The 144,179-nt window shown below is 41.3% G+C and overlaps 2 protein-coding genes across 3 annotated transcripts; one reads left to right on the top strand and one right to left on the bottom strand.

Moving 5' to 3' along the window:
• Positions 1-5,625: 5,625 nt before the first annotated feature.
• Positions 5,626-21,469, bottom strand: msantd4 (Myb/SANT-like DNA-binding domain containing 4 with coiled-coils). The gene is made up of 3 exons (XM_048533401.2): positions 21,367-21,469; positions 12,065-12,530; positions 5,626-9,514 (listed from the first exon to the last, which is right to left on the bottom strand). The coding sequence occupies exons 2-3, from the start codon at positions 12,527-12,529 to the stop codon at positions 8,915-8,917; spliced, it is 1,065 nt and encodes a 354-aa protein (XP_048389358.1). The 5' UTR covers position 12,530; positions 21,367-21,469; the 3' UTR covers positions 5,626-8,914.
• A 102-nt stretch (positions 21,470-21,571) lies between these two features.
• aasdhppt (aminoadipate-semialdehyde dehydrogenase-phosphopantetheinyl transferase) lies at positions 21,572-86,626 on the top strand. 2 transcript variants are annotated; one of them, XM_059646627.1, is made up of 6 exons: positions 21,572-21,787; positions 23,196-23,421; positions 40,277-40,398; positions 49,455-49,616; positions 75,245-75,322; positions 77,984-86,626. In XM_059646627.1, the coding sequence occupies exons 1-6, from the start codon at positions 21,644-21,646 to the stop codon at positions 78,143-78,145; spliced, it is 894 nt and encodes a 297-aa protein (XP_059502610.1). In that variant the 5' UTR covers positions 21,572-21,643; the 3' UTR covers positions 78,146-86,626. The 2 variants fall into 2 exon arrangements, with proteins under 2 accessions (XP_059502610.1, XP_059502611.1); XM_059646628.1 differs by lacking the exon at positions 49,455-49,616.
• The last annotated feature ends 57,553 nt before the right edge of the window (positions 86,627-144,179 follow it).

The raw sequence follows: 144,179 nt of genomic DNA on the forward strand, positions 1-144,179 counted from the left end.
TATTTTGAGGAATCGTTAACTATATTTTGGTAAACATTTGATAAATATTTAATATTTATAACTAATAGGGATTTAATACATAATTGCAGCTTTGAAAACTACTTTCAATTTTAGAAAAGGCAGAGAGAGCAGGACAAAACACCTAGCCAAACAAAGCAATATTAGTTCATTAACAGCAATCATGGAAACAGAAAAATCATAGAGCTAACTTCAACATATTTTTGACTATGATGGTGTTGAACCTAGTTTTCTGAGTGAGTTTTTGCCACAGGTCTTAGCAAGTTCTCTCACTCTATCTTATCAAACTCATCCCACATTATTGCCTACCAGATCTGATCACATCTGATTTCTGCCTCATCTCCCCATGCACCCTTTCTACAACAACCCAACATCCAGTGGATATTCAGTCAAAACACCTGCGTCCCTTGCACTAATGCATTCTTTAAAGTGCCACCGTGGACCCAGTTGGGCAATGGCACTCTGAAGGTGCCCCTCCTCGGCGAAGTTCAGAGTTGCAGTGTTGGAGAAACGGAAAGATAACACTACAATTTTCAAACAAGGACTGGGGGTCTTGGTTGATAGGGTGGTGAAAGGGAGAAAATTTCTCTTTCAGCAAACCCGGCAGAGACCATGCTAGCTTAGTCTGACATTTCTTCATGGGTCTAATGGTGCCATCTCCAGCGTGCATAGGAACAGCCAGCAAAGCAGGGGACCGCTTTGCTGAACACCTCCGCTCGGTTCGCAACAAACAACAGCACCTCCCAGTCGCGAACCATTTTAACTCCCCTTCCCATTCTTCAGATGACATGTCCATCATGGGCCTCCTGCAGTGCCACAATGATGCCACCCGAAGGTCGCAGGAACAGCAACTCATATTCCGCTTGGGAACCCTGCAGCCCAAAGGTATCAATGTGGACTTCACAAGCTTCAAAACCTCCCCCTCCCCCACTGCATCCCAAAACCAGCCCAGTTCGTCCTGTCCCTCCACTGCATCCCAAAACCAGCCCGGCTCGTCTCTGCCTCCTTAACCTGTTCTTCCTCTCACCTATCCCCTCCTCCCACCTCAAGCTGCACCTCCATTTCCTACCTACCAACCTCATCCCACCTCCTTGACCTGTCCGTCTTCCCTGGACTGACCTATCCCCTCCCCACCTATACTCTCCTCTCTGCCTATCTTCTCCTCTATCTATCTTCAGTCCGCCTCCCCCTCTCTCTCTATTTATTTCATAACCCTCACCCCATCCCCCTCTCTGATGAAGGGTCTAGGCCTGAAACATCAGCTTTTGTGCTCCTGAGATGCTGCTGGGCCTGCTGTGTGCATCCAGCTTCACACTTTGTTACCTTGGATTCTCCAGCATCTGCAGTTCCCATTATCTCTGAGGTCAATGACTCTCTTCACTTCACTGGGATAATGTCATTTTTTGTCACCTCACACTCACTATTTCTGCCTTCGCACTCATCTCCCACCAAGGCACAATCTCCCACCACTCTCGATATTTGCTGCATTTTTTTCCCTTACACCGTCTCAGCCACTCACACCATTAATCCTGCAAGCCCACAATAATGCTTCCTCAATTCCTTGGTACATCTTTCCACCTTTCCCCTACTTGCGCCTGTACTAATATGCGTGTCACTGACTGTCATGACACACATGCCGTACCTTTTTCTCTTTAAAGGGGAAGATGGTCCACAACAGGGTAGAAGGAAGCCAAATGGTGGTGGTGTGTCTGACATCCATGTCCTCATCCATTAGGAGGAGCGAAACCTGGCCCTCACGGTGAAAGATCAAGATCACTCCTGGAGGCATGCCAATTCATGCATATCCTCCCAAATTAATAACTCATACTTTCTCTGCCTCTGCCCTTCCTTCATTAACTGTGCTCTCACTGTCAATCATTGCACAACACTTCTAACAAATTTCCACAATGCCTTCTCTCTTTTTAGTCCTGCAGCTCCCTCAAGCCTTCCCAGAATGTCTGCAGAGAAATGATGCACTCTGGAAGAATCACCTTCCTAGATCTCTGAGGACAAGTGTGCAGAGGCCTCAAAGGAACCTTTAGCAAAGCTGCCTCCTGCACCTCCCACTAGCCCAGATAATGACATTGCAGGAGGAACACTGCCTTAGAAAGTATAAGTACACAGTTTGGTAAGCACCACACTGTGACAGCTCTACAGCTGGCTGAGAAAAAAAATCCCAGGCTGCTGGCACTTAGTGGACTGCAGGACACCAGACATTTACTCAATCCCAGACCTGTGGTATCAGCCATCAGCAAGTTTGTCCAAATGCATTGTGAGAAATAGGAGTGGCTGGCAGGCTTATGGGATACAACAGCCTCATCCCCAGAAACTACAGCAGTGTAGTGAGTCCAATCACCATTTAGCTGCTATGGAAACTCAGGTCCAGCACCTTAAGGGTCTGCTGCAGTCCACTGCACCACCTGTATAGGATGGGCCAAAGGGCTAAAAGTTAATTATGATATTTGACAGCTGCATGAGAAAATAGATTGTATAGGATGGGAAAATAGGCAGAGAAAGTTAACAATGATGCTTGACAAGCTGCCTGACCTTGAATGAGTCCTGTGAACATTCCTTTATGAGCTGAAGACGGCACCGGCAGCTTGTTTCTCTGTAGCTGTTTCTGTTATTGGCCAGAAGTTTTGTCTTCTGTAGTTGTATTTTCTGTGCCTTGCTGTTTTGTTACACTGTATAAGGGAGAGTTTCATTCCAAGTCGTTGAACTTCGCCTTGGACCATGATCGCAAACGGTGCCGGGAACAAGCTCAGCCTCCAGACCAGCCATCATCTGAGGGGCCCCGATGGCCAGAAGGGCATGAGGCTTAGTGTTTCTTTCCACTCTTTTTCATTCTTTTTATTTACTTAATAAATCTTCCTTTCTTTGTCGTCATTATTACTCAATAAATGTTCATATTTAAAGAATTTGCTATTGTCGCACCTTCTCATAACTACGTTTACCCAAATCGGGAAAGAACACCTGGATGTACTCTGTGATCCAAGACACCACTCGTTGCTTCACAGACTCAAGTAATGGTGACAGGGGACCTCGAAACCTGGACAGCACTCCAAGTGTCCTATCGTCCGAAGGAGGCAGGGTGGTGCCAGGAGGAGGGACCAAACTCAGGCCCCTTAGTGGTTTCCACTCAGGAGACTGCAATAGTGACCAGGCCCTCCACCTTCACCCTGCCTTCCCCACTCTCATCCTTGGACGTTCAAGCAGAGGACACCCAACTTGTTTCTGGTTAGAAGACTCTGCATTTCTGGCCCAAGTGGACACACCCAGTGTCACCGCCATGGGGCCAACAGGCTCCACATAGAACCAGTGTTCCACCACTTTAGCTGCAGAACCAGTGTTCCACCACTTTAGCTGCAGAACCAGTGTTCCACCACTTTAGCTGCAGAACCAGGGTGTACAATGAGACCCAGTAGTAGGAGGGTGAGAACGAAGAGAACTTTAGAGGGCACTTTGGTGGCACAGGCTTTTTGTAAATCAAGCTTTATGTGTAATTCTTGATGATTTTAACTTCCCTGCATCTGCTTTTCAGTCTCTAGTTACAAACGCTGAAAGAATTGCCATACTCAAGGCTTAGTGGATGGAGGTCCATACTGACAGCCTACTGCACAAACTGTGAGCACAGGGAGAAATGCAAACACACAACATTGGGTACTGTTGACATCTTTGATCTTCTTGGCTCAACTTGTCTGATGTTTGGTTCCCTCTGTTCGAACAGCTATAGCTGTCAAAGGTTTCTCCAGAATGGAAGTACCTGGGAGGTGCCACTTACACAGAGGGTCAATACTTGTGGAATAGTCAGGGAGTAGGCAGCCTATGTGCCTGTGTGCTAGGCCTCTCAGGGCCTGTGGCCCGTTTGGGAAGCGAGTAAATTTCAGAAAGGTAAGGGTTGCCACAAGAACAAGTATGAACTTCATCCAAAAATATTCAAAGGCAACAAATTGATAATTTAAATGAATAGTTAATATAGTAATGAATATTAAAAAGTGCCAAACAGTAAATCTCAATAATAAAGCCAATTTTTGACTTTTCGCTAAAGAGGGAAAAAGAACAGGCCCCAATTTATGAACTGCAGAGAAGGGAATTGCGGCTGGGGCTGAAGCAGGGTTTATTTGACTAACACAGACTTTAGGTTGCTACTGTGAGGCACAATCCGAAGTTAGCCTCTGCATAATTCAAATCAAAATAGTATCAGAAATGAGTTCACTTTCAGACTGGAGTTTCCTCCTCTCACATTCTTATCCCCTACCCTCTTACTCTCTCTTTCTTACCCTTCTTCCCTCTTTATACCTGGTCCCTGTCTTACTCTGCTTTATTCCCTTTAAGAAGATGGGGCTTTGTACTCCAAAAATTTTCAGCAGCCCTATTATAACTGAAACAAACATATAACATTAAAAGTAGCCATGTTATTCTTTGCCCCAAAGACTTTAATGCAATTTGGTAAAAGATGATTTCTTTTTTGAAAATTACGTAAAAGGAAAATTAGTTGGAGCAACTCAGCAGTCCATCATTTCCCCTTCGCTGTCATTGTTCAACTTGCAGTTCTCCGCCATCTACCTCTCAATGCCTTCTTCTCATGGTGCAACTCTCATCTCCTTCTGCTCCCACAGTCCCCTGAATGCCTCCTATTTATTCCCAGTCAAGGCCCCAGACTCACTGCCACAGCTCCAGTCCTTGGGTTGCTTCCAATCACAGACCGGTTCTCTCCCACATTTGCTGTTGATAGGCTAACCAGTAGTTCTATCCAGATTATAGTGGTGATAAATGAGCTGTAAATTTATTCACCTGAAAAGTAGAGGGCAGTAGCAATGCTCTGAAATTCTGTCAGTTTAGTATCTCTACTCTAAACAAATAAAATGCATTTTCAAAGTTGTTTTTCAGAAAATGTCAGTTTATTTTTGGTCAGCTAGACAAAAGGGGCTTTATTGCCCACAGAAATGTCGAACTGTTGGAATACAATCTTAAGGAAAATGTAAAACAGAAGTAACTAAGGAGCTTAATCGTTACAAGAGTCAGAAAAAAAACTTATCTGAATAAACCAATAGCAGTGACAAAAACATTAATCAAACTTTTGTTCCTGTAAAACTACGCATTGATGCTCCCCCAGCCAATGGCTAATTAAATCAAATTATTTGGTGTGAGGAGGCGTACCAGTAATCTGTTGAAGTTACGTTTCTGCAAATTTTACATAGGTAACTTTTTACTAAGTTTTTCTATGCCTCCTCTGGAAATGTTTCTACAGATACAGGAAGTGGTCCAATTCTTCACTCAGAGCACATTTAAGCCTTTTTTTTGATTGAGCCAAGTTAGTGAGTAATGGCAAACTATTCTAACCGCTAAGGTACTGCAATTGAGTCCACTTAAAGCTGAGATGCACATTTTCCAACAGAGGATACTGATAGTCATGGTTCTGTTCCCAATTACTATTTCCCATCTCAAAACACTGGAATTAAGAAGCCAAGATAGTGGCACGCTGTTAATCTAGTAGACCCAATTTTAAGAGTGTAGAACGTTAATTGAACATATATTTCTCAGTTCAAACATTGCTAGGGGCGCTACAATTCCTCCCACCACCACCACCACCCCCCCCACCCCGCTCACACTGTACAAGTATTGCTCCTTGAGCAGCAAATCAGTAGTTTCATCCATTAGGCCACCAATGTCCAAACCAGGTTTGTTCAGGAGCCACATGGGTGTATACCATATCTTTGGAAGCACATCTTAAGATTAAAAGATCGCTTTCATAAAACTGCTTACAGCTCAAATTTATAACAATTGATCTTGGATTATTTGCCAATAAGGCAACAGTACAATGAAGAACCCTTTCTGAACCCATAGACTGACATAATCCAAAAAGTTAAATTGATAAATAACAAAAAGAACTGCATTGCCTAGGTTGCAAGAATTGGGCTACTCAGGATCGCCTGTTGCTGCAAGATTTATAAGATAAAAATCCACATCCACCAATTGGTTAGAATTCTTTCCCCAAATTGTGTTCCTTCATCTCCTGGAGACATGAACACATACTGTAGACCACAGACAATGGCTGCCCGCAACACTTCACTAGCATAGTCATTTTCCATTTGAGAACATAGAGAAGCACAGGCTGTTATGTGACTGGGGAGTGGGGGGCTTTCAGAGTGAATGAGTCCAATTCTCTGCTCAGGTGACTATTATACATGTACCAGTTTGAAATCTAGCAAACCTTCTTTCTTCTTCAACCCAGAAACACGAGGATCACTAGAAGTGTCCCAGAAATGGTAACGGTTGTATTAAGTTAACCCTGCACATGGCATTAACCTGAAACTATTCTGATTTATATGGCTCGGTTCCCCTTATTGCAAATTTCCTTGATAATACTTGATAAAGTTAGGGTTAAACAGTTTGGAAAGTCTATTGTGTATAATACTAGTACACATTTATGCATTTAAAAAACTATTTTAGACCATCCTAAATATTTGAATACTATTCCTACTAATAACTGGTGATTAAAGTCAAACATTCATCCTTTAAAAGAAACTATGATATTTTTCTAAATTACACATTTGGATCAGAAAGTAGAAATGCTTTGGACCACGAAACTTCCTTTAATTCACATTATTCCTAAAACTATATGTACACCATGTCAATACCTTGTAGTTGGATTATTTGTTTCCGTTTCTGATAGTTGACAGTTGTTACTGGACTAAAACTGCTTATTACAACATTATAAAAAAAATTACAGAATTTCAATAATCCAGGGGTATATCTGTAGAGTGCAGACTTTATCTTCACCAAGTCTTCCTGAAAGCATACATTCTAATTGGGAAAACCTTACCCTAGTGGTTACAGAAAAGTCAGTAAATTAATCAGTAAATACTCTGTAACTATTTACTGTAGTTAGTCCTGTAGTCGAAAATACTAAATCAAGAATTTTCTTTGCATTAGGTTAAAAAGCTGAATAGTGCAGCAGATTGAAATGTATACAGATGAAATGTAACAGAAGGAACTGTTAACAATCAGCCCTCAACTAACCCAAAACACAGTGTAATTTTTCAAATAATATGCAAGGATCTTTCACCCACTCTTCTACTTTCATATTGTGCAAATATACCGCATTAAAACTTACTGCACACTAACAACAAACTTGATTACTGAAGTGAGATCATCCCAGTACTGCAGACTAATGTCATTACAAATTATTTTTAGTTAACAGTTATATGTAAACAAAATTAATCATCAAAACTAGAGGTAGAGGTTGTGTATATTAGTTGTGGAGTGGCAATCGTATCAAATACAACACACTTTCCAGTGGAAGAGGCTGGGGAGTAAACAGAGTACAAGCCTCAGCCAAATCTTCTCTCCCTGACCCACAGAAACTAAAGCTACTTTTTCCTGTGGTTTCTCATCTGAAATCAGCAAATTAAAGCCATTTAGGTGTATTGTTCGAATACTCAACAAATTAACTCAGACATTTTTAAATAAACAGCTTTGAATTACTTGTTAATCACAGTTTCAAAAAAGTGTAGTAAGGCTACTGTTGGATTCTGTAACACCAGGCATTTAAAATAAAATTTTCCAATCTCATTTGACCGTATTGTAAAGAAAGATGAATTTTCTGTTTCTTTCATTGCCGCTGTTGCACTCTAGTGACAAGAACCAGCTAATACAGTGGAGTATAACAACCCATTTTCACTTCTGTGTGCAGGGGTTGAATCTATTTAGTGCACAGCAGATCAAAATCTTCCTAAAAGTAGTCACTTCTTCAGTAAAAGTGTTATCTTATAAGTAACAAATATGATCAAAGTTTTTTTGTATTTTAGCAGTACAAAACATTCTAGGCAACTGGGAATCATGCAATTAACAATTCCTGGGTGAAGTTTCAGGCATCAACTCAAAACCCAGATGCACCAATGATAATAAAAGGATTATTGAGGGTTTTTACACACACTAGCCTGAAAATTATATTAAAAAGATTATTGCACAAATTGCAAATTATTAGTGTACAATCAACTTGCAAGGAATTCTGTGGAGAAGTGAGTAGCACACTGTTTTTAAGCCAGAAGTACACGTCCCATCGAGGAGTTTATGGCCAAGGCAGGTACATTCACAACATGGCCAAAGAGATTTTAATACCAATCTGCAGAAGTTTTCCAGCATGTACCAATGGGAGGTGATAAGAATGGGTGAGATTTGTGGCCAAGCATGCGATGGGAAGAAATTTGGACCTTCTAGCATCACGATTAATGGCTCTGGGGTATAACATGCACGTGAAATTGCATGATACCACAGCAATTTAGAATTCTTGGATGTCTAAAATAGCTAATGGACTATGTGGATCAGATTGGTGCCAACAATACATGGTCTGATTCTTAGTTCCTCTGGGATGGATGCTTCCATGCCCTAACCATGATGGCGTTTGCAGCATGTGAGTCAGAATTGCTTTTGGGCAGTGAACCAAAGAAGGAAAATAAACCACTTTTAATAGAGTTGTTAAGACTCAGCACTGTCTTTGAGAGATTAATTATTAGAAGTTATTGTTCTTACGGCTAAAAATGTCTTTTCATTAAATAAATTCTAGTAACAGTTCAACCGAAACGAACACCATCAAAATTAACATCTAAATTAACATTTTATATCTTGCACAGCAGACATATTTTAAATAATTTGAATTTCAAAGGGAAAATTTAATATTAAAAGTAAGATGTCTGTATGTCTGGAAGTGTTGACAAAATTCGAGGTAAAATTTGCAACCAAATCTGAGAAAACACGCTATTATGCACAGATAAAAAATATATAAGTTGCATTCATAGATTGTGGGAAAGTAATGGCTGATAAATTTTCAAAGAAAGGACAACTTAGTTTACATTAGTGTGAGTTAAAAATAAAAATGATCCAATAAGTGGAATCATTGTTTTTGGCAATCTTTTTGTAACTGCAAACGTTCTCTTTCAAGTTGCAGTCGTTCTTTCTCTATTTGCAGCTTTTCAGACTCAATATTCAAGAACTGCAGTCTTTCTTTCTTTAAATGCAAACGTTCTCTCTCCAATTTCAACCTTTCTGCTTCGATATCCACTGACTTTAAATTTGTTCTTTCAGTCAATGAGTCACATTCCTTCACTGGTGGTAACTTGTGGGGTTGCAAAGTCAATAGCTTCAACTTCTCTCTCTTGATGTGCAAGCGTTCTTTTTCTAGCTGTAAGCGTTCCTTGTCCAGCTGCAGGCGTTCATTTTCAATATCTAAGTAACGCAGCTTTTCTTTTTCAATAAGCAAGCGCTCTTTTTCCACCTGTAGTCTTTCAGATTCAAGGGCTACGCGTTGTTTTTCCAACTCTAAACGCTGTTTCTCTACAAAGAAGACTGCATGAGAATTGCAATTCTCCACTGCAGGTTGATCAGAGCTTGAAGAGCATCCTTCCGCCTCTGAATAATTGTCAATTACTTCTAGCGGTCGAACAGTAGGAAATGGACTTGTGAGTACACTGGGTTCTTCAGCCACATTTCTAAACTGTTGAAACAAAAAAAAATGCTAACAAGTTCCCACGGCATTGCTGAGAGTCAGATAATGCACGTTCCATGGCTGAGCTGTGGAAGTGGAAAAGATATGTATATCATTGTGAAAAGAATTAAGAAAGGAATTTTTGTGCGGTATTTCCCAAAGGGAAATTTAGCTATTTCTGAATGATTCCTTGAATGCGTAATTTATTTTATTGCATATTTATTTATAAATATTTAAGTTACTAAATAAATCATTATGCAGAATATAGGAAAGCAGCTCTTTACCATCCATCTCTTCAGTGCAAGCTTTTTTTATAGCAAAAGTAAGAAAGAGATAAAATGACATGCTCATTTTACTTCCTTCCTTCCTTCTTTAAAAAGTATCACTGCAACACAATGTTGTGAAACTTGAAAGTGTTCAGAAAGACTTACAAAACGGTGTTGCCAGGGTTGGAGGGTATGAGCTATAGGGAGAGGCTGAATAGACTAGGGTTACCTTTCATGGAGCATCAGAGGTTGAGGGCTGACCTTATAGAGGTTTATAAAATCATGAAGGGTATGGATAAGGTGAATAGTCAAGGTCTTTTTCACAGGGTAGGGAATCCAAAATTAGAGGACATAGGTTTAAGGTGAGAGGGGAAAAATTTAATTCAGCCACAGAGGACAATGTTTTTCATGCAGAGCGTGATGCACGTATGGAACAAGCTGCCAGAGGAGGTGGTGGAGGTGCGTACAACATTTAAAAGCATCTGGATGGTACATAAACAGGAAGGGTTTAAACAGATATGGGCCAAATGCTGGCAAATGGAACTAGATTAATTTAGGATATCTGGTTGGCAAGGCCAAGTTGGACTGAAGGGTCTGCTTCCATGTTTTACATCTCTATGATTCTATGACTCTAAGTCCTTACTAAAGCTCAAAGATTCTGTGAAACAGATAATCTGAATTACAAATTTTTATTTCAAATTTCCCCCAACTTGAATAATGACATAATGTTGCCACAAGTTCTGTGCAGTTTCCCTAAATGAACATGCATTGATTTTGACTTCTCATCATAACAAATAAAAAACATTTAGATAAAATTCTCACTTTGAAATTTGACATTGTTTAAAGCTTTATTGATCACACATGCTTTGCACTTGGAAAAGAGCTCCACATATCCCCCCTTCACAGCTAGTTTGCAGTTAGAGACAAACGTTGCAACGGGCAGACAAGTAAAGGCTAAGTACGTCAGATACGTGATATCTGAAATAAAAGCAAAATGTACTTTTATATTTGAAACATTAACTTCATTTTTGTTTCCACACAAGCTGCCAGACCTGCTGAGTTTTTGTCATGAAGGGCAGGTTGGGTATCATGTTGCAGCTTCTAAAATCAGACTTGTAAACTGATACATTAACTGCTCACCTAAAGTTGAAGTACTGCAAGAACAAAGTCCACTTCATGCTCGTATACATTGGGTGCTAACATCTCAATATATAAAATTGAAAATTTTCATCCTCACAATTAAAATCTTACTTAATCTTATCTTTGCAAACTCCAACATGTCAGTGCTGCTGCCTTAACTAATGTCTGTAGCTCTAACTTTTTGTGTATTGCCTCCATGTGTTTAGGAACAGTACTAGGCCGTTCAGTTCCTCAAGTCGATTCCATCGTTATTACATGATGACTGATCTATGTCTCTACTACATTTGGTTCCTTTGCTTCACAATCTTGGATATATTCATCCAATAGAAATCTGATGCTCTTTAGCCTGGAAAGTTTTAATTGACCTAGCACCACTTCCTACAAGGAGAGTAAATTCCAGCCATCCACTCATTTTTGTGAAAGAAGGGCTTCCTGACTTCTTTCCTAAATGGCCTAAATTTAGGTTTAAGAATGTATCCTTTTGTTCTGGATCTTCCAGTCAGGAAATAGTATCCAAGTTATTAAATAATTTTATAACTTTAAGCATCTCAATTAGATTGCCCCTCCATCTTATAAATTAAAGGGAATAAACGCCAAGTTTATGCAACGAATATTTGGACATCTAGGTTCTACACTATAGAACTGTCTCCCTAAGTCTGCCATCCTTCTTTTAACAACCTGTTAAGAAACTATTTGCTGTTTAAAATTTTAGTTAGTTCTCTTAATACTTCCTTTATCGGCTTCACACCCATTTCCTCACTGCAACTGCAAGTATTCATTATAATTGCTGCCAACTGTAAAACTAACATGAAGATTGTTGGATGGGTGGTTTCCTCTGCATAGGCGCTAGATTTTTCTAATGGCATGTAGAAGATATAACAAATGTGCAAGAATGCTTGGAATATAACTGAAACAGGTAACTTCTAGTTTATGGCTTGCTGGTCAACAATGGCACACTTGCTGATACATGTACAGTCAGCTATGGACTAGAGTCTGACTTCCATACTCAATATGAATTGTAGGCAAATGTTTGTATCATACAACTTACGACAGTGCTTCTCCTTAAAATTCCTGAAGAGGGCGCACATTTGCCAGAAACCTAACCATCTTCACCTGCCTTCTTAGATCATTCTCAAAAAGTTAATGACCAAACCTCTGTATGTTGCAGTCCCAGTTCCTCCTCTTCTTCCACGTGATCATCACCATCTTCCACTTTAACTACACAAACAGGTCTACTGGGTTCATCAATCAAGAATGAATCGTCAAACTTACAAGATGTTTCACCATTGACAGCACTGTGATTAAAACCATGTATTGAAGTCGGACTACAGTCAGTCATCATAGCTTCCATCCTATCCAAGCATTCTCCTCTCTTCTTCAAGTAGCACTTTAAATCAGTATATTTCTTCTTCACTTCATATGCAGTGCGTTGTTCACCACCACTTGCAGCACTGACTTTTTCAGCTATCTCCTTCCAAGCCATCCATTTTAACTCATTGGTTATTGCATCATGTTGTTGGGTATAAATTATATCTCTTCTGTCCTCCACTTCCTTCAACAAGGTTTCAGTTTCTTTCATTGTAAAATTGCTTTTCCTCTTCCTCTTGAACTGTTTCATTCTGAAAACATATTTTAAAAATACACAATTTTATCACAGAAATGAATTTATTTTTTAAAATTGTTAAAACTCCATATGAAGGGAAGAAGACTTGTACAAGGCATACAATTTGATAGACTAGGTAAAAAAGTTTTGCAAATGTTAACCAACTTTATGGAACCATGAACATCAGTAGGATTTCTCCAGCTCCTTGCAACAATGTCATTCCTTTGAACTGGAAAGCATCAACCTCTCTGGGTATCATCTCAAACAGATTCAGAACATGTACAAATTGGTCATCCCAATTGAACCTGAGCTTACTTCCAGAACCAAAATCTACGTTTTGCATCCCAAGCCTCCACTTCTCTAATACCTTTTAATAACAAAGAATATGAAAAAGGACAGGAAATGGAAAACAGATCCAAACAGTCTACCTTATACTCTTCCTGTGTAGCTTCTGCACATCGCCTCACCATTCATTTCTATGCATCAACCCCTCCAAAAACATGACAGTCCAAGTGTTCATCTGCATTATGGCCTTCTCAAAGTCACACTACTTTCTGATTCCCCAACATGATGTTTTCAACACTTCCATGAGTTTTCCCTGAACTATCTTAGTGATCCTGCATGCATGCTCCCTTAGTTAGCATAGTTGTTGTTCAACCATTGCAGCAAAGCATTTATTCAGCTATTGTCTTCTCTGCATTTTAGTTCCATAGGTAAAAACAAAGATTTTGACAACTATATTTTTAGACTGCATTAAGATGTTTTATTATGTTAATAATGAATTTCCAACAGTATGTTGAGTTCTTTGTCTAAAACCATGCAGTAAAAGTCTACCCTTAAGTTTGAGGGTATCAATTTCCGGATTCTCTCTGCCAACTTATCAGGCTTAGAGATGTCCCCACCAGTTACATTCTCAGCAGTTCATTCCCGTCCAAAGTCCTTTTGCACTTGTGGAACAGCAGTTTGTAGTATTTATTAGCACAGTTTACCTTGAACAGGCTTTTACCTTTGTGGAGCATACTGGTCAGATTTGGTTAAATCCTCGCTACATCAAACATATATTGTTACAGTACCAAAACTCTGAATTATTTAATAAATTATTTTTATTTTTAAAAAATGGTCTACTCAAAATCCATCTGTCTTCTAACTAGGATGCTATCGAAAAAATACATTCTTTTCTGCAAGAAAGATGCTTGCAATCAGTCTTGTATGACAATTCCTTACTATGTTGCTGTGAAATGATGAGAAGTAGAAGAGGAGGAAAATATTTTTCCAGGCAAAAAAAAGGTAATCTTGGAAATTGTCAGATGTGAAATAAACATCAGATCTTTGTTGAAAAATGCTGAAATTGAGCAACACTAGCCTCAGCCTGATTAGTTGTCAAGGTTGGTGGTACTGGTCAAGGTTGGTGGTGACAATGTTACCAATAGGATAAGTTCAAATTTGTCAATGTTGAATGAAATGAAGTGGTGGATTATGCATGGCTTGATGCCTAACAACGAGATGGGCTCAAACCAGTAGTGGAGATAGGGCTGGTAACCTGTTTCAATCTAAGCCAATTCAAAGAATTATCATAAAAAAGATTCACATTAGTTAAAGCCACACAACTGAAATGGTAAGAAATTCACCAAATTGATTATATTCTTAAACAATTAAGACTTTTAGTCCTGAAAAAGCTGAGGGAGACAAAGGTGAAGGCCATTCTTCTACACTATGTATACACGGCAATATTGTCTGCTAAATCCAGCATACCAAGTTCACGAAATTCTTTATCCCAAACTATATGATGCAAACATGAATGCACTTCAAAGGTTTATTCACTGTAAAAACAGAAACAGCCCAAAGTTGTCGAAGGTGCTACATGAATGCTTGGAAATTTAAACTGGATATACATGAAAACGGGTATGGGGATTGTAGTGCACAATAAACCTGAATCGGTAATACACACAGAATCCCTACCCTATGTAGTTCGCTTATTTGAATAATCTCTGCATCTGCTAGAGGCTCACATAGAGCAGGGACAGCTAGCAGGCTGGGGGCACATGTGGGGCGGGGACGGCTAGCACGCTGGAGGGTCGTGTGGAGCGGGGACAGCCAGTGCGCTGGAGGGTCGCGCGAAGCGGGAGGCAGCCAGTGTACTAGGGGTTCGCATGGAGTGAGGCGGCCGGTGCACTGGGAGACCTGAGAGATGGGGGAATGGCCAGTGGGCTGGATGCTCAAGCAGAGCAGAGATGGCCAGCAGGCTGGGAGGCCCGAGCGTACTGGAAGGTACTTGGTCTGGGGACTGGAGCAGGCAGTCAGCAGCTTGCGAGCACAGGGAGACCACGTATAGAAGTCCCCTGTGCTGAAGAACTGCATGTTTATCCTTTTAACTTTATTCTCATTTTTCTCACTTATATTATGAACATGTCTATGTAATGTAACTTTTCTCTATTTCTGTATTTTGTATCTGATATCTGTATCTAGGTACCTTGTACTTAAGATGACACTAGATGCGGCGGCATTGTAAATTTTTCACTGTATCCCTGTACTTCTGTGCTTGAGTACATGTGACAATAAAGGATATATTAAAGGAGTCGCATGGTGGGGAAATCGGTAAAGAACCAAAATTGTGAGTGGCTAGCTCCACTTGAGACTAGGCTATACCTTTTAAAGATGTTTTGACACTGTAATATAGCGATTATTTCATTTGATTTATGTTGAAAGATCCCTGGTTTGATATTAAAACTCATCGGGTGTGCTCCACCATTCGATCATGACTGATTTGTCACTTAACCCCATTCTCCTGCCTTCTCCCCATAACCCTTGATCCCCTCACTAATCAAGGACCAATCTATCTTTTTTAAATGCACTCAACGACTTGGCATCAACAACCTCCTGCAACAATGAGTTCCACAGATTCACCATTCTCTGGTTAAAAAAAAATCCCCCTCATCTCAGTTCTAAAGGGTGGTTCCTTCACTCTGAAGCTGTAGTCTTGGGTTCTCGTCTTTCCTACTGGTGGAAACATTATCTCCATGTCCACTCTATCCAAGTCCCTCAGTATTTTCTAAGTTTCAATGAGAACCCCCTTCATCCTTCTAAATTTCATCCAATACAGACCAGGAGTCCTCAACCACTCCTCATATCACAAGCCCTTCATTCCAGGGATCATCTTCTGGGCTCCCTCCGATGCCAGCATATTCATCCTTCGGCACACTGCCCAATACTAATCACAATATTCCTCACGTTGCTCGGGACACAGATTCAAATCCTACGTTGGGCAACTGTCTGTGTGGAGTTTGCACATTTTCCCTGTGTCTGTTGATTTTCTTCCATATGCACTGGTTTCCTCCCACAGTCCAAAGATGTGCAGGTTAGGCAAATCGGCTGGCCTAAAGTGCCCCATATTGTTCAGGGTTGGGCAGATTATGTGGATTAGTTATGGTAAATGGAGCGTTACAGGGAGAGGGCGGGTCTGGGTGGGATACCTTTTGGTGTGTTGGTGCAAACTCAATGGGCTGAAAGAATCCCTACAGTGTATATAGGGGTCAATGATTCTGCAGCAGCATCATGAGCCACGTCAACAAGCAGCCCTGTTGCGAGGCAGCCATCCGTTAATTTACCACGGTAGCTCAAATGCAGCTGACACAGCGTACTGCTGCAAAATTAAACATTGTGACTGATGTCAGGATACCAGGCATTAACCTGGACAATTCTCTGCCAATGGTAAAATAGCAGTTGTACTTTAAGGAATTAGAATCACTTTCATTTCTATTATGAAGTAGCAATAACATGCAGTGCTCTCAAAGTGTAGTGCCTGCTGTCAAAGCACTCTGCATGTGTCAAGACACTAGGCAAAACCTACAAACCTAGTAAAGTGAGCTCCTTTGAGTGAAACTGGACAGCAAAATGAAATGCTGTAATTATCTCCACGTCCAGCTAGCGAGAGGATAACCAACCACAGTTTAGCCATCCAGAAATGGCAAATGTTTAAGAAAAAGTTCATGCCTCACAGCAGATATGTATCCCAATGACAAAAGAAGATTCTAGGAAGGGACAAGTCCACCATGCTTAATTGGGGAAGTTAAGTATAGTATTGAATTGAAAGGAGGAAACAATAAAGTGACATGTATTAGTGGTAAACAAGAGAATTGGAAAAGTTCTAAAAAACAATAGTTGACCAAAAAATAAAGAAAGAACGTCTTTTTTGAGGATAAATGAACAATTAATATAAATAGAGACAACAACAGAAACCTAAACATATAAATAGAAAGCGGGACGTAACACCAGCGCTTCACCGGAGGCTCACCGATGATGTTACCTAGAGTGGTGACGAAACGTCTGAAAATGAACCTTCCAGCTCAGCGAGCAAACTTACATCCACACCAACAGTTTCTTTAAATGTATAAAAAGGAAAAGAGAGGCCAAAGTGAGCATTAGTCCTCATAAAATGAGGCTGGCAAGTAAATTGAGGAACCAGTAAACTGCAGAAGAGTTAAATAAGTACTTTGTGGCAGTCTTCATCGTAGGAAAAACTAAAATGTAAAAAAAACTAAATTACTGAGGAGCAAAAAAAGGGAAAACAAAATAAGAACAGCTATCACTAGAGAAAAAGTACTAGAAAAACAACAGGGCTGAAGACTGACAAGACCTAGGGCTTGATGGGATGCACCCTAGGATATTAAAGAAAGTATCTACAGAGCTAATAAAAGAACTGTACTAATCTTCAAAGCAATTCTAACATTCTGGAAAAGTCACAGAAAACTGGAAAATTACCAACGAAACAAACTTATTTAAGAAGGATGATTATAGGCCAGTAAGTTTAAAATCTGACATTGGGAATATGTTACAGTCTTTTATAAAACATCTAACAGAAGAGTGATTAGAAATACATAATGCCCATGGCATCAGGGGAATAAATTAGCAAGGACGGAGGATTGGCTAATTCATTGAAGACAGAGAGTCAGAAAAAGGGCACACTTTGAAAACAGCAACCAATAGTGGAGTGCTAGAATGCATCAGTGTAGGAGCCGCAAATATTTAATATATCTATTAATGACCTGGTAAATGGAAGAAAATGCCATTGTCAGCAAGTCTGCAAATGATGTAAAAATAGTTGAGCAGGCAAGTGGTAATGATGACAAAAGATTCGACAGTGGATACAGAAAGGTTAAGTGAGAGGGTAAAAATAATCACAGACATAGTGAAGTAAAATACAAGGTTAGGTACTTCCTCCAAAATTCAGCAGGCAGAAGGCACACTGCCGGGATTTAGCAAGGATTGGGCATAATGCCGGGATTTAGCAGGGAAAGGGCATACTGCTGGGATTCAACAGGAAGAGGACACACTGCCAGGATTCAGCATAGAATGGGAACACTGCTGGTATACAGCTGGGTCAGGGCACACTGCCAGGATTCAGCAGCGAAAGGGCACACTCCCATAATTCAGCAAGGGCAAGGCACACTGCTGATATTCAGCAAGGACAGGGCACACCACTGGAATTCAGCAGGGAGAGAGCATGCTGCCGGGATTCAGCAGGGAAAGGGCAGATTGCCGGCATTCAATCGGGACAGTCAGCATTCCGTAGGAAGACAGTACAGTGCCAGGATTCAGTGGGGAGATGGCACATGGCCGGGATTCAGCAGGGAGAGGGCACCCAGCCAGGATTTAGCAGGGAGAAGGCACACTGCCGGGATTCAGCAGGGAGAGGGTACACTGCCGGGATTCAGCAGGGAGAGGGTACACTGCCGGGATTCAGAAGAGAGAGGGTACACTGCCGGGATTCAGAAGAGAGAGGGCACCCAGCCAGGATTCAGCAGGGAGAAGGCACACTGCCGGGATTCAGCAGGGAGAGGGTACACTGCCGGGATTCAGAAGAGAGAGGGTACACTGCCAGGATTCAGAAGAGAGAGGACACACTGCCAGGATTTAGCAGGGAGAGGGCACACTGCCGAGATTCAGAAAGGAGAAGGCACACTGCCGGGATTCAGAAGGGAGTGGGCACACTGCCGAGATTCAGAAGGGAGTGGGCACACTGCCGAGATTCAGAAGGGAGAGGGCACACTGCGGGGATTCAGAAGGGAGAGGGCACACTGCCGAGATTCAGAAGGGAGAGGGCACACTGCGGGGATTCAGAAGGGAGAGGGCACACTGCGGGGATTCAGAAGGGAGAGGGCACACTGCCGGGATTCAGAAGGGAGAGGGCACACTGCCGGGATTCAGAAGGGAGAGGGCACACTGCCGAGATTCAGAAGGGAGAAGGCACACTGCCGAGATTCAGAAGGTAGAGGGTGCACTGCCGGGATTCAGAAGGGAGAGGGTGCACTGCCGGGATTCAGAAGGGAGAGGGCGCACTGCCGGGATTCAGAAGGGAGAGGGCGCACTGCCGGGATTCAGAAGGGAGAGGGCGCACCGCCAGGATTCAGAAGGGAGAGAGCACACTGCCGGGACTCAGAAGGGAGAGGGTGCACTGCCAGGATTCAGAAGGGAGAGGGCACACTGCCTGGATTCAGAAGGGAGAGGGCGCACTGCCGGGATTCAGAAGGGAGAGGGCGCACTGCCCGGATTCAGAAGGGAGAGGGCGCACTGCCTGGATTCAGAAGGGAGAGGGTGCACTGCCGGGATTCAGAAGGGAGAGGGCGCACTGCCGGGATTCAGAAGGGAGAGGGTGCACTGCCAGGATTCAGCAGGGAGAGGGTACACTGCCAGGATTCAGCAGGGAGAGGGCGCACCGCCAGGATTCAGAAGGGAGAGAGCACACTGCCGGGATTCAGAAGGGAGAGGGTGCACTGCCGGGATTCAGAAGGGAGAGGTCGCACCGCCAGGATTCAGAAGGGAGAGAGCACACTGCCGGGATTCAGAAGGGAGAGGGTGCACTGCCTGGATTCAGAAGGGAGAGGGCACACTGCCTGGATTCAGAAGGGAGAGGGTGCACTGCCGGGATTCAGAAGGGAGAGGGTGCACTGCCGAGATTCAGAAGGGAGAGGGTGCACTGCCGGGATTCAGAAGGGAGAGGGTGCACTGCCGGGATTCAGAAGGGAGAGGGTGCACTGGCGGGATTCAGAAGGGAGAGGGCGCACCGCCAGGATTCAGCAGGGAGAGGGCGCACTGCCTGGATTCAGAAGGGAGAGGGTGCACTGCCGGGATTCAGAAGGGAGAGGGCGCACTGCCGGGATTCAGAAGGGAGAGAGCACACTGCCGGGATTCAGAAGGGAGAGGGTGCACTGCCAGGATTCAGCAGGGAGAGGGTGCACTGCCAGGATTCAGAAGGGAGAGGGTGCACTGCCGGGATTCAGAAGGGAGAGGGTGCACTGCCTGGATTCGGAAGGGAGAGGGTGCACTGGCGGGATTCAGAAGGGAGAGGGCGCACTGCCAGGATTCAGAAGGGAGAGGGTGCACTGCCGGGATTCAGAAGGGAGAGGGTGCACTGCCTGGATTCGGAAGGGAGAGGGTGCACTGGCGGGATTCAGAAGGGAGAGGGCGCACCGCCAGGATTCGGAAGGGAGAGAGCACACTGCCTGGATTCAGAAGGGAGAGGGTGCACTGCCGGGATTCAGAAGTGAGAGGCTGCACTGCCAGGATTCAGAAGGGAGAGGGTGCACTGGCGGGATTCAGACGGGAGAGGGCGCACCGCCAGGATTCAGAAGGGAGAGAGCACACTGCCGGGATTCAGAAGGGAGAGGGTGCACTGCCTGGATTCAGAAGGGAGAGGGCACACTGCCTGGATTCAGAAGGGAGAGGGTGCACTGCCAGGATTCAGAAGGGAGAGGGTGCACTGCCAGGATTCAGAAGGGAGAGGGTGCACTGCCGGGATTCAGAAGGGAGAGGGTGCACTGCCTGGATTCAGAAGGGAGAGGGTGCACTGGCGGGATTCAGAAGGGAGAGGGTGCACTGCCGGGATTCAGAAGGGAGAGAGCACACTGCCGGGATTCAGAAGGGAGAGGGCGCACCGCCAGGATTCAACAGGGAGAGGGCGCACCGCCAGGATTCAGCAGGGAGAGGGCGCACCGCCAGGATTCAGCAGGGAGAGGGCACACTGCCGGGACTCAGAAGGGTGAGGGTGCACTGCCGGGACTCAGAAGGGAGAGGGTGCACTGCCGGGACTCAGAAGGGAGAGGGTGCACTGCCGGGATTCAGAAGAGAGAGGGCGCACTGCCGGGATTCAGAAGAGAGAGGGCACACTGCCAGGATTCAGAAGGGAGAGGGCACACTGCCTGGATTCAGCAGGGAGAGGGCACACTGCCGGGATTCAGAAGGGAGAGGGCACACTGCCTGGATTCAGCAGGGAGAGGGCACACTGCCGGGATTCAGCAGGGAGAGGGCACACTGCCGGGATTCAGCAGCGAGAGGGCTCACTGCCGGGATTCAGAAGGGAGAGGGCACACTGCCTGGATTCAGCAGGGAGAGGGCACACTGCCGGGATTCAGAAGGGAGAGGGCACACTGCCTGGATTCAGAAGGGAGAGGGCACACTGCCGGGATTCTGAAGGGAGAGGGCACACTGCCGGGATTCAGAAGGGAGAGGGCACACTGCCTGGATTCAGCAGGGAGAGGGCACACTGCCGGGATTCAGAAGGGAGAGGGCACACTGCCTGGATTCAGCAGGGAGAGGGCACACTGCCGGGATTCAGCAGCGAGAGGGCTCACTGCCGGGATTCAGCAGCGAGAGGGCTCACTGCCGGGATTCAGCAGAAAGAGTGCACATCACATTGTCAACGGAAAGGGTAATTAATAAACTCCCTAATGAAGGCCAAAACAGTAAACAAATCGTTAAAAAGGAACTGTACTAAGTTCATCAATGCAAGTTGCAGGTATACGCAATATTAACAAAAGAAAGAGTGCATGCAGAAAGGACAACATGAGGATAGTAACCTGCCGTTATGATGGTGGCCTCCACGTTCCCAATACAAAGAACCCAACACCGCAACGGAGCATGCGCTCGGCCCCTGGACACCCACACATCCGCTCTGGCGATTGGCTATTCTCCCGAGTCAGTCACGGCGCTACCCTGCCTTCTGGCCCAACTCCCAATCTGATTGGTCCTTCCTCCTTCCGGTGCAGAGGTTACAGGGTCGTGTCCTGACACCTGGCCCGAGCTCCGATTGCTGCGGTGACGAAGCCATGGAAGCCAGCCCAGAGTAACCACAGGATGGAGGGGCTCCGCTGGGCTTTCGGCTGTGGCTTTTGGCAACCGACTCGTCACGAGTGGTTACTGGCGGCTCGCTGTGTGCAGGCCGAGGAGAGGGAGCGCATTGGCGCGTTTGTCTTTGCAAGAGACGCCAAGGCCGCCATGGTAACGAGCTGGGTGCAAGTGTGCGGGCAATGCCGACCCTGCTCCAGACGATGCTGGGGTGGGGGTGGTGAGATTCCTGTGGACGTAGTGTGACTGGCTTAAGGGAAAGGGCTGAGAAAAACTGGCGTGGGAGCGTTTATAGAGTAACTGGTGTTCGGGCAGTACCTGCAGAGATGTGCAGCTACGTGCTGCTCATAGGTGATCAACAGCGCTTCAGGCAAAGGGGGATCCGGCTCGAAGGGACAGGTAGCACAGGAAGAAGCCCAGACTCGAGAATGAACTCCAGACGAGCAACGTCCCGATATCATACAACTGTCTCAGGATAGCAAAGGACAGCTGCCACAATTAGGGGATGGTTCTAGAAAGTCCACTGTAATGTATTGGTTTCAGACCAATAGCCAACCTGCATGCCCTCCAGTAAGATCTGCCATTGAAATAGTTGCACGCTGGAAGTGATTGATGATTGATTTACAGTACATATGGGCATCCAAATCAAGGATAAGTGTAGCTCACTCAGTCCTCCCAGCTTGTTCTGTCATTCTGTAAGATCACAACTCCTTTCCAACCCTGATAACCCTCCAACTCCCCTTCTTTATCAAGAAGCTGCCTACCTCTATCTTATAAATATTAAAAGATACTGCTTTTACTGTCTTCTGAGAAACAGATTTCCAAAGACTCATGATCTGATTGTGGCACAAGAAGAAACATCCTCCCCGCATTCAATTTGCCAAGATCCCTGAGGAAGTTTGTTTAAATGAGATTACCCCTTATTTTCATAAACCCAAGCAGATACAAGCCTTGCTTGTCTAATTGTTCTTCCAAAAACAGACTCTGCTTGTGTCTGCTTGAATTTAGAAAAATAAAAAGTGACTTGCTTGAAACACATTAGAGTCTGAGAGACTATGATAAGTAAATGTGAAGAAGATGTTTCAGCTTTTGGGAGAATTAGTTTCAAAATTAGAGTTGCCCATTTAAGACAAATTTTTTCCTCACAGGAGCGGGTGAGTCTTTGGAATGCATTTTCTCAAAAGACAATGGATGCAGAGCCTGAATATTTTTAAGTATATAATTATATTCTTGATCAGCAATAGGTGAAACATTATCAAGGGTAAGCAAGAATTTGGAGTAAAGGATCAGCCATGATCATATTGAGTGGGAGGATTGATCGTATGTGAATAGGCTCAAGTGACTAAGCTCTGAACTTGTATATTGAAATATCATAAAACTTGGATTTACTGTAACTTTCTAATGTTCTAATTCTAATTTAATGTTATAATGCTGACGTAGGAACCCTAACCCAGTAGTCTCCAGATTTAAAATTAAAAAGCTGTAATTTCACATGAACTGTTTGAGCTCCTCCCTCCAACACCTTCACATCATTAGTTTCTTTTCGATTTTGCCCACAAAGGGTGGCCGTCTACTAATCAGGAAGTTAATTGCTGAAAGATTGAAGATTCCATGGAATGAAATACAGTTGCAAAGGACGACAAAAGGAAAGCCATTTCTGGCAAATCCAGTCTTCACCACAATCCCAAATTTTAATTTCAACATCTCTCATCATGGAGATTACACTGTTCTGGCAGCTGAACCTAATCTGCAGGTTGGTGTAGATGTTGTGAAGACTGATTTTCCAGGTAAGGAAAGTTGAAATTGTTCTCTAATGTAGAATTTAGGTTATTCTGGGTATCACAATATATTTGTAGACCAAAACATTTTTCAAATTCTTTGGCCCTTTAATAAATCCTCTGCAAGCAACAAACGTTCTGGGATAACCATTTCTGTTTTATCATTGTCTCCGCTCACATAAGACTCTCTTCTTTTCCTTTATATCTTGGGGTATATTTTTGGCCACCTTTAGGGTACACTGTTAAATAGATTTGACTTTTGATCTGCATATAATATGGAAGAATAAATTTTAGATTTTATTCACATACATACAGTCCTGTTTATCCGCTGAATAGTGGAACATCCTATTTGCCTGGATGAGTGCAGCTCTAAAAATACTGAAGAAGTGGACAGCACGGTGGCTCACTGGTTATCTCTGCTGTCTGACAGTGCCAGGGACCTCGCTTTGATTCCACTCTCTGGTGACCGTGTTGAGTTTGCACATTCTCACTATGTCTGCATGGATTTCCACCAGGTACTCAGGTTTCCATCCACAGTCCAAGTTTGGATAATTTAGCATGGCCAAGTGTTCAGGGATGTAAAAGTTAAGTGCATTAGCTGGTGGAAATGCAGGGATAGAATAGAGGGATGTATCTGGATGGGATGCTGTTTGGAGGGTCAGTATCGACTCATTGAACCGAATGGCCTGTTCCTAAACTATGGAGATTCAGTGGAAGCTTGACAGTATCCTGGGCAAAACAGCCAGCTTGATTGGCACCACAGCCACAAACATTCACTCTGTCCATCGATGGTCAACTGCAGTGTGTACCATCTATAAGATGCACTGCAGAAATTCACCAAAGATCCTTAGTACCTTCTCAACAGCACAACTGCTACAAGCTAGAAGGAAAAATGCAATGAATCTTGGGAACAACACCAGCTACAAGTTCCCTTCCAAGCCACTTGCCATCCTAATTGGGAAATACATTACCGTTCCTTCACTGTCACTGGGTCAAAATGCTGGAATTTGCTCCCTAAGGGCATTGTGGTCTACCAACAGACATGGACTGCGGCAGTTCAAGAAGGCAGTTAACCATCACTTTCTCAAGGACAACTAGGGACTGGCAATAAATACTGGATGAACTAGTGATGCCATGTCCTATGGGTGAATAAAAAAACAAGTATTTGACCCAGGCAATTTTTAAAGGACTTTTTTAATGTTAGGCCAGATTTTGCTAACAAAATAACATGTTAATTATGTTTATGTAAATGTAGAAGCATAGCAAGTGCGGGACTGATACAGGGCTAATTGCTGATATCCAAGGCTGTAAGTCGTCCTTGGATAAGCATATGGACATACATAGAATAGTATAGGTTAGATGGGCTTGAGATCGGTATGACAGGTCGGCACAACATTGAGGGCCGAAGGGCCTGTACTGTGCTGTAATGTTCTATGTTCTATGTATTTTCCACTCGCCTCACAAAACTGAATCTTGCTCTCTGTCTCACAGTTGACTGTCATTGACTGTCCTGCAGTTGCTGTATTTACATTGTTAAACATAAAGTAAATCCACTGCAGATAGTTTGTGCTAGGAAGTGCAAGTGTAAATCCCCTTGTAACAGTGAGATGAGTATTAATATCTAACCTTTTTGACATTAAAAATTAACTACTGTATGTACAAGACTAAGAGGTCATTTACGTTTGTGATGTCAGAATGTCTTCTGCTCAAGCAACTGCACTCGGACATTCTAAATTGACCCACAGATAGAGAAAGCGAGCCTGTCAGAAAATTGGCCAAACTAAATTAAGCAGCAGCAGCTATCAGCTACAAACAACAGTGAATACCGAGGTCACAGAAGTCACAAAAGTCTGAGATCACCAGTTACAACCAGTCCAAGGTTTGTGTATTGGAGAAGTATTCATCAGACTTTCCAGCACCTTGACCTCCAGCCCTTGCCTGAGTATATGCACTTTACGCCTCCCTGGAGTTGACAACAGCAAAGGGAGTTGCTTGACTCCATTGGGTACTTTAAACCCATTCATGGTCCCTTGGGCCAAAGGCCACAGCACATTCTGAAAGGTCGGGGGAGAGGGCATAACATCTCTCACACAAACAAAAACAGAAATTGCTGGTTTGGCAGCATCTATGGAGAGAAATCAGAGTTGACATTTCAGGTCCAGTGTTCCATCTTCAGAACTGACAATAGCTAGGAGAAAGTGGTATATACACTAAAGATGAGGCGGGGGAGGGGGAAGGAGTAAGTAGTGGGTAGAGATAGAGACCTAAGAGAGAAAAAGCAGTTGAATTGACAGAGGAATAGTTAAAGGTCAGTCTGGGGGAATGCATAGGTACTAATGGGGAGTATTAGTTGTTGACAAATGATTTTTGTGTGGGAGAAGTCCATGTGATGTCAAGAGCTGATGTGGGGGTTTAGGGTAAGGGCATGGCCTCAATGACTAAAATTACTGAACTTGATATTAAGTCCAGAAGGCTGCAGAGTTCCCAAGCAGAAATTGTGCTGTTCTTCCAGCTTATGCTGACCTTCGCTGTAGCATGCAGCAAACCTGAGATGAAGATGTTGGCCAGGGAACACTGTGTTGTGCTGAAGTGGCAGGCACCTGGAAGCTCAGGTCTTTATTTTTGTGTACAGAACATAGGTGTTCTGTGAAGTTGTCACCTAGTCTGCGCTTCATTTCCCCAATTGTGAGCAGCGGTTACAATAGACTAGATTGAATGAAGTGCAGGTAAAGCGATGCTTTAAAGCTAATGACCCTCTGGGAGTGGATGCTGGTGGGGTGATAAGTGAGAATAAGGGGGACTCTGCTGCTGTTGTGGGAGGGAAGAAAGTGGGTGAGGGCGAAAGTGCAGGAGATGGGTCAGACCTGGCTGAGGGCTGATTCCTGGTGCGGGGGAATCCTCAGTTGAAGTGGAAGGTGGAGATTTCAGAGGCCCTTTTGTTGAAGTTGGCATCATCAGAATAGATGTGACGGAGACAGAGGAATTGGTTTATTGGAATAGAGTTTTTACAGAAAGCAGTGTGAGCGTGTATAGTCAAGGTAACTGTGGGTTTTGACTCGTTCTTAGTGGGTATTGGTAGCCGACCCATCCCTAAGTAACAAACAGAAATGTCAAGGAAGGGAAAAAAAGGAATCAGAAATTGGACTATGTGAAGGTGCGAGCAGGGTGGAAATTGGAAACGAATCGATAAACTTTCCAATTCTGAATGAGAGAGGGAAGCAGCATCAGTGATGTCATTGATATACAGGAGAAGGCATTGTGGGTGGGTGCAGGAAGAGGACTGCAACAAGGAATATACCAAGTATCCCACAAAGAGACAGGCATAACTAGAGCCCATGCGATTACCTACGGCCACACCTTTGACCTGAAGAAAGTGAGAGGAGTTAAGAGAAGTTGATCAGAGTGAGGATAAGCTCAGCCAGGTGGAAGAGTATGTTGGTGGCTCAGGATCGTTAAGGCCTATTTTCCAAGAAGAAGCAGAGAGCCCTGAGACCATACGTAAAATCACACACCTAGAAGCCACCCCTCAGCAAAAACTCAAAACAAAATTTGTGGCAAAAGACCTGCAGCAGGAGAAAATCTGCCCTGACCTGAAAGGTTCATGTTCGTGAAAGGGAGCCAGCCCTGTGTCAGAGCGGAATGAGATTCCAGCAGCCCACGTGAATCATTGTGGGTATTATCTTTTCTCAGATGGATCGAGCTAGGTAGAGAGTAAATATTGTGGGAATGTGGGAAATGTTCACTTTGTGTTTATAATAAGAAAAGTTATGTTAATAAAATCCCATTGAAAGGCAATTTGAATTCTGTGTCCTTTTGTCTGAGTCACTTTAGTAAAGTAGTTTTAGTATTTAAACTTGTCAAAGTGTTCAAAGCACAGACAACATTGGTGTCCCTTTGGCTGTTGGATTAAAGTATTCGTATAACCTCCAAGTTGAACCCCACCAACCTTGAACTCCTGGACATTCAGCCTGAACCTGAATTAAGAGGGCAGCTGTCCCCTGCAACAGCCAGGATTCAAGTGGGTAAAAGAGGATGAAAGTTTCTGAACAATTGCTTGTCATGTGAGGGGTACAAACTGCCAGGTCTGGGTGAAAAGGTCTGGTACCCATGGAAAAGGATATCCAGCTTTGGCTAGTGCAGGGTCAAGGACCTGCAGAATACAGAGGATAGGAAACTGATTACAGAGTCAGAGGAGACACAAGGTGGTGAGAAGCCTGATACTGGAGTCAGGGACCCGTAAAGATGCAGAGAAGCTAGAGAGTCAAGGGACCCATCAAGTAAGAGATAGTGAAAAGATTCAGAGAGTTAGTGTTTCAGAGAAGCAAAAAAGCAGCTAATATAGGGTCAAAGGCCAACGAGAGAGAGCAAGTGAGCATTAAGTTAAGGAAACACTAGGAGAAATGGCACAGTGCCCAGAGTAGAGTAAGTACTTGGAACTTAACTAAATGAGAAGTGGCCCAGATGGATTGACAGTTGTAGTGAGCAAATATCAGGCCAGGAACAAAACAGAAGTTGCTGGAAAAGCTCAGCAGGCCTGGCAGCATCAGTGAAGAAAAATCAGAGTAAAAATTTGAGGAATGGTCCCTGGATCCGAAATGTTAACTCTAAATTTTTTATTTCCACAGATACTGCTGGACACGCTGAGCTTTCCAGCAACTCTGTTTTTGTTCCTGATTTACGCAATCCAGAGTTCTTTAAGTTTTTAACTGGTCCAGGACCGAGGATAAAAATGCTGGGAGGTGGCATAGAAAGCTGAAGTGAAGCATGCTGTGAACCTCGATAAAACTATGGAGCAGCTGGAAGGTAGAGAATGGGAGAAGGTGAAGCTAAGTAAGGAGCTGGAAAAAATAAGAGTCAGCAGTAGGGTAGGAGCGGAGGAATGAGGCAAACATAATACGCTTGGGACAGTTTCAGACCCTCAATTATAGAGCGTACCATGTGGTTAACAATTGGGCCATAACCCAAAAGATTGTGGACGAGCTGGCTGAGAGGTGCAAACAACATGCAGGTTGTGCTCAGAATCCTGCGCCAGACAGGTGAAGAAAACAGAGCCCATGCTGCAAACCATTCAAAATGCCAGCCAGGGAATAAAGTCCCAACTTGTGGTGCAAAAGGGAATGATATGCACAATTGGGACAGTAGATTCTGATGGGCACACCGATTTATGGGGTAGACTGGGAGGAAATGGAAGAACATGTCTATTGATATGCCAAGAGCAGCAAAGATTGGGAACCCCACCTCCCTTTCCAGAAGAAGAGGATCCTTTTACTCCCCCAGGATCTTGATCTGCTTTGATGAAGCCACTGACCACAACCTGTCAGATGGCCAGAACAATAATTCAGTTACCCATACAACCTCCTTTACAGTGGTGGAGATGGCAAAAAAAAATTCCGGTATTTGAGCCCTTTTGTATTTTGACAGCACCCATCAAGAAAGGGTTCTCTATGGGCTTGACGATGTTAAGGGCAATAAATTAATAGTAATGTGCCTGAGCCCCATGATCTTACCTAACCTTACCTTACCTTACCTAATCCTCAGCATGTGGGAGGAGGGGTGCTGCAGGCCATGAAAACAGCAATCCGAACTCTTGTAGGGTACAACATCAGAGACCCTGTGGTGGGATTAAATAAGTGTGAAATAAGTGAAAGGGAGAGCACACAACGCCATTTGCTAGGCGGCTTGACACAGGAGTCTTTGGTAACCCAGATTGGACTACACTGACATTACAAAACAGGGCAAATTGGACCTAAATATTTGTTTCCTTTACCACTGAAGCCGTGAGGAAAGCCTGCAAAAGTTTTGATCCCACAGATAACATCTGCACAGAACAATGGGCGATCAAGTGGATAGGCTTGGCTTTGGAGAAAGTGATTCATAGCACTCTAAATTAGGCAAAGGAAAATCGCAGCCAGTCCAAACCCCAAACCCAGTCCTGGATACAGGAATGAAGGGGCAACCAAAACAAAGAGATTATTATTACAGCCATCCACCTTGGTCCCGAAGTGAGATGTAAGGGTCAGCGGGGAGGTCCCATGCAGCAGCTACCACCACAAGAGAAATGCTACAAATGTGGGTGCACAGGCCACGTTGCAAGGAACTGCAGGGTACTCGGGCAGTTAGTGCCACTAGAGGAATCAGTTTTAAGACTCTGGTCCATGCCACTGGATAAGCAGTAGTCACTTTGGTGGGGTGCATCATGCAGCCAAATTTAGTGGAGGAAATCCCATGTGATTCCTTGCACCCCTGATTCAACTGTATGAAAATTCTTTTGAGCGGTGTAAGTGGACACCTGCAGAAGGGAACAGACATATAAATCCTTTCAAATTTAAACTGGGAGGCATAGTTTGCCATCACCCAGCAGTGCTGGATAATCTCCATAGAGACACCGAGCACATGCGGCTGTTGACTTGCTCGCAAATCTGGTAAGTTTGTTCACAAACATTTCATCACCATGCTAGGTGACATCATCAGTGCACCTCTGGTGTCGTGTTGGTGCGCTGTCTCGCTTGCTATTTATTTGTCTTGGTTTGTTGGCGTGAGTGACATCACTTCTGGATTTGTTTCTTAGTGCTTGGTATATGATGTCCAGCTCTACACATTTGCTAATGGAGTTCTGGTTTGAGTGCCAGGCCTCCAGGCGTTCTCGTGCGTGAGAAGAGTGTGTTTGCCGTTCACAAACCCAACTGCAGTAAAAAAAGAGAGTGAAGTACTTTAGTGATAGACAGACTGCACACAGTCACAAGTACATTTTCCCGAGGCAGGCAGAGGGCGAAATGGCCAAGGTCATTCGTAGATTTTTGAAGCAAGGAATCCTACACCCTCGAGCATCTGTCAATAATTTGCTAATAGGGCTGGTTAGCTCTTGGCAGCTCACCATCAATTACAGGGACCTAAACTGCCCCAATCATGGCACCAACAGTAGCAACTAGCCCCAAAACCATGATGACGCCAGCCCCATGGGCAAAAATTAGTATTGGATATTGGTCTATCCCCCACCACTGACACTGGTGGTAATAAAATTGCCTTCACATTTCAGGGTCAGCCATACACATGGGCACATAGATACCATTACTGTAAGATAAATCAAGGTCAAAGATGTGTTACAGGTTTAGAGCAGTGATGCCATGCTAAACCAAATACAGGAGGAAGCTAACGCTGCCTCATATGCGGAAGGACAAATTAAGTACGAAGGACAAACTTGTTCTCAAAGATGGACTGGATGTGAACTAGTCCAGGACTGAAATCAAGTGATTATTAATACCACGATGTTTGGGGTCATCAAGGGGTAGAACCATGACTGACAAAATCAGAGGATTGTGTTGGCTAAAAATGGTTAGGGACAGTCCAACCAAGGAAATGTCTGATGCGGCACTCTAGCATAGACACAGATGACCCCTTTATAAAGGCAGTTATTCCAACACTACTGCCAAGATGTGCTGTAGGGGTATGTCCCTGGCAGCCAGGGTCCTCCCAATGCAGCAGGCTCTCTCTCTCGCTCTCGCTCTCGCTGTCTCTCTCTTCCCCGCCCCCCCCCCCCCCCCAACACACTCTCAAACATGCACATACCTTCTCTTACATTCCAACCCTGATGCTTTGCTCATCACTACTGTTGTAGCCTGAAGTTGTGCCATTTTCATTCTTTGGCCATTTGTCATTGTCTCATCTTCATCATATTCAAATCAAAGGCTAGTTTGTTTTTTGTTCATTTATCTCTTCATCTAAATTGTAATCATCTGGACCTCTGACAGTGCCAATGCATTGACTGCTTCTGAGCCCCATTTTGGATTAAGAAATATTAATCCTGGGGTGAGGCCTGACATAATTGCAATTGACTGACAAAAGGGGAATTGGCAGAATTTGATAAATTCAAATTTTGGGAGGAGCTGTCAAGGTCAGACAGTTAGAAAACAATCTTCACAAGTGCAGAAGGGTTGGGAGGTATTTAGACTTGGTCAGATATTATACAAGGATAATAGCAGATGCCACCTTAATTCCCTCTCCAGGATGACAACATACAGCCTGTTGGATTACATCATCAATTGGATTGTCAGGCATTCTAATTGGGCAAAAGTACACATAGCTCGAAGTAGTTTGGGCCACCAGAGACAGGCAAGTGTGGTGTTTTGTGTACAAAAACAGAAGTTGCTGGAAAAGCTCAGCAGGTCTGGCAGCATCTGTGAAGAAACAATGAGAGTTAACAGTTCAGGTCCAGTGATCCTTCCTCAGACCCTAAATGTTAACTCTGATTTTTTTTCTTCACAGATGCTGCCAGACCTCCTGAGCTTTTCCAGCAACTTCTGTTTTTGTTCCTGATTTACAGCATCCACAGTTCCTTCAGTTTTTATGTGGTGTTTTGTGTATCCATCTCAACAAATCCATGATGTGTGGTGTAACAGCCAGCAGGTTCTGCATCAAAAGACAAATGGGAGCTCAGATTATTGTTAGCTGAGCACAGACACCAGGATGACCGGTAATTTTTTTTCTGTAAAATGTACAGAAATGGGATGTTTGGCTATCGGCCTGGAGAAAGGGCTAGAAATTAGGCAGCAGTGGCCCAGGAGGGTCATAAGGTAAACTATATCCTGCATGAAACTAGAAATGGGCTAAAATTAGCCAGAAGTGCACCCGTACACATATGTTCACGCACTACCCCAGGACCACAAAATGGGGTCATTCTCAAACAAACAGGCAAAGTCCTGTAGACAACATACACCACAAATTAGTACTGGTGATGTTAGATATAATCAGAACTGAGCTGCCCTTCCCAACTTTAGAAATCTTATCTGTATTTGAATCATTGGCTATATGCATTTGTTACTATTAGTTAGCAGGCAGAGCTAATTTAAAAGGGTGTCAGGGAAATCAAAAGTGTCTAATTGGTATGATCACTTCTGGGACTAAGGCTCAAATATGCAGATACCCCATGGTTACATCTCCTATCATATTTGGCTGTGCCATTCATCCTGTTTACTTTGATCTACCTCACCATTCTAATGGTTAAATTCATCATGGGAGAAGGACCTCATCCAGAAGCTACAATGGATTCTATGCTCCTACAGCAGAAGCCAAGAAAATAACTAGCCCAGACTGTGTTGCAAAAGAAGTATGTACATTGTTGCTTGCTCTGAATTTTATTCTGTGGACTGCAGATAATCGCAAAAGAGGCTTGAGAGCGAGCCAGTGCATGTGAATAATGACTAATTTCAATCTATGTATTGAATTATTTGTAAATAGTACTATTAAACTTAGTGATATGCGGAAGAAACATAGCGTATAGGGTATTGCTGTCTATGTACAATGGGGAACTCAGATACTAGGAGTTAGGCCAATTGTCTGGTACTTGATACATGGCTGTACGAGACCATTGTCTGAGACTGTGATCCCAGTTTTGTGAGACGCTTCAGGGGATTAACAGGAGGGACTGTGGTCAAACAAGTACACCCCAAAATTAGACATTGTAAATTGGCCCACAGCCAGAAAAATTGGGCCTGAGAGAAAACTAGCCAAACTAAATTAAACAGCAGCTATCTGCTACAGACAAGAGTGGGAGCCATAGTTAAAGAGGTCGCAAAACGTTCAGGGGGATGCAATTATAACCAGCCTGAATGTTGTATATTGGAGAAGTATCAATTAGACTTCATAGTACCTTGATTTCCAGCCGTTGCCTGAGTGACGGGGAGGCGTTGGCCTAGTGGTATTATCGCTGGACTGTTAAGCCAGAGACCCAGGTAATGTTCTGGGGACCGGATTGTTACCTGCCATGGCAGATGATGGAATTTGAATTCAACAAATATCTGGAATTTAGAATCTTAACATAGAACATAGAACATTACAGCACAGTACAGGCCCTTCGGCCCTCGATGTTGTGCCGACCTGTCATACTGTTCTCAAGCCCATCTAACCTACACTATTACATGCACGTCCATATGCTTATCCAATGATGACTTAAATGTACCTAAAGTTGGCGAATCTACTACTGTTGCAGGCAAAGCATTCCATTCCCTTACTACTCTCTGAGTAAAGAAACTACCTCTGACATCTGTCCTATATCTTTCACCCCTCAATTTAAAGCTATGCCCCCTCGTGCTCGCCATCACCATCCTAGGAAAAAGGCTCTCCCTATCCACCCTATCTAACCCTCTGATTATTTTATGTTTCAATTAAGTCACCTCTCAACCTTCTTCTCTCTAATGAAAACAGCCTCAAGTCCCTCAGCCTTTCCTCGTAAGACCTTCCCTCTGTACCAGGCAACATCCTAGTAAATCTCCTCTGCACCCTTTCCAAAGCTTGCACATCCTTCTTAAAATGCGGTGACCAGAACTGTACGCAATACTCCAAGTGTGGCCGCACCAGAGTTTTGTACAGCTGCAGCATAACCTCTTGGTTCCGGAACTCAATCCCTCTATTAATAAAAGCTAAAACACTGTATGCCTTCTTAACAGCCCTGTCAACCTGGGTGGCAACTTTCAAGGATCTGTGTATGTGGACACCGAGGTCTCTCTGCTCATCTACACTTCCAAGAATCTTACCAATAGCCCAGTACTTTGCCTTCCGGTTACTCCTACCAAAGCGCATCACCTCACACTTGTCTGCATTAAACTCCATCTGCCACCTCTCAGCCCAGCTCTGCAGCTTATCTATGTCTCTCTGCAACCTACAGCATCCTTCATCACTATCCACAACTCCACCGACCTTAGTGTCGTCTGCAAATTTACTAACCCGTCCTTCTACGCCCTCATCCAGGTCATTTATGAAAATGACAAACGGCAGTGGACCCAACACCGACCCTTGCAGTACACCACTAGTAACTGGTCTCCAGGATGAACATTTCCCATCAACTACCACCCTCTGTCTTCTTTCAGCTAGCCAGTTTCTGATCCAAACTGCTATATCTCCCACAATTCCATTCCTCCGCATTTTGTACAATAGCCTACTGTGGGGAACCTTATCGAACGCCTTGCTGAAATCCATATACACAACATCAACTGGTTTACTCTGATCAACCTGTTTGGTCACCTTCTCAAAGAACTCAATAAAGTTTGTGAGGCACAACCTTCCCTTCACAAAACCGTGCTGACTATCCCTAATCAATTTATTCTTTTCTAGATGATTATAAATCCAATCTCTTATAACCTTTTCCAACACTTTACCGACAACTGAGGTAAGGCTCACTGGTCTATAATTACCAGGGTTGTCTCTACTCCCCTTCTTGAACAGGGGAACCAGTCGTCTGGCACTATTCCTGTAGACAATGACGAGTTAGAGATCCATGCCAAAAACAATGACCATGAATCCATTATCAACTGTAGGAAAAACCCATCTGGTTCACTAATGTCCTTTAGGGAAGGAAACTGCCATCCTTACCTAGTCTGGCCTACATGTGACTCCAGACCCACAGCAATGTGGTTGACACTGAACTACTCTCTGCGCACTTAGGGGTGGGCAATAAATGCTGCATGATAGAGATAGAGAGAGAGAGACAGTGGGTGGTGAGTTTAAACTGAAGCTCACCGTGCCAAAGGCATGGGGCGATGTCAAGAAGGTGGGACTTTTTTGGTTATTTCAGCCATTGTTGGAATTGAACATGCCCTTTTAGTGTCAATCCGTATCACAAACCAGTCATGGTTGTAGCAAGTTGAAAATAAATTAACTCCCTTAAAGTTCTTTTCAAATTCATTATTAAATGCTTTGCAGAACTTTATAGCGTAATGCCAAAAGTTTAGAACCTCAAAGTTTGAATTTCTGTCAGGGGATTTTTTTTACCAAGTTTAAACATTTGTTGCTAATGTAAGGATCAGGGGATTCCATGAGATGGCACTCTAAGCAGTAAACATGCATGGCCAAAGCTTCGTCAAATGTATATTGTGGTGCTTTACACATTTAATTTGTGAACTCCTTTGATATTCTTAGAGATGTGAATAGTACTAAAACTTTTTAATTAGCACATGCAGAGTTGAAGGAAATGAAAGCAAATCAGCTGACAATTTATTTTTGAGTCTTACTTGATTTGACAGTTAAACAATGCAGAGTAGCAATCATCAATTTAAAAAGTAGGCTGAAGTGAGCAGTCAGTCTGTGGGAGACAGATCAGTGGTAGTCACAAAAAAAACTTGCTCGTTTCACATAAGAACAAGATATGTGCCCTTATGCAAGATTTGGTGCAAGCTGTCATGATGACTATTCATAATGAATGCAAGTCCTTACTTTTGAGGATTACCTTCAAAGGACATAACTGGTGAGAACTATCAGGAGACTGTCCCAGGAAAAGTACAATGGAAGTTACACGAGTACAGGAGTGGCTATTAAGCAAGCCATTGGGATGTTGAATGCGTAATTTGGGTGAATGAATTGATCTGGGGGCACCTTTCAGTATGTGCCAGCAAGCTGCATTTGGCACAGAATGATTGTGGCTTGCTGCAATGCACAAAATAGCACAGAATATAATCTCTGATAAAAAGAGACAAGAAATTGAAACATTCATCTTGCACTAATCAGAACCAGGATACAACAAACAGACTTGAATAAGGGACACCACTTTATAAAACATGAGAAGAGGGTGCTGATTTTGTACCCCCATGGACACCTGGGTCAGGAGGTGTCAAATACAACCTTTACTATGGGGACAAGATAAGAGATGTAGCAGCACATTGACCGGAGTTCCATTTCCACAGTCTGTTTTTCATTTACCATCTCATGAGCCAAAAAGCCTTCCACACTGGAGAGCCTTTGCCACACTTCAGGGTGGCACTGCTCAGCCAAGTTGAAGCTTGCTTACATTATACTTAAATTGACTGTCAAAAGTCACATGACACCCGGTTATAGACCAATAGGTTTATTTGAAAATACTAGCTTTCTAGCTCTGCTCCTTCTTCAGCAATAGGTTGAAAAGTCCCACCTTCTTGACATTGCCCCATGCCTTAGGCATGGTGAGCTTCAGTTTAAACTCACCACCAGGTCTCTCTCTCTCTCTGTCTCTCTCAAATGTTTACCTGCTGATCAATACATACACTTGTCCCTGAACGGTTGAACTAGTGGTTGTCAATTTTGAACACTACTTAGAAGTAGCACCAAGAGTAACAAAGACACAGAAAGCATTCTCGGTGGGGACGGCTCAATGTCCATCACCAGGAACGGCTCAGTACTGGTCAAATTGGCCAAGTCCTGCCAGATATATCTGCAGATGGAAAGAGATCCCTGCCTTGGGAAAAAACATGTTTGATCTAATGATCACCAAATTACCCATTCATATGTATCTCTCCAAAATAATGTTGATAGAGAATCAGCCACTCAATCCTTGTGAAGCTTTTATTACTATTTGCTTTCTCGTAGATATTCACCTTGCCAAGATTAAATGCTTTCTGGTGTCAGCCTTAAGTACAACCTAGCTGGAACAGTTGCCTCCATGCCAAAATTGAACTGCCCCAGAGTCGTACATTGTGGAGTTTTGTCATTGCCCATTCCACACCAGATTTGCAGGCCACTTTCAATCTCTTGTATTTCTACAGATAGGCAACTTTGCATGCACATGACTTACCAAAACAAAATTCACTTCACAGTTTACACCTGATGACTAATAAGATATAACCTTCTTTATTTTTTGAAGGAAAGAATTCCCGTATCTTGACTGCCACCTGGTTAAGTTCTCATTTTAATGTTAAGTACCCTGCTAACAATGCAATCATCATTTATTGCTGCTAATAAACATGTTGGGCACTGAATGTTATGTGTGTCTAGCTTTTTCAGGTTTTAATTATTGGAGTTTTTAAAAACATTTTCTTTAACATTCTTCTTTATCCTCAAGCCAATCTTATCTTTCCATACCTAATTTCAATGTGAAATACCATTCACAATGATCCTTCCTTGTTCAGGTAGTTCTATTTATTTCACAGTCCTTCGATCTGATTGGTTAAGGAGATGCGCAGTTGAGAGCTTTGTTCACTGAGATCTGAAATGTCCTGTAGAGGGTGCTACAATATTTATAACACAAACCTCTAGAAGCTTGACAGTGAAAAGTATCATGGACGTTAATCTGGAAATTGAGCAAATCCAGCTGGCACCATTTGTGGACCAGTTACATGATCTTTCTGGGCCAATATTTCTCAAATTAGTCAACACAGTGTAATTTATAAAAACCAAAGTCTCTTGTAATGTTGAGATAACAAAGTGTGGAGCTGGATGAACACAGCAGGCCAAGCAGCATCTCAGGAGCACAAAAGCTGACGTTTCGGGCCTAGACCCTTCATCAGAGAGCTCTCTGATGAAGGGTCTAGGCCCAAAACGTCAGCTTTTGTTTGCTACTTGTTTGCTGAATTCTAAAATGCTTCAAATCCTCAGGCTTACCGTTTTGTTCTTTGATTAATAGCCTGAAAACATACTCAATGAATTGGGTTTCATCTTTTCAAATCAACACAACTGCATTGACAACTTAAGAGAACAAAATTAAATAAGAGAACAAAATTAAACAAAATAATCCTACACGCAATACAGTACAAAATTAAGTGAAAAAATATTTCTAGAATATGGTTAAGAAATTACATAACCTACAATTGAAATTTATAGTAAAAGATCTTCTATTTTAAAATCAATCTTCAATGGAATATTGAGAGCTCTCTGATGAAGGGTCTAGGCCCGAAACGTCAGCTTTTGTGCTCCTGAGATGCTGCTTGGCCTGTTGTGTTCATCCAGCTCCACACTTTGTTATCTTGGATTCTCCAGCATCTGCAGTTCCCATTATCCCTCACTTGTAATGTTGCCTCATTTTTGTTGATGTCTTAAATCCCAGACATGTTCATTCTATTTATAGTATTTTCTAACAAGTATGTGGAAGGTTGCATGTTCTTGTTATCTGTTAAATTCAGAATATTTATTATATACTTTAAAGCATCTGCACAAACAGGCAAACGTAAAATCAGCACTGAAATTTTCACTTAATATTTTTCTAAATAGATGGTGATAAATCAAGCCTCCACAGTGGTAACCACTACAGGTTTTTCTGAAATCTCCAAGTGGTTGATACTGAACAATTAGACTAGTGTAGTGCAAATATCTGCTGTAAATACTGATAAAGTATTATCATATATTATACTTCACATCTTTTGCAGCTGTAAACACATTGGTACTCTGTCCAAATAATGATCTTGTTAGTGAAGTATACTTTGTCCAGTTATCAGCCCTCTGATATGACTTGTTGAATGCAGTGTTTTGCTTTTCATTCATTTTTCATATGAATGATATAAACAAGCTATGGGTCTCCTGAATTGAGCAGAGTGCTGTATATGTAGGACTGTGATTTTCAGTCCTTTCCTTTCCATTCTATGTTTTCTAACATCATTGTATTTATTGTAACACGTCTTTCCTGAAATAGATCATTATTGACTTCTTTTCTCTCAAAGTAAAAGTAAACACATTGTTCTAATTGATTTTGTTTTTGAATAGATTCTTTTCCATTGAGCTGTTGGCCTACGTCAGCTAAATGCATAGATTCAGAGTTTTGCATAGTTATTAGAGGTAATTGTATAAGTACAGTACTGTAACTGCCACCACAACAATATTCCATTGAAGATTGCTTTTAAAGTAGAAGATCTTTTACTATAAATTTCAATTGTAGGTTATGTAATCTCTTAACCATATTCTAGAAATATTTTTTCACTTAATTTTGTACTGTATTGCGTGTGGGATTATTTTGTTTAATTTTGTTCTCTTATTTAATTTTGTTCTCTTAAGTTGTCAATGCAGTTGTGTTGATTTGAAAAGATGAAACCCAATTCATTGAGTATGTTTTCAGGCTGTTAATCAAAGAACAAAACGGTAAGCCTGAGGATTTGAAGCATTTTAGAATTCAGTAATCAAGTAAGCTTTAGGGAAAACTAGAGATAAATTTGTATTTGGATTTTCAGAAGACTTTTGAGAAAGTCCCTCATAAAAGGTTCGTGGGTAAAGTTAAAGTACATCAGAAAGGGAGTAATATATTGCACGGAAACAGAATTAGTTGACAGACAGAAAAGAGTGAATAAATTGATCTGTTTCTGAGTGGCAGGCATTGACTAGTGGAATACCGCAAGGATCAGAACTTTGCCTCCGGCTATTTGCAATGTGCACACAATGGTCTGAATTCCTTTGTCTGTACTGTAGATATCCACAACTCTATTCCAGATGTGGCCTTGACAGTGCCCTGAATAACTAGAGTATAACCTCTGTACTTTTGTCTTAAATTCTCCTTGCAATAAATAGTAACCTTCCAATGGAAAGGAAAGGACTGAAAATCACAGTCCTACATATACAGTGCTCTGCTCAATTCAGGAGACCCATAGCTTGTTTATATCATTCATATGAAAAGTGAGTGAAAAGCAATCACTGCATTCAACAAGTCACATCAGAGGGCTGATAACTGGATAGTAACCTTGTTCATGTGAACTGTAAGTAGTATGTATGTTTGTAAGTAAAATGTTGATGTTGCTGCACGTAATAGATTTTGCCTTTATCAAGTATATGACTGAGACCTTGAAGAAAGGGTATCTTGACATGCTCCATTTCATGGGCCCCATTTCTGAAGAAGGGTCTAGGCCCAAAACATCAGCTTTCCTGCTGCTCTGATGCTGCTCGGCCTGCTGCGTTCATCCAACTGTACACCTTGTTGTCTCAGATTCTCCAGCATCTGCAGTTCCTACTGTCTCTGGGAATTAGGGAATCCATGTTTTTTCATTTATGTATGATTTCAGTGACAATTTTGTCTTGTTAATTTAGACTTTTCTACTTTGCCTAAACATTTGAAATTTTTAAAGCTGAGATTTTCTTTTTGTTTCATTCATTAATTCTTATCCAATACTAAAGTAACTGGATGTTCCTTTCTCAACTTCTTTGATAGGTAGCAGATCTGTTGCAGAGTTTTTCCGCATTATGAACAGACAATTCACAGGTTATGAATGGAATACAATCAAGATGGCAGGTGATGAATGGGCACAACTGGGCATGTTTTATAGACACTGGGTATGTTTTATTAAACTTCAATGTTTTAGCTAGTTCCATTGTATAAAATAAAATGCTGTTCTAAAGTCAAAAGGAACGAGTTCAAAAAATCCATTTAACCCATTGAGACTGCTGTGCTTGCTATTCAATAAGATCATGGCTGATCTGATAATTGCTTTAGTGCCACTTCGGCCCCTGCTCCCCATAATACTCATCAATCAAAACTATGTCAAAATCAGCTTTGAATGTATTCAGTGACCTTCTGCATAAGCAAATTGCATATATTCTGAGACAAGAAATTCCTGCTTGTGGGAGATACTTCATTTTTAAATTGTTATGTCTAGTTTTACATTCCTACATGGGAGGTGATGTCCTCGTGGTATTCTCGCTGGACTGTTAATCCAGAGACCTAGATAACATTCTGCGGACCCGGGTTTGAACCTCGCCACAGCAGATGGTGGAATTTGAATTCATAAAATATCTGGATTTAAGAATCTAATGATGACCATGAATCCAATGTCGATTGTTGGAAAAACCCATCTGGTTCACTTTAGGGAAGGAAACTGCCATCCTTACCTGGTCTGGCCTACTTGTGACTCTAGATCCACAGCAGTGTGGTTGACTCTGAACTGCCTTCTGGGCAATTAGGGATGGGCAATAAATGCTGCTGAGCGAGAGACACCCTCATCTCATTAATGAATAAAAAAAATTCCACCTAAAGGGGGGAACATACTTTCAGCATCCATCCAGTGAAGCCACCGCAGAAAATTATGTTTTAATATGATCAACTCTTACTCTTATAAAGTCCAATTAATCTGGGCTCAACTTGCTCAACCTTTCCTCATTAGGTGACTCCTTCTTCTTAGAAATCATTGTCGTGGTGCTTCTCTAAATTGCTTCCAATTCAAGTACATTCTCCCTTCGGAAGGGAGACCAAAACTGTACTCAGTACTCCAACTGTCATCTTACCAATGTCTTGCTTAGACTTCCCTTCTTTTGTACTCTATCTACCTTGCAATAAAAAGCCAACATGTTACAGATCATTCTAATTACTTACTGTACCTGCATGCCACCAGTTTGTGATACATGTAAAAGGATACCTAGATCCTTTTGTATGGCAGCATTCTCTCTCAATCTAAATATTAATCTGCTTTTTTTTATCTTACCTTGCCAAAGTGGACAACATAGGCAGTAGATAGTTCAGCCCTTCGAGCCTGCTTCAGCATTTGATATAAAACCGAAAGAACTGCACATGTGAATCAGGAACAAAAACAGGAACTGTTCTGAGAAAGGGTAGGCGGACCCAAAACACTGACTCGGTTTTTTACTTCACGGATGCTGCCAGATCTGCTGAGCTTTTGCAGCAACTTTGTTTTTGTTCACCATTTGATGTGATCATAGCTGATTCCATCTCAGCATCAATTCCACTTTCTTGCCCATCATAAGCCTTCAAGCCATCTGTCCATTAAGCATCTATCTCCTCCTTAAATTTACTCAAATGTCCCAGCCTCCACCTCACTCTGGGATAGTGAATTCCACAGGTTTGCAACCTTTTGAGAGAAGTAATTTCTCTTCATCTGCTTTGAGTCTGCTGCCACTTATCCTAAAACAATGACCTCTCATTCTAGATTGCCCCACATGAGAAACCGTCCTTTCTGCATCAACATGGTCAATCTCTTTAAGCAGCTTACGTACCTCAATTAGATCTCACTTCATTCTTCTGAACACTGGAGAGTTGGACCTAATCTGGTCAATCTCTCTTCTTAAGATGCACCCCTCATCCCAGGAGTCAATCAAGTGAACCTAACTGAACTGCCTCTAATACAACTACATCCCTCCTCAAATAAAGAGACAAAAATTGTACACAGTACTCCAGGTGCAATCTCACTAATGCTTTGAACAGTTGCAGCAATGCTTCCATACTTTTATACTCTATTTCAGTAGCCATAAATGGATTATATTTTGACTTCTTGCATGTCCCATTATTACTTCCATAATAGTAGACCCCAACGTTTTCTCAATGACATGTTAAACTAACTTATGAGTAATTTCCTACTTTCTGCTTTCCTTCCTTAATGAATAAATGAGTTGTTGTGGAATTTTTCTAATCCACTGGAACCTTTACTGTATCCAAGGAATTTTAGAATACTAGAACAAATGGTTCCACTCATTTTGCTGCCACTTCCTTTAAGACCCTTGTATGTAGGCCATCAGGCTCTGGAGACTTATCTGCCTTCAATCCTTCGTGATGATTATCCAAGTTCCTCCCTTTCTATAACCTCTGCTTTACCTGGTAGGATTGGGATGGTACCCGTGTCCTCTACCATGAAAGTTGAAGGAAAATATTGATTTAGTGACTCTACCACATCTGTGTTTCCCACCGGTAACTTCCCAGTCTCATCGTCCAGGGAACCAACATTCACTTTAGCAACTTTTTTCCTTTTACATACTTAACAAGCTTTTGCTATCCATTTATATATTTTGCACTAGCTTTCTTTAATAATTTAGCTTTGTTCTTTTGATTACTTTTTGTTTAGTAACCCTTTGTTGATCTTTAAAAGTTACCAAATCTTCCAACCTGCCACTCACTTTCATAATATGATTTGCTTCAGTTTTTTTTCTTTATATTATCTTTAACTTCTTTGCTTAGCCATAGATGTTTCTTTTCCCATTGTACAATCTTTCTTCCTTTTTGGAATGTATCTGTGGAACTCATTGCTGCAACAGGCTGTGGAGGTCAAGTCATTGAGTGTAGTTAAGACAGAGATAGCTAGGTTTTTGATTAGCCTGGGGATCAAAGTCTACAAGAATAAGGCAGGAGAATGCAGTTAAGAAACATATTAGCCATGATTGAATGGCAGAGCAGATTCAGTGGGCTGAATGGCCTAATTTTGCTCCTGTATCTTACGGTCTTATGTTTTAGTTAGGAAAATTAAGTTTCTCCTTTAGCATTTGCCACTGCTGATCACCAGACCTACCCTTTAGTCCTCCCACCCACTCTACCCAGGCCAGATCTATCTTCATGCCTTTATAATTACCTTTGTTTAACACGAAAACACTAATATGAGATTGCAGTTTTTTGCCCTCTAACTGAATCTGAAATTCTAGCATGCTATGATCACTGTTCCTTGAAGTATCCTTTACTATGAGATCATAGTTAATCCCATCTCATTATACAATGCCAAATCCCTAATTGGTTCCACAACATATTCCGCTGAAAAACAATCTCTAATACATTCAGTGAGCTCTACCTCGAGGCTATCCTTGCCTATTTGATTAATCCAGCCTATATACATATTAAAATCACCAAGATTATTGCTGTACCTTTCTTACAAGCCCTCAGAATTTCCTGGTTTATACTGTGCCCAACTTCAGGAATGCTGTTTGGAGACCTATAGATTACTCCCACCAGGGGCTGTTTTCTCTTGCTCACTGTGATTTCTACCCAGACTGATTCTATGTCTGGATCTCTAGCACTAAAATTGTTTTCCACTACAACACTGATCTCTCTGTTCATTAACAATGCTACAACACTGCCTTTTCTTTCCAGCCAATTGTTCGGAAATATTGAGTACCGTTGGATATTCATTTCCCAAGCCTAGTCTCCCTGCAACTACATCTCAGTAATCACCACCAGATGTCTCTATTTGCAGTGTTAACTAATTCATTTTATTTCTAATATTTTGTTCGTTCAAATACAAAGCCTTTAAGTTTGTTCTGTTATCAAATTGCCCTATTCTTGTAGATTCCTTGAGTGAGATGACAGTCGCACATTCTGCCCCTTCCTTTTATTTTCTGGTAACAATCAGACTCATCACTAAATTGCATGCCTGCCTTCTCCTTTCACTTAGACTTTCTAATTTTCCTTGTAACTGAACACTTCAGCCCCCAACCCACCCCCACTGACAATTTTGGTTAAAGCCCGAGCTACAGCCCTAATTGTACAATTTAGCAGGACTCTGGTCCCAATATGTTTCAGATGGGATCCCATCGGAGAGTGTCCTCTTTCCCCATGACTTTGAACCCATTATCAAGATGGACATGCCTGGAAGATATGTGGCAGTCAGTTAAACATGAAAGCAAAACAAAGAACTGTCCTCCTTTACCCAGTATTGTATTTGTTATATCTCAATTATAGGCAGTTTAATTTCCTTTCATGTTAGCTACTCTTACTTTTTCTTCAGTTATGCATTTCTTTCACAACAGGAAAAGTGGCCAGCATTACTAATAAAATAACTTAAGAATATCATCAGATCCAAAGAGAAGTCATTCAAATTTGCTGAAAATCTGAAACAAGAACAGAAAATGCTAGAAAAACTCAGCAGGTCAGGAGAGAAAGCAGAGTTAATGATTTCAGTCCAGATGTTAACTCTGGTTTCTTTCCATAATTGGTGGAACACCTGCTGAATTTCTCCAGCGATTTTTGTTTTAGTTTGTGTTGAAAAAAAACATTCACCCAAAGAGTTGTGAATGGTTGTGGATATTCCATCATTTAATATCATCAGTGCTAAGATAAGTAGATTCTTTTTGTCTCTCAGTAAGTCAACGTATATGGGGAACGGGCAGGAAGTGGAATTAAAGCTCAAGGTCAGCTATGATTGGATTAAATGACAGTAGACTCAACACGCTATGTGGATCCGTTCGTGCTGTTATCTTTTTTGTTCTGAACCAGTGATACCATCTTTAATGATTTGTGCACATAATCCATTGACTTCTGTACTTCTTTAGTTTCTCTCTCTTCCAAAGCTGTCAGACCAACTGCGGTTCACCAGCAGCTTTTGTTTTTATTTCAGATCTCCATCATCCACAGTACGTTGGTTTTATTTATGGAAAGTACTCATTTAGCATCGCAATAATTCTCCTCTCCTCCATGTGCAACACCCCTTTTAAGTTACTAATCAGCTCCACTCCTCCTTTACCCAGTATTTTATTTGTTATATCTCAATTATAGGCAGTTTAATTTCCTTTCATGTTAGCTACTCTTACTTTTTCTTCAGTTATGCATTTCTTTCACAACAGGAAAAGTGGCCAGCATTACTAATAAAATAACTTAAGAATATCATCAGATCCAAAGAGAAGTCATTCAAATTTGCTAGAAAACGTAGCAAGGCTGAGAACTGGCAGTAATTTTAGAATTCAACAAAACAGAACCAAGAGGTTGGTTAAGAGGGCACAAAATAGAGTATGAGAGTAAACTTATGAGGAACATAAAAGCAGACAGTAACAGCTTCTACATATATGTAAAAAGGTTAGTAAAGACAAATGTAGATGCCCTCACAGTCTAAAATGGGGGATGTAATAATGGAGAACACGGAAATGACAAAACAAATAAAAAACTACTTGTGTTCTGTCTTCACAGAAGAAGACAGAAATAAATTCCCAGAAATGCTAGGGAAGTAAAGATCATTTGGGAAGAAGGAAATAAAGGAGATCAGTATTTGTCAAAAAAAAGCATTGGAAAAATTAATAGGACTGACAGCTGATTAATCCCCAGGACCTGATAATCTCCATGTCAGGGTACAAATGGAGGTGACCATGGAAATGGTGAATGCGTTACTTGTCATTTTCTAAAATTTTGAAGATCCAGAAACCGTCCTGGTAGATTGAAGGATGGCAAATGTACTCCCACTATGTTGAAAAGGAAGGAGGTGTAAACTGGGAATTACAGATCAGTTAGCCCAACATTAGTAGTTCTTTTCATTCATATATAAAAAGCAAGATGGTAGCCAGGGAAAGGATTGGCTGACTCAAGGAGAAAGGAGAGACTCAATACGTGAATCTAGAAGAGGTAGGTGAGATCCTAAATGGAAACTTTGTGCCAGTTTTCACCAAAGAGAAGAGATTGGTGGAGGATGATCTCAGGGAAGGGAGTGTCAAGTTTCTAAGCCAAGTTGCTATTAAAAAGGAAGAGGTGTTGTGCATCTTAAAAAGTATTATGGTAGATAAGTCTCAAAGTCCTGATGGAATCTAACTCAGAATATTGAGGGAGGCAAGGGAACAAGTTACTGGAGCATTGACAGACATCTTTGTATCCTCTTTGGCAACAGGCAAGGCCCCAGAGGACTGGAGATTAGCCAGTGTTGGCCCATTGTTTAAGAAGGGTAGCAGGGATAATCTGGGAAATTACTGGCCTGTGAGTCACACATCAGTGGTAGGGAAATACTGGAAATGATTCTCGGGGACAAGATCTATACGTATATGAAGAAAATGGATTTATTAGCGATAGATAGCATGGTTTTGTCCAGGGGAGGTCGTGCCTTACTAACTTGATCAAATCTTTTGAAGAGATGACAAAGATGATTGATGAGGGAAAAGTGGTTGATGTTGGATACATGAACTTCAATAAAACCTTTGACGTCACCTAGTATCAAGGGTGAGCTGGCAAGATGGCTACAGAACTGGATTAGTTATAGGAGACAGAGGGTACCGGTGGAAGGATGCTTTTCAAAATGGAGGGCTGTGACGAGTAGTGTTCCATGACGATCATTGCTGGGACATCTCCTGTTCGTGAGCTATATAAATGATTTGGAGAGAAAATGTGTTGGTCTAATTAGTTACTTTGCAGTCGATACAAAGTTTGGAGTTGCAGATTTTGAGGAGGATACAGCAGGATATAGATCAGTTGAGGCATGAGCAGAAAAATGGCAGATGGCGTCTAATCCAGACAAATTGAGGCGATGTATTTTGGAAGGTCAAGTACAAGGGGAAATTATACAGTGAAAGGCAGAACCCTTGGGATAAGCAGAGGGATCTGGGTATACAGGTTCACAGATTGCTGAAGGTGAAAGAGCAGGTAGGTAAAGCTAGTAAAAAAAGGCTGATGGCATGCCTTCATTGGAAGGGGCCTTGAGTATAAGGATAGACAAGTTAATCTGCAGCTTTAAAGATCTTTAGTTAGGCTACACTTGGAAAATTGCATGCGTTTCTGGTTGCCACACTACCAGAAGAATGTGGATGCTTAGGAAAAGGTACAGAAAGCGTTTACCAGGATGCTGCCTGGCGCAGGGCATTTTAGCTAAGAAGAAAGGTTGGATAGACTGGATTTGTTTTCACTGGAACACAGGAGGTTGAGGGGCACCTAAAAGAAGTTTATCAGGTTGTGAATGACATGGATAGAGTGGAAAGAATGAAGCTTTTACCGAGGGTGGAGGGGTCAATTACTAAGGGACACAGCTTCAAGGTACGAGGGGATTATTTAAAAGAGATGTGTGAAGCAAGTTTTTCACACAAAGCAAGTGACTGGAATGTGCCTCTGGAGGAGGCGGTGGAAGCAGACACAACAGCAGCATTCAAGAATCACCAGGACAAATGCATGCATAAGAAGGGAACAGAGGGATACAGATCTTGTAGGTGAAGATATTTTTAGTATGGAAGGACAAAATCTGGCAGTGCAGGCTTGGAGGGCCGAAGGGCCTGTTCCTGTGCTGTTTTGTTCTTTGCTTTTTGTTCTAGTTGATAAAATGCTGGAGTTGTTTATAAAGGATGAAATAACAGGACATCTAGACAATAGGAAATCATGTAAGACAAGGCAACTGGAACTATTTGAGGATATAACTAGTAGATGAGAGAGAACAAATAGATATGATATATCTGGATTTTCAGAAAGTTTTTAATAAAGTCCCATGTAAGGAAATAGTGTGCAAAATCAAAGCAAATGGGATTAATGGTAATATACTATCATGTATTGAGAATTCTTTATCCCATAGGGAAAAAACAGTAAATTAGCCTAATATAAAAGTGTAGGTAATGACAAGATGGGCACTGTAGGGATCATTGCTTGGGCCCAGTTATTCACAATACATACCGATGACTTGGATGTTGGAACTAAATGTAATATTTTTAAGTGTGCTACCATCAAAAAAAAATTAGGATTGTGAGTAATGAGGAGTATGAATGGAGGATATTTTTAAGTGTGCTACCATCAAAAAAAAATTAGGTAGGATTGTGAGTGATGAGGAGTATGAATGGAGGATTCAGGCGAAATAGACAAGTTGAGAATCTGGAAATAATAGATTCAATTACACTTGGATAATTGTGAATTTGAGCAGTTCAGTAGGAAAAACAGGATGACAGGGTACTATTTAAATGGTAATAGTTTCGGAAATGTTGATGGACGAAGGGACCTGTGTATCCTTTTATGCCAGTCTCTGGAAGCGAGCAGTTCTGAAGGTAAATGGTATGTAGGCTTCATTACAAGAGAGGTTCTTAATCCCCTGACCTTTCCTGTGTTCCTATTAAGCTTCAGTGAGTTGGAAACCTCCAAACTCCCCCACTCTCTTGGACAACAGATTCTTTTGGAAGGCTCCTGACCCAAGGAATTCCTCATGGGAAATTTTATTATCCTAGGCATATCCCACATGGACGTCTACTCCAATGACTCTGGCCATCAGAATATCTTGATTTTCAGTTGGCAGTCTGTGCAGCTCAATAATCTTATTTACTATTCCACATTCACATACATGCATATTAAATCTAAATTAGACCTTCTGAAAGTTCTGAAGAAGAGTCATATCGGACTCGAAACGTTAACTCTGTTTCCGTCTCTGCAGATGCTGTCAGACCTGCTGAGTTTCTCCAGTATTTTTTGCGTTTGTTTCGGATTTCCAGCATCTGCAGTATTTTGCTTTCATTAAATTAGACCTCTGTATTCATTCTTATTCTGACCCGTCCTAATAAGCGATTCTTTCCTACTTAAGTGCTGTCTCCTAATTTTTCATCTCTGATTTTATGACCTGCATCATTTGATTAAAACTTCCCTAAGAGTAAGATGAAGAAGGGCAGAGGAGGCTTATGTGACACAAAAGTCCCAGAATTGATTAGTCAGGCCGAATGACTTATTTTTCTTTTAATGATATGTACTTCCATTTTGCCACTATTATGTTTGATATAATTTTCTGGATATTACTGAATTCTGTATTAGTATTAAAATCGTAAGTAATTTTGTTCGAATCATCCTCCATTAAATTAAATCATTTAATGCTACTTTAAGATTCATTTAACCACCTGTTTATTTGTGTATAATTTATTTCTAATTAAGAAAAATCAAGAGTTCCAAGTTTTAATTCTTTACATTCTAGGCTTTGAAAGAAAGCTTTATAAAGGCAATAGGCGTTGGAGTAGGATTTAATCTGCAGAGAATTGAATTCCATACATCACCATTACATATGCAAACAGGGCAGGTATCTAAGGAAACAATAATGTTCTTGGATGGAGACCAGGAAGAAGCATGGACATTTGAGGTGAGATTACTTACTAAAGATCAACCAAAGCAATTTGACTTTTACCGATGGTCATCTTATTGAAATTCCCGCTGATTCCAACTATTTGCTTCAGAGTGTGGAGGAAGGATGTTCTTGAGAAGGTCCCCTATTTGGGACATTAAGGCAGCCAATTTGTGCACAGTGAGGTCACCCAAACAGATAATTGGTGTTAATGATAATGATAATAGGGAGGGATAAATGGTGGCCAGAACCCTCAGGAACTTTAAGACTTCTCTTTGAAAAGTGGCAAGTATCTTTTGCATCTGCCTGAGAGTGTTAACATCTCATTTGAAAGAGAGCACGGACAGTGCAGCAGTCTAAGCACACTGCATTACTTAGTACTCAAGCACCTGCAGTGGGAATGGAATGCAAAACCTGAGTCAGAAACTGGAGCAGTACCACTCAGCCACAGCTGACAGTCATGTGGAATTTAGTTAAATCTAATGTAGGGAAAAGTTCTGTACAGGGTTTTCATCATGCATTAATGTTAGGACACCAGCTGCTTTGCACAAAAAACATTACCATGCAGAAAATAACATTTATGTTCACTAGTAATAAAACGCAGCAATTTAGATTAATATATCATACATCTTCCTGTGTTGGTATTTCCAACTTTGTGCCTATTTTAGTCATCAGTTATTGGCACCCTGACATCGTCCTATGGTAACAAATGCTCTGTGTCATTTGAAATGTTTGTCAGAAACTAAATAACTAATATTTTTGTATATAAGTCTAAGTTCTCAAGATGAGGATATGTATTTCTTCATTATATAGTGGATTTGATTGCATATCACAATGTTCAGTGGTTGTTTTTCTAAGCCACTGTGTCAAATCCTCACCAAAAGCTGTGCATGTTCCATCTATTCAAATTGTTTCTTTAAAATTCTTTCATCATTAAAAATCATATCATTCTTTGAAACGCAAAATTCATATTTATAAATTTTAGGGAACTATGCAGATTGACTTTATTCTGAGCAAATTAAAGTAGGTTGAGAAATTGTCTATAACATTACTTATTTCTGTAATCTTGCATTTAATTACAGGAAATATGAAACATTTTTTTTAATTAATGCAGATTCAGTTTTCAATGGCATAAGGAATTGATTTTTATAGAAACTTAGAATGTTCACTGCAAATCCAATTAATTGATGCTATACTTTGTGCAGTAATCCTTTGATTTCTTGAAGATCAATGTTTTAGCGAGTTTTGAGAAGATTTGTAGCTCAGGTTGAGGTTCTGGATATGAGTTTGCTCGCTGAGCTGGAAGGTTCGTTTTCAGACGTTTCGTCACCATTCTAGGTAACATTATCAGTGAGCCTCCGACGAAGCGCTGGTGTTATGTCCCACTTTCTATTTATCTGGTGAGGTTTCCTTGGGTTGGTGATGTCATTTCCTGTTCTTTTTCTCAGGGGATGGTAGATTGGCTCCAAAGACCCTACGCAGACAACAAACAAAACGAACGTCATCTACAAAATACCTTGCAAGAACTGAGACAAACACTACATTGGACAAACTGGCAGAAAGCTAGCCACCAGGATACATGAACATCAACTAGCCACAAAACGACATGACCCACTATCACTCGTATCCTTACATACAGATGAGGAAGGACACCACTTTGATTGGGACAACACATCCATCCTAGGACAAGCCAAACAGAGACACGCACGAGAATTCCTAGAAGCATGGCATTCCAAACGGAACTCCATCAACAAACACATTGATTTGGAGCCAATCTACCATCCCCTGAGAAAAAGAACAGGAAATGACATCACCAACGCAGGAAGTGACATCACCAACCCAAGGAAACCTAACCAGATAAATAGAAAGCGGGACATAACACCAGCGCTTTGTCGGAGGCTCACTGATGATGTTATCTAGAATAGTGACGAAACGTCTGAAAACTAACCTTCCAGCTCAGCGAGCAAACTCACATCCAGATCAATGTTTTATTTGGTGTTTTCAAAGCTTTTTCCATGTCAATTCAAAGTGTGTTCAATGAAAATTGCACTATTTTCAAAGACTAGTCAGAAGTATTAATCAATATTAGCATCAGTAAACAATTGCAAATTGCTTTCAAAATGCATCTCATGGGTAACAACTGTATTGAGTTACAATTGAGTGGTATTCTATGTTACAGGTCACTTAATATTAGTTACTGAAGCAGTAGCTCATATACAGAGTACCAAGAATCAATGTTTTAAAAAATTCACTTTGAATCTGTGCATGGATGATTCGGTGATCAAATATAATTGCAGTGATAACGTCTTTGAGAAAGTCAGTCACCATGTTTACAGTGGTAAACAAAGCTCATCATCTGTTTATTTTATGCTGTAAACATCTGTTCTATTATTACCCCAGTTGAGGTCTGCTGCATGTTTATTTCCATAATGGATGTGAGCTTTTTATTTGGTTTCCTTGATGGAAACCTTCTGTTGATCTAATTCTGTTCATATGTAACCTTTAGATTCATTATCCCATTTTTAAACAATTTAACACATTTGTCCTAATTTCATTCATTTTCCCACACCATTACAAAATTTCTTTTTTTAGTGCAGCCTCTCTCTCTTTAGAATTCTGTTATAATTTGAGTCAGTTATAGATATTTTCTTATATTCAGGCACTCCTCTAAATGTTTCTCTTTTATGGAAACTCACAAATCTGGATATATCTACATGATTAGTAGCATAACTTGGGAATGTAACAGTAAAATTCCCTGTATATCTGTGTTTGTTTCCTGTACCTCTAGTCAGATATTAATTTAAAACCAAGAACTGTGGATGATGGAGGTCTAAAATGGAAACAGAAAGCACTGTAGAAACCTAGCAGGTCTGTCAGCATCTGAGGGGAGAGAAACAGAGTTAACGGTTCAAGTCCAGTGACCTTTCATCAGAACTACTGATGAACTATTTCTTACGAAGCATCACTGGACTCAAAGCTTTAACACTGTTTTCCTCTCCACCGATGCGCCAGATTTGCTGAGTTTCTCCGGTGCTTTCTGTTTTAGTCAAACATTAATGTCATCTTCCACATATATTTTTGTTTCCCCCAAAACAGACAGCATTAAAATTGTACAAGGCAAAGTTTACATCAAATTTTTAGTTGCTTTCTTTATTAGTGAAGTATAATCAGAGTTGCTTTGTTCAATCGCCATTTAGTATGACAAAGGATGTAGCCCTGAAAACAACTGCTTTGTGCTGAAGATATACTCTAGAACTAGCCACATATTTAACCAAGAAGTCTGGTACAAGTGCAGTACTGGCAATTACCTAACAATGTGGAAAATTGCCTCGGCAAAGACCTGTCCACAAATTGCAGGACAAATCTATTCAAATAAATTATCATTCATCAGGTTACCATCCATCATCTGCAAAGTGATAGCAGGTATTAATAACAGTTTTTTTTAATAAAAATGCTCAATTTCTTAGTTCATCTATTTTAGGCTATATATCTTTTAGCGTGATTGAACTTTTAAATGTAAGAAAATGTGAACAGCTAGTTCGGGAAGCTGGTACATCGACCCATGTTCATTTTGAAGTGGTCAAAGGTGGAAGTGTGAAAACAATTAACAATAGGTGGCACTTTTTTGAGTTTCTTGATGGAGACAAGGTGTCTATAATTGCATCTATAAGTGTTTTAAATTATTTGTATGCATCCCAGACCAAAGAAAGGTTTAAAAGCAATGGGGAAACAAAGGAAGGTCTTAAAGGACCCACATTCTTTACAGATCATAGGTCACATTAAGTTAGAAGTGATTGGAGTAAATCTCTATGAAATTTGTTTGTAAGACAACTATCTTTCCTTGTGGGTTTATCTATCTGTTTTCTCAAAGAAACATCTAATTAGCTCAGGATCAATTTTAAAACAGATAATTTATGTCTGGAACTGGGTCAACTTTAAAATAGGCAATGACCGAAAATTTGCCAGAAGCTGTGAAGAAATTGTAAGCCAGAAGCAAAGGCCAATAAAAATTGAGTTCTGAGTTAGGGTTTTTCAGAAAGACTCCAGTGATGCCCTCAGCTATGGTGCCTACACTGACAAGGTGGTGAAGAGAAATGAAAGGTTACTTAGCTAGTTACTATGCTAGTGGAAGGACCGAAGTAATTTTAGAACTCGGAAAATCAAAGTGAATTCCTGGAAGCTGTGGCACAACTTTGTTTGGTCTCGAAGTGAGAAGAGTGTCCTTGAAAAGCTCTGGGAATAGTACCCTTGCATTTTGTTTCTAGTGAAGCAGTCTAGTAATGATGTCCTTACAGTTGGCGTCTTGATGAAATGGTCTGGGAAAGCTGTCTTTGCGGTTGATGTCCCGATAAAGCAAGGTGGTATGCGGGAAAATCAGAGTAGAATTACCCTACGGCAGGAGTTGAGGGTCCAAGGGAGAGAGATGATCGGAAAGTAGTAGGTAAAGTCAGGTAAATATTTATAACTTTTACTGCAAGTAGTTTGCAAAGTTGTTTTTTCTGGTTTATTGATCTAAGGGCTGTATTCTGAAGTAACAAGGAAATGAAAAAAGAGATCTAGAGAACTTGATAATATTTGATATTAAGCATCTTCTAAAGGATTTAATTTAAAGTAGTAAGTCATGGTAGGAGAGCTGAAAGCCATGCTATGTTCTTCCCACTCAATGTGAGAAGCCAGGCACATTTTTAGTGCTGGGGACATGCATGTGTGCAGGAAGTACTACCAGCTATAGCTCCTGGAAGCCTTGGTTTCAGAGCTGGAGTGGTAGTTGGAGATACAGTGGAGCATGCGTGAAGCTGAGAGAATCATTGATAGCACATACCGCAGGCTAAGACTCCACAGGCAGAAAAGGAATGGCTCATCCCCAGGCAGGGAGAGGATTGGGCAGGCAATTTAGGAATCCCCTTGGGCCATTCCCCTGAAAAACAAAATAGACCACTTTGAATACTGCTGAAGAGAATGTTCTCTCAGGGGAAAAAGGCAACAGCCAAATTTATGGCATTGTGGTTTGATGTGTAGTCAAAGGGGATTCAGTTGTAAAGGAATTAGGTAGGCACTTCTCTGGCGACAATCCAGGATGGTATTTTGCCTCCTTGGTGCACGGGTCAAGGATATCTCAGAGCAGTTACACGATATTCTGGAAGGGGAAGGTGAATGGTAAGTAGCCATAATGCACATTGGTACCAACAACATAGTTTTAAAAAAATGAAGTCCTAAAAGCAGAATATATGGAGTTAGGAAGCAAGCTGAAAGGCAGGACTTCATAGGTAGTGATCTCAGGATTACTACCAGAACCATTTGCTTGTCAAAGTAGAAATAGCAGGATAATTCAGATGAACAGTGGCTAAAAAGGTGATATGAGGAGATTTTCAGATTTGGATGAGCTCTGGGCTAGGTAGGATGAGTACAAACAGTTCAATTTGTTAGGATGGTAGGAGAGCACTGAGACTAAATTAGCAGGACCATGGGAACCTATACAAGGAGTCAGAGATAGGGGGAATTAATGTTAAGAACAAAGACAGTAAAGGGAGTAAGAGAAGTGATAGGCAGAACAATAAAGTCCATTGTAAAAAAAATAGTGGGAATGGGGGAAGTAACATGAAAAATATTTATCTTAAGACTTTCTGTCTGAATGCACAGAGCATTCAAAATAAAGTGGATGAATTAATAATACACATAGATGTCGATGGGTATTGTATAGTTGGGATTACGGAGACATGGCTACAGCGTGACCAGGAATGGGAAATAAGCATCCAGGCCTTTTCAGTATTTAATAAGGCAAAAGCTGTGGAGTTGCATTACTGATTAAAGGGGCTATGGACACAATATTAATGAAAAATATCAGATCAAACAATGTAGATTCTGTATGGGTCGAATTGAGAAATACCAATGGGCAAAATAAATTTTTGAAGGTGGTATATAGACCACCACACTATAGAGGTGATGTTGGAAATGTCATTAAACAGAAAATTAGAGACGTATGCAGTAAAAGAACACCAGTAATTATGGGTGACTTTCATATGCATATATATTGGGTAAATAAAATTAGTCACTCAACAGTAGAGAAGGAATTCTTAGATTGTTTCTGGATTTTGGATGGTTTTCTGGACCAATACATTAAGGAGCCAGCTAGAGAATAGGCCATTTGGTCTGGCTATGATGCAATGAGAGAATAATTGGTAATGTAGTTCTGAAAGAACTCCTTGAGAATGAGTGACCATGATATGATAGATTTGTTCATCAACACAGAGTGAGGTAGTTGATTCTGAGACAAGGGTCCTGAATCTTAATAATGGATACTGCAATGGCATGAGGCATGAGTTGGCTATAATGGATTGGGAAATGTTACTGTCAGGAATGACAGTGGACAGGCAATGGCAAACATTTGAAGGGTAAGTGGGTGCATGTCAAAAATTGTTTATTCCTCTTTGGCACAATGGTGCAACGAGAACAGTGACTAGACCGTGGCTTATGAGGGAAATTAGATATAGTATTAAATGTTAAAAAAAAACACACAAATTGGCAAGAAAAATCAACATACCTGAGGATTGGAAATAGTTTAGATGTCTGCAAAGGAGGACCAAGGGATTAAGAAGAGGAAAATATCGTAGGACAGTAGGCTTGTGGGGAATGTAAGAACTAACTATAGGATGTTTCTATAGGTATGTCAAGAGAAAAATATTTGTGAAAACCAACATAGCTTAAGAGTCAGAAATGGGTGAATTTATAATGAGGAACAAAGAAATAGCTGATGAACTAAATTCATACTTCACTTTTGTTTTCATAAAGGAGGACACAAATAATGTTCTAGAAATGATGGGGAACGCAGGGTTTAGTGAGAGGGAAGAACTGAAGCACAGCTGTGTTAGTAGAGCACGGGTTGATAAATTCCCAGGGCCTGATAATCTACATCCCAGAGTACTTAAGGAAGTGTCACTAGGAATAGTGAATATATTGGTGATCAGCTTCCAAAGATTCTTTCAACTCTGGAACAGTTCTTACAGATTGGAGAGTAACTAGTCTAATCTAACTGATTTAAAAAGAAAAGTAGAGAGGAAACAGAATTATAGACCGGTGAGCCTAACATCAGTAGTGGGGAAGATGCTCGAGTCCATTATCAAGAATTTTATAGCACAGCACTCAGAAAATAATAGTGAAAGCAGACACAGCCAGCATCGATTTACAAAAGGAAAAATATGTTTGACAAATCTACCAAAATCCTTCAAGGATGTAACTGCTAGAGTTATCAGGGCAGCCAGTGGATTTGGTTTATTTGCACTTGTTTTCAACAAAGTTCTACATGAGATATTAATGAATAAAATTGAAGTGACTGGGATTGAGATTGGGGGTAGTGAATTGAGATGGATAGAAAATTGGTTAGTAGACAAGAAACAAAGGGTAGGAATAAATTGGTCTTTTTCTGAATGGCACGTGATGACTTGTGGAGTACTACAGGGATTGCTACTGGGACCCCAGCTGTTCACAATAGATAGTTAATGACTTAGATGAAGGATCTCGTTATTATGTATGTAGTTGTGTAATGTTACCCCTTTAAGAGTGTGGGTCAGGTGATTCTGCACAGGAGCTAGGGGAGACATTGTAAGAGTTTCAGCTAAATATCCTGTCAGTACAGGGCAAACTGTTTGTTTCTGGATTCATCCCAAATTAGAGGTTAAGGCAATAAAGATGGAAGTGGATATGGGTGCAGTGATGTCTCTGATTCCCAAATCAATATATAGGGAAAAGGTAAAGGCACTGTCATCGAAGCCTGCACTAGATTATATTGTTGACATACATGCAACAAGTGGTGCCACTGAAGGACAATTTCCTGGTAGAGGTACAACTAAGGGACCAGTGTGCTGAACAGCCTCTGTACATGGTGAAAGGCACCCTGAGTTATTAGAATGCTTGCTGGTTACAGAAATTAAAGTTAAATTGGGTCATGGTTAAAAGGCTGGCAGACTCAAAATGAATTTGCAAGCGATTTTGGGCGGGTATAAAGATGCCTTCTTGGGAACCCTTGGGGGAAATGAAAGGAGTAGAAATTTAACTTTGGTTGAAATGAGAGGGTCATCTAGGAATCTGAAGGCATGACCAGTACCATATGCCAAATGGCCTAAAGTAAAGGCAGAACTGGAATGGCTGATGAACCTGGGAGCATTGAAACCAGTATCCACTAGTGAATGGGCCATTCCACTCATTCCTGTCTTAAAAACAGGTAGCATGTTAAGGATTTGTGGTGACTTTAGGGTCACATTGAGCCCAACCCTGTGTGCATGCAGATCAATGCCCACTTGCACTCACTGAGGACCTGTTCAGTGGCTTGGCTAGGGGAAAGAAGTTCTCAAAAATGGATCTATTGTAGGCCTATTTGCAGATGGCAGCCGTGAATGAACCCCAAGGCTGCTGGCGATAATGACACAATATTCTGTTATAAGCAACTGCCTTTTGTCATTGTATCAGCTCTGGCTCTGTTCCAGAAGACCAGTGGACCAAATTTTGAGTGGTTTACCAGATGTCCATTGTTATCTGGACAATATTTTAGTTAGTGGATCCTCCAAAGAGGAGCATTTGAAAGCCAAGAAGAAAGCTTGAAAAGATTGTAGACTTGCTCGCTGAGCCGGTGCAGACATTTCATCACCCTGCTAGGTAACACTATCAGTGCAACGCCAGGACATGCTTGATATTTATTGTACCAGTTTGCTGGGGTGGTTGGCATCACTGCCAGTTCTATTTTTCAGTGGTTTGTATATCGGATCCAGTTCAATGTGTTTGTTGATGGAGTTCCACTTAGAATGTCAGGCATCTAGGAATTCCTTGGCACGTCTGTTTGGACAAGCGATATTGCCACTTTGAGTGTGGGTCAGGTGACCTGACACGGGAACTAGGGGAGAAAGTGTAGGACTGAGGCTGAGAGGATAGACAATAAGGTATTCCTTGTTCTAGTTTACTCTCCATTTCTCTCATGTTTTAGCTATGGTTCTAGCAAACTGCAACTATAACCAGTGTAATGTCTCAAAGTTTGCATATGACGCAAAGGTGGATGGAATTGTGAGCAGTGAGGAGTATGCAGAGATGTTGCAATGTGATTTGGATAGGTTGAGTGACAGTATAATGTAGGTAATTATGAGCTTATCCACTTTGATAACAAAAATAGTCAGCACAGTTTTGTGAAGGGAAGGTTGTGCCTCACAAACTTTATTGAGTTCTTTGAGAAGGTGACCGAACAGGTAGATGAGAGTAAACCGGTTGATGTGGTGTATATGGATTTCAGCAAGGCGTTCGATAAGGTTCCCCACAATAGGCTATTGTACAAAATGCGGAAGAATGGAATTGTGGGAGATACAGCAGTTTGGATCAGAAATTGGCTCGCTGAAAGAAGACAGAGGGTGGTAGTTGATGGGAAATGTTCATCCTGGGGACCAGTTACTAGTGGTGTACCGCAAGGGTCGGTGTTGGGTCCACTGCTGTTCGTCATTTTTATAAATGACCTGGATGAGGGCGTAGAAGGATGGGTTAGTAAATTTGCAGACGACACTAAGGTCGGTGGAGTTGTGGATAGTGACGAAGGATGCTGTAGGTTGCAGAGAGACATAGATAAGCTGCAGAGCTGGGCTGAGAGGTAGCAAATGGAGTTTAATGCAAACAAGTGTGAGGTGATGCACTTTGGTAGGCATAACCAGAAGGCAAAGTACAGGGCTAATGGTAAGATTCCTGGTAGTGTAGATGAGCAGAGAGACCTCGGTGTCCATGTACACAGATCCTTGAAAGTTGCCACCCAGGTTGACAGGGCTGTTAAGAAGACATACAGTGTTTTCGCTTTTATTAATAGAGGGATCGAGTTCCGGAACCAAGAGGTTATGGTGAAGCTGTACAAAACTCTGGTCCGGCCGCACTTGGAGTATTGTGTACAGTTCTGGTCACCGCATTTTAAGAAGGATGTGGAAGCTTTGGAAAGGGTGCAGAGGAGATTTAGAGCATAGAACATAGAACAGTACAGCACAGAACAGGCCCTTCAGCCCACGATGGTGTGCCGACCATTGATCCTCATGTATGCACCCTCAAATTTCTGTGACCATATGCATGTCCAGCAGTCTCTTAAATGACCCCAATGACCTTGCTTCCACAACTGCTGCTGGCAACGCATTCCATGCTTTCATAACTCTCTGTGTAAAGAACCCGCCTCTGACATCCCCTCTATACTTTCCTCCAACCAGCTTAAAACTATGACTCCTCGTGCTAGCCATTTCTGCCCTGGGAAATAGTCTCTGGCTATCCACTCTATCTATGCCTCTCATTATCTTGTATACCTCAATTAGGTCCCCTCTCCTCCTCCTTTTCTCCAATGAAAAAAGTCCGAGCTCAGTCAACCTCTCTTCATAAGATAAGCCCTCCAGTCCAGGCAGCATCCTGGTAAACCTCCTCTGAACCCTCTCCAAACCATCCACATCTTTCCTATAATAGGGCAACCAGAACTGGACGCAGTATTCCAAGTGCGGTCTAACCAAAGTTTTATAGAGCATCAAGATCTCACGACTCTTAAACTCAATCCCCCTGTTACTGAAAGCCAAGGATGTTGCCTGGTATGGAGGGAAGGTCTTACGAGGAAAGGCTGAGGGACTTGAGGCTGTTTTCATTAGAGAGAAGAAGGTTGAGAGGTGACTTAATTGAAACATATAAAATAATCAGAGGGTTAGATAGGGTGGATAGGGAGAGCCTTTTTCCTAGGATGGTGACGGCGAGCACGAGGGGGCATAGCTTTAAATTGAGGGGTGAAAGATATAGGACAGATGTCAGAGGTAGTTTCTTTACTCAGAGAGTAGTAAGGGAATGGAACGCTTTGCCCGCAACGGTAGTAGATTCGCCAACTTTAGGTACATTTAAGTCGTCACTGGATAAGTATATGGACATACATGTAATAGTGTAGGTTAGATGGGCTTGAGATCGGTATGACGGGTCGGCACAACATCAAGGGCCAAAGGGCCTGTACTGTGCTGTAATGCTCTATGTATCTATATTCTATGTATCTATGTAAATAGGAATGCAAATTATTATTTGAATTTCTATAAATTGAGAGGGGGGATGTTCAACAAGACCTGTGTGTTCTCATGCATCAGTCACTGCAAGTAAGCACATAGGTGTAGTCGGCTGAAAGAAGGCAAACTGTATCTTGCCCTTCATAATGAGAGAATTTGAGTGTAAGAACAAGAATGTCTTGCTGCAATTATACAGGGCACTGGTGATACCACACCTGGAATGTTGTATCATTTTTGATCTCCTTATCTGAAAAAGGATGTTTTTTGCCCTTGAGGGAGCACAATAAAGATTTATGAAATTAGTTCCTGGAATGGCAGGACTGATATATCAGGAGAAATTGAGTCAGTTCAGATTTTATTCACTGGAGTTTAAAAGAATGAGGAAGGAACTTATAGAAACTATAACATTCTTACAAGACGAGACAGGTTGGATGCAGAGAGGATGTTCCTGATGGTGGGAAAGTCCAAAACCAGAGGTCATAGTTTAAAAATAAGGGGTAAACCTTTTCGAATTGAGATGAGGAGAAATGTCTTCATCCAGAGAGTAGTGAGCCTGTGGAATTCATTATGGCAGAAAGTGGTTGAGACCAAAATGTTGTGTGCTTTCAAGAATGGGCTAGATATAGCCCTCATGGCGAGAGGGGTCAGGGATATGGGGGGAGAGCATGATTAGGGCACTGAGCTAGATGACCAGCCATGACCATGTTGAATGACAAAGCAGGCTCAAGGGATCAAATAGCCTACTCCTGCTCCTATCTTCCATGTTTTTATGAAGAGATGAAGGAGACTTCAAGATGCCCTATTGGCATCTGGGGTTTAAGTATTGATGTTTGTAAAAGATAGTGATAGGTTAGAGCTTTGTTTTAATTCTTAAGCAGATAGTTCTCCTATAATGCGATAGTTGTGTTCTTCTGTGACCTTGCGCTATAGAAAATTACACTGTACGGAGATTGCTATAGAAAATTGCTATACTTGTAGAGCAGAAAGTTCATGTTATCCAAACAGCGTCCCCTGTTCATCAATTGCATTACTGCCAATTTGCGATAACGAAACACGCGTTATAGCAGAACTACCTGTAGAGTAAAAGTTTTGTTTAAAAAAATGCATAGTTGTAGATAATTTCAGTTTTGAACTTCACAAGCTCAAATTTATTATTAAAAGTTGATTTCTCCTAAAAGATCATAACACACTACTGTCCAATGGCAATAGCTGAGTACTAACTTCCTCACTGATGCTTAGACTGAGTTCAACAAGAGTCCCTGCCCTGGGCAAAATTGAAATCATTGGGAATTGAGGTGAATTTTACTATTGATTATAGTGGTATCTAGTACCTGAATGTTTGTGGTTGTTGGGCGTCTTTCATCTCAATCCTAGGATGCTACTGCATGGAATTCTCAGAGTTGTACCCTCCTGAACTCTCCATTGAACCGGGGTTGATCCCTTGGCTTGAATAAGGGATATGCCAGGCCATGAGGTTGCAGATCGTGTTTGGGTACAATTCTGCTCCTGTTGATAGTCAAGAGCACCTCCTGGATGCCCAGTCTTGAGTGTCTAGATCTGTTTGAATTCTGTCTCATTTTGCACAGTGATAATGCCACACAACACGATGGAGGGTATTCTCCGTGTGAAGGCAGATCTTCATCTCTACAAGGACTGTGTGGTGGTCAGTCTTACCAATACAGAGGAATGCTGATCCGCCAGCCAAGTGACTCCTTGAAATCCAGAGTGAGTGTTGAGGATTCCTCTTGCTGTTGCATGCCACTGTGCCGTCACCTCTGCTGGGCCTCCCCTGCTGGTGGGACAGGACATAGCCAAGCATTGTAGTGTCTGGTATCATTCCACAAGTATGACTATGTCAGACTGTGAGACAGCTCTCCCATTTTGGCACCATCTCCCAGATGGTAGAAAGGAGGACTTTGCAGGGTGATAAGGGTGTTTTTGCTGTTGTCTTTTCCAGTGCCTAGGTTGATACCAGGTGGTGCATTAGTTTCATTCCTCTATTGAGACTTTGTTGCGATACAATTGAGTGGCTTACCTATACCATTGCAGTGGGCAGTTGAGAGTTAACTACATTGCTGTGGATCTGGAGTTACATGTAGGCCACACCAGGTGATGATGGCGGATTTCCTTCCGTAAAGGGCTTTAGTGAGCCAGATGGGTTTTTCTGACAATTGGCAATTATAAGTGTATGAGCATGGAGCTAGCAAAAGTGAATTGGCAATTCAGGTTAAGGGATAGGCCAATAGAGGCAGTGACAAACATTGAAGGGCATCTGTCAGAAATCACAAAATAGATGCATTGCAACAAAAGTCCTTATGTTCCTTCCATAATGAATGAAGAATGTCAAAGAGATGTGTTAAATTCAAATAAAATAAATTTACTTATGGAAAGCTAGGTAGCAGGTCAGAAGATTAAACAAAATATAAAAAATAACATTGGATTACCAAAAGGTGAAATGGAGGGTTAGAAGAATTAGAGTATGAAAGTTAGCCAAAATTCAAAAAACAAATTGGGAAAATTACTTCAGATCTTTAAAAACGAAATTAAGAAACAAAGTAAGTGTTGGTCCCATAGAAAATTAGTCAGGGAAATTAGTAATGGAGTATAAAGAAATGGCAGACAAATTGAACAGACACTTTGATCAGATATCTAAGTTACTTGTAGAAAGGATAGACATAACATCCCAGAAATAGGAGTAAATCATTGGGTAAATTGTTGAAACTGAGAGTTGACAAGTCCCCAAGTACTAATGAGTATCATCCCAGGGTCTTAAAATCAGAATTAGCTTGAGGGACTGAATAGCCTACTCGTTTTCCTATGTTCCTAACAGAAGTAGCCAGGGAGATTTTTGATGCATTGGTTTTAATTTCCCAAAAATCATTAGATTCTGGGAAGATTTCTTTTGATTGGAAAATAGCAAATGTAACTCCTTTATTCAAAAATGGAGAGAGGCAGAAAGCAGGAAACCATAGGCCAATTAGCTTAATATTTGTCATAGGGAATACATTAGAAGCTATTTTTAAAGATGTAATAATAGGGCACCTGGATACATTCAAGATAATGTTAGAACCTTCACTGATTTTTCCTTATTTTTACCTTTACTTTTTTATTATGTTTGGTTTAGAGCTGTAAGGTGACCTTCGGACTGTGAGCAGCAGCTTGTGTTTAAAAACAAGAGTATTTGTTCATGAGGCCAGGTCTGAAAGATAATTACAGTTGTTTCTTTTTTAAAAATCCTGCACCAGGTAGATGTTTGGCGATAAATGGAGTCAGTACCTGGGAATTGGCACCAGCAAGTCTGGTGCAAAATGTGTTGATCAAACAAACTAAAGGGCAGGATTTTTGAACTGGAGTTTGGCATTTGATGCTAAAGCAAGAAGATTTGAAAGCCTCCTGCCCTACCTCCCATTATCAGCTATTGTAATTTTAGAGAATAGAATCTCATTTATAAGAATTAAATGAATATTCCTTGGAGCCCACTGGGATCTATCTGCATGCATCACTATCTTCAGAATTTAAACGAGATACAACCACGTGCCCATGAGATTACAAATGGTAAAAATAGCTTAAGTGAATTGGGCAGTTGCATCTCATTTATTTTTCTCATTTGATTTATCCCTTAACTTTGTCTCTCTGTCTTTCTGTGAAAGTGGAAAATAGAATTAAATAGGAGTGGATTTAAAGCATATATATTAATTAGATTACCTTGTTGTTCCACTTTGCCAAGTTAATATTAATATATCGGTATATCTTTTGATTAAGTTATGATCCATAGTCAGGAATCATGGAGTCAATTTTGAGGGTTATAGAGTTTTTGTTTAATTTTACTGTATTGCTATTTACAGAGATAGGAAAGCTGATTTGATTCAGCTCTGTCTGTATGTTGTAGTAATAATCAAACTGAGCGAACATGATTTTGTCAAAGCACTAATTTATTGCAGTACTTTGAAGCAGTAACATAAATTTTAGATAACCAGTGTACTATTGTGTTTAGATTTTCAGAAGGCATTTGGTAAGGTGTTGCATCAAAGTTTATTTTGGAAAATAAAAGTTCGTTATGTAGGGAGTAACATATTGCTCTAGAAAGAAGGTTGGCTGGCTAACGGGCAGCAGAGTATCAGAATTAATGTATCTTTTTCAGGCTGTCAGGATGTCATGAGTGGTGTGCCATAGGGCTGAGTGCTGGGGATTCAAGCTTTTACAAATTATATAACTGATTTGGTTGAAGGGAATGAGGGTATGGTAACGAAATTTGCCGCTGACACAAAGACAGGTAGGAATGGGAAACAAAAAGAGAAATTGCTGGGAAAACACAGCAGATCGAACAGCAGATAACACGGTGGAGAGCTGCATGAACACAGCAGGCCAAGCAGCATCAGAGGAGCAGGAAAGCTGATGTTTTGGGTCTGGACTCTTCTTCAGAAATGGGGGAAGGGAAAGGGATTCTGAAATAAATAGAGAGAGGGAGTTGGCCGATAGAAGATGGATAAAGGAGCAGATAGGTGGAGAGGAGACAGACAGGTCGAAAAGGTGGGGATGGAGCCTCTAAAGGTGAGTGCGGCTGGGGGAGTTAGGGTGGGGATAGGTCAGCCCAGGGAGGACAGACAGGTCAAGGGGGCGGGATGAGGCTAGTAGGTAGGAGGTGGGGGTGGGGTTTGAAGTGGAAGGAGTGGACGGACAGGTTAGGGAGGCAGGGATGAGCTGGGCTGTTTTTGGGGTGCCGTCAGGGGAGGGGAGATTTTGAAGCTTGTGAAGTCCACATTGATACCATTGGGGTGCAGGGTTCCCAAGCGGAATATGAGGTGCTGTTCCTGGAGCCTTCAGGTGGTGTCATTGTGGCACTGCAGGAGACCCAGGATGGACATGTCATCCAAGAAATGGGAGGAGGAGTTGAAATGGTTCACAACTGGGAGGTGCAGTCATTTGTCGTGAACTGAGCGTAGGTGTTCCATAAAGCAGAACCGTGCAGCCCAATGGTATCAATGTGGACTTCACAAGCTTCAAAATCTCCCCGACTGCATCCCAAAACCAGCCCGGCACATTTCCGCCTGCCTAACCTGTCCGTCCACTCCTTCCACCTCAAGGCCCACCCCCACCTCCTACCTACCAGCGTCATCCCGCCCCCTTGACCTGTCCGTCGTCCCTGGACTGACCTATCCCCATCCTAACTCCCCCACCTGCACTCACCTTTACTGGCTCTATCCCCAAATATTTGACCTGTCTGTCTCCTCCCTACCTATCTGCTCCCTTATCCATCTTCCATCCGCCTCCGCCCTCTCTCACTTTATTTCAGAATCCCTTTCCCCTCCCCCATTTCTGAAGAAGGGTCCAGACCCGAAATATCAGCCTTCCTGTTCCTCTGATGCTGCTTGGTCTGCTGTGTTCATCCAGCTCTCCACCGTGTTATCTCAGATTCTCCAGTGTCGGCAGTTCCCACTATCTCTGAATCAGGTCTAACTGCATCTGTGGAGTAAAAGTAAAGTTAATGTTTTGGGTCATTGACCCTTCTTCAGAACTGATTGTAACTAGGAAGAAGTTGGTATATATGTTAAAGGTGGAGTGGGAGTAGAGGGCAGGAGTAAACAATGGGTGGATTTGAAGACCAGATAGAGAGACACCGATGGTTGAAAAGACAAAGGAATTGGTAAAGGTCAGCCCTGGAGGAGCAATAGCTGCTAACTGGGCTCAGCAATTTCTGTTTTTGTTTCTCATTTCCAGTCTCCACAGTTCTTTGGGTTTTTAGGTAAGAAAGTGACTTGTGAAGAGGGCGTAAGAAACCTACAAAGGGACATAGGTTAAATGAATGAGCAAAGATTTGATAGATGAAGCAAATCATGGGAAAGTGTGAAATTGTCCATTTTAGCAGGCAAAATTAAGAAGCCTTTATTTATTTGATGACAAGTTGAAGAGCTCTCAGATGCAGAGAGTTCTGGGTGCATGAATAGCAGAAGATTAACATGCAGATACAACAAGTAACCAGGAAAGCTAATAGAATGTTGTTGTATTGTAAGGGGAAATGAATGAGAAGGGAGATTATGCTCTGTTCTATGAGGCTTTGGTGGGACTGCATCTGGAGTACTATGTGCAATATTCACTGGTTGCCGCACTGATATAAGGATGTTAAACACCAGAAGCTGTTCAGAGAATGTTTACTCGACTAATACATGAATTGAGAGGATTGGCTCATGGGGAAAAGCTGGAGAGGCTCGGCCTGCATCCTGTAGATTTTAGAAGAGTCAGAGGAGACGTAAGTGAAACGTATAAGATCCTGGGGAGACTTGACCAGATGGATGTTGAAAGGATGTTTCCTCCTGAGAGAATCTAGAACTCAGCGTCATTCTTTAAAACAAGGGATTGCGCACTTAAGACAGAAGAGAAAAAAAATCTCTCAAAGGATAGTGGGTCTTTAGAATTCCCTTCCTCAAAGGGCAGTGAATGCAGAAACTTTAAATACTTTAAGGCAGATTGATAGATTCTTGATTGCCACTGGATGAAAGATTATCAAAGGCATTTGGGAATATGGAATTGAGGTTAATATCAGATCAGCCATTATCTTATTAAAAGGCAGAATGTGGCTGGAAGGGCTGAGTGACCTACATTTGTTCCTTGTTTGTATGTTTTTATTAGTGATGTATTTTTTGATTATGGAGCAGGGTATTCTTGCTACGAACTTGTCCATCATATATTTTACTAACGATTTGGGTTTACAGTTACAACTAAAGGCTGAAATGTGGCAATATTGACACAGGATTGGTAGGATAAATACACCCACAATAGGTTTTGTGAATATACATTTTTGCAACATTGACAGAATAAGTAATGCATGGAAAAAAGAGGAATGGAGTAATTACCTTATAAGAAAGATGTGGAATCTTTGGAAAGGGTGCAGAGGAGATTTACTAGGATGTTGCCTGGTATGGAGGAAAGGTCTTACGAGGAAAGGCTGAGGGACTTGAGGCAGTTTTCATTAGAGAGAAGAAGGTTGAGAGGTGACTTAATTGAAACATATAAAATAATCAGAGGGTTAGATAGGGTGGATAGGGGAGAGCCTTTTTCCTAGGATGGTGACGGCGAGCACGAGGGGGCATAGCTTTAAATTGAGGGGCAAAAGATATAGGACAGATGTCAGAGGTAGTTTCTTTACTCGGAGAGTAGTAAGGGAATGGAACGCTTTGCCTGCAACGGTAGTAGATTCGCTAACTTTAGGTACATTTAAGTCGTCATTGGATAAGCATACGGACGTACATGGAATAGTGTAGGTTATGTGGGCTTGAGATCGGTATGACAGGTCGGCACAACATTGAGGGCCGAAGGGCCTGTACTGTGCTGTAATGTTCTATGTTCTAATTGAAGAGGTAACATTGACACGAATGTCCAAGCCAGTGGCTGCCTTTAGTGCTGTCATGACTTTGTTTCACACTACTAATCTAATCAGAACCTCAGCTTCTTGCTACTGGGACTACTGTCAACAGATCTTAATGGCATTAATTAAATACTGGCAGTGCAGCGCCTGAGTGTGCATGATGCACAGTTATGGGAATTAGAAAGGAATTCACAGCCACAGAAGAATTCTTTCAATAAAATAGAGTGGCAATTTTCATACGTACATAATCAAATCACAAAGTAATTGCCTGTTGCTGAAATGCAATGCCCAGTTGTGAGAGGAAAGTGCTAATGAAAAATATTAACATTGGAATAATTAATGCAGTCACTGTGGATGTTTTTGACTTTTGCTTATAATTGTTTTGTTTGAATTGTTCTCTAAGGGAAATTCTTTTCCAAAATGAAAGCAGTGATTGCCACATTCCAATGTACAGATATATACACACCTATTCCCAATGACATACCCGTTGACAGATCAAAGTGATCCTGTAGCCAACCCCTAGAACATGAATAAAAGTAATTCTTGGATGTGTACCCTGATTTATTCATTCCTCTCTACAATGGTTTGCCCAGATTTTGGTGAAACCATCAGCTTCACTGTCATTATAACTGAAGCTAACAGGAAATTCAAATGCTGCACATTCACAGTTAAGGACAAAAATCCAGATAGTCACGAAGCCCTTGATAAAGTTATGTTTTGCTGATTGATGAGTAACTGGGTTTTTTAGTATGTTATACCAGATTGTAATTAGTTCTGAAAACCTCTGTGGCTCTGAACAATTAATTTTATGCTAAATCAATTATATTTAATAGTTACTCTAGTTAGTAGATATCAATTATTAACAATATTATTCACAAGATTAATGTTTGGACTATTGAATAATCACTTTTGTACTGTTAACACATTGGATTAAGGTGAGGTTTGCAGTAGAACACTACCAAAACATTTAATTGAGTTCACATGTTGCTCTGCCTTCTTTCACAGAGACATACGCATTGGAAACAAGAGATATACAGGGTACATCACCTGTGTGTTAGGGAAAGACTGACATTTTTCAATGGTTCCTAACAACCTTACAGAGGAAATCTTTCTTGCTGACATGAGATTCGTTGCCCCTTCATTTTTACATGATGTTGCTATCTTTGAAAACCAGCTTGAGGTCCAGGCTCATGTCTTCACAGCAAAAATCGAAGTAGAAGTGGTGTATTATATTGACTTAATGACCACATCAGCAAGAAGACTAATACATATTTCATATTTGTTGTCAGTATCCTATAAGATCAGTTTTGATTATCAAAAGACCATAAGATATAGGAGCAGAAGTAGGCCATTGAATTTGTTTTGCTATTCAGTGAAGTCAAGGCTGATGTAATAATTCCCAAGTCCACTGACCTGCCTTTTTTCCATAACTCTTGATTCCCTTACTGACTAAAAATCTGACTATCTCAACCTTGAATATATTTAACACCCACCCTTGAAAGCTTTCTGTGGCAAAAAAAATGGATTTACTATTCTCTGAGAGAATAATTGTCTCCTCATCTATCCTATATGTGCAATCCCTTATTCTCTGTATACCTTCTGTCCTAGATAAGGTGAAATTACCTTTTCACATCTACCCTGTCAAGCCCCCTTAGAATCATATATGGTTCACTATGGTTAGCTCTCATTTTTCTAAGTTCGAACAAGTACATGTTCAACAGTGTCCACTTCTCCTTAAAAGTCACTCCCTCCATACACATAGCAGCTTTGTGAAATGGCGTGCCCCCAATGTCAATATATCTTACCTTAGCTAAGAGACCCAAAACTATTCACTGTATTCCAGCTGTGATCTCTTTATAGCTTTATAGCTTTAACAAAACTTCCCTACATTTATGCCCTATTTCCTTTGTAATAAAAACCAACATTCTATTTGAATTTTCTATTACCTACTAATCTAGATTTTTGTGATTCATGGACGAGGACCCCAAAGTCCCTCTGTTTCATAACTTTCTGCAGTCTTTTGCTGTTTAAATAACACTGAGCTCCTCCTCTTCCTGCCAAGGTGCATAACTTCACATTTTCCCACATTATAGTGCATCTACCATCTGTCCTCTCAGTCAACATGTCTGTATTCTGCTGCAGTGCCTTGAGCCATCCTCACCACTCGCCTTCTCACCAATTTTTGTATTTTCCATAAAATTGGCTATGGTACATTCTCTTTTCTCATCCAAGCCATTAATATATATTGTGAATAATTGTGGCTGCACAACTGATCCCTGTGGCACACCTCTGATAACAGGTTGCCATCGTGAAAATGCCCTCCCTTATCCCTGATCTTTGTCATCCATTCATGAGCAAGTCCTTTAGCCACTCCACTTGCAATTCCATGGTCTCTTACTTTATCAGGTAGGCTAATGTGTGGCACTTCATTGAATGTCTTTTGAAAACCCATCCACTTCCTCTTTATCATGTTTTACTTTTTTATGATTAGATTAGTTGGTAATTTATTTAATTGCTGTCTATAGGGCCTCGAAATAAACAATACCGTTTACATTTTCTTTATTCTTAACTTTATTATTCTAAAATTATAACTATGATATCTTGTACAGGATAAATAACATTGTAAAACTCCGAATCAAAGTTATTGATAGGAATTTCCATTTCATGACCACACATCTTATCACTGGCAACGTTCCAGACTTGACAATTATGCCATCACTTTCTTCCCTTTAGAGGTTTTTAAGTTGCTGTGGTTCTCCTCCAATCAATCTAGTTGTGTGGTTGGAAACTATTTCCTGGTTTGTAACTAGATTTCTTTTTATTAATTGGCATTGTGACCATTCTAAACCTTTCTCTTAGGCCTCATTCCATGGCATGTCAGTGCAACATTGGTAAACTAATGTAGACCTCTTCTTTGAGCAGAAGAAGCATTTACAGCAAACTTCATCTGTAAGTGTGGCCTGTGAATGATCCTTGGCCTCCTTCAGAGGTGCTTGAATCAGAGATGCCAGTCTTTAGTAAATTTGATTCAACTACATGTTATCAAGAAATGGTGCTGGATTCTGCAAAGACCAGATAGAAAGATCCTTCCTCGATACTCAGAAACCCATATCCACCTGAACTTAATTTTATTATCGTTTCGCTTAAAAATTCCATCTTTCTGTTTTGAACTCACATTTCCTTTTTGAGTGAATAGAGGAGTAATTTACATCAAGTTGAATTGTGAATTTCAAGGCTTAGTGGATTATTTTACAAATCAACTTATCACGGAGGGTATCTATGGTTGTGGGGAGTACAACTGCATCTAATTTACAAACACTTGAGACAACAAATGATAATTAATCAACTTTTTTCAAAAGACAAAGCTTTAAGTCCGAACCTTTACGTACTGTCATAAAATTCTTCGACTCTTAAAGATGTTAGGAGATATTTTTGTCCTTTAATTGTAAGTGCCATGTGTTTAAAAATAGTACTATAAATCCATTCAGATAATACAAAATTAATTAACTTAGTCATAAAAATGTGAGGTTTTCCAGCTCAGAGCCAAAGAAACTACATGCTTTTGCTCTTCTTAAACAATTTGGAATTTTTTCCAAATTCCAACTGTTCAAAAATTTGTATATTCAAATTGTCCTCTTCTCCCAACATTTAAATCTAATCATCCCTCTCTCCACACCCGCCCCCCCCCCGCTGTCAATCACACTACTCCCCCCCTTTGCAGTCTAAGTTTAAAAACGAGGTGTAGAGTGGGATGAATACAGCAGGCCAAGCAGCATCACAGAAGCAGGAAGGCTGACATTTTGGGCCTAGACCTTTCTTCAGAAATGAGGGAGGAGAAGGGGATTCTGAAATAAATAGGGAGAGAGGGGGAGGCGGATAGAAGATGGATAGAGGAGCAGATAGGTGGAGAGGAGACAGACAGGTCAAAGTGGCGAGGATGGAGCCAATAAAGATCAGTATAGGTGGAGAGTTAGGGAGGGGATAAGTCAGTCCAGGGAGGACGGACAGGTCAAGGGAGCGGGATGAGGCTAGTGGTAGGCGATGGGGGTGGGGCTTGAGGTGGGAGGAAGGGATAGATGGGAGGAAGGATAGGTTATGGGGGTGGGTCAAGGCTGCACCACCTGTTTCTATCTCCTTCCTAAAAATCACAAACCTGACTTCCCTGGTCAACCTATTGTCTCCACTTGCTCCTGCCCACCAAACTTATCTCCGCATACCTGGACTCTATTTTCTCCACCTTGGTCCAGGAACCTCTTACCTATGTTCGTGACACCACCCACGCCCTCCAGCAAGACTTCCAATTCCCTGGTCCCAAACACCTCATCCTTACCATGGACGTCCAATCCCTATACACCTGCATTCCCCATGCAGATGGTCTAAAGGCCCTCCGCTTCTTGCTGTCCTGCAGGTCCAACCAGTTCCCCTGCACTGACACCCTCATCCGCTTAGCCGAACTCATGCGCATCCTCAACAACTTCTCTTTCAATTCCTCCCACTTCCTACAGACTAAGGGGTTGGTCATGGGTACCTGCATGGGCCCAAGCCATGCCTACCTCTTCGTAGGTTAGGTGGAACAATCCCTCTTCCGTACTGGCCCTAAACCCCACCTCTTCTTCCGTTACATTGATGACTGTTTCGGCACCACCCCGGGCTCCCACAAGGTGCTCGAACAGTTCATCCACTTCACCAGCACCTTCCACCCCAACCTCAAGTTCACCTGGACCATCTCTGATACCTTTCTCTCCTTCCGGACCTCTCCATTTCCATCTCTGGTAACCACCTGGAAACCAATATCCATTTCAAGCCCACTGACTCCCACAGCTACTGAGAATACACCTCCTCCCACCCGCCTTCCTGCAAAAATGCCATCCCCTATTCCCAATTCCTTCGACTGTGCTGCATCTGCTCCTGAGATGAGGCATTCCACTCCTGAGCATCTCAGATGTCCTCCCTTTTCAAGGACCACAACTCTTAACCCCCGCCCCCCAGTGGTCGAGAACACCCTCAACCGTGTCTCCTGCATTTCTCGCAACTCATCCCTCACACCTCCTTCCCACAATGAGAACCAAAACAGAATCCCTCTCGTTCTCATGTACCACCCCACAATCTTCAGATCCAATGCATCATCCTCCGACACTGCAATCTGTTTCTGTAATCCGACCCCAATACCAAAGACATTTTTCCCTCCCCACCCTTATCTGTTTTCTGGAGGCACAATTCTCTCCGAGACTCCCTTGTCCACTCCACACTCCCCTCCAGCCGCACCACACCCGGCACTTTTCCCTGCAACCACAGGAAGTGCGATACCTGCCCCTACACTTGCCCCTCTCACCCCCATCCAGGCCCCAAGAAGACTTTCTACATTAAACAGAGGTTTACCTGCACATCTGCTAATGTGGTATACTGCATCCACTGTTACCATTGTGGCCTCCTGTACATCAGGGAAACCAAGCAGAGGCTTGGGGACCGCTTTGCAGAACACCTACACTCGGTTTGCACTAAACAACTGCACCTCCTAGTCGTGAACCATTCCAACTCCATCTCTCATTCTTTAGAGGACATGTCTACCCTAGGCCTCCTGCAGTGCCACAATGATGCCACCCAAAGGTTGCACGAACAGCAACTCATATTCCGCTTGGGAGCCCTGCAGCCCAATGGTATCAATGTGGACTTCACAAGCTTCAAAATCTCCCCTTCCCCTACCGCATCCCAAAACCAGCCCAGCTTGTCCCCATCTCCCTAACTAGTCCTTGCTTCCACCTATTCCCTCCTCCCACCTACTCACCTCATCCCACCCCCTTGACCTGTCCATACTCGCTGGACTGACCTATCCCTTCCCTGACTCCCCACCTACACCCACCTTTACTGGCTCCATCCCCGCCCCTTTGGCCTGTCTGTCTCCTCTCCACCTATCTTCTCCTTTATTCATCTTCTATCCGCCTTCCCCTCTCTCCCTACTTATTTCAGAACCCCCTTCCCCTCCCCTATTTCTGAAGAAGGACCTGGGCCCGAAATGTCAGCCTTCCTGGTCCTCTGATGCTGCTTGGCCTGCTGTGTTCATCCAACTCTACACCTTGTTATCTCAGATTCTCCAGCATCTGCAGTTCCTACTATCTCTGAAATAAGTTTAAAAACAGCCTGGGTGTCTTTAATTAACAGCATCCAAACACAAAGCACATAAGTAGAAAGCGGGACATAACACCAGCGCTTCACCGGAGGCTCAATGATGATGTTACCTAGAATGGTGATGAAACGTCTGAAAACGAACCTTCCAGCTCAGTGAGCAAACTCACATCCAAAACCTCAACCTGAGCTACAAATCTTCTCAAAACAAAGCTAGCCCACAGCTGCAAAATCAGATTCAGGTTTAAATTTCCATATATTCAAAAAAAACACTGGAGTTTCAATTGTAATCTGAAATTTCTACTCAAATTTTTGAATTTACAACAGTTTTTTTCTAATTACTTCCCACTTAAGCTGGAACACCCATGCGAAATTCGCATCAAATTTAATATAATAAAATATGCTAATACGTGAGCATAATTACAAAAAGCAAATAAATTTAAAATAAACTTCATTCACACAAAATCACTTTTACACACACACTTGTGTAACATTTCAAGTTAAATCTACATTTTTTTTTTAAAATGTTGACTTAATCCATGGTCGTCAGGCCTTCTTCCTTCAGGGTACCTTTTCAACCAACCATAAATGTAACTCAAGGAAAAGGTGAATTTCCACAAAAACAGGCTTTTTAAAAAAGCATTAAATCCAAAAAGGGACAATTTTCACACCATAGGAGAGACAAAAGGGAGTTCTTCAGCGTTCGTTTACAGAACAATCAAAATGGCAAAGCTTACAAATAAAGTCAAACTGCCTTCAGTACCATTGCTCACTAGCCCCTAGAGAATCCCCATCTCTTTCGAACAAAAGGACGCCAAAGGCTTTTGTAAAACACTTCAATATCCATTTTATCACACATTATTCAGTGACTCAAACACTGGACACTTGCTTACAGATACACAAAATCAAACAGGACACTCCAATAAGACACACAAATAAAAACTTAAATTTGCATGCAAGATATTCCGTTTGCACACAGCAAAACTTTGTGTGTGTTGTTTCCAACTAAACTGTCAAATCATTATTCTTAATGTTAAAGTTTGTTTTATTTCACTTTTAATTCAATGTCTTTCATTTTCATATGTACCAAACTAAAGTGATTTGACCTTTATTTTGTTTACTAGGAAACTATTCTGGATGATAATCATCATGTTGCTGTTGCACTTGGCAAACCAGACATGTTTGGCAAATATCCTGCACAGGTAATTAAAACTACTGACTTTTGCATAGTATTTAGGATACAGTCTTTTCATTCCAGCAGATTTGGTGGCTGGTATTTTTTCTATTAAAAAGTACTAAAAAGGAAAAAAGTATTGCAAGGGATTTGGGTATCACTGCCCAGGCCAGTGAATATGTCTGTTTTCAGATTGCCCTTCAACTGAGTGTTTTGCTATGCTTTTTTTGGAGTTGGGGTGGGGTGGATTGGAAGGCTTTCAAAAGGAGCAATTTGATTGGGTAAATGGGGATAAGCTATTTTTGCAGTGAAGAGTCAAGTGCAGAAGCAAGATACTTAAAAAAAATGAAGAGAGGTTCACTTCTCTCCTGTATCCAAAGGAGAATTGTTGGATTTGGAATGTTTTCACCAGATTAACGGAAACAAGACCAGATATTTTAAAAAAGAAAATTGATCAATATATGAGAAAAGGCAGGGAAGTGGGATGAAATACATAGCCATTTCAAAGGGCCAGAAAAGTCATGATTGGCCAATTGGTGCTATAAAATTTATAAGTAATACAAAGAACTATCCAAAAGATGCATTGCAAAATATACTTCTGCAAATTTGAAAACATTACCTTTTCCATCAATCTAACTGGTAATCCAGTTGACGATGTAATATTACCAGTTCTTACATTTGAAATTAAAGTGCCTTGAAGACCATGACAATGAAACAATACCATAATATAACTTATCCAGGCATTGACTTACCAAAAGACACATTAATGAATGAAGTAAATAGTAGGACATTTAGCCCCTTGAGCCTGCTTTGCCATTCAATAGGATCATAGCTGATCTGATTATAGTCTCAACCATATTTTTCAGTCTCTCCCCCACATATCCCTTCTCTAAATTGTTAATGAACAGTATGTCTAATTTTTAAACTTAATTAATTGAATTTGTAGAATCATTGTTAAATAACTTGCATTCATACAGCATTTTACCATCTATTTCATACATTCCAAAGTGCTTCACATAAACTGAATTAAACAACTTGCTTGATGGGATGTGTGCTTTGTTTGATGCAAAGTCTTACACGTGGCAATGAGATTAATAGCCCTATTAGATGAGAGAAGAATGGACACTCTGTGAGCTCCATGATCTTCTTTGAAAATGTCAATGGGACTTTCAATTTTCATGGGGACAGTCATGCATTGAGGTGGCAACCTAGATTACATGCGAAAGCGTTGAAAGGAAGACTGCTTCTAACTCAGCCAAGCTGACACTTGTTTATAATAAATTCCATTGCTTGAAGTTCAATGGCACTCAATTTAAAATCATACTTGAGGTTATCAATCCATGCTTTGAATAATAGTTTACCTTCACCATAATCTGTCGCGGTCTTGCTGAGTGATGTAGGAATTATTTGCTGCATTGCATGGTTAATATTAAAAATAATTCACAGATGGTCACTGTCAAAGTTACCTGAATTTGCAACACCATTTAGTAACACTTTGGCGTGAACGTGAAAGTGCAATGTAATCTTACAATTACTGTACGTCATAATAACTGTTTAACAAGAAGATATTGACTTCCAGTAAAAGCAAACTTGGGACATGCAACAGTGTTCTTGGATATCCACTTATAATTTGCTGGCGTTCCTACCATTATTACGTTTGGAAGAGCTATCAGACCTGAGACCACTTGCAACCACCATGTCATCTTAGGAAAAAAATGTTTCGACTTTGTAGAATTCAAATGTTGTTTCACCATGAAACTGATATTCGCTGTAGGTCCTTTTTTGTTCCTTCCCAAATCAATTCAATACAGCCTATCAAAGATGCCAGTGAACTTAATTCAAAGGTTTCTGAGTTTCCAATGCATATGCTTCAGTCCAAACATTTCACAATATATGCTGTTTTGTTTGTACAACTTGAGAAATTTGCAATGCACATTTACTTCAGGTTCTCCAACTAAAAAACTAATCAGCTTGCCAACTGTTAATTAGAAATGCAGCTAAAATGGTTTGTATAAGAATGAGAGGTTATTTCACTGAAACATACAGAATTCTTAAGGGGCTCAACAGAGTAAATGCTGGAATGATGATTCTTCTGACTGTAGATTCAGTAACTTGGAGCTGCAGTCACACTATGAGTTATCAGGAGTGAGATGAAATATTTCTTCATATACAGGGTTGTGAAACTCAGAAATTTTCTACTCCCAAACACTGTGGGTGGTATATCAATGACTGAGATTGACTTTTGGACACAAAGAGAATTGTGAGCAAGTGAAGTTGATGTCAAAGATGAGCCACAATCTTGTTGAATGGTAGTGCAGGCTCAAAGGTCAAAATGGCTTACCACTGCTGCATATAATTTTTGTGTATTCTAATCTTTCTGTATATTGTTTCCATTAAGGGGCTAGCTTTCATTCCAGATTTAATAATTAAATTTAAAAGTCTATCAGCTGTATGGTGTGATTTGAATCCATGTCCTCCGAATGCTAAACCTAGGTATTTGGATTATAAATTTTCTAATATTACCACAATGCCACCATCTCCCATAATGCTGCATACATTACCTTGTACTCCAAGAATTAAAGGGTTTTATTTGTAAACAAGTGTAAATAATCTATTATGTGATTTCCAAGTATTACATGATCTTTCTTTCACATAACTGTACCTATTCTTAATGTAAACTTTTTTGTAGGTACAAGAGAATACTAATCAAGAACCACCGAAGTTCACACTTTTGTCCTTTAAGGATCTAATCTCATCAGCTATTGCTATGGCACCAGAGGATCTAACGTGCTGGGAAAATTTTCAAATCAAGCAGGAAAAACCAAGTCGTCAACATCAGATGTCTGTATGACCTTATTGTATGGACGAAACTGTCAGCAATGAATCTTGGGTATTTTAATCACATAACCTTGGACAACCAAAGGAAACAATGCACACTATAAATCGATTCCTTCCAATTCCTCAGACAGAGCTTCTCTTCAACATTTTGCATAACGATGGATCTTTCTTTGGTTTTGAATTCATGATTTATGATGCCGAGTGTGACATTGTCATATTTTTGGTTTTTTATTTAATAATATGCTTTTGAAGTGCAAAATTAAAAACAAAAATATCTGTATGACAACCAAATGGGCACAAGGAACAGACTATTCTTTCTGAAAATTCATGAAGAAACCAACTACTTGGCAAAGGGCAAAATGCAGTAAACATTTGTAACATCCACTGCTGCAAGAGAAATCCATGGAAGCAATTGCTGACACTGTATAGGCAACATTTTAGGCAGAACCTTAACTGTATAAGTTTTTTCTTTATTCTTGGCATTGATGGCATCCTACAGAACTAAATGTGATAATCTAAAAATGACATGGACAATGCAAGATAAGTCCTCTCACTTCAAATTATTTCAGTGTTCTCACCATATGAATATAACACCTTCCATCATGGTATAAGGGTGTACACTGTCTGATGAGCCTTTGTTTGTTTTTCATTCTGGCAGAAAACACTTACCACATGTGCCTCAAAGTCTCAATTTTTATTTTAATAGTAAATTGCCAGGTTTCAAATGGTTTGCTACAGAAGCTATTCACAAGGGGTAGAGGATGGCTTAGTGGTATTATTGCTAGACTATTAATCCAAAAACCCAGCTAACGTTCTGGGGATCCTGGTTCAATGGAGAGAACTAGAGGGCCTGCCAGGAGTAGCATCAGGCATACCTGAAGATGTGGTGTCAATCTGGTGAAGTCACCAAACAGGACTACTTGCACGCCAAACAGTGAAAGCAGCAAGTGATAGACAGTGCTAAGTGATACCACAACTAACAGATCAGATCGAAACTCTGCAGTCTTGCCTCATCCAGTCGTGAATGGTTGTGGACAATTAAACAACTTACTGGAGGAGGAGGCTCCTCAAATATTCTCATCTTCAATGATGGAAAAGCCCAGCATATCAGTGCAAAATCAGTGCATTTGCATCAATCTTCAGCCAGAAGTGTCCAGTAGATGATCCATTTTGGCCTCCTGTGGTCTCCTGCATCACAGACACCAGTCTTCAGCCAATTCCATTCACTCCATGTGATATCAAGAAATGGTTGGAGACACTGGATACTGCAAAGGCTATGGGCCCCGACAACATTCTGGCAATAGTACTGAAGACTTGTGCTAAAGAACTTGCCACTCCCCTAGCCAACCTGTTCCAGTACTGTTACAACACTGTTATCTACCCAGCAATGTGGAAAATTGCCCAAGTATGTCCTGTACACAAAAAGCAGGACAAATCCAACCCGACCAGTTACCACCCCATCAGCATCCTCTTGATCATCAGTAAAGTGATGGAAGACGTCATCAACAACATTGTCAAGCAGCACCCGCTCAGCAACAACCTGCTCAGTGACGCCCAGTTTGGGTTCTGCCAGGGCCACCCAACCCCTGACCTTATTATTCAAACATGGACAAAAGAGCTGAATTCCACAGGTGAGGTGAGAGTGACAGCCCTTGACATCATGGTTGCATTCAGCCGAGTGTGGCATCAAGGAGCTCCAGCAAAACTGGCATCAATGGGAATCTGGGGGCAATCCGGTGGTTGGAGTCATACCTGACACATAGGAAGATGGTCGTGGTTGTTGGAGGTCAGTCGTCTCAGCTCCAGGATATGTCTGCAGGAGTTCCTCATGGTCATGTCCGAGGCCCCCAACAATCTTCAGCTGCTTCATTAATGACTTTCCCACCATCATAAGGTCAGAAGTGGGGACGGTCGCCAATGATTGAACAGTGGTCAGCACCATTCATGACTCCTCAGATACTGAGGCAATCTGTGTTCAAATACAACAAGATCCGAACAATATAAAGGCTCGGGCTGACAAGTGATAAGTGACATTCGCGCCACACAAATGCCAGGCTACGACCACCATCAATAAGAGACAATCTAACCAGCACCACTTGATATTTAATGGTGTTACCATCACTGAATCCCCCACTATCAACATCCTGGGGGGGGTCATCATTACCCAGAAAGTCAACTTGACTCACCACGTAAACACAGTGGCTATAAGAGCAGGTCAGAAGCTAGGAACACTGTGGCAAGTAACTCTCGTCTTCTCAAAGCCTGTCCACTATTGACAAGTCACACATCTGAAGTATGCTGGATTTCTCCCCACTTGCCTGGATGAGTGCAGCCCCAACAACACTCAAAAACCATCCAGGACAAAGCAGCTCCCTTGATTGGTACTACGTCCACAAGCATTCACAATCTCCATCACCGATGCTCAGTAGCAGTGGGTACTATCTACAAGATGCACTGCAGAAATTCACCAGAGATTCTCAGACAGCACCTCCAAACGTACAACCACTTCCATCTAGAAGGACAAGGGAAGCAGATATATGGGATCACCCAAGATCCCTCCAAGCCACTCACCGTCCTGACTTGGATATATATCACTGTTCCTTCACTGAAGCTGGGTCAAAAACCTGGAATTTCCTCCCTGATGACATTGTGGGTCAACCCACAGCAGGTGGACTGCAGTGGTCCAAGAAGACAGCTCAGCACTCGGGACGGGCAAGAAATGCTGGCCAGCCAGCAATGCCCAAGTCCCACAAATAAATAGAAACGTAGAACCAGTTTCATATTCAGTTTTCTCTTCCATATATGATATGGTTTTTTTGCTGAGTTTGCTTCAAGGCTCTAGCCTGGACTCATTGAACAATTTCTCCCTACCTTTTGTTCTCTCCCCACAACAGAAGGTAGCTTAGAAATATAGAAACATAGACAATAGGAGCAAGGGCAGGCCTTTGAGCTGTCTCTGCCAATGAATACAATCAGTACTCAGTACCCTGCTCCCTATTTCTCCCCATATCCTTGGATCCCTTTAGCCTCAGAACTGGATGCAACTTAGTGAAAATATTCAAGTTTTTGACCTGAACTGCTTTCTGCGACAAAGATTTCCACTGGCCTACCACTCTCTGAATGAAGATATTTCTCCTCATCTCAGTTCTACATGGCCTACCCCATATCTTGAGGCTGTGACCCCTGGTTCTGGATTTCCCCAGTTATCTGGAATGACATTCCCGTCTTTACCCATGTCTGATCAATATACCTGAGATGTCCCTCATTCTTCTAAACTCCAGTGAATATAGTCCTAACCAATCAGTCAGTCCTTCCATCGCCTGAAACAGCCTGGCAAATCTTTGTGCACTCTCTCCAAAGCCAGAACATCGTTCCACAGATAAGCAGAGCAAAATTGTACACAGATGAGATCTCACCGAGGTTCTATACAATTGCAGAAAGATATTCCTCCTCCTGCACTCAAATCATTTCAATATGAAGACCAACAAACCATTTTCCTTCCTCACCACCTGCTGCATCTCCATGTTTACTTTCAGCAGCTGGGTATACAAGAACACCTAGGTCTTATTGCATCTCCTTCTTGCTTTGTTTTTGCTACCAAAGTGGATAACCTCATAGTTACCCACATATACATCTTCTGCCAAACATTTGACCACTCACTCAACTTCTCCAATTCACACCAAAGCAACTCTATGTCCTTCTCACAGCTTACCCTCCCACCCAGCGTTGTGTCAGGTGCAGACATTAAGTTCCCTGATCTAAATCATTAATATATATATATAGTGAATAGCTGGAGAGCAAGCACTGATTGTTTGAGTGTCCTACTAGTCACTGCTCACCACTTGGAAAATGTCCATTTTAATCTTACCCTTTGTTTCCTGTATGCCTACCAGTTCTCTATCCATGTCAGTACACGACCCTAATCCCATGTGCTTTAATTTTAAATGCTTTTGTCTTGTGTGGGATCTTATTGAAAGCCTTCTGAAAGTCTAAGAAACTCTATCCAATTGCTCCCTTTATCAACTCTACTTGCTACATCCTTGAAAAATTCCTGTAGATATGTCAATTATGATTTTCTTTTCATTAATCCATGCTCTGTCCTATAATGTAAGTTCCATGAAACTTTGAAGTTTATTTGTGGAAAAGAGATTTGGTCTCAAATTAGCTCATTGGAGATTGTAGTATTTTCATGAACAAACTGATTATTGATATTCTTCATTAAACATTATTGGTGGTTTGACCCTCGTAGTACTAATTGTTCCAATTGTGGATGGAAATAAGGTTCTTCTCAGGAATGTGAAGTATTATAAACTTATCAAGGGCCAGTCAGTGACTTGAAGGAGGTAGCCAAAGAAAAAGGAAATGTGATTTTAATACATTATATTTCTGGATGTTTCTTTATCCCAGTAGTTTTTGTTTTAACTAGTTTGCACTTTTAATGTTTATTATCCTTAAGGATAAATAGTCTCAGTGAGGATCCTGATCCTCATCAAAACTTATCCTAAATTGATTCTAAATGCACCTCCTCTCATCCACCTTCCTGCAGAAAGGCCTTCCCCGATTCCCAATTCCTTCGCCTCCGCTGCATCTGCTCCCGAGATGAGACATTCCACTTCCGGACATCCCAGATGTCCTTGTTTTTCAGGGACCGCAACTTGCCCTCCATAGTGGTTGAAAACGCCCTCAACCATGTCTCTCGCAATTCATCCCTCACACCTCCTATCCAGAATAACAATTAAAACAGAATCCCCCTCATTCTCACATACCACCTCACCAATGTCCGGATCCAAGACATCATCCTCTGACACTTCCGCCATCTGCAATCCGACCCCACTACCGAAAAAATTTTTCCCTCCCCACCTTTACCAGAGGCACCACTCTCTCCGTGACACCTTGTCCACTGCACACTCTCCACCAACCTCACCACCCCCAGCACTTTTCCCTGCAACCGCAGGAAGTGCTACACCTGCCCCTACACCTCCCCCTCCACGCCCATCCCAGGCCTTAAGAAGACCTTCCGCATCAAACAGATGTTCACGTGCACATCTGCTAATGTGGTATACTGCATCTGCTGTTTCTTCGGCCCTCGATGTTGCGCTGACCTGTGAACTAATCTGAGCCCCTCCCTGTGCACTATCCCATCATTATTCATATGCTTATCCAAGGACTGTTTAAATGACCCTAATGTGGCTGAGTATGTGGCCTCCCCTACATCGGGGAAACCAAGCAGACGCTTGGGGACCGCTTTGAGGAACACCGAGACTCAGTTTGCACTAAACAACTGCACCTCCCAGTTGCAAACCATTTCAACTCCCTCTGTGACTCCTTGGACAACATGTCCGTCCTGGGCCTTCTGCAGTGCCACAATGATGCCGCCCGAAGGCGGCAGGAACAGCATCTCATATTTTTCTTGGGAACCCTGCAGCCCAGGGGTATCAATGTGGACTTCACAAGCTTCAAAATCTCCCCTCACCGACCACATCCCAAAACCACCCCAGCTCGTCCCCGCCTCCCTAACCGTTCCTCCCACCTCAAGCCCCACTCCCATCTCCTACCCACTAGCCTCATCCTGCCTCGTTGACCTGTCCATCCTCCCTATCCCCTCCCTAACTCCCTACCTACATTCACCTTTACTGGCTCCAAACCCACCTCTTTGACCTGTCTGTCTCCTGTCCACCTATCTTCTTCTTTATCCATCTTCTATCCGCCTCCCCCTCTCTCCCTATTTATTTCAGAATCCCCTTCCCCTCCCCCATTACTGAAGAAGGGTCTAGAGCCAAAATGTCAGCTTTCCTGCTCCACCAATGCTGCTTGGCCTGCTGTGTTCATCCAGCTCTACATCTTGTTATCCTAAATTGTGTGTGAACATAGAACAATACAGCACAGAACAGGCCCTTCGGCCCTTGATGTTGCACTGACCTGTGAACTAATCTAAGCCCCTCCCCGTGCACTATCCCATCATTATCCATATGCTTATCCAAGGACTGTTTAAATGCCCCCCTAATGTGGCTGAGTTAACTACATTGGCAGGCAGGGCGTTCCACGCCCTTACCACTCTCTGAGTAAAGAACCTGCCTCTGACATCTGTCTTAAATCTATCACCCCTCAATTTGTAGCTATGCCCCCTTGTACAAGCTGAAGTCATCATCCTTGGAAAAAGACTCTCACTGTCCACCCTGTTTAATCCTCTGATCATCTTGCGTGTCTCTATTAAATCCCCTCTTAGCCTCCTTCTCTCCAGTGAGAACAGACCAAGTCCCTCAGCCTTTCTTCATCGGGCCTGTGGTCCAGACCAGGCAACATCCTGGTAAATCTCCTCTGCACCTTTTCCAATGCTTCCACATCCTTCCTGTAATAGGGCGACCAGAACTGCACGCAATATTCCAAATGAGGCCGCACTAGCGTTTTGTACAGTTGCAGCATGACATCACGGCTCCAGAACTGAATCCCTCTACCAATAAAACCTAAAACTCCGTAAGCCTTCTTAACAGCACTATCAACCTGGGTGGCAACTTTCAGGGATCTGTGTACATGGACACCAAGATCCCTGTGCACATCTACACTACCAAGAATCTTTCCATTGACCCGGTATTCTGCCTTCCTATTATTCCTCCCAAAGTGAATCACTCACATTTATCCATATTAAATTCCATTTGCCACCTTTCAGCCCAATTCTGCAGTTTATCCAAGTCTCCCTGCAATCTGCAACATTCTTCCACACTGTCCACCACTCCTCCGACTTGAGTGTCATCTGCAAACTTACTAACCCATCCACCAATGCCTGCGTCCAAGTCATTTATAAAAATGACAAACAGCAGTGGTCCGAAAACAGATCCTTGAGGCACACCACTAGTAACCGGACTCCAGGCTGAATAGTTTCTATCAACCACCACTCGTTGCCTTCTTACAGAAAGCCGGTTTCTAATCCAAACTGCTAAATCTCCCTCAATCCCGTGCCTCTGTATTTTCTGCAATAGCCTACCATGTGGAACCTTATCAAAAGCTTTACTGAAGTCCATGTACACCACGTCAACTGCCCTACCCTCATCCACATGCTTGGCCACCTCAAAAACGTCAATGAGATTTGTGAGACACAACCTGCCCTTGACGAATCCATGTTGACCATCTCCAATCAAATTGTTGCTTGCTAGGTGATTATAAATCCTATCTCTTATAATCCTTTCCAAAATTTTTCCTACAACAGACGTAAGGCTCACAGGTCTATAATTACCTGGGCTATCCCTACTGCCCTTCTTGATCAAAGACACAGCATTTACAATCCTCCAGTCCTCTGGTACTAAACCTGTAGACAATGAGGACTCAAAGATCAAGGTCAAAGGCTCCGCCACCTCCTCCCTAGCTTCCCAGGCAATCCTTGGAAAAAACCCATCTGGCCCAGGGAATTTATCTACCTTAACACCTTCTAGAATTGATAACACCTCCTCCTTACTAACGTTAATCCTTTCAATTCTAGCAGCCCGTAACTCAGTCATCTCCTCTACAATGTTCTTCTGTTCCTCAGTGAAAAAAGACGAGAAATAATCATTTAGCACCTCTCCAATCTCCACAGGGTCCACACACAACTTCCCACTTCTGTCTTTGACTGGCCCTATTCCTACCCTAGTCATCCTCTTATTCCTCACATACCTATAGAAAACTTTAGGGTTCTCCTTTATTCTACCTGCCAATATCTGCTCATGAACCCTCCTTGCTCTTCTTAACTCTCTCTCTTTAAATCCTTCCTAGCTAATCTGTAACTCTCCATCGCCTCATCTGAACCATCTCGTCTCATCGTCACATAAGCCTCCCTCTTCCGCTTAACAAGAGATTTAATTTCTTTAGTAAACCACGGTTCCCTTACCTTATCACTTCCTCCCTGCCTGACAGGGACATACCTATCAAAGACACGCAATATCTGTTCCTTAAACCAGCTCCACATTTCGATTGTCCCCATCCCCTGCATTTTGCTAACCCATTCTATGCCTCCTAAGTCTTACCTAATCGCATTATAATTGCCCTTCCCCCATCTTTAACTCTTGCCCTGTGGCATGTTCCTATCCCTTTCCATTGCTAAAGTAAACATAACCGAATTATGGTCACTCCCTCCAAAGTGCTCACCTACCACTAAATCAAAACCTGGCGTGGTTCATTACCAAGTACCAGATCCAATGTGGCCTCCCCACTTGTTGGCCCTTTGACATAGTGAGTCAGGAAACCCTCCTGCACACATTGGACAAAAACTGATCCATCCAAGGTACTGGAGTTATAGCATTTCCAGTCAATGTTAGGAAAGTTAAAGTCTCCCATAATGACCACCCTGTTTTTTTCACTCCTGCCCAGAATAGCTTTGCCGATCCTCCCCTCCACATTCCTGGAACTTTGCAGGGGCCTATAAAAAAACTCCCAACAGTGTTACCTCTCCTCTCCTGTTTCTGACCTCAGCCCATACCACCTCAGTAGACAAGATAACAAAGTGTGGAGCTAGATGAACACAGCAGGCCAAGCAGCATCTCAGGAGCACAAAAGCTGACGTTTCGGGCCTGGACCCTTGGGTCCAGGCCCGAAATGTCAGCTTTTGTGCTCCTGAGATGCTGCTTGGGCTGCTGTGTTCATCCAACTCCACACTTTGTTATCTTGGATTCTACAGCATCTGCAGTTCCCATTATCACCTCAGTGGGCAAGTCCTCATCAAAAGTTCTTTCAGCCACCGTTATACTGTCGTTGACTAACAAAGCCACACTTCCCCCTCTTTTACCACATGTTTCACTGTACTTGCTTCATTTCCCCAAATTTAACTATAAAAGTCTCTCTATCCATGATGATTCTTTAATAAATTGCACAAGGAATTAACCCTGTCCTATGTCCAACATCTGATATCTTTCCACAATGTGTCCACTGCTGCCTGCTCAGTTGGTGTTAAGTAACTGAAATCATAATGTTCACATTTTAACTTCTGTTCTAGCATTCTTTGTGCAATTTCTGATCTACTTTGGGTTCCTAGTCAGGCATGGAACAACATGCAGGAACTGGCACGTTTTTAAAAGAACCTTTGACATCAGTCCTTTTATTGTAGCCAAAACCTGTGTATAATTCTCTTTTGCTGGCAAATAATTTAATAATGAGGCGCCTAAGTTGTTGGCTACTTATTCTGAACCTTGAGCATTAATCTAATGAATATTTTAGAGTATCTGCATCTTGTGCGTTTTCCCCAGTACTGCTTCCAGTTGTTAATCTTTTTATGTTTACTAATAATTATTACAAGATACATTTAAGCCTTTTGTTTTTACTTTTTTTTCTTTTGCTGGTGGAATCCAGCCACTCTTCTTTGCATACCCCACCTTCCCAAGGTGCAATTTACAAAATTGGGTAGGTAATTCACTGTATTAGAACCCAGTCTGAATATTTTTGTTCAGTTGCAGTCCAGTCCAGTTCAACGGTACAATTCCAGTTTTTCTCCAGAACCAAGTTTATCAGCAAGCAACAGCAGAAAGTTAACCTTATGCAAGACTGATTCGATGTCGCCTCCAAATACCTGTATAAAGGAGCACTGTGGAAAATAATTAGCTTTTCTATCAAATTACTTGAGCTGTAGGAACCAGGAAACTGTATCTAATTATATTTATAAATGCTGAGGCGATAAAAGTCTTTAAGCCACAGAGTTGTAATTGGTTGATTTGTGTATCTCTACTTTAACTTGTATTTACAATTCCTCCCAACCCTTCGGGAATTTCAGAGCAATCTATGAAATTCAGTATTTCCTTATAATTGATGGATGCTTCTCAAAGATGGTATGTGCAAATATTTGCATGTTCCTTGATGTGGAGCTAACATCAAGTGATGAGAAAAATCAGTGGTTCGGAGATGCTTGGATAAACCTTCATGATCAAATTGAAAATGATTGGGGTTATACTTGAGGCTTGAATAGATTATTGCTGGGATCTGCATTTTATCTGTACTACCACTTTATACAACATTTTCCTTTACATAATCATTATTTTTAATGAAATAAATAAATGACATTTTAAACATTAATGCTTCAGGACATTTTAATGGAACCAGAAAATATCATGTAACTGAAATCAGATATTTAAATGTATTTAAATGTATCAATGGATCACAAAGCATAAAATAATTTATGTTGTGACCATTGATGTAACAAGTTTTTAATGACTTGTACCTGTCAGATGCAGATCAGTCCAGATTGACATGAGATGACCTTTCATTCTGTGCAGAATTACCAAGTCAAGATGCATTCCAGCTTTCTGACTGGGACTGTAATAACAAAGCATGCTATTAATCTCCAAAAGACTACGTGAAGAACTGCAACAGGCTGATTCAGTGTTTATCCACAACTCTCTCTGAAGTCATGTAATGCACAGAGGTCAACATCTGATATTGTTTTAGCCATGTTAGCCCCAGTTGGGAATAGGACACAGTTTGATTGTTTGTGTCTAATCATTTGGCCAAATGATCACTGAGAAAAGAAATCAGAAAAATTAAAACATGTAAACATGTTCGGCTGATAGAATCTATTGCGGATTTGTTCAAAAGGCAAAACTTGACTCTTTATAAGCATAGAACCATGTACTTTAATATTTGACTTATAAGCACCAACAATTTCCATTCAGACATTTGATATCATAAAATGTTCAAGGACATGTCATTGGGAGCAATAACAAAGAGTTTGATTCGTTTAAAGGAATGACTTAGAGGAGCAGTCATAAATGGAGGTGAAGGGGAAGATGTTTAGGAAAATAATTCCATAGCTTTAGATCACAATATCTGAAAACTGAGCTGCCAATGGTGAAGCATAAAAATCAAGCCACTACAATATTACAAGTGGGCTCCATACCTTCTATACCAGTGCTTCTAGTGGTTGATTTTCTTTTTGGAAAACGATGTGTTTATGAAGCAATTTAGCACATTTTCAGGATGTCCCAAATTAATTCATTTGAAGAGTAGTGACTTCTGTAAATGAATTCAGCAGCCAATTTACACCCATCACGATTCCACATACAGGAAATCAGATGTCTGGCTTGTTAATGTGTTGTTTGGTACTGTTGGTTTGGAAAACATGTTGACCTGGTCATTTAGAGAACTTGCTTCTCTTTAAATAAGATATTTTTGTTTGTCTATTTGAAACATCTACAGTTAGCTGAATTAGGTTAATTAGGCTTCTCTCTCTTTCTCTTTCTCTTTCTCTTTCTGCTTCCCACCCCCACCAACCCTTCATACACACGCACAGAATGGATGCTTAAGTAGTTTGCCTAAAATAACAGTTCATGTTAGCAATAAATTGTCAGGGACCATCAGACTACCTTGGAACTGCCAAGTGAAATCTGCTAACAATAATGCACTTCTATGGCCTTTTTGAAGTACATTAATGTTGTTTTCTTTATGGCTGCAATTCATGATGATGCAACTGCAGAGGATGCACAGCTGCAATATTAATGATAAAACCCAGAAACTACCACTGAATAGCTCCTAATATTTGGCTAATTCTCACATCTAATTACTTCTTGAGATGTATGTAATAAAAACAGAGGTGAACATAAACTCACATTGACACTAATATTATATGCTCAGTCAATACTAAGTACACACAACTAAATTGTTAAGCTGGGTGTGGGTGGGATGCTCTTTGGAGGGTTGGTGCAGACAAAAGGGTTGGTGCAAGTCTGCACCAACCCTCCAAAGAGCATCCCACCCAGACCCAGCACCCCACACAATCCCTGTATTTGCCTTGGTTTATCCATCAAGCCTGCACATCCCTCGACACTACAGGACAATGTAGCATGGTTGATTCACATAACTTATGCATCTTTGGATTGTGGAAACTGGAGCACTTGGTTGAAACCCACACAGACAACTTACAAACTCCACACAGACAGTTATCCAAGGCTGGAATCAAACCCAGATCCTTGATGCTATGAGGCAGCAATGCTAACCACTGTGCCAACATGCCATCCAAGGGCTGAATATGCTTCTGCTACCTTTTAAATATTAAGCAGAACTAAGGAAGTTTAATTATATACTGGTAACATCAAAGGTAAGATATAATTAAACAAAGGTTATTTGCATTTGTTATGCTTTGAATAGTGGAATATGAGAAATTTCAAAGAAAGGGTGAGTTAGTTGAGGGGAACACTGAGAGTATCCAGATTTCAAAGAATCTGGAATAATATAAGAAATAGTTGGAATAAGTAATAACACTATACTGATAGTTTAAGAAAGAGGACTACAGTATTTTGGGCGCTTTTCAAGAATGTAAACAAGAGGAAGACTTTTCAAGACGAATAGAGGTATTAAGATATGGAGGAAGAACATAGAAGCAAATGTCAGGATTCATATGTCCCACAAGGGATACATATTGAGTGGAGATGGAAAATTCTGGAAACACTTGACAAATCTATCGTGGGAAACAAAGTTAATAATTCAGGGTGATGACTATTCATCAGAACAGCTGCATGCCCTGTGAGTGCTTCCAGCATTTTTCTGTTTATATTTCAGATTTTCAGCGTAATCTAGATTCAAAGGCAGTGTGCTTGGAGAAATACATTTGTTCATTGTGTACTGGTTGGTTTGCTGTAATTATGTGACCACTGTCTCTGCTCTAAATTGCCTTTATAGCTAAGTAGAGACTGAATACAAAAGTAGGCCATTCAGCCCTTCCATCCTGCTCTACTATTCAATTTGACCATGGCTAATCTTCTTCCTCAAGGCCTTAGTGCTGCTTTATCTTCGTAACACTTAATGCCTTTAATATCAAAAAATCTCTTCCTTGACTGTACTCAGTTGCCCAGCATTCTATAGTAGTGATATCACAGCTTGACCACCCTCTGAATAAAGAAATGTTTCCTCATGTCAGTCCTGAAAGGTCTGCCCTATATCCTGAGTCTGTGATCCTTACTTTTAGACTCTGCAAAGAGGGGAAACATTCTTCTCGTATCTAGTCTGACCAACCCGGTTAGAATTTTATAGGCAGGGAGCCCAAAACCATAATACTCTAGATGCAGTATCACCAAGAATCTGTATGACTATAACAAGATGTCCCTACTTTGAAACGCAAATCCTCTTGTATTTGCTTTCCTAACTATTTGCTGCGTCTGCCTGCTTACTTTCATTGACTCTTGTTCAAGGAAAGACAGATCACTTTTTACAACCATATTTCCCAATAGGTCACCATTTAAATGATACTTGGCCCCTCTGTTTTTCATACTGAAGTGCATAGCTTTACATTTATCCAACTATCCCACTTCCTCCAGACAAAAGGGGTGGCCATGGGCACCTGCATGGGCCCAAGCTATGCCTACCACTTTGTAGGTTACGTGGAACAGTCTCTCTTCCGCACCTGCACTGGCCCCAAACCCCACCTCTTCCTCCGTTACATTGATGAATGTATCGGCGCCACCTCTTGCTCCCAAGAGGAGCTCGAACAGTTCATCCACATCACCAACACTTTCCACCCCAACCTCAAGTTCACCTGGGCCATCTCCAATACATTCCTCACCTTCCTGGACCTCTCTGTCTCCATCTCAGGCAACCAGCTAGAAACTGATGCCCATTTCAAGCCCACCGACTTCCACAGCTACCTAGAATACACTTCCTCCCACCCAACCCCCTGCAAAAATTCCATCCCCTATTCCCAATTCCTTCGCCTCCACTGCATCTGCTCCCAGGATGAGGCATTCCACTTCTGCACATCTCAGATGGCCGCGTTCTTCAAGGGCTGCAACTTCCCCCCCACAGTGGTTGAGAACGCCCTTGACCGTGTCTCCGCATTTCCCGCAATACATCCCTCACACCCTGCCCCTGCAATAACCGCCCTAAGAGGACCCCCCTCGTCCTCACATACCACCCCAGCAACCTCCGGACACAACGCATCATCCTCTGACACTTGCACCATCTACAATCCGACACCACCACCCAAAACAATTTTCCATCCCCACCCTTGTCTGCCTTCGGGAGAGACCACTCTCTCCGTGACTCCTTTGTCCACTCCACACTCCCTTCCAACCCCACCACACCCAGCACCTTCCCCTGCAACTGCAGGAAGTGCTACACTTGTCCCCACACCTCCTCCCTCACCCCCATCCCAGGCTCCAAGATGACTTTCCATATTAAGCAGATGTTCACCTGCACATCTGCCAATGTAGTATATTGTATCCACTGTACCTGGTGTGGCTTTCTCTACATTGGGGAAACCAAGCGGAGGCTTGGGGACCACTTTGCAGAACACCTCCACTCAGTTTGCAATAAACAACTGCACCTCCCAGTCGCGAACCATTTTAACTCCCCCTCCCATTTCTTAGACGACATGTCCATCATGGGCCTCCTGCAGTGCCACAATGATGCCACCCGAAGGTTGCAGGAACAGCAACTCATATTCCGCTTGGGAACCCTGCAGCCCAATGGTATCAATGTGAACTTCACAAGCTTTAAAATCTCCCCCTCCCCTACTGCATCCCCAAACCAGCCCAGATCGTCCCCATCTCCCTAACCTGTTCTTCCTCTCACCTATCCCCTCCTCCCACCTCAAGCCACACCTCCATTTACCACCTACTAACCTCATCCCGCCTCCTTGACCTGTCCGTCCTCCCCAGACTGACCTATCCCCTCCCCACCTCTCCACCTATACTCTCCTCTCCACCTATCTTCTCCTCTATCTATCTTTGGTCCGCCTCCCTCTCTCTCCCTATTTATTTCAGAACCCTCTCCCCATCCCCCTCTCTGATGAAGGGTCTAGGCCCGAAACGTTAGCTTTTGTGCTCCTGAGATGCTGCTTGGTCTGCTGTGTTCATCCAGCTTCACACTTTCTTATCCTGCATCTGCCATATGTTGGCCAAGGCACTCAACTTGTCTAGATTGCCATAAGATCACCTTGCATCTCCTCATAACTCACAATCCTCCAATCCCCCATCTTATTTGTGTTGTCAGCAAACTTGGAAATATCACAGTTGGTTCCTTCATCCAAGTCATTTATGTATATTATCATGACTAGCTATGGTCCAAGCGCTGATACCTTTGGTACACCATTAGTCAATCCCTCCTTCCAGAAAAAAGGATTAATTCCCATTCTCTGTCCCCGTTTTGTCCACCAATTATCAATCAACGCCAGTATAAAACAGTGCAGCACTCCCTCAGTCCTGATCCTCCATCCGTGTGGCACTGACTCAGTACTGATCCTCCAATAGTGCAGCTCCCTGACAGCACTGACCCTCTTATAGTTCCATACTCCTTCACTACTGACCCTCTAACAGTGCAGGGCTCCCTAAGTACTAATCCTCCAACAGTGCAGTGCTCCCTCAGTACTGACTTTCCAACTGTACAGTGCTCTCTCAGCACTGACCGTCCAACAGTGCAGCATTCCCTCAGTATTGACCTTTCAACAGTGCAGCACTGCCATGCTACCAACCGTCTGACAGTGCAGCACTCCCATATCCATATACATGCTTTCCAAGTACTGTAGTATCACATCTTTAAAATAGATTCTAGCATGTCCCTCAGTACTAAAGTCAGGCGGCTTACCTCCAGAGATAACAAGGTGTAGAGCTGGATGAACACACCAGGGCAAGCAGCATCAGAGGAGTAGGAAGGCTGACGTTTAGAGCCTAGCCCCAAGAAAGGCCAGCAACTCTATATCCAATTCTCTTTTTCTCCCTCCTTTTTTAAGTGGTGAATTTATATGTGGTATGCTTAGTTCCGTAGGAACTGCTCCAGACTCTGTAGAATTTTGGAAGTTAGCTATCAATGTAGTTAGTATTTCCACAGTCACTTCCTTTAATACTCTGGGATGTTCATTATCAAGCCCCAAGGTTTGTCAGCCTTTAACCCAATTAATTTCTCTAGCATCTTTTATTCTAATACTGGTTTTCTTCGATTTCTCCATCTCATTAGACCCTCGGTGCTGTAACTTGTGGCAAATTGTGAACCCTTGTCAATACAGAACCAAAATTCTTCTGCCAATTCTTTTTTCCCTATTATAATTTCTCCAATTCTTTTTGGAAATGTTCTACATCTGTCTTTGCTAATCTTTTTGTTTTCATATACTTATAGAAGCCTTTGCAAACTGTTTGTATGCTATCTGCAAATGTTCTCTCATACCCTATTTTCCTCCTCTTGATCAATCTTTTTATTCTCTTTGCTAAATGCTAAACTACTGTCAGTTCTCAGACTTATTGGTTTTTCTAGAAGTTTTGGATCCCTTTGAATCTAAGGCTATCATTAATTTCTTTTGTAAGCCACAATTGACCTAACTTTATTGTTCTATTTTTGAACTCAACAGGAATGCATAATTGCTATAATTCAATAGTAAGTTCCTTAAACATTAGCCATTGTCTATCTACTGCCAACTGTTCTTGTACGGTTCCCCAATCCATTGTTGCCAGCTCACACCTCATACTTTCTTAGTTACTTTACCTAGATTCAGGACTTCTTCACACTTCAACTTAATGAACAATCCTATCATTTTGTAGTCGTTCTTCTCCAACAGACCCCATGCAACAGGGTTGTTTATTAATACCTTTCTCATTGCTTAATGCCAGTCCAGGATAGCTCTGTCTCTCTTTGGTTCTTCAATATATTGGTCTAAAATATAACATGTATATATTCCAGAAAATTCTCTTCCACAGAATTACTGCTAATTTGGGTTGACCAATCTATATGTAGATTAAAATCACCCTTGATTACAGTTGTACCCTCCTTACACTTCCACCACTATTAGGGGGCCTACGGACAATCCCTGCCAACATTTTCTGTCCCCTTGATGTTTCTTACCTCCACTCTACAGATTAACATCATGATTTTCTGAGCCAATATCCTTCCTCACCACTGCATTGGTTTCCTCATTTCAGAATAATACTACCATAGAAACATTTTGTTTTGATTTGTAGCACTCATTAAAACATGAATGTAGCAATGTGAAGCAATAATTTGTTTGAATTATAAGAGCTGTAAGAGTCAGCTAATATGAAATATAAGCAAGGAAGAATCAACACAGTTGTGTGCAACTTTGAACTACTAGTGAGAATGGCTGTGAATTTCGTGGTGCATTTCATGATAACTGTAAGGCCAACATCAATTACATTTACAGACTGAGTTTTTAAAGACAGCCAATTAACATCTTGTCAATTTTGATTTTTACAAGATGCATTCCAGGCACTTTCACAAGTTTTACAGAGTTTACATTGATCCCTAAAAAGCACAAAAGAAATCATACTTAACAAAAACAAGTTTCCAGACTGTTCACATTACAATGTCAGTTTGTGATGCTGGCTTGATTGCACAAAGGCCTTTTATTCACTGAAGTATTCTTCTGTCTTGAGATTTTTTTCTTGCGCATTGAAGCACTGAATACAAAAATAGAGATTGCCGGAGAAGCTCATCACATCTGGCAGCATGTTCAGAGGAAGGATCACTCGACTCAAAACATTAACTCTGATTTCTCTCCACAGATGCTGCCAGACCTGCTGAAAATTTCCCGCAATCTCTCTTTTTGTTTCTGATTTACAGCATCTGCAGTTTTTTTCAGTTTTTATGAAGCATTGAATGCCCCTTGTTAGCCACAATGCACTTTGCGTGGTCAGCCACAGTCTGAACTCTAATTAGCTTATTAATGCATGGTCAATTTCATAGCCCAAATTGCTGTTTTCTTTGAAAGTAATGCTCATCTTACTGACACCATTTCCTACTGTCTCTTAATTCTTACAAGATCATCACTTTTGTAACAGTCTGTTATTTCCATGGATTTTTGCCAAGATAGGATGATAGAAGCCATTTATATATCAACTTAAGAGTAGGTACAGTTTTCAGATGATCTCAGAGTTAAGACTCGTGGACCTAAGAGATCCTACCATGAAACCATATCTACTAAGAGAGAAGAAAGTTACAAGAAAGCTATCAATATGTCTAAAAATTCTGACACTCATAGAATCATACAGAATGGAAGAGGCCATTCAGCCCATCTAGTCTGCACTAACAAGTTCTCAGTCATTAACATAGTTTAGTAGAGCATATTAGTGGGAGAACAAATAAAGCCTTATATTATGCTGAGAAACTTTCCAGTCTGAATGCAAACAACATGTTGGAAAAGGGGAAAAAGTTTTTTGTCAAAGTGTTAGTGGAAAGATTAAGGTGAGAGGACATCACACAAAAGGAAAGAATGTCTGTGGTGAAAAACGTTGCTCTCTAATTGTAAGAGGCTAATCACTTTGCACCCAAATGATTAGTTAGAAAGAAGCAAAGCAAGCCTGTAAAGATGATTGCTGTAGAGATGTGAACCAATGATTATGATAAATCACTCTATACCATGCCACAGGTTGGCACCCATCAGATCGAAAGGCGATAAATGATTCATGACTGTTTGACTAATTACTGCATAAGTCCAGCATAACACAAATGTTTTATGCAACATCATGAGTTCCACAGACCTGTTCAAAGTGGCTCAATATAGTGACAAAAAATGTAAAGTTGAGGCTATAAGGTGGAACAATCCTCATCCCAAGAAGACAATGAAAGCTGACAGCTTAATGCAGAGGGAAGAATGAAGATATGGAGTAAGGCAGAAGGCAGAATTCTAATGGAGTGTTCCTCATTTGCCTGGACAAGTGCAGCTCAAACAATACACAAGAAGTCTGACACCATCCAGGGCAAAACCACCTGCTGGACTGGCATCACATCCACAAACATCCAGTTTCTCCAACACTGATGCTCATTAATAGTAATGTGTGCCACCTATACTGCACACATACACCAAAGATCTTAAATCTGAACCTTTCAAACCTATGACTGCTACCATCTCGAAAGACAAGGTGGCAGATACATAAAACACCACCACCTGAAATATCCCCTCTAAACCATTCATCATCCTGGCATGGAAATACCTATATACTTTTCTGAAGCTAAATACATATGTCACATACTGAAAGAAAAAGGACTTTGCCCTGATACTGGAAAGGAGAGAGCTGTGGCAGAAATGCACTAACGAGTAGATATGAAAGCAGAGCGATAATGTTATGGGTTTGTGAACTAACTAGCAAAGCTATTGCATAATTTGTAATTGGAGTGTGAACCTCAACATAAGCGTATTGCTAGGATGAGCGGAGAATGAGGAGCAGCTTTTATTCAAATCAAATTACTCGCAGTTAGTGTTCTGGAAGGCATCAACCCAGCAGAAACATTGCATTTGAAAGTTAAATTTCTTGCTCTGATGGAGCATTCCCCATAGGAACAACACTCCCCAGAGAAGGAACATTACCAAAGAAATAAGTAGATACCAGCTAAGCTAACAACTCACATAGGTGTCACTAACTGGCTTGCTAATGGACAGTTTTGTTAACAATACTTTTCTTTGTTGACTGCCGATAATTTGAGTGACTTGTAACGCAATTTCTATGAAAAAACTGATTGCATGAAAAAAATACAATCATGGTATACTGGATGGCTTGCTGTAGTCATGTGACCTTTATTCTGCTGTAAATTACTTTCATTTTTGTTTGCAACAGCATTAAAACATATGACTTGAAACTTAATGCAATTCCTCAATTCATCCAAGCCAATGGGTAGAAATTTAGCGGTAATGGTATAAATGTTCATTACCTGGGTAAAAAATATCAAAAACCACTGTTCTTTGACTCAAGAAGAAGGTAATTCCATCTAATTGTTCACAATTACCGCTTAAGAATATAACTTTGTATTTATCCCATAGTAAGGTGAGTGATTTGTCTTGGTGCAAAATCAGGTGGCGATGCTTAGCATATTTTACACAGATCAAATACAACAAAGTTGCACAAAAGGAAAGATACCACTACCTGTACAGGTTGGAGTAGCATCAGCTTGTGCCACAATGAAGATTTTGCCCTATTATGGGCCAACTAGGTAACCTTTAAAAGCAGCAATAGACAATTCCGCTAACTGCATCAAATAATCTACTTGCTCAGTTGCTGAATGCTTTTATATTGTTGTTTTCTTTTGTATGGTCTTTTTGTGTCTGTATAAGGATAAATTAATCCCGGGTGGAGCATCTCAATAAAAATTCAAGTGGCAGATAGAGATGCTATGTTCAGCCAAGCAAACTAATCAAATCTGCTCTGTTGACTGAATGAATGCAAATTTCAAATTAAATGTAAGTTGAAATATTAAGTGAGTCTTCTTGCATTTCGTCCACCATGTGATCATTCTTCAAGATTCACCCAGCTATATAAAAGCACCCAACAATCTATAACCTTACCAATGAAATTTGTTGGAAATTTATTGGACATTTTGGAAACTAGACCAGGATCTTGTTCTGTTGGTCTCCACTATATCCATTATATGTAGTAGATATTGTTGCTGGCTGACCAAGGACCCTGAAGGCTTATTCGGGATTTTTAAAAAGTGCTGAAACAACTGGGTTACTACTGAAATGCTGGATCGATTCCAGAGAAGGTTCACAAGGCTGATACCAGGTATGGAGGCACTGTCTTATGAGGAGAGGTTGAGTAGATTGGGCCTGTACCCACTGGAATGTAGGAGCATGAGAGGCGACCTTTATTGAAACTTACAAGAATCTAAGGGGACTTGACAGGATAGTTGCAGGAGGGTTGTCTCCACTTGTGGGAGAGACTAGGACCAAAGGCATAATTTCAGAATAAGAGGACACACATTTAAGTAAGGGATAAGGAGAATTTCATCTCTCAGAGAGTAGTGAATCTATTAAGGCTGAGCCGTGAAATATATTCAAGGGTGAGATAGTCATATTTTAGTCAGTTAGGGAATCAAAGGGTAATGGGAAAAAGACAAGAAAGAAGAATTAAGGATTATGAGATCATTTAATGACCAGAGCAGACTCAATGGCCTACTTTTGTTCCAACATCTTATGGGCTAACTCCTTTTTTAAACAAGAGATACCTAAGTTACTCCTCACTTTGGAAGGATGACAGGGAACGCAGAAGCCTGGACAATGGACAGTGCATCTCCCAATCCGTCACTTGGATTAATTGACTTTATTTGTTATTCATTACGAGATGAGGATGCGCTGCTTAGGCCAGCATTTATTTCCCATCCCTAATTACCCAGAGGGCAGCTGAGAGTTTTGGTTGCCGCGGTTCTGGAGTCACACTTGGGCCAGACCAGGTAAGGACGGTAGATTTCCTTCCCAGAAGGACATTAGTGAACAGATAGGTTTTTCCTGACAATTGACAATGGCTTCATGGTCATCACTACACTTTCATCTGCCACAGCAGGATTTCAACACAGGTCCCCAGAGCATTAACCAGATCTCCAGATTAACATTCTAGCAATAATACCATTGGCCCACTGCCTCCCTTGTATCCCTATAGTTTAATGAAGTGAAAATCTAAATGCTCCAAAGGCAAATAGTGTCACCTTCAAATGTGCTATTAAAAACACATTCCCCAGTAAACTGCCATCTGATACACTAAAGTCATGAAAACCCAAAATTTGGGGGTCAGCAACAGAAGTCAAAGGCAAATTCTCTCAATGCTTACATTGGGATGGGTTTCCTATGAATTTTCATCCATAGACTGACAATTCTAATTTATTGTACACAGCGTCATAGAAGATTTTTCGCATAGACCTTTGTGTCCTAATTACATTAGAACTCTAGCACAAGGTAATAGTAAAAGCCCAGAGGTTTGTTCATGTACACTAGCAGATCTTTTACTACTAAACCAATGATTTCTATTTATATTAGCATCTTTATCCCCAGTTTAGCATCAGGGACTGGACTATTGCTTCTCCAATACTATGTACAGTGAGACCTACTGTAAGCTCACATGCCACCCAACCCTTCACTCACCTGGCACCTCAACCCATCCATTTGGTATCTGTACCTCTTACCCACCTGGCACCAGTAAAAAACTCTCACCTGGAACCCTATCCCATCATTTATCCAACACCAACACCTTCAAATCTAATTGGAACCTGTATCCCTCACTCAACTGATACCTTGTCGCCTCTCCACCTACCAAGCACAGAATTTGCCATTTACTGCCAAAAGAGGATGTGCACTGATGCACCTTGCTGCTAGCTGTGAGGATCCCTGGATTCGTCTACATGGCTTAAAATGGAAAGGTTTCTGGTCTGAGTTTCACTCAAGAAAACTATCAAAGGTAAGTGGGCACCTTTTACTTTGAGCTGGTAATAAATAATGATCTGAATCTGATTGTAAACATCAAGCCTAAGTGATCATCCTGGTGATCAACTGAGAGAAAGGATATGAGAGGCCCAAAGATCATCAGAGATATACAAAACAAAGGGAAAATGTGAGAAAAAGACTGATAAGAGATAGGAATAAAGAAAGAATGAGAAAAAAAATGGTGGAGAAAATACTGGAGATTCAATCAGGAAGATTGGAGTGTTTGAGATATTGATTGTTAGGATAGCATTAAATGAACTGCCTTGAATCTGCTCATATTGATTTCTCTATATATTGTAGGAGTAGTAGTCTTTTGCTTTTGCTATATTAGGTGGAAGAGTATAGGCCAATTTAGAGGAAGAGATCGCTGAACTGGTGAATTACAACTGACAATACAATGGTCAGTCTAGAAGATAAAACTAATTAAAAAGACATTACGAGCATTATGCAGAGAACTCCAATTAACTGATAATTTCAAAATAAAGAAAATTACATAATGCTTTTCAGCAGCAGAAGATAAATATGGGACAGGAGAGATTTTATAATTTAAAATGTTTTTAGGTTGAACAGTAACAAGGCTGAAAGCATTGAAAAGCTAACAAGATGGAGGAGATGTGCTAGTCTACAGAAAAATAACTTGTTAAACTACAATCATTAACAAGGGCCAAGAGAAGACACACATTAAAATTCACTTAAAATAGACCTGTATTTTGTATTGCGGAATTGTTTACATGATCATTTTGATTTCCTATACTATTTTAATGAAATTCAATGGAAGCTTACGGAATGACACTTCATCTTTCATTACATCTTTCTAAAATCATCACTTCAGTTCAACAATTTGAGATCAGAACCATCTGCTACATTTAGTCAAACAACAGCTAGCATCTGCAATTGCTGGTTATGCCTCCAATAGATCTATCTCTTATCTCTTGCCGCTTAACAAACTCTTTTTGCTTTGCATTTTTCTTTCATTTAGCCTCTCCTTCCTTCCATCCTACCGTAGATGCTTCTGCTCCCCACTTTTTCTTCCTCTGAACCTGTAAAAAATGAGTTATATCTCTATTGTTTGGACATTCTGGTGAAAGGTCATTTATTTGAAATGTTAATTTTGTTGAACTTTTCACATGCGCTGCCTGACCTGTTGAATATTTCCAGCGTTTTCTGGTTTTATTTTACTCTTCGGCAAAGCAGGTTTCAGAACAGAGACTTCCAATTCAAATCTCAGCGGACTTTAAGTTTGGAATTTTACTGCACCTGAGAATATGATGCTGATGAGAATACTAATTATTAATGTCAAAATTTATTATAAGAAGCTGACACTCAACCTTATAGTCTACTAATGCAACTTTATAATGTACCCCCTTAATATAATAATTTAGAGAAATAAACTTCAGAATGGGGCACAGGATAGAAAGATCTCAATGTAGAGAGATTCTGGAAGTTTGTGAGAGGTTTTAAAATAAATTATTCACAACTAAAGCTAGGACATTGAGCTCATTTGTGAGACTCCTTACGTATGTGAAAGCACAGGATTGGGATACCTAGGCCCCGCTAGAATTCAAGAACTTGTAACCAATTCCCAAGGGCAACTAGGGATAGATAATAAAATGCTGGCTCAGCCATTGAAGTCCACATCACACAAATTCATTTTATAAAATAGGAAATGGATGGAAAATATTTGGTATGACCTATGAAGGATACCTTGGTTAGGGAATGTATCCTCACAAAGGCAGCTGAAGATATTTGGGATAAGGTAATGGTTAATTGGATAATGTCCAGAATAAAGGATACCTTCAGTTTGCTAGATAACAAATTGTGGAGCTGGATGAACACAGCAGGCCAAGCAGCAACTCAGGAGCACAAAAGCTGACGTTTCGGGGCTAGACCCTTCATCAGAGAGGGGGATGGGGAGAGGGAACTGGAATAAATAGGGAGAGAGGGAGAGGCGGACCGAAGCAGTTCCCATTATCACTGATACAATTTTAACCTCACTGTGAAGCCTCTTCCAGGGATGCCTAACCTGAAGAAGCTATCCTCCTCCCTCCGGACCAACCTCAGGGAATCTGTCTCCCACTGCAACTCTCTTGTCTCCATCTTCGGTCCGCCTCCCCATCTCTCCCTATTTATTCCAGTTCCCTCTCCCCATCCCCTCCTCTGACGAAGGGTCTAGGCCCGAAACGTCAGCTTTTGTGCTCCTGAGATGCTGCTTGGCCTGCTGTGTTCATCCAGCTCCACACTTTGTTATCTTGGATTCTCCAGCATCTGCAGTTCCCATTATCACTGATACTTTCCTGTCCAGATAGCAAACTGAAGGTAAGACACTATCCAGAAAGGCTGGAAAACCAAAGCTATAAGAGATTTAAACCATAAGATCATAGAAAGTAGGAGCAAAAATAGGCTATTTGGCCCATTAATCTGCTCTGCCATTCAATGAGTTATCTGATAATACTCAACTCCACTTTCCTGCCTTAGAGTCATGGAACTTTACAGCACAGAGAGACCTTTAAGCCCATTGTGTCCATGGTGGTAATCAAGCATCTATCTATTCTAGTCCCATTTACCACGCTTGGCCTGTAACCTTGGATGCTATGGAGTTTCAAGTGTTCATCTAATCTTCGGATCATAGTATAGAAGGAGGCCATTTGACTCATCAATTAATACAGCCCCTGACGAGCTCTCAGCTAGGCCTATTCTCCAGCCCTCTAAACTCATCACTTTCAGATACATATCCAGCTCTCTTTTGAAACCTGCTTTGGAATCCGCCTCCAACATTCTCCCTGGAGGCACATTCTAAATCCTCATAACTCTCTTACAATTTACAATGATTCCTGCCTGTACTAACTTACAGGAAGTGATCCAGCTACTCACCACTCTCAGGATGACAAAAATCTTCCTTAAGTCTCCTTTAAACCTCAAGTCTATGCCTGAGATTATTAATCCCTCTACTGAAGGAAATTTAGGGATAATAATTAGACCCAAAGAGGAGACATTAAAATCACCAAAAAAACACAGCAAGCCTAAGGTTTGACAGCATTTTAGAATTCAGCAAAAGCCGACAAAAGGTTTGATCAAGGGAGGAGCTAGTGAATGAGAGTAAAATTGCAGGATACATATCAACTGACCATAGTAGCTCACACAAATATGTGAAGAGAAAAAAGATTAGTAAAGACAAATGTAGATTCCCTGAAAGTCAAGAACCAAGGAAATGATAACGGGGGTCAGTGAAATGATAGAATTGAACAAATATTTTGGGTCTGTTTTCACAAAGAGGGCACAATTAACTTACCAAAAATGCTACAGAATCAAGGGTGTAGTGAAAGGAAGGTATTGAAGGAAATCAATATTAGTATGAAAATAGAGCAAGGAAAATTAATTGAGTTAAAGACTGTCAAATCCTCGGGGCCTAATATTCTGCATCACAAAGTACTAAATGAAATGCCCCCAAAAGCTTTGCATGCATTGGTGTTCATCTTCCAAAGTTCTACACAATCTGGCATAGTTCCTTCAAATTGGAGGGTGGCAAGGTTAACACACTAATTCAAAAAAGAGGTAGAGAGAAAGCAGAGAATTGTAGACCAATCAGCCTAACATCAGTAGTGGGGAAAATGCAAAAATCTGTCATAAAAGTCATGATTACTAGACACATCAAAAGCATTAGTCGGATTGGATAAAGTAATTATTTCTGATTTTGGATTTTAAAGACAAATTGTCCTCAACAAATCTACTGAAGCTTTTGAGGATGTAACTAGTTGATTGGATAAGGGAGGACCAGTGGACATGGTGTATTTGGATTTTCAGCAAACATTTGTTAAAGGGGCTGCATAAGATGCTGGTGAGCAAAATTAAAGAGCATGGGATTGGGGGTAATATTATTGACATGGATTGAGAATTGGTTGACAGACTGGAAACAGAAAATAGAAATAATAGGTTCATTTTCTGGTTTACAGGCAGTGACTGGAGGGGTATTACAAGGATCATGGCTTTAGTCTCAATTCTTCATGATATAAACAAATAACCCTGAGAAGGGAGCCCAGTGTGACTTTTCCAAATCCATTGACAACACATAAAGTGGGTGGAATTGTGAGAAGGATGCAAGGTGATTTAGACAAGTTGAATGAATGGGCAAACACATTGTAGGTATAGAACAATGAGGCTAAATGTAAAATTTTACACTCTGACATGGAAGTCAGAAAGACAGAGTATTACTTAAATGGCAACATATTGGGAAATATGGATGTACAAAGGGATATAGATGTCCTTGTACACCAGTCAATGGAAGTAAACAAGCAAGTGCTACAAGCAACTGTGAGGATGAATGGAATGTTTGCCTTGCATTCCAAGAGGACCTGAGTTCAGAAACTGGGATATATTACTGTTGTTACGTAGGGCCTTTGTGAAACCACATGTAGTTTCATTCTTCCTGTCAGGGAAAGAACGCACTTGCCGAAGATGAAGTGCAGTGCAGGCTCACTAAGTTAATACTGGGGATGGTAGGACTGTCATATGAGCAGAGACTGGTTTGACTGTGCCTGTATTCTTCAGTTTAGAAGGACGAGAGGGATCTGATTAAAACATATAAAATTCTAACAGGGCTGGAAAGACTAGATAGAGGGAAGATGTTTTGCCTGGTTTGGGTCTCAAGATTGAGGGGATCATCGTTTTAGAATATAGGGTAGGCCATTTGGAACTGAGATGAGGAAAGAAATCTTCACTCAGTTTCACGAAACCTTGGAATCATCTGCCACAGAAGGGCTTAGAGGCCAAGTAACTGAATATATTCAAGAAATGGATAGATAAACTTTTAGACTTAAGGGCATCAAGGGGTATAGAGAAAAAGCAGGAATATAACTTTGAGATAGAGGACTAACCACGATCGTATTGAATGATGGAGTAGGCTCGAAGGGTCAGTGGTCTCCACTTACTCCTACTTTCTACATCTGTCCTCATAGCTGAAATATTCCAGCCCCAGTAACAACCTGAGGAACCGCCTCTGCACCTCTTTGGTGCAATTACAGTTGTCCTGTTGTGGGGCAACTAGATATACACACAGTACTCCAGCCATGGTCTAAATAATGTCTTGTACATCTCCATCATAACCTCCCTGCTCTTGTATTCAATGCCTCAACCAATAAAGACAAGTATCACATATACTTTCTTAATCACCTTATCCACCCAACCCCTTGCCTTCCAAGATCTGTGGACATGCACATTAAGTTCCTACAAATTATTGTGCATTCCCTTGCCTTGGTAGGCTTGCATCACCTCACCCTTTTCAGGATTAAATTTAATATGCTATTGTTCTGTTTATCTGGCCTGTATATCTCCCACCACATCACCCTAGTTTACCCCCATAACTCTTGATTCCTTTAAAACTTGTAAAATTCATAAGCTCTACTGTCTAGATCTTGACATGGTTGATATAGTGCATGTCTGAGAAGGTAGGAGTTTAGCTATTATACAGAATCAAAGTACTTAAATTTACTTCTGGTATTAGGTTTAAATTCTGTTTACCACTTGCATCTCAACCAACCAAATATTTTACCCAGCCCACATTGTAAGTACTGAAGATTGCCATCCACTTACATTGCACCCACTTTGTTTGGATTTTTAAATATTAATCACAGTGTAATCCTCTGTGTTAGTTTTATATCACTTTGGTTGAAGTGATAAAAAGCTTTGTAATCTATTTTTAAAAGTAAAACAGCCAATACAAACACGACAGCCACAGGAAAACATATCACTCAGCAGGAGGCCTGGGAATAGCAGACAGCAATTTGAAAGTGACTGATCTAATCAATAGCACACATGCACAACAAGATGTGTCTGATTTAATTAGGAATTCAGACTAAAGCGGCAAAATGTGAGACAATGAGATGTTCATTTTATCTATCCTGGAAAAATAGACATCAGGACCATGCAATACCTGAGCCAGTCAGAGTTCAGGAATAACACGGGGCATGCTGAGGTTGTCATTCAGAAAGGATTAAAAAGCTAAATTTTCAGTAGTACTGAGTGCGAAAAGTAGGAAGAAGATAGAAGAACATTTTATTATTTCAAAATATATTTTATTCATTAAAAAATGTCTTTATATATATATGCAATTTTGTTCTGTACCCTGGCATATCAAAGAAAAAAAAATTTGAGTTTGACCATATCCAAAAAACCAAAGGCATCTCTCGTGTGAACCAGACTGCATTACATACGTTTGAGGCACCAAAGGGTCCAACAACTGAATGGACCCCCATTTAACTTCCGCACAAAAACCTCAGACTTCCCTTGCAAAGACACATTCCAGAAGGAGGTGTGAGACCGTCTTAATGCCCCACAGCCGCTTTGAGGGCAGCGTGCGGTGTCACAGAGAGTCTGGACATGCATGAAGGATCTTGCAGGTAGTGTCCTACTCACCACCAGCCAAGTGATGTCTTGGTGCTTGTTAGAGAGTTCTAGGTGATGGCGCAATCTGGCAAATGACTTTGACAGTCATTCAGAGAACAACCTGACAGAATCCATCCTCTCCTTTTCCTGCAAGGGCTCAAGGACGCTACATGCTGACTATTTCCTGATTGGACTTGTGTTTAAAGGGAAGAAGACAGAAGAACGATTTTGAAAGTGAAAGCACCCTAAGCAACTGAGGGCTAGAGTTCTGTAGTACCATTTCAGTTGTACTTATTGAAATAACTCCACAGAGGCAGGTATCCAGTCACATAGTCACCCTTTAGTTACACCTGGACAGTCCTTGACACTGATCCAGCTCAGTCAGAGCCACTCAGAGTGAACAGAACCACTGCCATTCCTGTTCTTATCTATCAGCCAGGGCTTCCTAATTGGACCAGGTTAATAGCTCCAATCAAGGAACTCATATTTTAAGAGGTCAACCTAGATGATCGTGATAATTACTATACATATAATTAACAGATTTGACATCCAACATTAAATGTGCAAATTCAATTGATTTGAGTTGCTTAGTTGATTTGATGATACAAAATGTCACTTATTAATTTTGTTTAGCCAAGCCTTTTGGGAACATGCTAATTCTTATTGTAAGATGGTGTTCAGGAAAACACTTAATTGCATAAGTCCTTTTTATTGACTGGAGGTAGAAGCATGCTTTTGAGCAGTAGCAATATAAGGAACAAAAAAAAGAGTTTTTCAAAGAAGATTTTGACCCAAACAGTTCCCAACTGTTCAATGAACTGAAACAATTCTATTGGTAATAAAAAAGCAAATCACAAATTGAAAATTCACAAAGGATAAGACTCTCAGAGAAAATCATTTAAATATTTTAATTTAGATAACTTAGGTATATGTGGAATATATTGTGGTGTTATTAAAACATAACAGTTATGTTAATTCTTTGCTTTTGTATGAACTGCAGACTGACCAACTGGCAGCATAATAATTTAAGAGATTATTACAAAATGGAGAGTGTTATAATCTCAATTCATAAGGTCACAAAGAAACATTATCAACGCTGAGTAGTTCCAGGTTTTCGAGAAAAGAACTGCAGAATACGTGTCTGTTTCATCAAGATGAAAGCATCAGGATTTTAATTTCCCTTCAGGCTGTCAATGACTTACACTCAAGTTTTGTTATTCTCTTGAACAACATGGTCAGCAGATAAATGAGAATTAAAAAATGAGTCACAAAGTACTTTTCATTTCCTTCTCATCAGAGATAAGATGGTAGCTGTTAATAAAGTGTGAACAAAACAGATTATTTTGTTCTCTCCAATTTGGATGTGCATGTCCACATTTATAACCCATCCACAAGGACTCTTTGAAAATGTGAGCAAGCCCTTTTGGTAATGTCATTTCTATAATGGAGTAGTATTGAGAAATGTTCAAGTAAAAATTTAGCTACAACATCTGGTGGCCCATAGAATATATATGTTAAACTATTAAAAAATCAACATAATTAAAGGATAATATCTACTGTACTGAAAAAAATTCAGATTAATCAAAATGGCATTGAAACAACCCATTAATTAGAGAACAAGTTATTTCCATAGGTGACTTATTTTAATAGACATTAACATGTAAAAAAGTACTATTCCTGGTTTGATACTTCTAGATTAATTGATTCATGTATGGAGTGGATCTATTGTTGACCAGCAAGTTCTCAATCAAATTTATCAAGGTGACAAGAAAATCTAGCATAACTTAAAAGTACATGCATTGGTTACATATTTGTAATTAATTTCTATTTCTCTTACTACTTAATTCTATTGTTTAATTCTTCCACAAGATATGAGTGTTCCTTACAAGATTTATTGCTCATCCTGAATTGTCCTTGAAGATGGTGTTGAGCTGCCTCCTTGAATTGCTACAGTCCTTGGGGTGGACACTCACAGTGCTGTTGAGGATTTGACCCAGTAACATTGAAGGAATGGGTATATTGTTCCAAGTCACAAGAGGTTTTGTCACTTTGAGCAGAATCTGCAAGTCCTACTGCTCCTTCCCTTTTTAGGTGGTTGAGAGCAGCTTTCAAAAACGCTGTCAAAACAGCCTTGATCAAATAACTGCAATGCCTCTTGAAGATTATCTATGCTGACGCCATTGTACATTGGCGGTGGATGAATGCCAATCTGGAAGTTACTTTGACCTGAATGATGATAACACAGTGTGGAGCTGGAAGAACACAGCAGGCCAGGCAGCATCAGAGGAGCAGGAAAGTTGATGTTTCAGGTCAGGACCCTATCCTTGACCTGGATGTCGTTGTGCTTCCTGAATGTTGTTAGAGCTGCACTCATCCAGGCAAGTGGACAGTATTCCATTATACTTGTGACCTGAGTCATGTACATGTTCACAGACTTTGTCAGGAATTGAGTTACTTACCATAAAATTCCTGACTGTTCAGTTAATTTTCTGATCAATGGGATGTGGGCAAGGTCAACATTCATGCAGCATCCTTAATTGCCCTGGACAAGATTGTTGCAAGCTGTCTTCTTGAACTTCTGTAATCTTTGTGATGTTGGGATACCCACAGTGTTGTCCAGAATCGTGTTCTAGAATTTTTACCCAGTCACAGTGAAGGACTGGTGATGTACTTCCAAGTCAGTATGAAGTGTGGTGTCTCATACGGAATTTGCAAGTGATGGTGCTCCCAAGTCTCTGCTGCCTCTAGGCAGTAGATGTTGTTGGTTTGGAAGTTAATGTTGAAAGCACCTTGGCATGGCTCTGCAGTGCATCTTGCAAGTGGTGCACATGGTATATCAGTATTGGAGAGAATAAATGTTTCCGGTGTTAGATGGGGTGCTGATCAAAAAGATTGATTTGTCGTGGATTTTGTCAAACCTCTTGAGTATAATTGGAGTTTCAAGATCCAGGCAAAGTGAACAGTATTCCGTCACACCTCTGACTTATGCGCTATAAATATTGGACACGTTTTTGGAGATAGGAGGTGAGTTACACATCATAGAGTTCCTAACTTAACCCGCTGTTGTAGCCATTTATATGGCTAGCAGCATTCCATCTAATTCTTTTACCTCTCTGATGTATGTGTATGGCAGTGACTTCCAGAACCAAAAGTCAGCGCTGCATTCCATGTCAGTGCACTAGTTGCCATACGTGGAGTGTGGAGTGGCTGTGCACAGCTTCCAAGGAATTTTGACAACCTAGCCTGGTTTAGTTTCTGATCAACGTCAATTCTAGGATGTCGATGGTGAGAGAGAATGTTAGTCTCTAATGGCCATTATGTTGTTGAGAGCTTGCTGCATGTGGCACAACGGTTCCTGTGCCTAAGGAAGTGCAAACATCAGCTAACATCCCTGTTTCTAACCTTATGATGGAAAAAAGACCATTGATAAAGTGGTTGAGAGATGGTTTGGCTGAGGACACTACCCTAAGAAGCTCTTGCAATAATGCCCTGTGCCTAAAATGATTGGCCTTTGAAAACTACAAACATTTTCCTTACTGTTAGGTATAACTGCAAAATTAGATCTTTTCCCCATGTTCCCTCTTTCCAATTCTGTCATGGACTGTCATATATGAGAGGAGTAAATGGTAATGGAGAAATCAAGTTGATTTTTTTCCCTCTTGTTGGTTCGCTCTCTGTCATCTGTAAGTCCAGAGTGGCAGATATTTTCTTCCAGCCTCTGCCAGCTTCTGTCTTCACTTCTAAAAAAAGCAAAATACTGAAATGCTGGAAATCAGAATTTAAAAAACATCTCCTGGTAGATATGTCCGTCAGAACTTGACTGGCTTATGTACTGCTTTATATATCATACACAAATTCTGCAGTTTAGCATGCTTGCAATCCTGTGTTGCAACCTTTCCAGTTCTAAGTATGCCTGATGTTTCTCCTGGTATGCCATCCTCATTGAACTAGTATTAGTTCCCTTATCTCGTAGTATAGATTGAGTGAAGGATTTACTAGCCCAGGAGGTAGCATTTGTTTTTGAATATAATTCTGCTGCTGCTGTCCGATAGTGTCTCATGGATGTACCATTTGGAACTGCGAGACCTGATGGATTGAAATCCATCCTATTTTAGTTTGGTGGTAATGACATAAAAGGTGGTGAAGCATATCACACCATCAATGTGAGAATGGGACTACAATTCTTAAAGTACTCTGTGTTGTTCCCTCTTTCCAATTCTGTCATGGACTGTCATATATGAGAGGAGTAAATGGTAAAGGAGAAATCAAGTTGATTTTTTTCCCTCTTGTTGGTTCGCTCTCTGTCATCTATAAGTCCAGAGTGGCAGATATTTTCTTCCAGCCTCTGCCAGCTCAATCAGTGATGGTCTACTGAACTAGTCTCAGTGATGGCATTGCTGATAGCTATAAATCAGCAGGAGGATTCCTTGACATGTTTGAGTTGATGCTGTGTGACTTCCAGGATCAATGTTGAGGACTTACAGGACAACCACCTCCTGATTAAACATTAGGATACTACCCCACCTCTGGTAGGTCTATCTTGTCCATGGGACATATATATCAAGGCATGGTCAGAAAGAAGTCTGGGACAATAGCTGTAAGCTATGATTCGATGACTATAACTAACATCAGGCTTTTGCTTGACTAGGCTGTGGGAGAGTATTCCCAGATTTAGCACAAGCTTCTAGATCTTAGTAATAAGTACTTTACAGGGTCGGTGAAGCTGCATGTGTCATTGTAGATTCTGGTGCCTTGGTCAGAGACAGATGATCCATCTGGTTACATTATGTGTGACTTTTTTTTGGTTTGATGCTGCTAACTGACTTCCTGGAACAATTCAGAGGGCAGTTATGATTTCACCATATTGCTGTTTGTCTGGAGTCACATGAGCTCATAGCTCCTGCCTGTAAATGGTATCAGTGAACCATGTGTTTTGTTTTAAAATGACAGGTCAGTCATTTCATAGCTGCCATTACAGTAAGTAACATTTTTTTTTAGCTCAATGTTTGTTTAGTTTACTCAATTTTAATTCCAGCAACTGCTATGAGGAAATTTAAAATAATTTCTCCAGGGCCTCAGGATTACTTAACATCACCATGACACCACTATCCTCCAATTTGTACCCAGGGCAACTGTAAGTGAGCAGTTTAGTGAATCAATCAAGCCTCTACTTTTACATCTTGCTGCACATGGACTCTGCACATTAGGAAAGTATTCCAACCTTTTGTCCACTTCCTTGAGGTGCCTTACGGAAGAATTTGCAATCTCTACTTATGTTACCCACTAACCACACCATCTTCTCTTTCAAAGCACCACCTCTGAGACATAATTGTTTGGAAAGAAATCAGAATTTTTTTTTAATTAAACCTTTGCATATTAGGGGTAATCCGCTTTCATTGCATCAGATCGTCTGTCTTTGCTTCTTCCTAATGCCCAACAGTGTAATTGATCTTCAATGAGAATTGAGGGAAGTGGAAGGATGGAACTGCAGGAAGCAGTTGCCAGAGTCAGGGGAGTCAGAGTTGAAGTCAGCCACCAGTTTTAATTGATTTTGATGTCAGGAAGTTAAACTCCAAGTCTGGAAGGCACCAGCGATAGTGGCAATGCCACCTGCTAAACTTTGGCCATTAGCAGAAGAACCAAAATGCTGCCCAGTAAACTGCTGGTCTGTTGAGCTGCTGTGAGAAATATACAAATCCAGGCAATGAATTGCTTCTCATACACCATGATCCCTTGTAAATAAGCGCATTGAATAATACAATCATGTTCAGATATGGAATGCCAATACTAGCTGAAATCCAGATCTTTCTTGCGCAGGAATGATAGTTCAGCCAGGTGTGTGGCTAGCAGAATTTTACTCCTTGCCAAACTGACCACATTTTCTTGTTTATTTCTCGTCAGTGACTGAGTCAGAAACATAGGGAAGTGCCCCTTTCTACAGTGGGTGTCTACAAGCCAGTTTGTTAATAGTGAGAGAGAATGAATCTCTAGTCAGTCCTACTGAGCAGAGGAACATTTTTTAGTAAGATGTATTTTGTTATAATGATAACAATAATCACAAATTACCCCATCTTAGTTATTATGTATAAGTAGTCAATCAGGAGACAATGGTGACATATATGTGTCTATCAGGGTCTCAAGAGTCCTTTTCCTCACCAACACAATATGGCACTAACTGAAGGATTGGACTCATCAACTGATATTGTCTTAGAGAACAAACTCAAGGGAGTCAAGGCTGGTATAAAATCCTGTCCTTCCGGGGGATGGTCCTCCATTGTTGCCATGTGTAAGGGACCAATTACCATCTTTCCGTTGATTGCCTGAGAGGGAAATCCAGTGGGGCTGTCTATGCTCTCTCTGCCGCTATCTACATGCAGCAGATAGAGAAAGAGAATTTGATACAAATCCAGCCAGGGGGATATACAGATTGGATCGTGAGAGGGCATCAAGCATCAGCAGCTTCATTTTCCTTCATTCTCTGCAGTTCTTGTAGTTTATATCAATTTCAGCAAAGCTCTTGACAAGGTCCCACATGGCAGATTGTTAAAGAAGCTGAAAGCAGATGGGATCCAGGATAGGATCTTTCAGTTTTTATTTAGGATTGATTCAAAATTGGCTTAGTCATAGGATTCAGGGTGGTGAGAAATACTGTTTGTGCGATCAGTGGCCGATATCCAGTGGCATACCGTTGGGTCCCTTACTGTTTGTGATATGCATAAACAATATGGGTGAGAATGTTGGGGAGATGGGGGAAAAGAGGAGGCCATAAGTAAGTTTGCAGTTGACTAACAAATTGGCTGAGTATTTAATTGTGAGGAAGTTTTTAGGTTACAGGAAGATGTAGACAGGCTGGACAGATGGGCATATCATACTCAATAATTGGCAGGACGCTAGGAAGCTCAGAGGAACAAAGGGGGCTAGAATACTTGTCCACAGATGCGTGAACATAGTGGGGTAGGTAAGTAGGTTGGTAAGAAGGCATATGGGACACGACTTTATTAGTCATGGCATAGATTAAATGAGGAGGGAAGTTTTGTTGGAGCAGTACAAAACTATGGTTAGGTTCTAGCTGGAGTACTGTGTGCAGTTCTGGTCACCACACTAAAGGGAGGATGTGATTGCACTGGAGCAGGCACAGAGGTGTTGACCAGGATGTTACCTGGTTTGGAGTATTTTTAGGCTTGAGGTATTCTGATTGAGTTATGTATGATTCAGGGGCATGAACAGAGTGGTTAGAAGGCCACTGTTCCCTTTAATTGAAGGGTAAATAATGAAGTGGGAGAAATTTAAGGTGAGAGGTTGGAAGTTTATAGGAAAGTGGTTTTCACCCAGAGGGTGGTGGGAGTCTGGAATGCACTGCCTGGGAGGACAGTACTGATGGAAAACCTCACAACCCTTCAATACCTACACAGATGAGCATTTGAAATGTCACAACATTCAAGGCTATGGGCCAAGTGCTGAAAAGTGGAGATAGGCCAATGCAGACTTGATGGGCTGAAGTGCCTTGCCTGTTCTGTATGACTCTATGTCTCTACTATCACATCTGATTGTGTGCAAGCTTTCAGAGCAGAATCGTACTCACAATTCAAATTAAAAGCATGCTCTGATTATCTACTGAAGGCAACCCCAAAGAGTCCATGAGTTAGCCATTTTTCATTTACAGTAAATTCAAAATGTATCAATACCATAGCCTATGTGTCACCATGAAGGATAAGTCATGACAGTTCAGTACTAATTAAATTGGTCATTTTTATTTCCTATCACTTTACCTGTGTCTCTTCAACCTGTCCCTTCCTGGTGGTGGGGGTGGGGTGGGCGGGGGGTGTTGGTGTGGAATGGTTTGAAACAAATGCTGCTGTTATGTAATTGTTTTTAATGCTGTGTTCAGTGCAATAACAAGTCAGAGTATAGATGGGCCCAACAGCTTAAGCTGAATTGTTGGTTTTATACAGGATTGACTGCAGGCATAAAGGCTATGTTAGCAACAACTATGTATTAAAGGTCATCAAACCGCCAGTGATAATTTAGTAGAATTAGATGTTTTCAGTTATTTTCATTAATTGGTTTAGCCAGATTAAAAGAATGCCAGCACAAAATATAAGTAATTCCAAACAAGTAAGTGTCTCATACTGACTTACTTATTGAATCAGAGTCACACAGCACAGTAACAGACCCTTCGGTCCAACTCATCCACAGCAACCAGATATCCTAAACTGTTCTAGTCCCATTTGTCAGCATTTGGCCCATATCTCTTAAACCCTTCCTATTCATGTACCCATCCAAATACCTTCTGAATCTTCTAATTGTACCCACCTCCTCCACCACCTCCTCTGGCAGTTCATTCCGTACACGCACTACCTTCTGCATGAAAAAGTTGTCCTTCAGGTCCGTTTTAAATTTTTCCCCACTCACCTTAAACAAATGCCCTCTATAAATGAACCAGATAGGTTTTCATCACATCCTGACACTTTTACAGCTGCCATTGTTGATGAGGATTCCAGAATTATTTAATTCATTCAATTTAAATTCACCAGCTGCCAGAATAGAAACTGAACCCACATCTCCAGATTATCAGTTCAATATCATAACCATGATGCCACTGTCCCTTTAATTGCTGCAACAGGTACATTGTGGTCTGCTGCAGAAAAATTTTATTCTCAAAACTAAGTAAATTGCAGATTTGTAAGCCTTTGCTGCAATGAGCAACTTGACTGAATAATACTGTTGCACAAATTTTTGTCTTAAACTGTAGTGCAACAACAGATTGTTAACGTGCAACTACACCTTAAAACACATTAATAAACAGAATTTTCAAAAACAGCGTAAACTGCACAAGTTAAACCATATGATTCAAATTCAAGATGTCCTACCATTCAATCATTTTCTGAATTCACACTAAGACATCCCAGTTGAGATGGCATTTATTTTATCTGGGGATTCTTGGGTTGTTGAAGAATGTATCCATTGACAGCAGCCCTTCTAAGTTTGGCTGCACTTTTATTGACTTTTACATTGTAGATCCGTGTTAACCTTCAGATTTGCCAGCTTTCCACTGAAACACTAATGCCAAAAAACAGTTTTAAAAACATTCTGTAGAGTGGACCACCGAAGTAGAAGAATAGAAAAGTTCTAGCATTTAAAAGGAAAGGAATATATTTGTCAAAAATGGTTTTTCGGCTATGATATCAGTTCCCAGATTTTGGTTGGATATTTACAGTACATGCAGTGTCAGGGTCAATTGTTGCTCACTGGTATCTGTTAGCTAGAGGGGATTTATGTTTCAGTCTGGCTAATATTTGCACCTTCGGGTCAAGGTGACATCATTCATATAGTGTTTGTATAATTTGGATTTTGCCCATGAATATAGAGGGTAGTTTGCTTGTATAAGTATAGGTAGGCTGGGAAGTTTGTGAGTTGATCCTGTTTGAATAAAAAGAGGTTTCATTATCTTCAAATGTATTGCATTCAGTGGAATTGGATTCTACCTATTTTATAATTACCTCAAATTTCTTCAACACAGGTTAACAGCTGTTACATCTTTAAAAATAAATTTGCTCATTTTATTTGCAATCAGTCTGGTGTAAAATCCATTCAAAAGCAATTGCAGAAGATAAACTACCTGAAAATATTGGTGCAAGTCTGGAGGTTAGGGGCATAGGAGAGAAACAAATGCTAGCTTTCATTTTGCATTTCACTCTCCAAGAACAATTCAGCATGTTTTAGCATAGAATAATGTTGCACAGAGGGAGACCATTCAGCTCTTTTTGATTCATTGAAACAGTGACCCATTCTTTTTATATGACCCTGTAATTTCTTTTCCCTTGCAAGTTCACTTTTGAAAGTTATTATTGAACCTACTTATACCACCTTTTGAATAAAAACATTTGTCATTAGAAGACACTGTGTATACTAATAAGTGATTAATCATGTTCCCTCTGATGGTTCTGTTGTTCTGTATTTGATTATGTTGGTATCGATTGCTCACTGTGTATGATTATTAAGCGTGGCCACAGGGAGAGGTAGAGACTTAACCCAGGTTCATTGCTGTAATCATGAGAACAGATGTTTTAAACCATTGTACAAAAAATATCTTCACACACAGAAATTAATGTCTAACCTCTACATTTCTCTGAAACAAAAAACATAAATAATTCCTCAGCTCATTTGTCAAAACACCTTAATTCTGTGTCCTCTGGGAGGCAACTCTTCTGCCATGGAAATTTTCTCTTCACTGCATCTATCAAAACCATTCAACACCTCAGTCAAATCTTTTCTTGACTTGCTTTGCTCTCAGGAGAATATCTTCACCAGTTTCTCCTCATCACTAAAGTCCTTCAACCTAGTACCATTCTGTTACATTTACTCTAAGGCATCATGGCCCTATGTATAGTGGCCAGAAATGTACTCCAGGTGAGGGGTAAACAGTAAAATTCCCTCTAGCTCTCTTAGTAAAGTTAACAACCCCAGATGATTTTTCTTGACGCCCTTCTCAGCTTCTCCTGTCATTACCCTCTCACTATTTCTTACATCTGAATTTTATGTCATCTGAAATTATGCCTGTATACCCAAAAGCCAAAATTGCCAATATATCAAAGCAGTGGCCCAAGTGCCAGCCACTGAGTAAATGCTGTTATGTACTTCCCTGTATTCAGCTAAACAGCTACTCTCTCTAACTTTCTGCTTTCTGTCCCAAAGTCAATTTTGCACACAAGCTGACAGTCTCTCTTTAACCCTGTTGTCTTTAATTATTTTAAGGGCAGAATATTCCCAGACCCTGAACAACGGGAGCCATGGTGAGAAATTTGAGAGAATTGCCTGTGACGTCAACTGAGACCAACAAGTCACATTTACCAACTAAGTTCAAGATGTTGAGACAAGGTTCTCTGTAGTAAGTGGTAGGGGCCTTTTAGAAAGGATTATCACTCATGATCACCCTCATTATTATTTAACATCACCTCATTTATAAGCACTCTCCTTTTCTTCCACCTGTCACATTGAAACCAGATGCCGAGACTTCCCAGCAAGTACCTGGTGACTCCCCCTCACCACTTGATCCTCCAAAACTCCACCTTGAGCACCTGGCACCAATATTTCAGGGCATTCTCCATGGGCAGCAACAGCAATGCACCCCATGTCCATGGGCACCAGCATCCATCTGCTTCTCTTCAAACTCATGGCATATCTGAAATCCACTTAGATTTCTTTTTTAACACTTCACTTTCGGACATACCAGTCCCTATCATTACAATGCTGTGCAAGGACTCTTTAGGCCCAGGGTCAGGCTGGACCAGACTGCATCTCCAGATTGTTCACCAACTCAATTTGCGCCTACCTATCTACTCACAACATCTGTGTCTTGTCTTGCCTTGTCTTGTTATACTTTGACCAAGACCACAAGAAATTGCAGAGAGTTGTGAATGCAGCCCAGTCTATATTGAAAGCCAGGTTTCCTTCCACTGACTCTGTCTATACTTCCCACTGCCTTGGGAAAACAGCCAACATAATCAAAGAGCCTTCCCATCGCACTTATACTCTGTTACAACTTCTCCTATCCGGTAGAAGATACAAAAGTTTGAAAACACATACCAACGGTTTCAAGAACAGTTTCTTCCCCACTGTATCAGACGTATGAACAGACCTCTCATATAGTACTGTTCATCTTTCTCTGCACCTTCTCTGTAACTGTAACATTATATTCAGAATTCTGTTCTATTATCCTGATGTACTTATGTAAGGCATGATTTTCCTGGACAGCACGTAAACAAACTGTGTCTCGGTACATGTGACAACAGTAAATCAAATCAAATCAAGCCACATGCACTATGTGCCTGCAGCTTACGCAGCAAACACACAATATGTGCTGCAACCCGGAGGAGGTAAAGGGGTAATAAGGTGTAGAGCTGGATGAACACAGCAGGCCAAGCAGCATCAGAGGAGCAGGAAGGCTGACGTTTCGGGTCTAGAACCTTCTTCAGAAACGTCAGCCTTCCTGCTCCTCTGATGCTGCTTGGCCTGCTGTGTTCATTCAGCACTTCACCTTGTTTTCTCAGATTCTTCAGCATCTGCAGTTCCTACTACCTCGGAAATAAAGGGGAGCAGTCCTCAGTTTAGTCAAGGGTAATACCCTTCAAGCAAGGATTCCCAGCACAGTAGATCAAGGGCTGATACCAGGCTCTTGACCATGGTCAGTTAACTGGGGTGGTCAGGATCAGAGTTCCGCTCATGGGTGAGGAACCAAATGACAAACACCCTAACGGCTGTTTTAACTCTTTCTGGCTGGTTATGAGCCTGGAATGAGAGAAAGTGAAGGATTGAGTGAATGTGAGTGGCTTGCACCGCTTTTAATGTGGGTGCAGGTAAGAAATGATGGTGGGTGTCCTGAGTAAGGGGGTGGGTGGGTAGAGGGCATGTAGTGTTGGTAGTGTGGGTGTTTTGAGTGAGGGAAAATGTTGGGAGGTGGGTGCAGGAACAGAGTGTGAGGTAGCAGAGAGAAGAATGTGGCACTTACCCTTGCAGAGAACAGAAGGTCATTAACATCCATACAGCTGGCCGATCCTCCAGTTTGTGGAGGTGGCACTCACCTGAGTGATGGATGCAAGGGTCTAGTGTCGCAGCCCCTTCTGTTGGTGAGAAGTCTACTTGCATGAATTTTTACCTCATTGACTTACAAAACTTGTTAGCATTGATTTCCCTTTGCCAGTTAATGGCTGCCCAATCTTTTGAAATCTCCTAATACTTCTGAAGCTCACTGCTGAACCAAGCATGTTTCTACTGACTTTAGGCTTCAACCATCAGTCCAGGTGCATAGGAAACTTGTGTTGTGTCTACTGAAATCTTCTCAATGACTTTCGTCCTCACTTTCATTGTGACCTCTACAACTGCACTTGCTTTCATGGTTGGCTAAGGTAAGATTCCTTCTTGTAGCCACTGCTCAACCCAACTGGAGAAAGGCAACGTGCAGTTGGTTCTGATAAAACATGATCTCGCGTTATAAGAAAATTGCTCAATAACCGTGCCATTTAAACTAATAGGCCCAGCATTGTGTTATAGCCAATACAGCTGAAGAAAGTTCACGTTCTTCAAATTGAGGTTGAAATCCTTCAATCCTGTTAAAGCCAATTTGCTGTATAGCAGAACCGACTGTACCAGCTTTAGCTTCACACATGGGCAGTGTTAGGCAGCAGCTTTTGTATCAGAATGACACTTTAGTACAGAAGGTAGTTTGTGGCTGTAGAAAACACTGTAGTGTTGATGTGAGAGGAAGTGGTGCATATTGCTGTACGGTACAATGCCATGTCAATATCAATGGTGATACATATGTCACCAGCTCACAAGCTACATATGCAAGAAGAGCAAATTCTAAAGCTTACCATATTAAACTGAAATTCAATCTCACAATAAATTTTTACTGATATCAATAAAACAGCATTCAAAGTGAAAGAAGTAGGTGACTTTTTGTACAGTGCCCTGCAAGAGGCTCTCACGTTTTCATGTAATTCGATTTGGTTTATCGTGTTTCAGCTGGTTTTGAGAGAGTGCCCGTTACCAATCGCTTCATGCCTGATCTGATGCAGTACTGTGGGAGACAATATTCTAGCCTGGTTGGCATTATGAGTTCTCTGGGGTCAACAAGGGTCATTCACCAAAAACGTCAACTTCCCCATTGGTAGGGACACCAACACTCGCTAGGACTGTGAGCCATCACACTGTAATCTGTCATATCTTCACACACAAGATGAAGTGTGCCAGGAGAGGGTTCTTGTGGCAGGGCTGGGGTAGGAACTTGTGCATGGAGTCATATTTTATGCAAAGGCCATTTTGTTTGGACCACCTTACCTGAGATCGGGATGACGAACGTGTGTGTGATAGGATATTGTCCAATTAAAAGGTAGTCAGTAGGAGCAGATGTCTCCAAGCTCCTGTGGTTTTGCTGGCAAGAAGCTGTCTACTCCAGAACTACAGCAATGTAGAACCACCCAGACACAACTCTGCTTGGGGCTGTGACCAGGCGCCAGACAAACCTCAGTGAAGGCATAATCTGGAGTTTGAAGGGCAAAGGTGTCAGGGATGAAGCATCCTTTTACTCAGATTACATACTCTCACCTACTGTCCTCACAGATTTGCTCAAAGGGGGAAGGACTGTTTCTGAGATCAACTCAGCCGTTCTTCTTGCGATATTGTATGCTGCATGGAAAATTGCAAAGACAACTGCAGCAGCCATTGGCTACCTGCAGCATACAGTTAGTGAAGCAGCAGGACGAAAACTGCCAAGTTAGGAACTCTTGAACGAAGATGACCTACAGACACAGGAGCAGCTATCTGCAGATGGGTGACAATCTGTACCGAAGATGACTCTAGATGTTCTGAGTCATCACCTCGTACCAATACAAGCTGCTGGACGAGGACTGAGTGGCAATGCCATCCCTGAAGCCTGAAACATAACAGCTGCCCTTAAGTTCTTAGTCAGTGGAGTTACAGGAAACCTCAGTGGCATTTCATAGTCCTCAACTCACAAGTGCATCCATGAGGTCACTGATGTTGTCTTCACAATTCATCTCTTCCCTGCTTATTATGAGCAGTCAGTCAACAATGACATTTGAGTTTGTTGTCATTGTTGATTTCTTGCAGATCAATGGAACCCGCTTAACAATCAGAACACCCTACCAATCAGCAGCAATCTTTGTCAATAAGAGAGGATTCCAATACCTTAGTGCTCCAATCATTTGTGACCACAACAATCAGGCCTACACTAGCTATTCAGAGAGCTGCCCTGATCCTTAACTTCTTCAAAAATTGCTCAGGCTGATGCTAAGAAGATAGACAGTTCCCTCGCACTTTGATCAGGGCCATTATAGGACAGACTTATACCTCCTGAAAGTGACGTTCCGATGCCTGGACTGGTCATGCAGTGTCATGCAGTTTACCCCTCCCACAACCTCCACAACCACAGTCGCCAAAAAGGAGGGATGTGCTGGCTTCGGGGGAGAATGCGGGAGCAAGATGAAACCTCCTGAGGAGTACGGTGATGGCAAGGATCCCGAGATGGACCAGGATAGCCTTCAAAGAGGTGAAGGCAGAGCCATATTTGTTCAAGCCGGCGAGGCCAGAGGAAATCTTGCAATGGTGTGCTTCCAGGATGCCTGAGCTGAGAAACTTCATCTGTTCCCACTGGAATTTCGTTCATGCAGTTGGCTGTCAGCCCTTTGCTTTCTCTACGACACACTCCTCAAGCATTGGTGGTTTACTATTTGATTTAGCCATGCAATAAAACATGGACTTTCGCTTTCAAATGTGGTTCTGATTTCCTCAACTCTGTAAAAGCTAAAGTAAATGTACTAACGTTGCCCTGCACTAACTTTAGCAGCTGTGATACAGCGAATACAATCTGCGCTGCTGTAGGGTTGTAGAAAATGGCCCCTTTATCAAAGCTATATAAGGCACAGTCAGATGGCAGCACTCCCCAGAGAATATGACTGAGTTGTTCCATATCCTGCTTCTTATGCACTTCATATCCTCACTATACTTGCCGGATCTAAGTGTTTGACAGCCGTCCACCGGTCTTAGCCCTCTCTGTATTGTTGTACTCCGGCCTCTCCTTCAATAAGTTAAAATAAATGATGGAGTGTGATTGAAGGAAGGAGTGCAGGGGCAGTTTGTGAGAATGTATAACTATGCAAACTGATAAATCACCCCCAATAAAGAGCAGTAAGCATGAAAAGTTATTAATTTGAGATGATACTTTGATTGAGACCCTGAATTTACATTGTACATGTGAGTCTGAGGCTTATAGGCTGTGACAGTTTGTGAGATGCCTATGCAGTGACACTATTAGAATGTATGATGCCCCCATGACTGTAACGTGGCAGAGAGAAGCTGCTGCCACTTACCCTTATAGAGCAGGAGGTCTTTCATTTTCTCGTGCCATTGATTGTTTTCCCTTTTGTATGGGTCAGAGATTCCAAGCAGTCCTGTAATCTGCTCCCAGACTAAACATGTCTGATAGGATGATCTCCTGGTGCCATCCACTGGGAAGGTTGGACTTTCTCTCAGTGATTCTATGCAGCAAACTTCGTAAGGCAGCATCAGGAAATCTAGGAATTGCCACCTTTTTAGCTTCTCAGCTGGCATTTTGGGGAGTTCTGGGGACGCAACAGACTCCTGTGAAGCTCCTGGCTTTGCTACATTTGAAGTAGTGACTGGCAGGCCTTCAAACATGGCACCAGAACCTTTGTTGCCAAAAGGCCACCCCAGTAAGGAAAGCTTCTAGTTTGCTCAGCATATGTAATTTTGGTGATTAGCTTGTGTAACAAATTGCTCAAATAGATAATGAGCTGCAAAGCACATGGTCATGTGATAACCTAACCCAGGCATTAGGCATTGGAGGATGTGACATCTTTTAACATGCTCAATGCCATATTTCAACTTCAGAAAAGTAAATCTTAATGTATATCTTCCATGGAATCCTGGTTTTCCTTTCCCGCTCCAGAGCATGTGCATATTCTATACCTAAACCATTTCTTCCCTGAAGGCCTCCCATTCTTTAATTATTGTTTATTTGTACAAGTACACCCATTTTCCTCTAAATAGCAACCTTTGGGAGTGTCAACCCTTCTAGAAAATATTCTGGCTTTCTCCACTTACTAATAAAATGTATAACATTCACTTAGCCACACTATCTACTATATGCAACCTTATGACCTACTCAGTTAACCTTTATCTCTTTGCAGCCTCTTTGTGTTCTCCTTACAATTTACATTTCCGCCTAGCTTTGTATCATCAACAAATCCAGATGCATAATCCTCTAAATCAGCAATATAGATTGTAAATAACTCTGGTCCCAGCACTGATCCACACAGCACTCAGCTGGTAACAGCCTTACCACTTCCCTGTTTATCTCTACTCTTTGTTCTTTGCATAAATATCACTTTGAATTTCATGAGCCAATATAGCGAGTTTTGAGAAGATTTGTAGCTCAGGTTGAGGTTCTGGATGTAAGTTTGCTCGCTGAGCTGGAAGTTTCATTTTCAGACGTTGCGTCACCATTCTAGGTAACATCATCAGTGAGCCTCCGGTGAAGCGCGGGACATAACACCAGCGCTTCACCGGAGGCACACTGATGATGTTACCTAGAATGGTGACAAAACGTCTGAAAATGAACCTTCCAGCTCAGTGAGAAAACTCACATCCATGAGCCAATATTTTTAATATGACACCTTTCTCATTGGGTTTGGAAAATCTGAGCATCCTGCATCTGCTAATGCTCCTTTATCCACCCTGAGCTCTGTGCTCAAAAAATGCTCTTAATAAGTTTGTACAACATAATTCTGCATGTTTGAATTTTGAAAAGCAGTATTCAGACTTCCTCAATAATATGTTCCAGTATTTCCCAATGACCGACGGCCAGCCTAACTGACCTGACCTGTTTTCTCTCTCAGCTGTTTTCTTAAAAAACAATGTTCCTTAACTTTCAATCATTGTCATTGTCTAGAACCTTGGGAATTTTGAAAAATCTTTGTCACTGTGTCCATTATGTCAGTGCCTATCTCTTTTAAAACTCTAAAATGTAAACCATAAGGTCCTCGATAACAAGGTGCGGAGCTGGATGAACACAACAGGCCAAGCAGCGTCTTACGAACAGGAAAGCTCCACTGATGTTGTTTAGCCTGCTGTGTTCATCCAGTTCTACATCTTGTTATCTCGGATTCTCCAGCATCTGCAATTCCTATTACCTCTGATACAACCATAAGTTCCCGGTAATCTTTCAGATTTCACTTCCTGAAATTTCGCCAGAACTTTTTGCCTGTTGGTATTGTATTAATTTTCTCATCTTTATTAACCCTAGGTTATCCTTTATCTCTGGTGTAATCATACAAACATAGCGGCTACAAGAATAGATCAGAAGCAAAAAATACTGCAATGAATGACTCACCTCTGACTCCCAAATCCTGTCCACTATCTACAAGGCACATGTCAGGAGTTTGATTAAAAAAAAAGACCTGTTTGCCTGGATGAGTACAGTTCTAACAAAAGTCAAGAAGCTTGACACCTTCCAGGACAAAGCAGCCTTCTTGATTGGCACCACATCCACAACCATCCACTCCGAACACCAACACTCAGTAGCAGCAGTATGTACTATCTACAAGATGCACTGCAGAAATCACCAAACATCCTCAGACAACACCTTCCAAACTCACGACACTTCTGTCTCAATGGACAGGGCAGCAGATATGTAAGGGGGCGGGGGGGGGGGGGGAGCAGGTGGTGACCAGGGACACAGGTTCAATTCCAGCCGCGGACAACTGACTGTGTGGAGTTTGCATATTCACCCATGTCTGCGTGGGTTGCCTGTGGGCACTCCGGTTTCCTTGGCTCTGTTGGCCATGGTGTAATGGTGTGCACCTTGGTCTCTGAATCCTGTGATCCCAGTCCAAATCTAGTGTGGCCTTTTTCCTGGTGAAGGGAGTGACGAGCCTTGGGAAGTCTCGTTTTGGGTTGGCACGGTGGCACAGTGGTTAGCGCTGCTGCCTCACAGCACCAGGGACCCGGGTTCGATTCCCCTCGGGCGGCTATCTGTGTGAAGCTTGCACATTCTCCCCGTGTCTGTGTAGATTTCCTCTGGGTGCTCTGGGCTCCTCCCACAGTCCAAAGATGTGCAGGTTAGATGGATTGGCCATGCTAAATTGCCCATAGTGTCCAGGGAGGTGTAGATCAGGTGGGTTTATAGAAGGAGGGGTCATGGTGGGATTTTCTGATGTTCGGTGTGGACTTATTGGGCCAAAGGGCTTGTTTCCACACTGTAGGGATTCTATGATATATGGGAACAGTGTGTCGTGCAAGTTCCTCTCCAGCCCACCCATCATCCTGATTTGGAAATATATCACTGTTCCTTCACTGTTGCTGGGTCAAAGTCCAAGAATTTTCTCCTCAGTGGTGCTGTGCGTCTACCTTCACTACATAGACTTGCAGAGGTTCAAGAAGCCAGCCCACCACTACCTTCCCAAGCGCACTTTGGGCCGGGCAGTAAATGTTGCCAGCCATGATGTCCATGTCCTCCAAATGGATTAATAAAATGTAATTTGTGGGATCTATAATGATAACAGAAACAGAATATTTGTTTAAAAAGTCTCTGCTATTTTCTCATTTCCCACAATAATTTCTCCTGTCACTGCCTGTAATAGACTAATGTTTACTTCTTCTCTTCGTTTTATAAACTTTGAAAAGATTTTATAATGTTTTATATTCCTGGCTAGTTTGCTTCCATACTGATGTACATTCTTTATCAACATTTTGATAACCTTTTGTTGGCTTCTAATACCTTTCCAATTCTCAGACTTACTCCTATTCTTTATAACATTAAATAATGCTTCTTTTAATCAAATACTGTGCTTAACAGCCTCTGTAAACTACAGATAAATATTGCAGAACTTTTATTTTTTAATGGAATGCATTTTTATTGGATACTTTGAAGTTTTTCTTTAAATATTATCCACTGTTTATTGCCCACAATTTTTAGTCAATTTGCTCTGTAAATCTTAGCCAGTTTCCCCTCTTACCTAAGTAATTGGCTTTTAGTTTAAACTTCTTGTTTGGGATTGTAGTTTGTCACTTTCAAATTGAAGATGGAATACAGTTGTGTCATCATCACTTCGTCTTCCCAGATATTTTACTGTGAGATTACCGACTAATCAGTCCTCGTTGCACAATACTAGAATTAAAATAGTATTAACCCTAGTTAAACATTTTTGCAATGAGTAAAGTGGCATTGACATTAAATATCAGCGTTAGAGAGATAGGTGCGGCCCACAGACCCAGTCACAGTGTCAAATTCATACTGCCACTTATACTCACTCTAGTTGAATTTATACCACCAGATAATTTGACATGAGATGCATCATATTGACTTTCCCAGTGTCAGCATTAATCCAGGTCTTTTATTCCCTCAGTTCTCCTTCAAGTATGATAATGGAACTGCTGCTAGAACGAGCTAACACTCTGAGGATGCACATGACTCCAGTGCACTCACCACCAGTGCAGATGCACACACTTCTGAGTACTGCTTCAAGGCTGGACTGGTGGAGGTACACATCACTTGTGAGCAGGAGCAGATTCTGGACAGTGGGATAGCCTTAGGGAGACCCCAGTGGTGATGCATGATACTCCATCCTCTGCTTGGGTGGAGGTATATTCTGAACTTTGGGGCTCACAGACAGAAAGGAATCTTGTAGAGCAACATCAAAAAGTGTTTGTGCTGCTATCAGCCATTCCAGAAGCACTGAACACCCTGGCAAAGAGATTTGAAAAGTCTGATTCTAGGCTGAGGGCCATTCTGACTCAGGCATTTGTGCTAATGACGATAAAGGGTAGTAAACCTCATGGAGAGTGGACACAGCAGCCAACCAACTATATAGTTTTCCTGACCAATGATCTGCACGCCTTTGCTGAAACTTGACTGAGGATGGAGGAAGAGTTAACATGGTACCGAAATGTAGCAAAATCCTCCCTTCAGACTTAACTAGTAAATAATTGCAGAAGGACCATGATAAAGGGCACATAGTAAGGACTCCTTTCAAAGGGACACCCCATCCTTTGCCCACTGTCACTCTGCACCAACTCCTGCATCAGGCACAGCCCACATACTGTCTTTTGTTCAACATGCCAACCTCAACCGTTGAATGAGGAGAATGGACAATCTATCAACAGCTCTGTTGATGTCAGAGCAGTTGCGCCACTAAGTAGTGATAGGAAGCAAATGAACATACAAATGCATTTGAATCAGCAATAGGCCATTCAGTCACACAAGCCTGCTCTGCCATTGATAAGATTTATGGCTGATCTCTTTAAGGCCTCTAACTGTTAGTCTACTCACTAAACCCTTTGACTCCTTTGACAGCCTTAAAAATATCAAATGATCCCAACTCTCTGAGGAAAAGAATTGCATGAATTAATAACACTCTGAGAAAAAAATAAAATTCTCCTCATTTCCTTCAAACAGGAGTTTCCAAACCTCTCCCAGAAAGGGATACATCTTTTTAGTATTCACCCTGTGAGGCCCTCTCAGAATCATTTTTTTTTGTAATAACAATGAGTCTCATTCCTCAAAATTTCAATGGTGTAGGTCCAACTTCTCCAAACTTGCCTGAGTGAGAAAGCATAACCATTGCATATGATTATTTACATGTACTTATGTAGCAATGTTCTTGAAAATATGTTAATTTTTATTTCAACAAATGAAACATATTCTCTGAATGCCTGGCCTTAACTTCATTTCATCCTAAATTGCACTAGCCCTTACTGAATGTTATAACTGGGTGATAAGAAGTGGAAAAATTGTATGAAATGTGAAAAGTAACATTAGTGATTTGGTGTTGGAAATAAAAGCATTTAAGTTGTGTGTAAAGCTTTTCTGGATATAAGAAAAGAGGGAAAGTTGTGAATGTAACAAATGGATTTTTGATTGTTGAATATTATTTGTGTTTTGGGCAGTAGGGGTTTGAAGGGCACAGTTTACATTATTGCACTAACATATGGCCTCATAGATCTATCTGAAGTATGTTCAAATGTGGCTATCATCGGCTTCTGTGGCAGTTGTGTGAGTGGTTGTTCTTACTAGGGCCATGTCTAGTTCCTCCTCCTCTTCTTCCTTCTCCAAATCAAGAGGCTTTCAGGTGTTATTTTTTGTGATTCTTTGTTTCAATTTTAAGGTCACTTTTTACTTCTTTGTTATTATATATATAATATCATACCTATACATTCAGGTAATGAGTGAAACCAGCCATTCAGAAATGCATGGATCACTTGTCTTCCGCAGAGATTGGCCAGCAACTTTACAACTTCACTGCAGCTGTGAGATTTATTGATATTCGGAAGGATTTCAAGGAGCTTACAAGGAAGAGAAATATTAAAGCATTATAACTTATTAAAGAAGCATATGAATTTTCTTGAATGCAAGTTGAAGTGCAAGGTGGAGTTCTGTTTGTGGAGTGTGAAAAATGTCACTAGCTTGTGGTAGGTTGGTACTAATAATATGTTTACACACCATGGTTATTCGTGGACATGAAACAGTTTTCAATTAAGTTCTGGCCCTGGGTTAAAGTCACAAACCCACATGGCACCTAGTTGGTGATCATTTAAATGTGGTGTGTACCAGTCAGCTTTGTGTACTTGTAACTGGGGCAATCTGCTTTCCATGGGAAACTGTGTGCTTCAAGCTGTTAAATATTGAACTGTTTGTGTTCAAATTCAGCAAGTTGCAGAAGAGGAAAGGAAGGGTGGACAGAAGTATATGGAAAAATGTATGGGTGCAGGAAGGTGCCGTGGAATGAAGGGCCTAGCGTCCTGAATGTGCTGATCCTGCAAGCTGGTTGGGAGGACATGGCAGCTTTTTAGAGCTGGATGAAGGATGAAAGGCCTATGTGGCAGAGCTTATGTGATCCTGAGAGTACAATTAAGAGTTCTGGGTGGTGAAAGGTGCAGGTACAATCAAATAGAGCAGTTGTATTTGAAATGGTTTATTAGAAGGTCTCATGAGATCAGCCACTGGGGCATACAAAAGCCTGGAGGAGGGTAACAGGAGAGGTCATTTCCATGGTCAGTGTTGGTGTTAGGATTGTGATAAATGTAAGCATGGTGGAGCAATGGGTGGCATTTTCATGTGCAGGGAAATGCTTTATTGGATCCATGGTAAGACAAGGAGGTCCATGGGTAATTGGGGAGAGAGAAAAGTTCACATTAGGTGCAACAAGGGTAGTGAGGGAAAAATGTTACTTGTGAAGGGAAGAAAGTATAGAATCAAGTTTGGAAAGGAACACACAGCATATCTTATATGCCATGTTATTTACACCCAGACTTCATACTCCGATCCATTAAGCTCACAGGTCAGGAGGAATAAACTGGTATTCAGCCACTCCCTTCATTTTTCACCATACGGTTCATTTTAAGGTTCATTGCTTATCTTTCTCAGGTAGAGTCAAATAAATTTATGTTTCAGTAGGAGCCAATTTAATTAGACTTTCTTGAATTAACAAGGAGTGAATTTATCAATAACTAAGTGGGTGATAAATTAGTTATGTAACATACACACACAGATTAAAAATAAAATATGACAGTTGGCTTCAAGATCCTTAATTTTGTAGATGTAGGAGATTCTTTAATTCTGATTCCTTTCAACCATGATTGAATTCCAGCATTCAGTATAAGGGAGTCCAGTTGAAAGCAAAACACTGTAGATGTTGGAATTTGAAACCAACACAGAATTTTTTTTTTCAGAAAGAGCCTAAACATATTGACGAGGAAAATGTTGTTGGTGTGGGCTACATAGACTTCAGTAAAGTCTTTAACAGGGTCCCAATGTAAGGCCAGTTCAAATTTTAATGAAAAGCCCATGGGATCCAAAGCAAGTTGGCAAACTGGGTCCAAAATTCATTTGCAAGTTAGAGGCAAAGAGTGCTGGTGGAGGGTAGTTTTTGTGACCAGTGGTATACCGCAAGGAACGGTACTGGGGCCTTTTTTATTCATTATTCATGTGAATGACTTGGATATGAACGCTGATGATGTAATTAGTCATTTTACTGATGGCATGAAAATTGGTGTTGTTGATGATAGTGAGGGAGACGGTGTCAGGCCACAGTCCAATGTTGATCAGCTGGTAAATTGGGCAGAGAAATGGCTGATGGAATTTAATCCTGAGAAATGTGAGGTGATGCATTTTGAGACATCTAATAATGGAAGGATATACACAGTGATTGATAGGCCCCCAGGCAGTACTGAGGAACAAATGGACCTTGGTGTAGAAGTCCAGATTTCTTAAGGTGTCAGCGCAGGTAGACAGGGTGGTGAAGAGGGCACGCGGATTCTTACCTTCATTGGCCGGAGCACAGAGTATCAGAGTGAAGAAGTCTTCTTACAACTTGATAAAGTATTGATTAGGCCACAGAAGAAATACTGTAAGCAGTCTGGTCACCACTCTTTTGGAAGGATGCAATTACACTCGGAGAGGGTGCAGATGAGATTCACCAGGATGTTGCCTGGGATGAAGAGTCTCAGTTATGAGGAAAGACTGTGTAGGCTGGGTTTGTTTTCCCTGCAGCATAGAAGCCTGAGGGGAATCTGCCTGGTTAGGAAGAGATTGGAAAAATGTTTGTTTGTTTTCACTTGAGTGTCTAAGGCAGAAACCCTACCTGTGTATAAAGTATTGAGAGGCATGGATAGAAGGGATAGTCAAAGTCTTTTTCCGAGGGTAGAAATGTCAATTACTAGGAGTCATAAGTTTAAGGTAAAAGGGGGAAAGTTAAATGAGGGATGTAGCAGAGATATTGGGAACTGCAGATGCTGGAGAATCCGAGATGACAAAGTGTGAAGCTGGATGAACACAGCAGGCCAACAGCATCTTAGGAACACAAAAGCCTAGACCCTTCTAGGCTCTAAATGTCAGCTTTTGTGCTCCTGAGATGCTGCTTGGCCTGCTGTGCTCATCCAGCTCCACACTTTGTTATCAAGGTTAAATGAGGAGCTAGTCGAAGCAGGCACAATAGCAACATTTAAGAGACATCTTCACAAACTCATGAATTGGCAGGGGATTACGGGATATAGACTGCATAGAGGCGAAGGTTTTTAGTTTAGAAAGGCACCACATGTCACCACAGTCTAGGTTGGCTGAAGGGCTTGTTCCTGTGCTTTACTATTATGTATGCTTTCTACTTCAAAAAGAAACTGAGAAAAATTAATTGATACAGGTGATTTCTTTTACTTTGTAAAAATGAACTCTCATTCCAGGGAAGTGTAAAGTTTGGGGAATCTCAAGGAATTAATTTATAAATTAAATCAAATGCACTAACAATGCCAGGACAAGTGATGTGTTTCTGCTGAATCATGTGGATACTGCTGGACACCGATGTAATCCAGAGCAAATACATTTGCCATGAGGGTTTGCCGCTCAAGGCACTTTGGATCCTAGTTAAGGAGCCGAAGTCTTACAGCAGAGAAAAGGAAAGTAACCTGGAGTTGTTGCTCCAGAGAGTGGTGGCACTCCTTAGATCAGGCCAAAAGGCCATTAAGTATGAGAGCAGAATTAGGCCATTCAGCCCATCAGATCTGCTCCACCACTCGAGCATGGCTAATATGTTTCTCAAATCCATTCTCCTGCCTTCTCTCCATAGCCATTGATCACTTAATTAATAATGAACCCATTCATCCCTGCCTTAAGTACGCTCAATAACTTGTCCTCCACAGCCCTGTGCTTCAGTTAGGTCAGTGAAAATTGATCTGTGATTGGGGACAGATAGGTGTGACTGCAGGTGAGGCAGACATGAGCCCTGCAGTTACCCAATGTTACTAGATCCTTGCAAGCTATGAGGATGAGAGTGGGGACTAAGGGAGGATGAGGGAAAATTAACAGTAAAAATACTGATCTCTGTAGACATGAGTGGGAGTCCTGAAGACTGTGTTGCCAGCCTGACATCAGGAGAGAACTCGGAGAGGGAGGGGAAGGATCTAGTAGTTGTTACCAAATTACATTGGTACAACTAAAAAAGAGGTTTTGCTGAAAGACTTTGAACATTTGGAAGCTAATTTAAATACCAAAACCTCCAAGGTAATAATTTGTGGATTACTACCTGAACTACCATCAAACTGGCCTAGGGAAAATGAAATCAAGGAGTCAAATGCTCATGGCTTTTATCCTCCATGTTCCATGGTATATCGGGTTTGTTCTGGATATCAATAGCCCAAAGCAGTTCTAACAATGGAACATACCCAATTTCCTTTCTTAACACAAAGTACACTACTAAAAAACGCACTGCAAAAACCCTTATCATGCAATGTTTACAATCACAAGAGAGCTCTTTTCCATGGACTTGTCCAATGGTCATATTAAAACAGGTGGTCAGCCTGCACTCTCCCAACACCCAACTTTGATGAGTAGACCTCTTCCTGAATTAGCTGACTGTGCTGTGAGGCAAGTTTCTTTTATAATATTTCCATACAAAGAAATTGTTCGTTCAAACCTTTACATTGCCCAGTCTCCAGCAAATAATCAGTCTGACCACTGGTCAACATCACAAGCATGACACGATTTCCACACTGGTTTGATCAATTAATCCGTTAGGGTCCATCGGTAAGAGACTTTTCTCTTTCTTTGAACAGACTTTGACCTCAGTTTTAGCTTACCCATGCTTTATGTCATCCAATCAACAATATGATATTTACATAGCACAATTCTATTGCAATCATAAATTCAGCTGACAAATAATCCACATTATCACATTGGATTCACTGTGAATGATGATTTACTGATAGATTTATTGTCACTTGTACCATACAATAAACAACACAGTAAAATACAACGAAAAGCTTCAACTGTTGCTTTATCCAGTGCCATTTTGAATAGTTAAAGAATAAAAAGATTTAGTTGAAAGAGAGTCCAACTTTGCCTACAGCCTCCACCATGTGATAATAGGGACTGCAGATGCTGGAGAATCCAAGACAACAAGGTGTGGAGCTGGATGAACAGAGCAGGCCAAGCAGCATCTTAGGAGCAGGAAAGCTGGTGTTTCGGGCCTAGACCCTTCACCAGAAAATCTGATGAAGGGTCTAGGCCCGAAACGTCAACTTCCCTGCTCCTATGATGCTGCTTGGCCTGCTGTGTTCATCCACCTCAACACCTTGTAGCCTCCACCATGTGTCTGTTTAAAACAAAATTCAATTTTTCCAGACTTACTGTGATAGTTCAGTCCATTACTGTTGTTATAATATTCAGTTTAAACAGAGACACATTTCTTCAGTAAACTTGGAAGCACATCAAAACGAGTGATCTTTCTAATCATTAGGTCATCACCAGACTTCATATGTTTTCTACAGTTCGGCTGCTTGATTTCAGAAACTTCATTTCAGCTGACGCAAATTCTATTTTAATATCTGTAAAAGGTTGATGTGGATGTAATGGGTTTCAGTTTGTGGGTTACTGGTACCACTACTAGGATAGATGAGAGTTGTTCTGATGGGCTGGGCTTCGCTTCAATCATGCTGGGACTGTCATCCGAGCAAAATGAATAAATAGGGCCTAGAGAATGCCTTAAACTAATTAGAGGGTGAGGAGGTGTGGAGAGTTTGGGAGAGAGGGAAAGTAGGCTTACAAAGCAAAAGGATGTGGCAGCATTACAAGACTGCTCCCTCGATAATACTACTAGAGTGGGACAGGAGGGGACACATATTCAAACATAGAAAAACAGCAAGCAGTAGGGTCAATGGGGGAAAATCATAAACAGTCAAAATTAATGGTTCTTTACTTGAATGCTTGTAGTATTCAGAACAAAATAAATTAGTTAATAGTACAAATACAAGATAATGGGTATGCTCTTCTAGCCATTACACAGGCATGGCCACAAAGAATCAAAGCTGGGAGCAAAACATTCAGAGGTAACTGACTTTTCAAAAGGACAGGCAAGAAGGAAAGGGTGGAACAGTAATGTTGTTGGTACAAAATGGAATAGCAGGAAATGATCCTGGATCAGAAGATGTAGGATCCGTATAGGCAAGAAATAAAAAGGGGAAGAAGCCATTGGTAGGTGTAGGCTGCAGGCTGCTAACAGCAGCTACATGGTGGTGAAGACAGTAAATCAGAAGATAACAAATTAACAAAGACAATACATTGATCATGGGTTATTTAAAGTTTCGTGTAAATTGGGAAGAGTCAAATGTGGCAGAAGAATCCATGAGGAAGAATCCCTAGTGTATTCGGGACAGTTTCCTGCAGTAATGTGCTGTGGATGCAGCCGTGGGTCAGATTACTTTGGAACTGGTGGTGTGTAATGAGGCAAATAAACAAATTGTGTCAGATTAAAAGATACTATTTAAAAGGATTAATCATGGACAATCTCTCAAATGTACACCTGCTCTTTTCATACAGTAATCTCTTCATAAACATAGGTGACACGCATTAATATTCCTCGAACCGCAAGAACTTTAGGAGAGAATACAAAGGAGACCTCTTACTTTCCAACAGCAGGCAGCACATGACGGGGAGGCTGGCCCAGATGCAGACATCCAGAGAAGGCATTGGCAAAAACAGGGGCTGGCGTGTCAATGTGCACACAGGACAAAAACAAACTTCCTCCAGATGTCAGAGAGATGATTCCAGAAATGCCAGAAGATGTCCCAAAATGCATCCGATTATTCATCAAGGTTGGCAGTCAAGTGGGTTTTGGAGGCAATCCCGTGTCATGAACCTCAAGATTACAGCAGTCCCCAATTTCGACACCAGTGGCAACTTTCAGCTTAGAAAGAGAAACATTTGGGGTCAACCCCAAGCTTCCAGTTGCATGCCACTTTGACATATCACCATGTTCCCACGCCAAACATTTTGTCTTAAGACTTCTGCAATGCTTCAGAAAAGGTGAACGCAACCTGGCAGAACAACATCTCATCGCCTGCCTGGAAACCTCACAACATTGAGTTTAACAATTTCAGAACGTAAACACCCTCTTCGCTCTTTGCTATCCACCCCTCCCACCCCAGGTTCTGACATGTATAAGATAACTGTGTGTGGAGTGGGAGGAACACAGCAGACTAGGCAGCATCAGAGGAGCAGGAAAGTCAGTGGTTCAGATTTTCTGCTCCACTGATGCTGCCGGGCCTGCTGTGTTCCTCCAATTTCACACTGTGTTGTTTTTGACTCCAGCATCAACAGTTCTAACTACCTCTGACATGTACAGATTACTCCAAGTGCAGCCAACCCATTTTAAACTATTTACATTTCCTGTTAGAACCCATTCTACAGTAATCTCTCTTCCGGCTCATCATCGGGAATTCCTTAGTCTGCTTCCCTTTCTCTTTCTCTGGGCAACATTTCCATCTATTTGCCTCACTCCTTACCACCCAAATCATCATGGGTACAGAGTTGGTTAGACACTCTCAGCGACATGGTGTGGGCTGGTGTAGACTGGAGTGGAAGAAAATGTTGGATTCTCCTTAAATATTTTTTAAAATGTTATTCTAAGTTAATTTGAATGGCTCCTATGCCCAGCAATGGTGCACAATTTTCACTCAATTTTATGGAGAATACATGTGACAATAAATGATTCGATTCAATTCACTCTTTTACGCAAATCTTGAAAAGTGTCTGGACCGTTAAAGAATAAATTCAGAGGCAATAGAAAGTGCAGTCACTTGAATAAAAGTTGCTTTTAAAGTCACCGATCAGGAATTGAATATTCACTATCTAGCCTGTCTGAGATTGACAATGATTTTCATGCACTTTCCATGAAGCAATTAGAGATCAGAGTATAAGGGATAACAAGGTGGAGAGCTGGATGAACACAGCAGGCCAAGCAGCATCAAAGGGGCAGAAAAGCTGACGTTTCGGGCCTAGACCCTTCTTCAGAAATCGGGGAGGGGGAAAGGGTTCTGAAATAAATCGGGTGAGGGGGGAGGCGGATAGAAGATGGATAAAGGAGAAGATAGGTGGAGAGGAGACAGACAGGTCAAAGAGGCAGGGGTGGTACGGAGAGTTGCAGTGGGAAACCGATCCTCTGAGGTCTTTCCGGAGGGAGGAGGGCAACTTCTTCAAGGTAGGCCTTCTTAGAAGAGGATTCGCAGTGAGGTTTTAAATTGTTTCAGAGATAGTAGGAACTGCAGATGCTCCGAATGAGCACAGGAGGTAGCGACTAGCATGGTTAAATAAGAAATAGTCCTTAGTGGCTTGAGTACTTGGAGAAAGACTAAAGACAGAAGGAAAACTCAGTCAACACATCACACAAAACATTTATGCCCAGTGGACGAATGTTGTGAACTGACATCCCAAGGAAGGCAAACATAAAAAAACACTGTTTCATTAGGTATTGTTGCTTCTGCAGTGGCTGTGATAAATTTAATAAATTCAGTAAAACTTGTGAAAATATTATTACTTGGAATGTGCCTTGTAAATAATCAGGTACATTTCTAGATTTTAAAACCATCTTTTGATCTGAGCAGAAAGCGGGAATGTGCCATTGGGTTAGAGAATCAGCCATGATCCTATTGAATAGTGAAGGTCAAAAATCATGTAGATCACATGTAGTCCAACAGGTGTATTTGAAGAAACAAGCTTTTGGAGTCTCACTCCTTCTTCAGTTGCCAGTGAGAGAGGTGGTGTCAGACACAGAATTTATTAGCTAAAGATAAAAGGGTCATACAACTGATGTGAATGGTGAAGTTGGTTTGAAAGACTGAATGGCCTATTCTTGCTTCAGTTTTTTGCTCCTGTGTCGGAAAAAAAAACTGTTACTTTAACTCTCATCTAAAACTGAGTCAGTAATTCCAATTGATTTAGTGCTTACGCTTAGAACAGCCAAAGTAAAGTTTTGTTAAAAGTTTCCTTACTCCTTTCAAAACATGCTGCATGATTTAACTCATTGTTCCTTGTCTCACATTTAGATTCATCAAAGTGGGTAGTCTCTGCTGCTGCACCCTACAGGTAAAGTCAGTGTCAGCAGCGTGAGTTATTAGGCTCAGCAAAAATTCACTGCATTCACTAGGAGGTAGCAAGAACTGCAGATGCTGGAGTCAGAGATGACACGGTGTAGAGTGGGAGGCACACAGCTGGCCAGGCAGCATCAGAGAAGCAGGAAAGTTGATGTTTCGGGCCGGGAACCTTCTTCAGAAATGGAAAGGAGGAAGGGAGCAGAGAAATAAACAGAGAGAGGAGGAGTGGAGCTGGAGAAGATAGGTGGGTGAGAAAGTGATAGGTGAATGCAGGTGAATGATTGGTCAGTGGGATGGGTGGGGCAGATAGGTGGGAGAGAAGATGGACTGGTTGTGTCAGATCAAGGAGGTGGAGACAAGAGAGAGGGTTGACCATGGGATGAGGCAGGGGCGGAAAGATTTTAAAACTTGTGAAATCCATGTGTAGGCTCCCAAGGCAGAATATGAGGCTTGTTCCTCCAATTTACCGGTGGTGTCATTGTGTTTCATAGAGCACCTGTGCTCTGTACACCACAAACAACAACACCTTCCAGTAGCCAACCAGTTTAACTCCCCACCTCCCCAACTCCCTGGGTGACATGTCCAGCCTGGTCATCCCCCAGAGTCATAGTGACACCACCCGCAACTTGAGGAGCAACACCTCATATTCTGCCTTGGGAGCCCACAGCCCGATGGCCTAAACACTAACTGCACCAGTTTTAAAATCACCCAGCCTCATCCTATGTATAACCATACCTCTCATCCCTGCCTCCTTGACCTAACACAAGCTGTCCACTTTGATGACACCTTCCATCACATTACTGATGATCGACAGTAGACTGTTGGGGCAGTAATTGGCCGGGTTGGATTTGTCCAGCTTTTTATATACAGGACATACCTGGGCAATTTTCCACTTTGTCGGGTGGGTACCAGTGTTGTAACTATATTGGAAGGGCTTGGCTAGGGGAGCGGCAAGTTCTGGAGCACAAGTCTTCAGTACTATTGCCAGAATGTTGCCAGGGCCTGTAGCCTTTGCAGTATCCTGTGTCTCCAACTGTTTCTTAATACCATGCAGAGTGAATTTGAATTGGCTGAAGACTGGTATCTGTAATGCAGGAGATCACTGGAGGAGGCCGAGATGGATCATCCACTCGGCACTTTTGGCTGAAGGTTGTTGCCAGTGCTTCAGCCTTATCTTTTGCACCGATGTGCTGAGGTCTTCCATCATTGAGGATGGGGATATTTGTGGAGCGTCCTCCTCCAGTGAGTTATTTAATTGTCCACCACCATTCACTACTGGATGTGGCAGATTTACTAAGCTTAGATCTGATCGGTTGGTTGTGGGATCACTTAGCTCTGTCTATCACTTGCTGCTTTTGCTGTTTGGCATGCAAGTAATCCTGTTTGGTGGCTTTACCAGGTTGATACCTCCTGTTTAGATGTGCTGGTGCTGATCCTGGCATGCCCTCCTGCACTCTCCATTGAACCAGGATTCATCCCCTGGTTTAATGGTAATGGTTGAGTGGGGGAAATAGTGGGCCATGAGTTTACAGACAGTGCTGAAATACAATTCTGCTGTTCTTGGTGGCCCACAGTGCCTCATGGATGCCCAGTTTTGAGTTACTACATCTGTTTGAAGTCCATCTCATTTAGCACGGTGATCATACCACACAATACGGTGGAGGATACTCTTAATGTGAAGGTAGGACTTTGTCTCCATGAGGACTGTGCGGTGGTCACTCTTACCGATACTGTCGAGGACAGATGCTTCTGCAGCTGGCAGATGGGTAAGGATGAGGTCAAGTATGTTTTTCTCTCACCACCTGCCACAGACCCAGCAGCAATGTCCTTTAGGACCTGACCAGTTCGAAAAGTGCCAAGCCACTTTTTGTGATGGACATTGAAACCCCCCACTCAGAGTACATTTTGTGCCCTGGCCATCCTCAGTGCTTCCTCTAAATGCTGTTCGACATGGAGGAGTACTGATTCATCAGCAGAGGGAGGATAGTTCGTGGTAATCAGCAGGAGGTTTACTTGCTGATGTTTAACCTGAAGCCACGAGACTTCATGGGGTCCAGGGTCAATGTTGAGGACTCCCAGGCCAACACCCTCTTGCTTGTATACCACTGTGCTGCCACCTGTCTGGTGAGACAGGATATATATCCAGAGATGGTGATGGCAACGTTTGGGACATTGTAAGATATGATTCTGTGTGCATGAATATGTCAGGCTGTTGCTTGACCAGTCTGAGAATCCTCAAAGAGGTGGAGGTTGAAACTTTAAATAGGGAAGGAGACTTCGGTAGGTATAGTCCATAGGCTTCTCACAGCAGCTGTACAGTGGGTCAGATAATAATACAGCATTCTACAAATACAGTAAAATTTAAAACACAAAAATCTTTTTTTTTCACTAATGCTCCTTACTTTGCTCCTGAAGGCACTGTTTCTCTGTTGGATAAGCTTCTTTGAAGCCTCAACAACCCATTGTGAGATAGTCTTCTTGCGTAAACAGTGAGCACTGGCAAGGAAGCATTATGAGTCAAACTCATCTGATAACCACATATCAGCATCTTCTAGCATTGGTCACCAAACAGTGATTTGTGGTGGAAGCAATAGCCGATTTTCATCGCCTGTCCCTTCTCCCACCTCCCACTTCATGGTCCAGAATCACAGTGATTAATTAAAATTCCTCAATTGTGGCTTCAGCCAGGTTCAGCAGTTTCAGCACAGGTAGTGGTGTCAATGTGTAACTCTCCTGGCCTGCATGGCTCTGTGCCACAGAACATTAATCCAATAAGTCATATGGAGAGCCAATTTATGAGCAATGTTTTTGATCATAATATGTCACTCTTTTTATTTCATCAAGAATTTTATATAAACTCATGACTACTTAGTCTGCAGTTGTGCAGTTGGTTACCTATTGTGCTGATGCAATCACCGACAATTTTAGCTTTTTGTATGTTTAATGAAATACTCCTCAGAGACTGGAGTTCCTTCCAAGAATCCTGAAAGCACTCCACAGTACACAAATGTCAACTTAATGTGCAGGATCCTCATTAACAGTATGAAGCTCAGCCAAGCTTCTAGACTCTTATCCCAAATATATATAAACCAAGCTGTAAAAAATCACAATTGTACTGCAATTACCTCACAATAAATAGTTCCTTATTTTACGAGGTTTCCGTATAATGCATTACTATGTTCACTTCCATGAGACACTGAGTCATAAGCACAGAATGTACATGGCTAATCTCTTCTTTAAAACAACATATTTGCACAAAAAATGTACTTTTCTTTTATTCTGCACAGTGGTCTCTTCCCAAAGACACATAGATATGTGACAGCAAACCAACAATGGGGCTTTCAGCCACTTTCTACAATTACATGAAAATTTTGTTCTGTAAACCATTATGCAAGAAAATCATCCGTTTATAAGAGACAGACAAATCCAACAGTTAAGAAGAAACAAACATACTGGCAGAGAATGAACAGCACCAACATTCATTACACTCCCACTTCCACTCAACCTTTCAGCAGGCCCCTGTACTTAGTAACACCTACAGGAGATCTAAGAAGTGTGATCAGGACGAAGAACCAGGTCTCGGCTTAACGAACTGAACTAAAGATACTGAGGGGTGAACAGTCTGCACTTAGTTAATGGCACAGTTAATTCAAAGCCAAATAATAATAGGAAGCAAAATAATTAGAAGCAAAGAAAGATAGAATTGAGAGAGAGATAAAATAAAGAAAAAAGGAAAGAGTATTTATTGTTTTGATTTTTAAAAATTTTTGACAAGCGTTAAAATTCAAATGAATGAGAGCCCATAGTTGTAAAGGTTAAAGCCAGAGAAGTTTGTTTCCTTGACTCTCCACAGTGTAAAAGCAGGCCATTTGGCCCATCAAGTCTGCACCAACTCTCCGAAGAGCATCCCACCGAGACACAACCCCCTGCTCTATTCTTGTAATCCTGCAATTCCCATGGCCAAATGACCAAACTTTTAGTACTATCTAATACTTTGGTAGCAGCTAATATTTACCCTGTCATTAAAAGTTTACTTACACTGGAATTGACAATCTTTTTCTCCCCTGCCAACATGGTGGTAACTACAATTAAACTTCAGACAGTTCCATATATTACAAAGCCATGACTCCCTTTGAGAAACCATCATAGTGAAATCCCGAGAGGAGAAGGACACATGCTGTTAATTTTCTGAGTACTGTGCTGTTGGCCAAAGTTGCTGTCTGGCTTACACTTTAATAATGATTATCATTATTCATTTCACTGTTATTTCTACTGCAAAGTCAAGAATACATTGTTAAAAGATGTATCTAAATCAAAAAGATCACAAATGACATGAAATGTTCGTGTTTCAGGAAATTAAGCAACAATAATAGGTTTAAAATAGAATCAGAGATATACAGAAGTTAAGGGAGTAATTCAGCCTGATGTGCCTGTAGAAATACTTTGAAAGAATCGTTTATTTTGTTTCTCAGAGCAGCTTTTCCTCTCATAACCATACAGATTTATTATTTTCAAATTAATGTGCAAATGTCTTTTTTGACATACCTTTGGAAACTGATTGTCCTTTCATATAACACTTTCCAGAACATACCAGCTTCTCTAATCTCTCCAAATAAGTGAATCTCTCATCCTTGGTTTCATCTCTAGCCCATACAAAGCCTTGCTCTCCCTTCTAAAAGTAATGTTCAGAAATACACCAATCCAGTGACTTCAAAAGATTGGCCACTTGTGTAGGTACCAGATGACTTCCTTACTTTTGTATTCAATGACGTTATAAAATTGAGATATTCTATTTATTTTCGTGAATGCCTTATTGACTTGTCCTGGTGACTTCAAGGAGTACGCACCCCTAAATACTTCTATTCTTGCTCCTGATTCAAATTAATACCATTCAGACAACAACAAATGTTGCTTCCCCCAAAGTATATCGCTTCATATCTTTGCACTTTTAATTATATCTGCTGTGTGTCTGCCAATTTCACCAGATTGCCTATGTTATACTGAAATCTGTTACTATCATAGTCATTATTTACTACACTGGAAGATCACCAATTTCAAGATCATTTTTCTATTCTCAAACTCAGATTATAGAGATGTATCCTTTAGCTGTTTATTTAAGGGTTAAAAACAATCATAGCCTAGCTAGCTCAATGTTCCGTGGAGAGTTATTACTATCCTTGTTCTCTGGAAATTATTTTCATGTCAATGTTAGGGGTCTCTGTGACATAAAGTACTATTTTTCCCTTTCATTTGAAGTGGCAAAAGCATGTTACAAATGATTTTATGATCCATTTGAATCCTGATACTGCTGCCTCACCAATGGCCCCAGCTGGAAAATCCATGTGCACAATTATTGGCTGAGGACAATATTTAATATAGATGTGTTTTCTAACTAGAACAGTTGTCTGACACATAAACCGTCTATGTCTATAGTGGTTCATCCAGACTGTCACCTCGATCTTCCAAGGAAAATGTTTCAAAATCAAAAAGAGCTTAATAACATTTAAAATAAAATACTGTGAATTTTGGAAATCAGAAATAAAAGCAGAAAATGATGAAAATATTCAGCAGTTCTGGCACCAACTATGGAGGCAGAAAAATAGTCAATGTTTCAGGTCAAAATTCTTCTGTCTGCAATGGCGTTTACACCATGTACCTGGGCTTTCCATGGATATTCCTCCAAAAATACAGTGATCAAATCAGGAGGCACCAAATATAAGTTCACTCTTTCATGGGTTAGAGTCCTACATGAAGACTGTTAACTGTAAGTAGTAGAGTACATCAGGACCTGAAACAAGAACACAGGTCAAAACTAGCCAAATATAATTATCAGCAATAGCCTAAGTCTGGCATTGCTAGTCTGTCTGGCTGTTATACACTACTCCTAATTTTCTTCTACATTTGGAAGGACATTTCCAAACATCTTTAAGAAAATTGGGAAAAAATTGGAAGGTGAAATAATAAGAAGAGGGATACAGAGGGACATTTTGTGGTGATATGATAGTTTCCATATTTATTAATGCAGCATATACCAGATACACTTTGAAGTGAACAATTCAGCAAACTACAGCTGTAAGCCATCATGAATAAAGAATTATGACTAAGGCCACTGCTTTTAAGTAATGGAATAAAGCTAAGCTCCCTTTTACTACCTTGAATTTCAGAATATATAGTGATGTTTTGATTTTATATTTTACAACTCAATTCTTTCTTTCTGTGAGATGATGCTTTTTATTGACTCCCACCTGAAGTATTTCTCACTTTCCTTACCATTATTCACTGTCACTTATATCCTCCAAATGGATTTGGATGAATAATGACTTAAAACTGAAATCCGCGAGAGAAATGAAAGAATTTGAAAGCAACATTAAAGTATCAATTGACTGAATATAACACCGAGAAGACCTGTCACAACTGAGGTCAGTGGGGAGGGAAAATGGTCATTACTGGGAGAGGCCTAACAGTGTTGCCCTAAGACAGTGCTTCCAGAGATCTTGATCTGACCATCTTCAGCTTATTCATTAATAATCTTCTCATCGTAAAATCAGGAACAGGGCTGCTTCCTGCAGATTTAGCTGAATCCAATCCCATGCACAGCTCTTCTGAGAAAAAGAGTTCATGTCAGCTTTCAGCAGGGCTTAAATATTAACCGGGGTTGAGTTGACAAGTAGGAGTTAACATTTGTAGCACGTAAATGTCAGATAATGACGATTTCCAAAGAAAGATAACAAACCACACTGTTAGCAAAAACCAAGTGGTGCTAGCAAGTTATTACAAGACAAATCAGATCTCAGACTGGAACCTGGCTTGATAGATCATATTTTGCTTTGTTTTGGTTTTAATGAAGTGATCTTTCACTGAAAGATAAACATAGAATGCCAGAAATTTTGCTTGAGCAATGAAATAGAAGTTTACAAACAAAAGAAATGAAGATAAAATAGAATAAACCATACTATCTACATACAATGGGAATTCAAAGATTAAATACATACTAAAAGCATGTTCCCAAAATCTCTTTTTTCAGTTGAAAGAAAAATAGCAGCTCTTGCATAGCTCAAAGCCTGACACAGTGTGCAATAAT

Source organism: Stegostoma tigrinum, chromosome 6 (assembly GCF_030684315.1).
Source record: "Stegostoma tigrinum isolate sSteTig4 chromosome 6, sSteTig4.hap1, whole genome shotgun sequence".
In the NCBI taxonomy this organism is placed as follows: Eukaryota; Metazoa; Chordata; class Chondrichthyes; order Orectolobiformes; family Stegostomatidae; genus Stegostoma; species Stegostoma tigrinum.

Bases quoted from the DNA above. Each gene is read 5' to 3' on its own strand.
- msantd4 (XM_048533401.2), bottom strand. From the start codon at position 12,529: ATGAAACAGTTCAAGAGGAAGAGGAAAAGCAATTTTACAATGAAAGAA. The intron at 9,515-12,064 runs GTTTGGTCATTA...TTGTTTCAACAG, and splicing joins TGGGACTGCAACATACAGAG to TTTAGAAATGTGGCTGAAGA.
- aasdhppt (XM_059646627.1), top strand. From the start codon at position 21,644: ATGGAGGGGCTCCGCTGGGCTTTCGGCTGTGGCTTTTGGCAACCGACT. The intron at 23,422-40,276 runs GTAAGGAAAGTT...CTTCTTTGATAG, and splicing joins TGTGAAGACTGATTTTCCAG to GTAGCAGATCTGTTGCAGAG. The intron at 49,617-75,244 runs GTGAGATTACTT...TTTGTTTACTAG, and splicing joins AAGAAGCATGGACATTTGAG to GAAACTATTCTGGATGATAA.